Source organism: Heterodontus francisci, chromosome 2 (genome assembly GCF_036365525.1).
Source record: "Heterodontus francisci isolate sHetFra1 chromosome 2, sHetFra1.hap1, whole genome shotgun sequence".
Taxonomy (NCBI): Eukaryota; Metazoa; Chordata; class Chondrichthyes; order Heterodontiformes; family Heterodontidae; genus Heterodontus; species Heterodontus francisci.
In genome coordinates, this window is record NC_090372.1 from 62,105,708 (window position 1) to 62,249,886 (window position 144,179).

Genomic DNA, 144,179 nt, shown 5'->3' on the forward strand with positions numbered 1-144,179 from the left:
CTTTCCCCTGGACTGCAAGACCAGCCCTCCACCCCCAACTCACCGGGGCCTTCCGGACTGGCCCCGGCAGTCCCACGTCACCTACCTCCTCGCGAGGGTTCCAGCACTGAGCCTGGGTCCGTGGCCTCTGCAGTACCGATAATGGCAACCACTCCCGGTGGTGCTGCCAATACTGCTGAGCTGCTGGCCCTGTGATTGGCCTGCAGCTCTTGGAGGCGGGATCCCTGTCCCGTCTTTTGTGGCCAGATGGCGGGGGCCCCGCCTCCAGCATAAAATCCAGCTCGACGTTTTCCCCGTTCCCAGCCTTTACAAATTGCGCCCTGCTGCTGACAAGCCTGTTAGTAAGGTCTTCAATGAGCTCAACAGGCACTTAATTGGAGGTGTGCAGGGTTGCCATTCCCTCCCTCCCGGCAGCCCTTTGAAAATAGCTTCGCATTCCAGAGGCGGCGGGACCCAGTGGCGATCTCCAAGAACAAATTCTTCAAATCGCGCTCGTACCTGCTCCTACCCCCAGCGGGCTTTAAACATCTGGCCCAAGTTTTTTTTCTCTTCTGTGACATTGTTTAGTGTTTAATAACTAATATGCACTCATGTGAGACCTTCTTTAGTCATGGAATAACATGCTTCATTTGTCTTCTTACTCCCCACTTGAGCTCTTCGAAGATCAGGAGTCAGGTGATGTACTGACTTTTGGAATTGCTGCTGCATAAATATTTCAAAGCAGCTCCAGGAGTGGCTCATGGCAGAGCCTGCTCAATCTCTATGGGCTGAGTTTAATGGCAGCAGTGGGGCTCCCGGGCTGGGTTGAAAAGGTGGGGGCGGGAGAGTCCCGCCTCGGCCATTTGGAGCCCCATAGCGCAATTCTACGATGCCAGGCCCATTAACAGCCCGGCTTCAAGATCCGCATCCCTTTAAAGAGGGGGAATCCCGCCTGCAAGAGCTGCCAGCCAATCACAGGGCTGGCAGCTCAGTAAAATCAGCAGTGTCTCTGGGAGTGGTTGCCACTTCTGGTACTGCAGGGCCTTGGACACAGGCCAGCCCTGGAGACCCGACCAGAGATCGGTGAGGCGGATCCATCAGCACCAGTCAGGCAGGCCCCAGCGAAGGGGTCAGGGTGTGGGTGGGCATTGAGTACAGGGGAGGGAGTCCAGGGAGGTAGATTGTTTGATGGCGGGCCCTCCATGGGCCACGGATTACCCACGGAGGAGGCCCGCACCCCTGTCCCAAGCCAGCAGGGAGGCCACCTCATTTTACTGGAAGACCTTCTGGCCACTGGCTTAATGCCAGTGGTGGCATGAAGAGGTCCTTAATTGGCTGTTAATAGTCTCATTTGGGCTCAATTGGCCTCTGGGCATGAAGGATGTTATTTGCCTATCCCTCCCCCAACTAAATTGCAATGTGATGGGCCAACTGCCCACACCCCACCTCCCATCGCAATTCTATGAACCCCCCATCTCCTAGCCAATCTCGGGGGTGGGGTGGGGTGTGCATAAAATTCAGTCCTATATGTGCAATATCATGCCGACTGGCAAGAGCTTCGTAACAGGTCTTATTCAAAAGCATCCACATGCTGTACTGGTATTCACTATGTCATGCAGGCCCCTACCTGTCAAGAATGAGGCACACATTATTAAGCCACATGAACATTAAAACTTAAAATTGCTGCTGGGAAGAAAGGAGGGCCTATCACAAGGAATTGGGAGGGCCCCTCGGCAGAAAAACCTTTTTTGCATACTAGCAGACAATAGAACATAGAACATAGAACAGTACAGCACAGTACAGGCCCTTCGGCCCACGATGTTGTGCCAAACCTTTAACCTATTCTAAGATCAAACTAACTACCTACCCTTCATTCTACTATCGTCCATGTACCTATCCAAGAGTCGCTTAAATGTCCCTAATGTATCTGCTTCTACTACCACCGCTGGCAGCGCATTCCCCCACTCTCTGTTAAAAGAACCTACCTCTGACATCTCCCCGAAACCTTCCTCCAATCACCTTAAAATTATGCCCCCTGGTGATAGCCCTTTCCACCCTGGGAAAAAGTCTCTGGCTATCCACTCTATCTATGCCTCTCATCATCTTGTACCCCTCTATCAAGTCACCTCTCATCCTTCTTCGCTCCAATGAGAAAAGCCCTAGCTCCCTCAATCTTTCTTCGTAAGACATGCCCTCCAGTCCAGGCAGCATCCTGGTAAATCTCCTCTGCACCCTCTCTAAAGCTTCCACATCCTTCCTATAATGAGGCGACCAGAACTGAACACAATATTCCAAGTGTGGTCGAACCAGGGCCTTATAGAGCTGCAGCATAACTTTGCGGCTCTTTAACTCAATCCCCCTGTTAATGAAAGCCAACACACCATACGCCTTCTTAACAACCCTATCAACTTGGGTGGCAACTTTGAGCGATCTATGGACATGGACCCCAAGATCCCTCTGTTCCTCCACACTACCAAGAATCCTGTCTTTAAGCCTGTATTCTGCATTCAAATTCGACCTTCCAAAATGAATCACTTCACACTTTTCCAGGTTGAACTCCATCTGCCACTTCTCAGCCCAGCTCTGCATCCTGTCAATGTCCCGTTGCAACCTACAACAGCCTTCCACACTATCCACAACTCCAGCAACCTTCATGTCATCGGCAAACTTGCAAACCCAGCCTTCCACTTCCTCATCCAAGTCATTTATAAAAGTCACAAAAAGCAGAGGTCCCAGAAAAGGTCCTTTTTAGAATTAGAATTAGAACATTACAGCGCAGTACAGGCCCTTCGGCCCTCGATGTTGCGCCGACCTGTGAAACCATCTGACCTACACTATTCCATTTTCATCCATATGTCTATCCAATGACCACTTAAATGCCCCTAAAGTTGGCGAATCTACTACTGCTGCAGGCAGGGCATTCCACGCCCTTACTACTCTCTGAGTAAAGAAACTACCTCTCACATCTGTCCTATATCTATCACCCCTCAACTTGAAGCTATGTCCCCTCGTGTTTGCCATCACCATCAGAGGAAAAAGACGCTCACTATCCACCCTATCTAACCCTCTGATTATCTTATATGTCTCTATTAAGTCACCTCTCCTCCTCCTTCTCTCCAACGAAAACAACCTCAAGTCCCTCAGCCTTTCCTCGTAAGACCTTCCCTCCATACCAGGCAACATCCTAGTAAATCTCCTCTGCACCCTTTCCATAGCTTCCACATCCTTCCTATAATGCGGTGACCAGAACTGCATGCAATACTCCAGGTGCGGTCTCACCAGAGTTTTGTACAGCTGCAGCATGACTTCGTGGCTCCGAAACTCGACCCCCCTACTAATAAAAGCTAACACACCATATGCCTTCTTAACAGCCCTATTAACCTGGTTAGCAACCTTCAGGGATTTATGCACCTGGACACCAAGATCTCTCTGTTCATCTACACTACCAAGAATCTTCCCATTAGCCCAGTACTCTGCATTCCTGTTACTCCTTCCAAAGTGAATCACCTCGCACTTTTCCGCATTAAACTCCATTTGCCATCTCTCAGCCCAGCTCTGCAGCCTATCTATGTCCCTCTGTACCCTACAACATCCTTCGGCACTATCCACAACTCCACCGACCTTAGTGTCATCTGCAAATTTACTAACCCACCCTTCTACACCCTCTTCCAGGTCATTTATAAAAATGACAAACAGCAGTGGCCCCAAAACAGATCCTTGCGGTACACCACTAGTAACTAAACTCCAGGATGAACATTTGCCATCAACCACCACCCTCTGTCTTCTTTCAGCTAGCCAATTTCTGATCCAAAGCTCTAAATCACCTTCAACCCCATACTTCCGTATTTTCTGCAATAGCCTACCGTGGGGAACCTTATCAAACGCCTTACTGAAATCCATATACACCACATCCACTGCTTTACCCTCATCCACCTGTTTGGTCACCTTCTCGAAAAACTCAATAAGGTTTGTGAGGCACGACCTACCCGTCACAAAACCGTGCTGACTATCTCTAATGAACTTATTCTTTTCAAGATGATTATAAATCCTGTCTCTTATAACCTTTTCCAACATTTTACCCACAACCGAAGTAAGGCTCACAGGTCTATAATTACCAGGGCTGTCTCTACTCCCCTTCTTGAACAAGGGGACAACATTTGCTATCCTCCAGTCTTCCGGCACTATTCCTGTCGACAATGACGACATAAAGATCAAGGACAAAGGCTCTGCAATCTCCTCCCTAGCTTCCCAGAGAATCCTAGGATAAATCCCATCTGGCCCAGGGGACTTATCTATTTTCACACTTTCCAAAATTGCTAACACCTCCTCCTTGTGAACCTCAATCCCATCTAGCCTCGTAGCCTGAATCTCAGTATTCTCAACAACATTTTCTTTCTCTACTGTAAATACTGACGCAAAATATTCATTTAACACTTCCCCTATCTCCTCTGATTCCACACACAACCTCCCACTACTATCCTTGATTGGCCCTAATCTAACTCTAGTCATTCTTTTATTCCTGATATACCTATAGAAAGCCTTAGGGTTTTCCCTGATCCGATCCGCCAATGACTTCTCGTGTCCTCTCCTTGCTCTTCTTAGCTCTCCCTTTAGATCCTTCCTGGCTAGCTTGTAGCTCTCAAGCGCCCTAACTGAGCCTTCACGTCTCATCCTAACATAAGCCACCTTCTTCCTCTTGACAAGCGCTTCAACTTCTTTAGTAAACCACGGCTCCCTCGCACGACAACTTCCTCCCTGCCTCATAGGTACATACTTATCAAGGACACACAGTAGCTGCTCCTTGAATAAGCTCCACATTTCGATTGTTCCCATCCCCTGCAGTTTCCTTCCCCATCCTACGCATCCTAAATCTTGCCTAATCGCATCATAATTTCCTTTCCCCCAGCTATAATTCTTTCCCTGCGGTATATACCTGTCCCTGCCCATCGCTAAGGTAAACCTAACCGAATTGTGATCACTATCACCAAAGTGCTCACCTACATCTAAATCTAACACCTGGCCGGGTTCATTTCCCAGTACCAAATCCAATGTGGCATCGCCCCTGGTTGGCCTGTCTACATACTGTGTCAGAAAACCCTCCTGCACACACTGGACAAAAACTGACCCATCTAAAGTACTCGAACTATAGTATTTCCAGTCAATATTTGGAAAGTTAAAGTCCCCCATAACAACTACCCTGTTACACTCGCCCCTGTCGAGAATCATCTTCGCTATCCTTTCCTCTACATCTCTGGAACTATTCGGAGGTCTATAAAAGACTCCCAACAGGGTAACCTCACCTCTCCTGTTTCTAACCTCGGCCCATACTACCTCAGTAGACGAGTCCTCAAACGTCCTTTCTGTCGCTGTAATCCTCTCCTTGATTAACAATGCCACACCCCCCCCTCTTTTACCATCTTCTCTGTTCTTACTGAAACATCTAAATCCTGGAATCTGCAACATCCATTCCTGCCCCTGCTCTACCCATGTCTCCGAAATGGCCACTACATCGAGATCCCAGGTACCAACCCATGCTGCAAGCTCACCCACCTTATTCCGGATGCTCCTGGCGTTGAAATAGACACACTTTAAACCAGGTTCTTGCTTGCCAGTGCCCTCTTGCGTCCTTGTAACCATATCCCTGACCTCACTACTCTCAACATCCTGTACACTGGCACTACAATTTAGGTTCCCATTCCCCTGCTGAATTAGTTTAAACCCCCCCGAAGAGCACTAGCAAACCTCCCCCCCAGGATATTGGTACCCCTCTGGTTCAGGTGAAGACCATCCTGTTTGTAGAGGTCCCACCTACCCCAGAAAGAGCCCCAATTATCCAGGAAACCAAAACCCTCCCTCCTGCACCATCCCTGCAGCCACGTGTTCAACTCCTCTCTCTCCCTATTCCTCGCTTCGCTATCACGTGGCACGGGCAACAACCCAGAGATAACAACTCTGTTTGTTCTCGCTCTAAGTTTCCACCCTAGCTCCCTGAATTTCTGTCTTAAATCCCCATCTCTCTTCCTACCTATGTCGTTGGTGCCTATGTGGACCACAACTTGGGGCTGCTCCCCCTCCCCATTAAGGATCCCAAAAACACGATCCGAGACATCACGACCCCTGGCACCTGGGAGGCAACATACCAACCGTGAGTCTCTCTCGTTCCCACAGAACCTCCTATCTTTTCCCCTAACTATGGAGTCCCCAATGACTAATGTTCTGCTCCTCTTCCCCCTTCCCTTCTGAGCAACAGGGACAGACTCTGTGCCAGATACCTGTACCCCATTGCTTACCCCTGGTAAGTCGTCCCCCGCAACAGTATCCAAAACGGTATACCTGTTGTTGAGGGAAACGGCCACAGGGGATCCCTGCACTGCCTGCTGGTTCCCTCTCCTTCCCCTGACGGTAACCCATCTACCTACTTCTTTTACCTGAGGTGTGACTACCTCCCCATAACTCCTCTCAATAACCTCCTCCGCCTCCCGAATGATCCGAAGTTCATCCAGCTCCAGCTCCAGTTCCCTAACGCGGTTCTCGAGGAGCTGGAGTTGGGTGCACTTCCCACAGATGCAGTCAGCAGGGACACTCTTGGCGACCCTTACCTCCCACATTCTGCAGGAGGAACATACAACTGCCTTAACCTCCATTCCCACTATTCCAAATCCCGAACAAATCTACTGAAAAACCAAAAACAAAAAGTCAAAACTTGTTAGGTTAGCAATCCAACGGACAGAACTTCTTAAATAAAAAGCTTACCTTATCAACACACCAGAGTCTTTTTTTTTTTTGGTTAGAGGAGGAGGGTGGGTGGGAGACACTACATGTGTAGTGTCTCGGGTACAGCCACCACACAAATATATACTTTTTCCTTGTGGAACACCACTGGTCACTGAGCTCCAGGCTGAATACTTTCCATCGACTACCACCCTCTGTCTTGTATGGGCCAGCCAATTTTGTATCCAGACAGCCAACTTCCCCTGCATCCCATGCCTCCTCACTTTCTGAATGAGCCTACCATGGGGAACGTTATCAAACGCCTTGCTAAAATCCATATACACCACATCCACTGCTCTTCCTTCATCAATGTGTTTTGTCACATCTTCAAAGAATTCAATAAGGCTTGTGAGGCATGACCTGCCCCTCACAAAGCCATGCTGACTGTCTCTAATGCTTTTCCAAATAATCATAAATCCTGTCTCTCAGAATCCTCTCCAATAATTTGCCCACTACCGACGTAAGACTGACTGGTCTATAATTCCCAGGGTTATCCCTATTCCCTTTCTTGAACAAGGGAACAACATTTGACACCCTCCAATCATCCGGTACTACTCCAGTGGACAGTGAGGATGCAAAGATCATCGCCAAAGGCGCAGCAATCTCTTCCCTCGCTTCCCGTAATATCCTTGGGTATATCCCGTCTGGCCCCGGGGACTTATCTGTCCTCATATCATTCAAAGTTTCCATCACATCCTCTCTCTTAACCTCAACCTGTTCGAGCATATCAGCCTGTTCCACGCTGTCCTCACAAACGACCAGGTCCCTCTCACTAGTGAATACTGAAGCAAAGTATTCATTTAGGACCTCCCCTACCTCCTCCGACTCCAGGCACAAGTTCCCTCCATTATCCCTGATCGGCCCTACCCTCACTCTGGCCATCCTCTTGTTCCTCACATAAGTGTAGAACGCCTTGGAATTTTCCTTAATCCTACCCGCCAAGACTTTTTCATGTCCCCTTCTAGCTTTCCTAAGTCCATTCTTCAGTTCCTTCCTGGCTACCTTGTAACCCTCTAGAGCCCTGTCTGATCCTTGCTTCCTCAACCTTAAGTAAGCTTCCTTCTTCCTCTTGACTAGCTGTTCCACATCTCTTGTCATCCAAGGTTCCTTCACCCTACCATCCCTTCCTTGTCTCATCGGGACAAACCTATCCAGCAGTCGCAGCAAGTGTTCCCTAAACAAGCTCCACATTTCTGTCGTGCATTTCCCTGAGAACATCTGTTCCCAGTTTATGCTCCCCAGTTCCTGCCTAATAGCATTGTAATTCCCCCTCCCCCAATTAAATATTTTCCCATCCCGTCTGCTCCTGTCCTTCTCCATGACGATAGTAAAGGTCAGGGAGTTGTGATCACTATCACCGAAATGCTCTCCCACCGAGAGATGTGCCACCTGGCCTGGTTCGTTGCCAAGCACCAAGTCCAACATAGCCTCCCCTCTAGTCGGCCTATCTACATATTGAGTCAGGAAACCTTCCTGGACACAATGTTGGAACAAAGGATCCAGTCCCTGCTTCCCCAATACATTGAAGATCTGGTCAGACCCGTTTAGTCACATGACTAACTGGCAGTTGGAGTTTTTTGAATTTGAACTTGCGACAGAATTTTAGAACTCAGAAAACTGTTTGCTCCTGGCCTGGAAAAGATCTCTCTCCTGTCTGCTCTCATCTCGCTCTCACCAGCTTCGGAAACCATTGAAGACATACGAACCCTTGTTCCTACAGTGAACAAGGTTTAAGCAGAATACTGGGCCCCAACAAAAGCTCAAATTACCTACAAAAGGACTGCAGTGAGCTCGAAGCACAGTAAAAAAAAACTTGCCTTCAGAGATTGCCTCAAACCTCTCCATTTTCTTTTTCTTTTGCTCTTTTATGGAATATTGTGTGCAGTTCTGGTCCCCTTGCCTGAGGAAGGATATATTTGCCATAGAGGAAGTACAACAGAGGTTCACCAGACTTATTCCTGGGATGGTAGGATTGTCCTATGAGGAGAGATTGAGGAGACTGGGTCTTTATTCTCTGGAGTTCAGAAGAATGAGAGGCAATCTCATAGAAACTAACAAGATTCTTAAAGGGATAGACAGGGTAGATGCAGAAAAGGATGTTGCCGCTGGCTGTGGGGTCTAGAACCAGGGGACACAATCTCAGAATAAAGGGCAAGCCATTTAGGACTGAGATGAAGAGGAACTTCAGAGGGTGGTGAATCTTTGGAGTTCTGTGCCCCAGAAGGTCGTGGAAGCTCAGTCACTGAGTAAGTTTGAGACAGAGATCGATAAATTTCTAGTTGCTAATGACAGCAAGGGAAATATGGATAGTGCAGGAATATGGGGTTGAGAACAAAGAACAAAGAACAGTACAGCACAGGAACATTCGGCCCTCCAAGCCTGCGCCGATCTTGATGTCTGCCTAAACTAAAACCTTCTGCACTTTCGGGGTCCGTATCCCTCTATTCCCATCCTATTCATGTATTTGTCAAGATGCCTCTTAAACGTCTCTATGGTACCTGCTTCCACCACCTCCCCCGGCAACAAGTTCCAGGCACTCACCACCCTCTGTGTAAAGAACTTGCCTCGCACATCCCCTCTAAACTTTGCCCCTCTCACCTTAAACCTATGTCCCCTAGTAACTGACTCTTCCACCCTGGGAAAAAGCTTCTGACTATCCACTCTGTTCATGCCGCTTATAACTTTGTAAACCTTCCAGCTCTTGCTCCATAGCCCTGTGGGTTACAGTGCATAGCGATGTGTTTTTTTAAATGCAATGAGGTAGACAATCAGCCATGATCTAGAATGGCGGAGCAGGCTCGAAGGGCTGAATGGCCTATTCCTGCTCCTATGTTTCTACTCATTTAATCACACGATTACAGGCAAGATTTGGTTGTACAGGGTACAGAAGAGATTTCTGAGGATGCTGCTAAGACTGGAAAATTTTAGCCATGAGGAAAGATTGGATAGGCTAGGATTTGTTTTCTTTGAAACAAAGGAAGCTGAGGGGAAATTTACTTGAGGTGTAAAAAATTATGAGGGGGTCTACATGGAGTGGATAGGAAGGACCTATTTCCATTAACAGGGAGGTCAATAACCAGGGGGCAGAGACTTAAAGTATTTGGCAGAAGGATCAGAGGGGAGTTGAAGAATAATTTTTCACCCAGAGGATGGTGGGGGTCTGGAACTCACTTCCTGAAAGAATGGGAGAGGCAGAAGCCCTCATTGCATTTAAAAAAACACATCGCTATGCACTGTAACCCACAGGGCTATGGAGCAAGAGCTGGAAGGTGGGATTAGGCTGGATAGCTCTTTCCCAGCTGGAACAGACACAATGGGCCAAGTGGCCTCTTTCTGTGCTGTAAGTTTTTAGTTTCTATGATGAAGTGCCTGTTGAGCTCCTTAAAGAACTCATTAACAGGCTTGTCAGTATCAGGGAGCAATTTTTAAAGGCTGGAATTGGAGAAACGCCATTGGGGCGGTGGGGGTGAGGGGGTGGGGGGGGAGGCTGGGGGGAGGGGAACACGGCAGGGTTGCTGTAGTGTTGTAGTGTTTTGAAATTGCAGTTGCATTGTGCATTGTGTATACCTGGGGCTACTGTCGAACACATATGCTAGCAAAGGGAAAATGAAAGTAAAAGAGAATTAAGAAGACTCCATTATGTTCAACAGCCTGCTGTTGCTGTCCCAATCGGTGTTATATCTTCTACTAAACTCAGCCGAACCTCACTCCAGTCCTGAGAACATCACAGTTGTGAAGACGTGAATAGTGTGGAGGGCCATGAGGACTATGGGAAGGGCTGATTAAAATAATTCATAGGTGTCACATCTCAGCTGAAATGAATCACACTTGAAATCACACAGCTTTAACTTTAACAAAGATTTAACAAGTATTTTATTAAAGACTTCTGTAGAGTTCTGTTCACTGTTCTCAGTACAGCAGCATAAGCTTATCTGACCTTACAACAACACCTAGGTCAGGTGTTTTCCCCAAAGCACAAAGCTACTTTCAGTTTCCCTTCCAAGTACCATATATTCTCTTTTACTCTAGCTCACACATACAATCATGGTATTCCTCCCTTATCAGACCAAAACATCTCCATGATTTTTGAACATAATCACAACACATAATCTTCATATAATTTTGGTGGTCTCCTCTCATGCCATGTTCTTCCTGTTGTCTCAGGAACTCTGGTCACCACGTCAGGATTAGGAAATGCTGTTGGCCCCTCTGGAACCGATGTTTCTCCCTCTGGATAGCAAGCTGTCTGCCTGCCAACAGCAGCACTGGCTTGGACTGCTGGATTGCTGGATGTCAGCTTCACCTCAGCTCCTGCATCTGGTTCATCTGCTGTTGTGGCTTTATCACCATGATACTTTGTAACGCATGAAGAATTTCTGTCATACAGTACTCCCCTGGCAACTGCACAGTCACACTCTTTCCCTTCTTGGCAATAACAGGGTACGGCTTGGGATAATATGGTGTTTCCATCTTACTCGGACTCTCCGTTTCAGCAATACTTCATCACCTGGCAAAACATCAGACTGTCTAGCCCTCCTTCTGTGGTCTGTAAAAACTTTGCAGCACCCTTTCACTCAGCATCATGATCTCACACCCAACTCTAATGTCCCTCAGTTCTGGTATCTTGGTGCATAAGTTGCGTCCAAATAACAACTCAGCTGGGCTCTTTCCCATCGTAGTATGTGTAGTTGTTCTATACATGTCCCCATATGACAACAACACCTCCTTCCAGTCTTTACCCTCAGCCTGAGCAATCCTCATCCATTTCTCTAAGGATTAGTTTTGTTCCACTTCCCCATTTGCCTGTGGCCATTTAGGGGCTAGCCTGTGATGGTGAATATCTGTGACTTGCATGTAATCTGCAAAGGTCTGTGAAATTAATTGTGGTCCATTGTCTGAATACAATGTGACTTTTAGACCATGCCTTGCAAATATTTCAGTCAATGCAAACACTATTTTATCTGCAATTGTGGATTTCATTATCACATAATAATGGCTGTAGTAGTCAATCACCACTAGTATGGACTCTCCTGATGGAAATGGACCTAAGGAGTCAACTGCTCCATCCTACCATGGTCCAGCCGGTAACAGTGTATTGTGTACTAGTTCTGATGGATTGGGTCTACTGACAAATTGACATCCATGACATGTTTTGACAAACTGTTCCACATCTTTCTCCATCCCTAGCCACCATACTTTGGTTCGTAAGTTTTGCTTAGTAGAAGCCACTCGCAAGTGACCCTCGTGAGCTAGCATCACCAGTCTAGGCCTAAGCTTTTGTGGCACTGTAATTCTGTTATCTCTGAGAATACACTTCCCAATTGTGCACAGTTCATCTCATGTAACAACGTACGCTCCGAATGGGCAGTTCTCCCAATTTCCATCTTGGATTCTCTGTCTGGTGTCATTCAATTCTGGATCTTTTTTTGATTCTCTTTCAATCTCTCTAGTTGTGATTGCTCTGGGTGTAGCATGACCTATCACAAACCGCACGAATGATTCAGCTTCCTTCTCTAGTGAAGATCTGTGTGTTTGTCCTTCAACTGGCTCTCTGATGTCTTGGTCAACCAGTTCCTTGATCATTGCCTCAACTTTCCCTCTCAGACCAAACGGTGTTCTGCATATAGGCTGAGTTACAGGCTTCACGTTCTCATCAATGGTTAATCTCACTTGACGGTTGTGCATCTTCCCAATTCCTTGAAACACTGGTCCAAATTCCTCTTGAAGCTCCGCATCGGATTTCACAGAATTCACTTTCAATCCAATGTGTAGCATCCCCAAGGTTTGGCCAGTTTCTCTACTCACCATCCTCCTCAATCACTATGAATTCTGCCTCCGCACTCTGACCTCCAATTCTTACACTCATTGTGAAGCATCCAATAGTTTGAAGTGGGGTTTTAGATGTGTAAGGATAAATCATTTTGACACATTTTCACAATTCTCTTTGTCTTCAGTTCCTCCCACTGCCTGAATCTACAATAATGCTCACTTTAACTCCAGCAATCACTGGAACTTTCTCATAGTTGCTTCCATTGACATAAAACATGTATCCATGCTTACTATTCATGTCCTCACTCACTGCATCTTCTTCAACTCATCTCACAGTTCTACTACTTTCCTCTTTCTTTCCTTTACATGGTTTGCAAGGCTTCCCACTCTGTTCATCTCTGTTTGTGCACTTCTTGGCAAAATAGTCTCTGCCCCTACCTTTTCTACATATCTTTCCCATGGCAGGGCAGGAATCATCTCTTCCATAGTGCTCCAGATTGCCACATCTGAAACAATTCCTCTCAGATTTTTGCTGTTTACATTTACGTGTACCTGGATTCCATTGTGTCACTTGATAAACCTCAGATTTTGTCTTGCCGATGGTGGAAATGTGACCAAGTTTCATGGTGTGAACTTGTCCATTCACTGCTTGCAATGCAGCTGCTATCTTCAAAGTGTCATCCAATGTTAAGTCACCTCCTCTTTCCAGCAGCCTGCACGTTAGTTTCTAATAAGTTCTGTTAATGGAGGTTAAATATTTAGTAGTTGAAGGTAATAGGGTGAACAGGTGTTGGGTATTGATCAGTTAATTGTACTCAAATGTATATATTAGAACATAGAACATACATAGAACATAGAACATAGAACATACAGCACAGAACAGGCCCTTCGGCCCACAATGTATAAAGAGCCACCCAGCACTGGCTGGGTGTTGTTAGGAGTAGAGAAGTAAGCTCTGTGGTAAGCAATGAATAGTCTCCACCAAAGCATCCTAGTCTCAGTGTTTTCTTCACAAACAGGTTTGGAAGTTTCTCTAACACTGCATCTCAACTTATCTGACTAGCAGTGTTGGACCGCTTGATGCATTATCTGGTTATTCAAATCCATTGCAGCATAATTGCATTCATCCGACCAATGCCTGCCTCAAACGAGTCACAAATTGGGCTATTGTTTTCCCCTCTTTCTGTCTCATTTGATGGAAAACATGCCTTTGGAATGTGACATTTGGCGTCACCACATAATGGACCTTCAAAGCTTTCACTGCATGTTCATAATCTGCCTTTTCTCCCATGTCATGCAACGTCTTGAAAGTCTCCGTCACTGAAGCACCCACATTGAACAGCAATAAGGCCCGTCGATGTGCTTTATGCACCTCCGTGGCCCCATCCAAAAACAAACCACAACTGTCAGCATATGCTTCAAACTCCTCCAGCCACGCTTTCCATTTCATACTGACAGAACTGGCATCACCCATTGGATCAAATGGCTCAATTCCCCAGACTGCGGACATATCAGTTCCAGCAAATGCCATGACACAATCCTAAATATCTCCTAATTTACCTCATTGCCAATGTCACATCTCAGGCTGAACTGAATCACACTTGAAATCACACAGCTTTAACTTTAACAAAGATTGAACCAGTGTTTTATGAAAGACTTATGTAGAGTTCTGTTCTCAGTACAGCAGCATAAGCTTATTTGACCTTACAACAAAGCTCAAAGCCGCTTTCAGTTTCCCTTTCAAGTATCATATATTCTCTAATACTCAAGCCCACATACAATCATGACAATAGGCAGCAAATAAAGCTGAGTCTCAGTGTGGTTATTACTGCAGCTGGAAGAGTTTAATGTCACAGTGGAGAGTTTCAGGAAAGCAGAGCATGAAGTGAGCTTGCTGGCATCACTGGGGCAGCTGGGGTTGGCACGGGAAGGCCTGCCGTATGCACAAAGCCCAGCCAAGGAGGTCAGATGGGAAAAGGCCACTCTGACATTTGACAGAGCAGCCAGGATGAGCTACAGCAGATGCGACCTCCTGGACATTGGGAGGCCAGAGGAGTACAGCGGGGGTGCGGGGTGGGGGGCTGCAAGGGAACGCATTCCCATGCCCACATATGACCTCCAAGATCACCAAGGACTCATTTCTACAGGCAACAACAAACCCAGTGATGGCTGCTGCTTGCCTTTAAAAATTGCATTCAGTTCCCCATTTCCATGTCAACAGCACTTCTGGTGCTTTTAATTGGACTCACTCATTGCCGGGGCAATTACATATTTAGCATTTAAAAATAGAGCATAGGGTTGGGACCTGGAAATGAAAATCCAGCCCATTAGCTTTGACTTTATAAATGTTTGGCATAGCATTTCATAACAGACATTCTTTTTTTCAATACTATTAAATAATAAAGTATATTTCATTATTGTTTTTCTCATTGTATCATGAGCCTCTTTAGGTGTTTGCTTCTTGGTGACATTGTTTTGGTACTTAGAGACTAACACATGTATGCTGTTCCTTACTGATTGAATAAAGGGTGGGAATTTTTTTGGTGGTTGATAATAGAAGAGGTAACAACAATAAAATAATGTAGAAAAAATAAATCCAAGCCATTAGCAGCAAGAGGATTCAGGTTGCAATCTAAAAATTCTTATTTGACTGTTGGTTTTTATTGTGATCGGTTTTGACGTACCTCAGCCAAGCTGATTGGAATTCATCTCAATGGCATACCATTACACCTCTGGGCAAATTGCCTCTTTTTATCATACTCCAAGCAATACTATCTCCCTGGAAGCCATAACACAATACATTTAGAGATGAAGACATCACTAGTAGATCCCACCCTCTTAAATAAAAATATATCTGCACAGAAGCAAGAAGCCATTTTGGAAAAATGATGAAAAATATGGGCAAAATATATAATATTACAAGAAAATTTAGTTTATCTGAAGAAGCTAAGTGGGCTGGATTTTATCAGCCCTCCAATGTCGGGGGTTGTGGCCGGGGGGCCCGGAAAATACTTCTGGGAGAGGCCCGCCAGGCTCTCTGACGCCGGGAAGGCCTCGCCCCATTTTACCAGAGGCAGCAGGGCCTCAGAGCATCCCCCCGCCGCTTGGGGATGACAATTTAATTTAAATAACTGAATAAATTTTAATTAATGCATAAGTACTTACCTCGTCACGACTGCCGTCCCATGCCAATATTTTGGCCGGTTGCCGGAAGTCCCGGGCCTTCGGATCTCTGGGTTTTTTTTATTCATTCAGGGATGTGGGCATCGCTGGCTAGGCCAGCATTTATTGCCCATCCCTGTTCAGAGATCTGAGGCAGCACACTGGTGGGGAAGGGGGAGGAGAGAGGTTTGCAGTGGTAGTGGGGAAAACTCTTGCTATTGGTTGAGAGAATGGTGGGCAGGGGTTGAAGGTCAAAGTTACTAAGGTTTGAGGGGAAAGTTCGGGATCAGCAGAAACATTTTTTGGGGGCAGAGGGCAATTTATAAACTCATTAGTCATTGGCGGGATGGGAGAAGGGATTGGAACTTTGAATAAAATTTTAATGATCATTTTTTAAAAAACTGTGCCTTTTAAAATTTAAATGCCTCGAAAGGGCTTGAAGCCCTTTAAAAATGACGCCGGCTCCTGCGCGGTGGTGCCGGATGCCATTGCCGGAGACGGAGTGCCTGCCGCCTCTATGTCATCGAGAGCAGGCATCAGCGGCGCACAAATTTAGCCCTCAGTATTTTGAATGAATTTTTGTACTCAGTGGTTAATATGCAGCTTGACAAGAAAATAACACAGAGATTTTTCGATCAAGGTTATTGTGTATCAGCAGACACTGAGCATCCTGCTGGGAGAGGAAACTTTTTTTGTATAATTAACTCATATGTGCAGTCCCATTTCTCTGAGCACTACAATCACTTCAGCTACCTCTGCAATAACTTCTTTACTAAAACAAGCAGCTTTGGTAAATCTTCATATGTGAGCTTACAATTGTTTCACTCAAGCATCTTTTAGACAAAGGTTCCATCCTCCATTAGCAGTAATAAATCAATGAAAAAGAGATGGAGTTATTAGATTTTCCCTGCCCTCATATCTCAAAGTGCATTTCAAATTTTCTTGTATGTTTTATTCTACTTTTACTTGGGTGTTGGGGAGGGACTGAAATTAGGGCTGTAAATAGTGAATTATGGGCGAGTGTGTTTTGTTGCATTGTGTGCACTTTTACATCCTTTCTTCTGATTGGTCATCAAATGATGCCAACAAATCATTGTGAGTAACCTGATGTAGATGGTTGGAATGACTAGAATCCTCTGGGAGGCTGGTTTACTGTTTCTTTGATTTTCATCTTGCAGTTAACAGTTTTTCGTATCAAATAAGACTTTTGGGGATTACGCTTCCTACTGATTCGCATTGACCAGTTCAGTTTCTAGAGTGTCCTGTTATTGTGAAAATGCATTCCATAAACATTTTTTTGTTTATTTGTAATTTTGAGAGCACTGTAAGTATAAGAAATAATTCAACAGAGAAGTGATAGATGATATACATTATTAAAATTTAATAAGCTGTTCCCAGGACTGAGTTAACAATAGACACACATTTGTCACACGGAGCCACGGCAGATATCGGACATGTAAAATACTGCTTACAATACTTGAAAGGTTAAAATAGTTTTTTTTAGCTCACACAACTGAAATGATATTTTGACCTTTGTTATTTGCGGGCAAGAAGATCAATAGCTTTTTTAAAAATCATAATGGTATGCTGTGAGAAAATGTTTTTTTTATATTTGGTCTCAAAAAGCTTCATTTGAAAGTATTTCCTTTTATGTTAAGGTGCTAGAATAGAAACCCCTTTTGAGGAGCAGAATGAGATCTAATGGATAACAGAAAAAGATTAAGAAGAAAAACAATGTAAGGATAATGTCTGAAATGGTAATAGCTAAACACACAGATCTTTGAAACCTTTTCATTGATCAAAAACAAGTTCTAAGCTTAAGACTGGCATAATTTTTTTCTTGCATTTTCAAAATGTTAAACAGAAACAATTACAATATAGATTGAGACAAAAACAAAAAAAAAGGCATCAACAACATATGATACACAGCAGAACAGCTATATTGCCCCAGTAGTAAACTTAAGTACGAGTTTCTATTACCTTATAATTTTATTTGAGACAATAATATATTTATTTCAAATGAGTTAACATCTCAATTAAAATAGAGTAGAGAGAACCTGAAACAAACTAAAATGTTAACTGAAACATTGTAGTGAATTTCAGCTTGAACAAACGTGTCTACTTGGGTGGGGTGTTATGGTCTGAAAAACCCATCTACCTGCCCATTTCCAGCTTTAACTGAAGCTACCTGCTCCTGGATCCAGGTGCATACCTAAAGAGCATCCTAGATCGGGCACCTCCCCCGCACCCCACCCCGGCATTGACCATCACCCCGAGGTCTCCCATCCCACCACGAGGCCTCTGAGCACCCCCACCATGAGGCTCCTGACAGCAGCCCATCCAATCACACTCTCTCCTACCCCCAATCCACCCCCTCCCCACCGATCGATACCCCTCCTCCCAACCTCAATTAACAACCGCTCCCCCCAACTTCCCCTGCGTGGACCGAACTGTTGCTGCAGCCTTCACTGTCCATCTCCCCACCTGACTGGAGGCCAAGCCTGTCAATCAAGTTGGCTTTCAAGCAGGAACCAATCAGCGACATCACTGACACACTGTGTTAAAACTCCACAGCATGTGGAGGAATCCCAAATTGTGCATTCCCTACGACTTTCTGACCAACCCCAGTCATTGCATATCAGATAAGTAAAAACTCTCCAACTCACAGAATCATAGAATTGTTACAGTGCAGAAGGAGGCCATTTGGCCCATCATGTCTGCACCGGCTCTCCGAAACTTTTTTTCTCTGTCCACAGATGCTACCTGACCCACTGAGTATTTCCAGCATTTTCTGTTTATATTTCCGATTCCCAGCATCCACAGCCTTTTTTCTTTGTATTAGTGCTGAAAGGAATTTGATATGAAACTGTTAAACATTTGTATGATAACATCACTCAGTAATTTCAAGAACATAGAAATCAGTTTAGAATAGAGCTGTAAAATCAACCCATCTTCCTCAGTCAATAAAAAGTATTCCAGCATCAACAATTGCCAAGACCCCCAAAATTTGGAAAGAAAGTGGTGGATCTGGAGATCTTTGAAAAAGCAATTTTAAGTGAATGCTTGTATCATAAGGAATTGAGCTTTGGATTTGATCATTCTCCAGCATGTTGGAGAGCCAGGATAATTCCAGATGATGCCAATTCTGGATACACCATGGGAAAGATTTCTGGGTCCTTTGTCATAGAAGGGAATGGTGCAAAAATTGTACTGTCAGTAACGAGGACTGCTAGAACTTAAATATGATCCTCCGAGGCATTCTGCTCCAATTCCAAAATGCTGCCATGGGGATTGTGAATGGGGAGCATTTGAAATAAATAAATGGAAAAGGATATTCATTTTTGAATATTTTGCCTAAGACAAAATTGCTTTTGTTATGACCGAGGAGGGAAGAGTGCACTGTCTTTTCTAGTTCCATTTCTCTACAGGTCACAACATATATATAAATGTTTACCCAGTTACCGATATGGTCAAGTATAGACTCTGTTCTTATCCCAGAATAAAAAACACCAATCAGGTTTTTTTAATAAACAACAAAATTATCAGTTTATTATAAAACAAGACTTAACCAGTAACGAAGCAAAGCATTAACACCCAGATTGAAATATGCAAGTTCCCTTTTTACCTTAGCCCTTCACACACACACACACACACACAGTTATATACACATTAACCAGAAAAATAGAGATTTTCTTTTTAGAGCTCTGTTACAAACAAAAGAAAAAAAGAATACTTTGGCCAAATACTTGCTAATTCTTGAAGAAAAAAGAGAAGATACGGAAAGATATCAGTTGTCCCTTTTAGGTTTGGCATCCCAAATATGCGCAGACGGCTGTCTCTGAGATTTTCCTAGAACAGTTCTTTACTGGCGACGTTGAGGATCAGCTCAGCAGGCTTTCCAGAAGAAATGCAGCAACAGGGTTTTCTGGCAGTCCTTTCAGGAGGAATGCAGCACCAATTTCTTTATTTCTTACACTTGCTTCTAAGAGCTTCTCAAAGAGATGGAAAAGCTGGCAGGCTTTTCAAAGTGATGGAAAAAGGCTGTTATGGGTTTTTTTCTTCAGGTTGCTTCTTAAACTCCTTTCAGAACACAGTCCAAACCCCAACTGACTGTCCAAAGCGAAACCAAAAACAATCTCAAGAGGCAAGTTTCCTGACCCATATAAATCTTGGCCTGTCACTTCTCTGTAAACATCTTCCCTAGGTCATAAAAGCCCCCTGCTGGGTATTTATATGAAGACTGGTGACTTCCACAAATGTTGTTTTCAAACAAGACGTCTCAGTGATTCATGAATGACCCCAGTGAAAAAAACATCCATGGAATACTTTTCAGTTTTTCCAAATAAAACTAAGTTCATAATTCTAAAATACATGAGTCCTCAAAAAAAACCTAACAAAAAATATAGAAGGACTGTCATAGCAATTTAAATAGGATACATAAACAACATAGAAATTAGATCATGGAAACAGGCTATTTGACACAACGAATCCACATCAGCATTTATCCTCCACACCAATAATTTTAACCACATTTGGCCATCCTGTTTCCATATCCATTCAACAACTTTTTCACATCATGGCAGAAATTTAAAGATCAGAAATGGTCTGCATCTCCAATTACCTAAAAACCTTAAGAGGCTTTTTGATGTTCTGTTCTGAAATTGATCTGAAATATTAACTCTGGCCTGGATATTAACAGGGGCAGGTTATGTAGGCAGGTGAGCAATGTTTCAGATGGGAAGCCTGGGTTTCCCCACATGCTGCAGAGTTTTAGCTCCACAGCATGTACCTATTGTCCTTGACAGGTTCCCTGCTTGAAAATCAGCCTGATTGACAAGCTTGGCTTCCAGTTGGGCAGCGAGGGATCTGGAACAAACCACAGGTAGTTTTGATCCATGCCCCTGGGATGGGGTCTGATATGGACCCTGGGGGGTCTTTGTATGCAGGTGTCAAATGTGTGGGAGCTTGGGGGGAGGGGGTGCACCAGAAAAACTCCAGCTCCTCCTGGCCCACAAGCAGTGCTGTGAAAGCACATAACTTCTCTCTGAAGCTGTCCTTACCTCCCTTCAGCTGTTGGGTTTCCTGGGGCCTGGGATATCAGGTTAAATCTGAGTCTGCATGCCTCATTAAAATATTTAAACTGTCAGCCCAACTCGGAAATGGGCATGTTGGAGGCAGTTTGGGGTCAGCTTTCAGATTTAAAAATTTTTAACATCTGATAAGATCTGAAGCCATCAATTTTGAGGTTAAAATTCACCCTTCTGGCTCCAATTTTGCAGTCAGTGCCAAATTACACAATTTGCCCACAAATTTTGTATGGGCATTTGCACTGGAACTTGCTGTGGTTAGAAATTCATTTCAGCACAGCACCCTCTACAGGCAATCTGGGACCTGTGTGAACAGGGCAAGCAATTGTGTATCTCCTTAACCAATCAGATTGATAAATCCTTACTGAATGGTGCAGAGACTGAACCAGAAAATGCAAATTAGAATAATGAATTCAATGCCAAATCATGTACAAAGGAAAGATAGGATTAAGAAAGACAGAGATAAAAGGAACAGAAATTGTAAAAAGTTGTTCACTTTTTAATATTTAAAAAAACTCCAACAATAATTAAAGTCTGAAAGAATGACACTCCATACTTGTAAAATTTAATTTTCAGTGCCAGAGGTACTGTTAGGAGTGTAATTAAGACTTAAAACAATGTCAAAAAGAGTTTAGACTGGAATCAACAAACACGGATTGGAATTATACGTTGGCTGGAGGCGCTACCCACCGGCGAGCCCGCCACTGCCAAGCCTGGAAGCCACACTATGATTTTATGTGGCCCAGGCCCTTAATTGGCCTCAGACAGGATATCTGCTGCTCTGAGGCAGGAAGTCCTACCTTTAAGAATTGCTGGTCAATCAGTGTGCCAGAAGCTCTTCAGTCTCAGCAGCGCCACCGGGAGCAATGCCCACTGCTGGAACTGCACCCAGCCAGAAGATTAAGAGTGACACCAGCCCCGGAATGAAGGTGGAGGTGGCTTGTGCTGTGAGGGGGGCCTCTGTGGGGCACAGGGTGCCTGATCAGGAGGACCCCCCCCCCCATCCCAGCCCGCAAGGAGACCACCGGGTTTGACTGAGCGGCCTCCTGGGGGTCTTGACCCGCCCGTCTGCCACTGGTAATATACCAGCAGCAGCGGGAAGAGGCCTTAAGTGGCAGTTAATTGACCATTAAAGGGCCTTAATTGGCCTCGGGCATGCAGGATGTTTCTTGCCAACACTGCTGCTCGTAAAATTGCAGCGGGGGTGGGAAGGCGATGGAAACAACACCCCACCTCCAACTCAATATTACGCACCCCTGCCTCCAGCCTGCTCATGCAGGTGGCGTATAATTATGGCCACTAACCTTTTCTGGTGTGTTCAGTGGGTATATATGAAGTAAGCACCCCAAATGTAGGTTGTTCCACGTGTTTCAACGTGAAGTCTCTCAGTGAGATTCTGGTATAGTGAAGATTTTGGAGCAGCAGGAAAACTTAGACAACAACTTCCTGATTTCTGTGCTCAACTGTGCATGTGTGGTCTCCAGAAGGTGCTGTCCAATTTACTCTTTATTAACAATGACTGCTGATAGACTCGCCAACATTTCTTTCACAAAATCCAAGCCTCTGACCTGAAACACTGGCCAGAAATCAATTGTGGGTATAAAATAGTCAGTGCCAGATGTGTGTCATCCACCATATTGGTTGGTAAAGGGTGCTGCATCGGCACCTAGGACCCATGCCTGAAACAGGCATTTGGCCCCTACACATAAGGGTGAATGCATGTCTTAGGCCCCCTTTACAAAATGCGTTAGAAATTAACTGCAGCATGTGCCATACATATGTTCAATATTCTCAAGTGCTTGGCAACCAGACCAATGGTCCTTAAAGGGAATGTTGGAGGCAAAGTTAAGGTTTTTTTTCCTCTTACTTACCTTATTAGGGAGCCAGGAAGAGCAGAAGGATTTCTCCTGGCTCCATTGTTGGGCAACAGCGGCTTCCCTCCAATTAGCAACCAAATCCATTTTAACAGGAGACAGTATCCTGGGGTTAGTATGATAGAGGTATTTGATAAATTAAGGGGACTTACACTAAAAAATCCCTTGTGCCAAGTGGCACATATTGCAACAATCTAAAAGTGACTAGGCATAAAATTTGGCATTGACTACCAATTTGAAGAAATCACTGAGCATTGATGGGCTACCACAAGACTGGAAACAAGGAAATCCTAGTAGAATTTAACTCACTTGTAACAGGGCAATGTCCCCGTCACTGTAATCTCACTGCCAGTGCTTCCCCATCACCCCAAGCACACCCACCCCCCCACCCTGCTTAACCCCTGCCCTCAGCCCCCAACCCCCTGCAGGCTACATTTTTTGCACTGCTGGAATTTCTAGGTTTCGATGATGACTGTTAACTCACATCTGATGCTTCTTATTACTATGGCTGAGCAAGGCTCAGGTATAATCACAGTGTGTTAGATCAAGTGAGCTGGAACTGTATTGGGATTTGGTGTTTGGGGGATCCAGTGAAAGACATTGGGTTACATCTTGAGCATGTATCCACCAAGATTAGATCTTCACATCCATGACCCAAGGCCAGAATTAAACAAAGAATGAAAAGCTGCCAATCAGATTATCCACCCAAAGAATAAGAACAAATCCCTCCTCTTTACCAAAAGTACTGATTTTGAAGACAAAACATCATAATGAACCAGTAGGCATGGTTCCTGCCCTCCCATTTATTTTTCTCCCTAATGCTGGAAAGGTGCCCATTTTGAGAGGTGTCCAGATGAAGTGGGCCATGGGCCTTATGTCATGCACCCAGCCCTTCACCGAAGTGATAATTGAAGAGGGGCAGGAAACAAAGACCAGAACGTCTAGGACATTCCATCCCTTCTCTTAAAGGAGCAGAGCAACAGAGATTGGTCCTGAAGGCCTTCTGGTTGCTACTTTTTGACCGCAGCCATACATCTGCAAAACCAGCAGCCACAATCATTGCTCCAAGCTTCTTAGGCCTATAGCAGTGATTGCATTTCTGTTCCTTTCCACTGCTTGCCACAAAGTCCCCCAAGGGGCAAGCTTGTACCTGTATCTGTACCAAAGTGTATTGACACTAGACTAGTGATATGAAACCATAAATATTGACATGCAGAGCACTTTTCAGGTAACTTGCACCTAATGAAGAATGGGCAGATAAGCTGGCCACATTAAATTTAGCACCTTTTGTGATGTTACTAATGCCTTTATTGCAAAGTTCAATTCAGCAGTCAATCAGGAGGCCAAAATATTGAAATGTCTTGTTTTGTGAACTAGATGCTGTGGTCTCATACACGTCCAGTAATATGTTTTACTAACCTTTCACAGGCAGACTCTTGGTAATCCTAATGAAAAAGAGCCAATTATAAACCAACAGCCTTTTGTCTGTAAGTACAGATTCACACTTAGTGATATTTTACCTATTGCGTGACATTCTTCATAATGCCTTGCTGATGACCAGTTTCTCTGAAAGTAGTCATTATGAATCTTAAAAAGAACACTCTTAACTTTTGTGTCTGATTTCTTTACAAGATTTCTCAGATGGTGTGTGCTTCTTTAACTTAACAAGAAGCCAAAGACTTGACTTGACTTCTAACCTCCCATCTTCCATGTCCATGATTGGCCAGTTGGAGTGGACATGATGGATACTGGCAGGGCATGGTGAGCAGTGCAGTGAGGTGTGAGGTCTTCGTGATGAGGACACAAATCTCTGTAACTATCTGTCTGGATAGGCACAGTCTCCTGTGGCACTGGTTCTCTGACATGTCCAGGTGGCTCCATCTTCGGCAGTCGATCCTAGGCTGAGGACATGGCCTCCATTGCCTTTTTGCCCCTTGTCATTTTCCTCTGCCCTCCTCATGCCCAGTTCTCTACCTTTGCTGCTGAAGATTTTGATCCTCATCACCACTAGACCCAATATCTAAGAATCGTGCTCCCATTTCCAGTTGCTGACTTCCCTGCACTCTGTTGGACTCAAAATAATTTCTGGAAGCCTATCCCCCTCTTATGCCCCCATGTTGCCAGGTCAGTTATGACCCTCCGCACTGCCTGAGCACATACAGAATTGTTCCTTTGTGCGAATGGCTGAATGTCCCTCTCAAGCATGTTCCCTTTTATGGTTCCACCTAAGTTCATGCTGCAGCCATAACTGGTTCCCCACTGTGTTGCGACTCCATGTAACTGGTCTGTCCCTGATACAGCATGCAGCTCATGCGTCCCCACTCAAATCCTAAACTGGCCCTCAACGAGCTGACTATGAGCTTTTATTTTATTTAGAGATACGGCACTGAAACAGGCCCGTCAGCCCACCGAGTCTGTGCCAACCAGCAACCACCCATTTATACTAATCCTACATTAATCCCATATTCCCTACCTCATCCCCACCATCCTCCTACCACCTACCTACACTAGGGACAATTTACAATGGCCAATTTACCTATCAACCTGCAAGTTTTTATTTTTTTATTTTTAGAGATACAGCACTAAAACAGGCCCTTCGGCCCACCGAGTCTGTGCCGACCATCAACCACCCATTTTATACTAATTCTACACTAATCCCATATTCCTACCACATCCCCATCTGTCCCTATATTTCCCTACCACTTACCTATACTAGGGGCAATTTATAATGGCCAATTTACCTACCAACCTGCAAGTCTTTTGACTGTGGGAGGAAACTAGAGCACCCGGCAGAAACCCACACAGTCACAGGGAGAACTTGCAAACTCCGCACAGGCAGTACCCAGAACTGAACCTGGGTTGCTGGAGCTGTGAGGCTGTGGTGCGTGCCACTGTGCCACTTGTAAAGTCAATTAGCCTCATTCCTAAATCAGGTAGATTTCCGGGGCTCGCCTTTCCCTGTCCTGCAGAAAATTGCCGGTGGCAGAAACAGTGATGTGAAACTGGCACGCCGGTGGTGCTATTTTTCACTCCTGCCCACCTCCATTCGAGCCCCACTGGGACCTAAAAATCCTGCCCCAAGTGTAATTCTTTACTGATGTTACGGCCAGGTGAGGAGGGGGACTCAGACTCCCCTCTTGCCCTTTGTCTTGTTTGACCAAAATAGGGGTTTATTCCTTTTTAAACAGTGGTTGTGCTTACCACCTCTGTGAGTGTTTTACCTATTTACCTATACTGTGATCGTGAAAGAACCAATCGAACAGGTTTTCTTGAGTTTAAGCAAGAAAGAAGTAAGTTTATTATACTTAGCATACTAACCTCAATTTAAAATAATACTAAACAATAGGCTACATTCACGCACATATTCACATGAGAATCACGCACACACAAATTGATTATAGAGGGAAAAAATAGATTTGGTGGTTGGATTCAAGTCCAGAATAAATGTAACTTAAGTACACAGTCTGTGATGTGAATGATTCAGTAGTCTCGCTGGAGGTGTATTCTCGAAGTCCTTGGTTGGTCAAAGTGCACTTTGTGGTTGGCCTGCTTTGCTCAAGATTTGCTTGAAGGCAGAATTGTAGTTGGCTCTCTTCCCCTGGTCTCTGGCTATAGCAGTCTGTAGCCTTGGAGGGTCCTGAGCTGCAGACGGTTTTCAAATTTGATATTTTCTGGGGAGAAAGAAAAAGAGCGAGAAAGGAAAGCATGATGTTTTTTCTTCTGCAGCAGTCTCAGTTACTCCTTGTCTTCTGTGAGTGTAACAAAACTCCTGTTTTGCAGAGATGGACAGACGGTCACATGGTTCTCTCAATCTCCTTTGCTTTTAATGAGATGCAAGGTTTAGAATTAGCTCCACAGGTTCCAGGATGTCAAATTTATACTCAGAGGGTTTGCTCTTTTGAAGTCAATGTGTAAGGATGGCCTGGACTGCCATACTAATGAAACAATCCTAAGTAATTCAATTACTGACAGCAAACCATTGTTCTGGGTGCTGGGCTTATCAGACTTGTCTGCAGTTGAATCCTCTGGTATTTCAGGTGCAAATTGCAGTGGCCATCTTGGCTGTTAGTTTTTTTAAAAGTTACCGTAGGATTTTTTCCATTAGAAGTCTAATGTAAGTTTCCAACCAATGAAATTAATAAACAACTGGCTTAATACAGACTTGGATTTAATGATCGCATTGCACAGTTACATAGTGACTTTACCAACTGAGCCATGGCGGGAGCTGGTAATAACTTTTTAAAAGCATCTGCAATCCATGACAATCTGTATTATTCTCTTAATTGCAGATGACAACATTCAACATCTGCAAATATTTAAACAAATTAAATTGTGATTATTTGTTTTAAAATATGCTGTTTGACTCACTAGGTTCCTCTACAAAGAAAGAAATAAGTTGCATTTATATAACACCTTTCATGACCTCAGGGTGTCCCAAACTTTTTACAACAAGTACTTTTGAAGTTTAGATACTGTTGTAGTGTAGAAAACACAGCAGCCAATTTGCACACAGCAAATTCACACAAACAGCAATGTGATAAATGAACAGATAATCTGTTTTTAGTGTTGGCTGAGGGATAAATGCTGGACCCAGAACAATGGAGAGAATTTCCCTGCTCTTCTTTGAAATAGAGGTTTGGGATTGTATATGTCCACCTGAGAGGGCAGAAAGGGCCTCGGTTTAACGTTTCCTCCCACAGATGCTAAATTTGGAAGTTATGTGAAGTCTTCAAGCTTGAAATGAAATTTTAAATTGTTGCCGTCTTTCAAGAGCAAAGGGTAGGGGAGGGCCAAGTGAGGAGGGCAGGTGTGGAATGGGGAGTGGAGGGAAGGAGCAGGGAGCGGAGGGAAGTGGAGTAGAGGATCGGACAGGGGAGGGAAGCAGAGAAGCGAGGTGGGAAGGGCAGTAGCAGGGAAGGGCGAGGAGGAGCAGGGAAGGGCAGTGGAGGAAGAGGAAGTAGAGGAGCAAGCAGCCTACAGGAGGAGCTGACTGGAGGGGAAGAATGGGGAGGAAAGGGGAGCAGCAGGTACAGGAGGGACAAAGCGAGGAAGGCAGGGTGGAGTGGGGAGTGGAGGGAAGGAGCAGCAAGTGAAGGGGAGGTTCAGGGAGGGAGGGGAGGAATGATGGGGAGGGGAAGAGCAAGGATGGAAAGGGTGAAGTGGGGAAAGGAGGGAAGGAGCAGAGAGCGGAGGGAAGGACCGTGGAGGGGTAGGGAGAGGAGGAGAGTGGAGGAGTGAGGAGGGGAGAGGAGGAGCAAGCATGGGAGGGAAGGTGCAGAGAGGGAGGGGAAGGGAGGGGAGCAGAGGTGTGGGGAGAGGATGGGATAAATGAGGGCGGAGGGGAGGAGAAGGGAGAGGGAGGAGTGGGGAGGGGGCAAGCAGGGAGGGGAAGAGCAAGTAAGGGAGGAGAGGGGAATGGAGGGGAGAAGTGAGGAGGGTAGGGGAGGAGGACGGAGGGAGGGAGAGGAGCTGGGGATGGGAAGCGCAGTGATGCAAGGGAGGAGTGGGGAGGGGAGGGAAAGACTGAAGGGTGTTAGATATTATTATAACTATTGTTGGTAAGACAGGAAAGGAATCAACGGCTGTGTCTTTGAAATTGAGACTGATATGGGCTTGAGTTTATTTTTCATGAGAAACAAATTATGAAAAAGTCTAAACAAAACTATCAAATTTTGCTATTAACTTAGACTTCCGCAGAATTCCAGGGTGTAGAGGGATCTAGGTGTTCGAGTACATGAGTCATAAAAAGTTAGTATGCACTTGGTACACCAAGTCATAAAGAAGGTTAATGGAATGCTATCCTTTATGGAATTGAAAATAAAAGTAAGGATGTTATGCTTCAGTTATACAGGACATTGGTGAGACCACATCTCGAATACTGTGTGCAGTTTTGGTCTCCTTATTTAAGGAAGGATGTGAATGCGTTGGAGGTGGTTCAGAGGAGGTTTACTAGATTGATACCTGGAATGAGTGGGTTGTCTGATGAGGAAAGGATGAACAGACTGGGCTTGTTTTCACGAGAGTTTAGAAGGTGAAGGGAGACTTGATTGAAGTATATAAGATCCTGAACAGTCTTGACAAGGTGGATGTGGAAAGGACAATTCGTCTTGTGGGTGAGTCCAGAACTAGGGGGCACTGTTGTAAAATTAGGGGGTTGACATTTTAGGACAGAGATGAGGAGAAATTTTTTCTCTCAGAGGGTTGTGCGACTTTGAAACTCTGCCTCAGAAGGTGGTGGAGGCGGGGTCATTGAATATTTATAAGGTGGAGGTAGATAGATTCTTGTTAGGCAAGGGAATCAAAGGTTATCGGGTATAGATGGGAGACATAGAGTCATAGAGTCATACAGCATAGAAACAGGTCCTTCGGCCCACCACGTCCATGCCGACCATAATGCCTATCTATACTAATCCCACCTGCCTGCATTAATTTCATATCACTCTATGCCTTGCTCATTCAAGTACCTGTCCAGATGCCTCTTAAATGTTGCTACTGTTCTTGCCTCCACCACCTCTTCAGGCAGCTCATTCCAGATACCCACTATTCTTTGTGTGAAAAATTTATCCCTTTGATCCCCTTTAAACCTCATCCCTCTCACCTTAACTCTATGCCCTCTAGTTTTAGTCACCCCAACCATGGGAAACTGACTCTGGCTATCTACCCTATCTATGCATCTCATAATTTTATATACCTCTATCATGTCCTCTCTCAGCCTCCTTGGCTCCAGGGAAAACTGACCCAGCCTATCCAATCTCTCTTTATAACTCAAGCCCTCCAAACCAGGCAACATCCTTGTGAATCTTTTCTACACCCTCTCTAGCTTAATCACATCTTTCCTGTAGTGCGGCGACCAGAACTGCACACAGTACTCCAAATGCGGCCTAACCAAAGTTATGTACGACTGTAACATGACGTCCCAACTCTTGTACTCAATGCATCGGCCGATGAAGGCGAGTATGCTATACTCCTTCTTCACCACCCTGTCTACCTGTGTTGCCACTTTCAGGGAACTGTGTACTTGCACCCCAAGGTCTCTCTGCTCAAGAACACTTCCCAGGGCCCTGCCATTCACTGTATATGTCCTGCCCTGGTTTAACTTCCCAAAATGCATTACTTCGCACTTGTCTGCCTTAAATTCCATTTGCCAATCCCTTGCCCACTTTCCCAGTTGATCTATATCCTGTTGTAACCTTAGACAACCTTCTTCACTGTCCCCTCTACCACCAATTTTGGTGTCATCTGCAAACTTACTAATCATACCCCTTATGTGGAGTGTGGAATTTGAGACAGAAACAGATCAGGCTTGATCTTATTGAATGGTGGAGCAGGCTCAAGGGGCCTAATGGCCTACTTCTGTTCCTAACTCATATGTTCATAGACTGACTTGCTTCCCATGGCTACAATGGAAAATAAAAATTCATAAAGGGAACCTTGACTGACTTAGCATCTTTTCAGATTTCCCATGGTGAACATTAGCATGAATCAAAAGAAATAGGGCAGATTTTCATTTTGGGTGCACATGGGCCAGTCAGAGTAATTGCTCCACCCGCTTGACGGTACCAGGGACAAGGCCAAAACCTATTCATGCTTAGTCCTGTCAATGCTCGTCAATTGAGTGGGGGGGAATCTGGTTGCTCTTTTGTGAAGTACAGCTGGAAATATTCTCTTAAATGGGGGGAAGGCAATCTGGGGAGAGGGGGCACTGAGCAACCAGCAGCAAGTACAAGGAAATTTCTTTCATTATTGCTATTTTCAGAGTGGCTTGAGGCAGTCTTGATATTGGATTGTGGTTCTACTTACAGTATAGGACCCTAATTTAAATATTTTAACTAGGCTGCTGCCTACTTTGGGCAGGACTGCTGGTCCACTATTTTGAGGCCTGCGTGAAATCGAGTCAGGCAGGCCTGGGCATTTTTGTGTGGTAAGTGCCACACCTTTTTGACTTTCTCTTTCTCTGCTGGAAAGTAGGCTCTGTTCCACAGGGGATGCCTGATGTCAAACTCATCACACTATATCAAAACAAAGGAGCAGAGAATATTGCAACAACTACAGGGACATCTCACTCCTTAGCATCATGGGAAGACCTTTGCTAGGGTCATTCTTAAACGACTCCATTTACTTGCAGACCGAGTGTACCCAGAGGTGCAGTGCGGTTTCCATGCCGGTGGATCTACTGTAGATATGATCTTTTCAAATGCTAGCTACAAGAGAAGTGCAGGGAACAGAGTATACCCCTTTATCTTACTTTTGTAGATCTCACTAAGGCATTCCACTGCATCAGCAGAGCAGGGCTGTACAAGATTTTGGAAGCTCCTCAGTCTCATCTGCTCCTTCCATGACCACAAGCACTGCACTGTACAATTTGATGGCTCCACTTCCAACAGTTTCAGAGTGAAGAATGAAGTGAAACAGGGTTGTGTCCTAGCCCACACTCTGTTTGCCATCTTCTTCTCCATGCTCCTGCCCTTCGCCTTTCCTGCAGATATGGAAGGAGTCTACTTACACACTAGGTCAGACAGCAAGCCCTACAATCTATCAAGGCTGAAAGCAAAGACAAAAACACATCACGCCCTGGTCAGAGCACTCCTCTACACTGATGATGCTGCACTAGTCGTTCACATGGAAACTCAGCTACAAAGACTCATGGACTGTCTCTCCCATCAGGAAAGCTATGGTCATGAGACAAGGTGTTGCATCTCTGCCCCGATCATGCTAAATAACACCCCACTGGAAGTGATTAGCAAATTCTGCTACCCTGCGTCCACGGTGTCAGACAATCTGTCCCTTAATGCTGAGCTCGGTACACACATAGGGAAAGCAGCTACCACCTCTGGCTGACTTGTGAAACGGGCCTGGGATAACACCAAGCTGACCCTTAGGACTAAGCTGATGGTTTATAAGACCTGTGTTCTCAGCAGCTTGCTGTACGGCTGTGAAACACAGGTGACTTACAGCTACCAGAAAAAGAAGCTCAAGAATTTCTACCTTTGTTATCTGCGGCACATTATGGATATCTCTGGCAGGACAAAATCACAAATGTGGCAGTCCTCTCAAAGGCAGAGTTCACAAGTGTACTGGCACTAATTAAACAGAGGCGGCTTCAGTGGATCAGACAAGTCTGCAGGATGGAGAAGTCACATACCTAAGGACCTTCTGTATGGTGAGGTAGCCGGGGCCAGATGACCAATGGGGCGCCCAAAGCTCCGCTTCAAAGATGTGTGCAAGCATGACATGAAGGCCCTAAATGTCAAGTATTGCACTTGGTAGACAATAGCTGGCAAAAGAGGGAAATGGCGACACATCCTGTGGACTGGTATGCACCACCACGATGACCAGTTGTGACAACGGCTTGGCAACAGGTGCCAATGTCAAAAACAACAACTCACAGTGTCATTTGGCAGCTTCACATGCAGCACTTGTGGCAGAACCTGCTTCTCAAGGATTGGCCTTCACACCTATTGTTACGACTGAAGCGGGAGGAATGCACTGTTAATTCAGTCCCACTTCTCCATGGATCACAGCGTATCAATAAATTTTCCCACCTACTGAAAAACAAGTCAATTACAAATGCTATTTGTCCCCCAGAATAAAGCACACCAACCAGGTTTCTTTAATCAACAACAACATTAACTATTTATTATAAAAACAAGTCTTAACCAATTATGAGATAATTCTGTATCTGAAAAGCTCCTTATTTCCCTAGCCCTCACGTACACAGACAAACATTAAAAAAAACAGTTAACTGGGGAAAACATTTTTTGGTTTACAGCTGTTTCATCAGAATGAAGGGAATAATAAAATAACTTAGGTTGTCATGTTCTGATAGGAAGTTCTTTGGTTTGGTGAGGTGTCCCAGAGTTGAATAGTCGGATGCCATGCGAAGTCTCTCCAGGCGAGCTTGATGAACAGTTTGTGATGGGTAGGTGTTCAAGGCAATTCAACTGCAGCAGGTTTCACATAGGTCTTTCATCAGGGTGTAGCAACAGGTCTTAGGTTTTACAGCAGCAGTCTAGCAGTAGAAGATTTCTTCAGATATCAGGATTTTTTAAAACACAGGAGGCAACAGGAACCACACTTGATGCAGGGATTCTTCAGAGACAGGAGGTAATAGGAATCTGCCACCTTTGAAATACAGGGTTTTTTCTCAAGAGATGCAAGATTCCTTTACAGAGAGCGAGGTAACACTTTTTCTAGGTCTTCCTCCCTGATCTCCAGGCACCTCAAAAATCAAATTTCAAATGCCTACTCTTTGTCCAACTCTCTGGTTTTTTAAAGGGTCCAAAGTGAAAGCAAACGTTGCTGAACAGGTCACATGTCCAGACATAGAATCTCCCTTTTCATTCCGGCTGATTTCCTTGAAATTGCCTGCTTTCCTGTCCTTGTATACAAGTTCAGCTTCCTTTCAAAACATCCAAAATTTCAGCCATTTGCAAGTGCCTCAAAGTCCACTGAAAAAATCCCTTTCAGTTTTTAAAATACACAGAATTCTAAGTTTTTAATACAAAAACAAAACCCTTGTAGCACCGCCATCAAGGGTGAACCAAGAGAAGACACCCCACCTAAATGGATTGTTTGCTGCATGTCCATCATCTTTCGTAGATGGAAGGATGCCAATCTTTCCTTTGTTGTTGCCATTTTCAGAGTGGCTTGTGGAGGTCTTGAAATTGGATTGTTGTTCTACTTTCTGCAGGACTCTACTTTAATGAGGCTGCTGCCTGCTTTGGGTAAGAGTGCTGGTCTCCTATTTTGAGGCCTCCTTGAAATCGAGTCGCACAGGCCAGGGCACAGATGTATGGTAAGTGTGGTTTTAAAAGAAATTTCAGCAGCTTCCTGTCCCATTTTTCAATGCTAGTGGACCAGTAGGCAGATGCAAATTATCTTCATTCTCTTTATAACAAAAAGAGTTATATGCCAATACAATTTTTTATTATCAGGGTTTCTTACTTATCACATCCAGGCTGTTGCTCCTGTGGCATAGTGTGCACCTATACCAAAACTCTCATGCAAGGTCAGGTCATTGAAATATTTTTCTGGTGATCCTGGCATATAGGGCTGAATTTTTCCCTCCAGCCCCAGGTCCCAACTGACAACTGTGCTGTGGCTGCTGAGTGGCCAGTGCCTCTGTCATGTCTAGGCATGCTGCCACCTGCTCAGGTGTTGTGCTTGTCTGTGCCGGGCATCAAACTAAGCTCTTCTCAGTGCTTTTTTAAATTTGTTCACAGGAGGAGGCCAGCATTTATTGCTCATCTCTAATTGCCCTTGAGAAGGTGGTGGTGAGCTGCCTTCTTGAACCGTTGCAGTTCATGTGGTGTAGGTACACCCACAGTGCTGTTAGGAAGGGAGTTCCAGGACTTTGACCCAGCGACAGTTCAGGCGCTCCACTGTTTTATTACCTCCAGTTTCGTTGATGAACTGATTCCTACCCGATCAGTTTTATTTCACCAAGTGCAAACTGGTCCATCTTTCTCTGAAAGCTCACTAGCAAGATCTTAACAACAAATTTTTCAAAAGAAAACGGTACCACTGATTTCAAACAGGGAGCATTAGAGAAAGAGGGAGACAAAATGGCAACGTCAGCTTGTCTCCTGATTTTTCACCAGTTTTAACATCCACTTCTGCCACCATTACAATTAAAGCACAGCAAAAAACATAGTAAATGGGTGAATAAGGAGTGTGCTATACATTTATTCAGGGAATTTAATCACTGCCAGGAGACAGACTGATGTTTTCAAATCTTCTGTGGTGATGATTATTTTGTTGATATCAAAATAATATCAGCAACCTATTGGTTGCTCGTGGAACAAATGTGAGATCTAGGACTAAAAATGTGTCAATTTGGATGTTTTTGGCAGTATACTTTTACATAATAGCAAAAAAAAATGTCAGAGTACCCATATTAGGTGAAATTACTGGGATATTTAGATTTCATAGCAATGACCCATTCTTGATACAGTGCAGAATATATCTTAATATGTAAATTTAGTTTAAATACAGTTTAGCTTGTTTTTTTTTAAAAAAGCACGAATATCCAGTTTGAATTCAATACACAAAGACTGAGTAAATGTGCAAAGACAGAAATCTCATAGAATATACCAGAGCACTCCAAAAGCATCTTAACCGTCCTTGAGTATTTCAATGCTGTAATGCTAAATTGTTAACCTGCAACATTGTGTTGGTAGCCTTCTTTCTGTGAATGTGAATTTAGGTAGAGATAAATCTTGAAATGCAAGTAAAGGTGTATGAGCTGAAATGTTATGGAATAGCAGCGGTAATGGTAGGGCTGGATGGAAACGAGCTGTGACAGTGATTGAATTCAGTTGATAGTATCAGCAAAGCAGTCATCATCAGCACCAGAGACCTGGGAGCATCAGCCTGTCTCCTAGCAGTGATCATCGCAATGCCTGACATCAGGCAGGTGATGTTAATGCCAGTGCTGAAAAAGGGGCATAAACTATGATCAGAGATAGACTCATCAACAGAAATCCATTTTGTTGGTGCACCATCAATGTCACCAGCCTCAGACCTTTCGGTATTGTAGTATTCTGACGAAGGTTAAAAGACTCCATTTGGCTTTATGAGTCTATACTGTCAGGTGTCATTGCTACCAGCAGTGACAAGGTGGCAGCCACCAGTGTGCACAACGCTCATTTGCTTTCTATAGCCAGACCATTCATATGAATTAAATAAAAAATGAGAACAAATCAGATTAGAATCTTGGTATTTACTTGGCAGTTGAGTGTTTTCATTGAAAGCTTTTGGCTGAAACATACAGCCATTTAGCAAGTTTTTTCACAGCAGGTTGACTCAAGATATATCTTCTTACCTTCTTAAAAGCAGCAAATGTAGAAATCACTTTTTTTAGAAAATGCTGAGATAAATAATTGATTTCTTATTGCTGTGTCAAACTGTTTTGCTGAACATACACTTTGGCATTTCTTAACACTGAGTTTGCTGGGAAGTGACACTAATGTATCTGTATTTTTACACTTGTTTACAAATAGGGGTAGTCAGCCTCCTTGCTTCAGATGCACAGATGCAGACACTGATGTGACTTGCCTAAAAACATCAGCACAAAAAGTATGCAATGCTAAAAAATTTATAAAAATGCCATTTTTATTTCAAGAGTAACAGAAGCAAGAGGTTGCAGCAGTGCCCAGGGAAACTGAAAAGTTCAGATAGAATTGTGTTTATGGAACAGATCAGAGAATAGTGTTGGAAGTTTAAATCTATAAGAGTATCCCAGGTGAGAGCACCAAGAGGAGAGTAGGTCTAAGAAGCTAATTTGTAATGTTTATAAAATCTGTGGAATGCACAAGTTTATTTCAGAGTGTAGATGACTTGCATTACCAAATGGGGTTGGATGCAAGTGAAAGGATTTGGAGGTAGGTACACATTGAAGAGCAACACAGCAGGACAGAAGAGAATAGGGTGACATATTAACTCAAGAATAAGAAATCTGTACTGTGCTTGCATTTCATTCTGGTGTGCTTAATATCAAAGCAGGCACCAGTGACTGTGGAATATAAACTTTCTGTAATGTCTGTTGTCGGAACCTGTCCCTAGACCAATTAATGGGATAACCCCGCCCCCCCCCCCCCCCCCCCACCCTGTGAAACTCCCAATGAGTGGCTGTTTCCCTCTGGGGGCAGGTTTGGGACCCAGAAACACTCCTGACCTCTGTTTCCCACTGCCGGAGGGAAGGTCCAGCCCATAATGTTAGCCTAACATCAGTTGTCTGGAAATTACTAGTCTATAATTAAGGATAGGCTGACTGAACACATTGAAAATTTTCAGCTGATCAGTGTGAGCAAGCGTCGATTTGTAAAGGGGCAGTTAGGCCTTGAACCATAGGAAAATTATTGCACAGATGGAGGCCATTCAGCCCATCAGGCTGAATTTTAGCTTAGGTGGACGGGAATTCGCCACCGACGTAAAGGTCAGTGGCAAACCCGCTTCCGCCTAACCCAGGGATCCATCCCGCATTTTACGGATCCCCGGGCTTTTAATTGTCCCAAAGCAGAACTTCCACCCACTTGAGGGATGAGGTCCCGCCTCAGTGAGCAGCCGGCCAATCAGTGGGCCGGCAGCTCTTAGTCCCAGCAATGCCACAGGGAGCGGTGTCCACTGCTGGGACTGCAGCCCAGTCGATGCCATGGATCCAGGATGGAAGGTAAGTTGGGGTTGCCTCACCAGGGGCATTGGTCCTTCCTTGGTGAAGCTGAAGTGGTCTTTTGGGGGGAGGGGGGGTGCATCTTGGTTCCCGGGTGTGGGTTGGGAGGTGGGGGCGGCCCTCAAACGGGCACCCTGTGCCTGACAGCCATGCCCCCCCGGGGCGCGGAAAGGCCGGCAGCTATTGCTGGGTGGCCTTTCACGCCCCCAGCACACCCGCTTGCCATGGGTAAAATACCCATGGAGGCTGGTGAGGGCCCTTAAGTGGCCATTAAGGGCCTTGATTGGCCTCGGCTGGGCAGGCTGTTTCCCACCCCCCACCCGATGCCGTAAACTTGGCTGGAGGCAGAAGCGGGGCGGGTAGGTCTCCTGGTGCCTCCCGCTCAATTTTACACCGCCCCCCATGCCACCATCCGACCTGCTGGGGCGGCGTAAAATTCAGCCCATCGTGCCTGTGCCGGCCGAAAAATCTCGCCACCTAATCTAATCCCACCTTCCAGCACCTGGTCCATAGCCTTGCAGGTTACAGCACTTCAGGTGCATGTCCAGGTACCTTTTAAAAGATTTGAGGGGTTTTGCCTCAACCAACATTCCTGGCAGTGAATTCCAGACACCCACCACCCTCTGGGTGAAAAAGCTTTTCCTCATGTCCCCTCTAATCCCTCTACCAATCACTTTAAATCTGTGCCCCTTGGTAATTGTCCTCTAGAAGAGATCTAGCCAGGGTAACCAAAGACTGACAGGAAAAACTGTAATGGAACAATGGGGGATCTTTAAGGAGAAGATGCTTCAGGTACAGGCTAAGTACATTCCAACAAGGGCGAAAGGTAGGAGAACCAAAGTCAGGGCTCCTTGGATGACGAGGGCGATAGAGATTATGATGAAACAAAAAAAGGTGTCGCCTGAATTCTTCATATGAGAACCAGGTCAAATACAATAAGTTGAGAGGGAAAGTGAAGAGGAAAATAAGACTGGCAAAGAGAGAATATGAGAATAGAATGGCAGTCAACATAAAAGGGAACCCAAAAATCTTCCAGCGGCATGTAAATAGTAAAGGAATAATGAGAGGTGGAGCAGGTTTTATTAGGGACAAAGAGGGTGATATATTCTTTGAGACACATGGCAAGGCTTGAATGCTTAAGGAATACTTTGTATCAGTGATTACTTAGGAAGAGGATGCTGAAAAAATATCCGTAGAAGCAACAATGGTAGAGGTGATGGATGGGGTGAAAATTGAGAGGCAGGATGTACTGCAAAGATGGGCTATGCTTAGAGTGATAAGCTGCCAGGTCCGGATGTCTTGCATCCCAGGTTTCTAAGGTAGTGGGGGTTAAGATAGTGGAAGGGCTTGCCATAATTTTCCCATCTTCCCTAGCTATGGGGGTAGGTGCCAGAGGATTGGAGGGTTGCTCCTTATTCAAGAAAGGGTTTAAGGACAGTAATTACAGTCCAGTCAGTTTAACATCAGTGGTGGGTACGGTTTTAGAAACAATAATCAGGGAAAAAAAGCAAAGGTACTTGGAGACGTTTGAATTAATTAAGGCTAGCCAGCGTGGATTTGTAAAAGGCAGATCATGCTTGACTAATCTAATTCAATTTTTGATGAAGTAAAAATTGATGAAGGAAATAATATGGATGTTGGCTATGTGGATTTTAAGAAAGCATTTAACAAAGTACCACATAAAAGGCTGGTCAACAAAATTGATGCTCATGGAATAGGAGGGTCAGTGTCAGCTTGGATAAAAAAAATTGATAAAGACATGGAAACAGTGAGTCATGATAGATATATTATATTAGAGTCATGATAAATTATTGTTTTTCAGATTGGAAGATGGTACAGTGGTGTTCCCCAAGGTTCAGTGCTAGAACCAGAACAACTGTTTTTTTGCTATATATAAATGGTTTGGAAATTGGAATGCAGAGCAAAATTTCAAAATATTCCAATGATACCAAACTTGGAGGAGTGGCAAACAGTGAGGATGATACCAATTAACTGTAACAGGACATAGATAGGCTAGCAGAATGGGTGGACAAGTGGCAAATGGAATTTCATACAGAGAAGTATGAGGTGATGCATTTTGGCAGAAGGGATGGGAAAGGTCATATAGACTTTGTTCTAAAGAGTGTGCAGGGACAGAAGGACCCAGGGGAGCATGTGCATAGATCTTTGAAGGTGGCAGGACATATTGAGAGAGTGATTAACAAAACATATGGGATATTGGGCTTCATAAATAGAGGTATTGAGTACAAAAGCAAGGAAGTTATGCTGAACCTTTATAAAGCTTTGGTTAGGCCACAACTAGAGTATTGCACCCACTTCTGGTCACCAGACTTTAGGAAGAATGTGAGGGCCCTTGAAAGAGTGCAGAAGAAATTTCCCAGAATGGTTCCAGGAATGAAGGGTTTTAGATGCAAGGTGAGGTTGAAGAAGCTGAGGTTGTTCTCCTTGAAGCAAAGAAGCTTGGGAGGAGATTTGATAGAAGTGTACAAGATTATGACAGGTTTGGATAAGGTAGACAAGGAAAAACTGTTCCCATTAACTGATGGTCCAAGGACTAGGAGACATAGGGTGAAAGTTTTGGGCAAGAGATGCGGGGGAATGTGAGGAAGAACTATTTTATGCAGCGAGTGGTAATGAGCTGGAACTTGCTGTTCCCGAGGGTGGTGGAAGTGGAGACAATCAATGATTTCAAAAGGAAATTGGATGGGCACTTAAAGGAAAAAAACTTGCAGGGCTACGGAAATAGAGCAGGGGAATGGGACTGACTGGATTGCTCTACGGACAGCCGGCACAGACTCGATAGTCCGAATGCTCTCCTGTGTCATATATAACTCTATGCCTCTATGACATCTCATTCTCTCTTATCAGAGAGTAGCAGAAGGAGTGAACACATGGCTTCCCCATGGTGCATGGTGCCAATGACTGCAGACACATCAGCTTCTGGGCATCACATGTTAACTCTGAGATGTACTGCAACTGAAAGAGATTCCACTTCCTCAATGTCCAGCTGCTATGTGACCATATGCAATGCCTGCTATCCTAGCAGCAGTCATGATGCTTTCATTCTGTGGCAGTCTGCTATACCATCTGCAATTATGCCACCAGGGCAAACCAAAGAGTGGTTACGGGATGACAAGGGCTATTGCTGATGGCATGGCTCACAATTCCAGTGCGCAGCCCATGCATATGTGGGCAGCATGCATGCAATGAAAGTCACGCTGCCACACTTAAATAGGATAGAGCAGCCCATTGGCATGCGGAAACAATGCATCTGCTGCCTGGATCACTCTGGAGGAGCCCTGCAGCACTTAGCAGAGTGGGTGTCAAGAGTTGTGGTGGTCTGCTGCATGCTGCACAACCTCGCCATCATTAGGGCACAGCTCTTGCCATAAGCAAAACAGTGAGCAGCTAAGGAAAAGGAGGAAGTGGCGCAAATGGAAGTGGTGTAGGAGAAAGTGGTGGAGGAAGAGGACGCAGAAGGGAGGAAGCAACCTATATAGCCTACTTCTGACCTGGCTGTCCATGAATAGTTAATCTGACTGCGATACCCGCGAACATAGACCCAAATCCCCTTTCATCAATAGTCCCACACTTTACCTTCTCTCTGTTACTAACTATCACAACATCTTCCTGGCTTCAATGCTAAAATAAATGCCCACATAAAATTGACATTGCAAATCAAATTTATATATTAAACTATGCCATAGTGCTTACAAACGTTAACTAATCATCTTTGTGCATCCTCTTAGTGCCTGCCTTCCGTGTGCCTTTGCTTGTTCTGCTTCTCCTATGTAGTGCTACCCCAATAGCTGTAGTATGGCTGGTGGAATGTTGCTGAGTTTCCGTGGAGGAGACTGTAGGTAGCCGTGCAGTACAACATTAAGCATCTCTCGGCCTAAAGTCCTGGCTTTGGCCCGCACCATCTTGGCATTGGTGGCAGCAATCTGGGCTGGTTGGCTGTTAGGTAACAGTAAGGGTGCTGACGGAATGGCACTGGTGGGAGAACGTTCTGAGAGAGGACACTAGATTTGTAACAAAGACAGGAAATGCTGGAAATACTCAGCAGGTCAGGCAGCATCAGTGGAGAGAGAAACAGAGTTAACATTTCAGGTCTGTGACCTTTCATCAGAAATGGCAAAAGTTAGGTTTTGAGTTAGGTGAGTAAGAAGTTATAAGCAAGTGAAAGGCGGGGGGCATGGGGAAGAAGAACAAAAGATAAGGCCCGTGATAAGGTGGAGGGCTGGAGAGATTAAATGACAAAAGGTTTCATCGTACAAAGGCAAGGGGAGTAGTAATAGGACAAGTAAAGAAACAAAAGAAATAAAAGTCTGGATGAGGTGTAAATGGCAGGATAGCAGCTGTCTGAACAATAAGAGTCAGGTTCGCGTCGGGTCAGGTTGCTCTTCCGGGTGTGGCATTCGGGTTCGGGTCAGGTCAGACACACTCTATCACCACCTCTGGTACGTGGCTCCAATCTTAATGTACTTTTTAAACAACCTTTCAAGTCCAGTTACAGTTTTTGTTGTTTATCTGCACAAGCTTAAAAAGTGAAAAATAGAAGCTGGGTTAACTGAAAATTCCGGTGGTCAGGTCAGGTCGGGTCGGGTCGGACACGGGAAAAATTGAAAGGAATCGAGCGGGTTGGGCTTGGGTTGGGTGTAGTTCTGTTGGGCTCAGATCGGGTTTCATTTGCAGACCTGAGCCGGCCTTTACTGGTGGGGTGGAAAGTCATGACAAGGGGAACCCTATTATGGTTCTGGGAGGAAGGGGAAGGGGTGGGGTAACACCTGGCTAAAGAAGTGAGTGTGAGGCAGAGGTGTCATAAGAAGAGCTCTGCGTCATGCCAAGCTCAAAATTTATTGAGATGGGGCGTAAGGTGATGAGGATGAGTCCTTTGCTGAGATTTGTGTTTCACAGAGCCTTTGTCACATTCAGCAATTCTAGTAATTTGCGGGAGGACAGGTTACTGAACTGTTGTGATACCCTGTAACCTTTGAACACTGGTATCCATAGTCATGGTGGCAGCAGTCTGAGCTTGCATGGCAGCAAGTTGACCTAAGGGCCAGGATCTTGTGGAGGTGGCGGGCACCTGGTGCCGAGCCAAAAAGGTGGGGGTGGGAACCCCGCCTTGGCCTTTTTACGCTCCCCCCCCCTCACCACCCCGGCACGATCCTCCATTGTTCTGGAGGCAAGATTTCAGCGTCGGGACCTCAGTCCCTTTAAAGATGGAGATCCCACCTCCCAGAGCTGCCGGCCAATCACAGGGCCAACAGCTCAGCAATATTGGTAATGCCACCGGAAATGTTGGCCACTGCCAGTACTGCAGAGGCCTTGGTCCCAGGCCCAGCGCTGAAACTTTGGATCTCTGGTAAGCGAGGTGGGGTCGCCAGGGCCAGACTGGAAGGCCTCGGTGAGGGGGATTGGGGGTGTGGGCATGAGGGTTCCATTGAGGTGGAGGTTTTGAAGGCGGGGGTCCTCCATGAGCAACAGATTGCCCACGGAGGAGGGAACCCCCTCCAAGCCCTTGTTTTACAAGATAGAAGCACTCTCCCCACTGGTTAGATAATAGTGGCAGTGGGAAGAGGCCCTTATGTGGCCTACTAAAGGCCACATAAGGGCCTCAACTGGCCTCATGCTGGGAAGGCCGTCATCAGCCTATCCTGCCCCCGGCAAAATCCCCTGGCAATGGAGCGGCGATGAGCTCTCCTCCCCGAGCCACCCATTGTGATTCTATGGGCATCCCCGCCTCCGAACCCACCTCAGGGGGCCCATAAAATTGAGCCCTGCATGTTAAAAAGCTGAGCTTCCACTGCAGCAGTCAAATAATGCATGGTGTCTGCTTGTGCTGCAATGGAATCTGTGGCATTTCGTATCAGATGCTGCATCATAGTTGGGTCCACAAGTGTGCTAATGGAGTTGGCTACCACTTCCATGCTGGAAAGGATAGGCCCAACATGTGCAGATCACATATTTATGCTATCTTCTAAATTGCATGCATTGTCAGTATCTGGTTGCTCTGAATGTGAGGTTGAATGACGGTGGTTCTTCATCATCACTGTCTTCTTGCTCTTCTACCTATTTTGCTTCCATCACTATCTGGCCAGGTTGCAGTTCTTGGGTATCTGAAAAGAGAAAGGCACAAGGGTAGGGTTGTGATGAGAGGAGTGGAGGGATGTAAGAGGTGCATGCTTACATCATCTGCAACTTGTAAATCAGAAGAGATTGTGCGATGAGGGATGTGAGAAGGAGAATTAATCAGGATACCATCATCTCCTATCACTTCAGCTCCACCACTAGCTACTGTCTCAGCAATGGCCGTTCCAATGATGGTGAGCACCACTTCCTCCATTGGGCTAAGGACATGCAGCTGAACCTGACCTTTGCCAGTTAGCACCTTCAGCCTCCAGTTGTTTGCCAACTTGTCCTGAAAGAGAAAGGAAAGTGTATCAGTGTGGTGCAATCTGTTTGGGTGATCTGGTTGAACCACCACAGATATCTGGTCACACTGTCTTCTGAGAGTTTGTCTGGAGTGGCTGCTGGCCCTCTGTGGATATATGACATCTCTCCTTTTTTTATTCATTCATGGGATGTGGGTGTTGCAGGCAAGGGTGACATTTATTGCCCATCCCTAATTGCCTCTGAGAAGGGAGTGGTGAGCTTTCTTCTTGAACTGCTGCAGTCCATGTTGTCATGCTAGGTCCCCACCTGCAAAGAATGAGGCACATCAATTTTGTCATGAACATTGATTTTTAACTTAAGTTTTTTGTTAATGCTGATTTTTAACTGTTGTTGAAGTGAGGAAATGACTTGTTAAACAGATCAGCTGTGGCTGGAAAAAACATTTACACACTAACAGATCTCGAAGGTGGAGGAGCTCGCAGCCCGCTTGATTGGCACCCCATCTACAAACATTCACTCCCTCCACCACTGACGCACAGTGGCAGCAGTGTGTACCATCTACAAGATGCACTGCAGCAACACACCAAGGCTTCTTAGACAGCACCTTCCAAACCCGCGACCTCAACCAACTAGAAGGACAAGGGCAGCAAATGCATGGGAACACCACCACCTGCAAGTTCTCCTCCAAGTCGCACACCATCCTGAATTGGAACTATATCACCGTTCCTTCACTGCAGCGGTCAAGGCAGCGGATCACCACCGCCTTCTCAAGGGCAATTAGGGATGGGCAATAAATGCTGGCCTGGCCAGCGGCGCCCACATCCCATGAATGAATTTAAAAAAAAATTCCAGGTTGACTGCTAAGATGGCCAAATACACAAACGGACATGGTCAAACCAGCTGGTCACATGACTAACCTGCTGGGCAACCTGAGTTTTTTGAATTTGTACAAACAGTTTGGGCAGAAAGTCTGTTTGCTCCTGGACTGAGAAATATCTCCTGTCTGTTCCCATCTCTTTCTCACAAGCCTTTGAATCCACTGAAGACACATGAACCCCAAGACAGAAAAGTCTCCTACAGCGAACAAGGTTTAAGAAGAATACTGGGTCTCAACAAAAAGCAAGATCTACCTACAATCAAGGACTCTACAGTGAGCTCAAAGAACCGTAACAAAGACTCTTCAGATATTGCCACAAACTTTTCCACTTTATTTTTCTTCTCTTTTCTGTCTCTATTTGCATGTGTGTATCGCGTACGCATGCTAGAGTGGGCGCCTCATGTATCCATAGGCGTTAACCAAATTGGAGTTTAAGTTTAATAAATTTCAACTTTTCTTCTTTAAACCTGAGAAAGCCTGTTTGTGCTGGAGAAGAAGATATAATTGGAAAGTGACAAGGATTCATCAAGGGGGAGCTAAAAACACAGTGTGTTTAAATTAAAACCCTGTTACAGTAAGATCAGGTGAAGGCTGAAGGGGAACCCTAGAATTTTTCTCACCTGGTCGTAACAATGTGTAGATTGTGGAATGGCTTTGGAGAGTCAGAAGGTGAGTTACTCGACACAGAATTCCCAGCCTCAGTTCTGCTGTCGTAGCCACAATATTTATATGGCTGGTCTATTAAGTTTCAGTTTTTGGTCAGTGGTAACCCCCTGGATGTTGATAATGGGGGATTCAGCAATGGTAATGCCATTGAATGTCAAGGGGAGCTGGTTAAAATCTCTGTCTTGCTGGAAATCCTCATTACCTGGCACTTGTATGGTGCGAATGTTACCTGTCACTTATCAGGCAAACCTGAATGTTGTCCAGGTCTTGCTGCATGCAGCATAGACTAATTCATTACCTATGGAGTTGTGAATGGTACTGAACGATGTACAATCATCAGCAAACATTCCCACTTCTGATCTTATGGTGGAGGAATGGTCATTGATGAAGTAGTTAAAGATGGTTGGGGCTAGGACAGTGGCTGGAGGATCTCCTGCAGCGATGTCCTGGGGCTGAGATGATTGAACCCCAACAATCATAACCATCTTCCTTTGTGCTAGGTACGACTGTAACCAGTGGACAGTTTACCCCTGATTCCTATTGACTTCAATTTTGCTAAGTCATCCTGATGCCACACTCGGTCAAATACTGCCTTGATGTGAAGGGCAGTCACTCTCACCTCACTTCCGGAATTCAACTTTTTTGTCCATGGTTGGACCTAGGAGGCAATGAGGCCTGGAGCTGAGTGTTCCTGGCAGAACACAAACTGTGCATCGCTGAGCAGGTTTTTCATGAATAAGTGCCGCTGGATAGCACTGTTGACGACACCTTCGATCACTTTGTTGATGATTGAGATGATTGCACCTTCTTGACCAAGATCTCTAGTGCAGCGTCACAAAATCTTGAGGCTCGTTGTCGTACCATTATTACATCTTTTTCCTTCTCTGAGTGAGTTCCACAATGACTTCCAGCACCTGCTTCAGCCACAATGCACCTCCCCTTTAAGAGGTGCATGCTGGCTTCAAGTACTGCTAGCTAGCTTTAACTGGTAGACGCTCAGGATTTTGGGCCCTTTGCTGAGATGTGCAGCCACTCACCAGCGCTGGTTGCATGCTACAATTATATTAATCAGCAGATAGCACAAAGTTGGTATGCTGCCTGCATCGGAAACAATGGGTGCGGTTTACTACTGCAATGCGATCCCTGTGCTCATTTTCGGGATTTATCAAATTTAGCCCCCTGTAACAATTATCCAGCAGGTGTTGATGATATTTAGTGATTGGCAAGAAAATACATATTAAAAATCTTACTATCTGGGTGCTTATAAAAAGAAATGTTGCTATTTTTATTTAAAGCCACTGTCAGTAACTGCATTTGTGTACAGAAAATGCCCTGCAGGCCTTCGAGTCAAATGGAAAATATACATGTATTCAAGTAAAGCCTGAAGCGAAATTAAATCAGGGATTTAGAAGGCTCCTTAGGTCAAATGTATATGAATTGGAAGGTTAGAGATTGCAACAATTTGCACTACATTTGAAGAATTGCTTGGTGACTTTAAAGAGTCAAGAGCAATTTTTCTAATAAATGCTGATACAAGTCTATTTTGAAATGTGTTCTTATTTAAAAGATCTCACTATATTACTTACTAGAGAACCTGCGATGTATCGTCATCATGTAGCATTTTGGAGTTCTTCCTTGTACTGTTTGACTACATAAAGGCCTGATTTATAATTCACACTTATCAGTGCTTTGGGCGAGGGTGAGGAAGTTATCAGAAAGCACTGGGATGGAAATTGCGCAGTGCAGGCCTACTGGTGCAAGCTAGGCACCTGAAGATGGGGGCCCAACAGTCACAATGAATTGGTCTGTGGACCTCATGTAAATATTTAGTGGTCAAACCCCATAGTCAACTCACCCGATGGAAGAATCCAATTTCAGGCCGCCTGCTACACCAGCAGTGGAGAGGGTGACGACAGCAGGAGGGGAGCTGATCATGGCCAGAATTGGCAGATGACAGTACTGCAGAGACTGGGAGAGTTTTGATTCCTCCTGGATCCACAGAAATTTTAAAAAATCATTCACTTACCCTTTCGGTGACGGCCATTCAAGTCCCAAAAACCTGAATGGAGTGGGCCTGAAGCCTGCTTCGCTTAGGGCAACTTAATTTCTTGTAAAGGTTCTTAAACAGGCACCTTATAAGTATGTACAAAGGGCCTAGTGCCTGTTTTAGGTTTGGATGCAGTTGAGCCATCTTTGGGAAACAGGACATTTTACTCTGAAATTGGTCCTTCTGTGCTAGTTTTATGTAAAACAGGTGCAATTATTTTTTTTAATTCTTCCATGGGATGTGGGGTTCACTGGCAAGGCCAGAATTTGTTGCCTATCCCTAATTGCCCTTGAGAAGGTGGTGGTGAGCTGCCTTCTTGAACCACTACAGTCCAACTGGTGCGGGTACACCCACAGGGCTGTTAGGGAGGGAGTTCCAGGATTTTGATCCAGTGACAGTGAAGGAACAGCGATATATTTCCAAGTCAGAATGGTGTATGACTTGGAGGGGAACTTGTGGTGTTCCTGTGCATCTGCTGTCTTTGTTCTTCCAGGTGGAAGTGGTTGCAGGTTTGGAAGGTGCTGTCGAAGGAGGCATGGTGAGCTGCTGCAGTGCATCTTGTAAATGGTACACACTGCTACTACTGTGCCTCGCTGGTGGAGAGAGCGAATCTTTAAGGTTGTGGATGGGGTGCCGATCAAACAGGCTGCTTTGTCCTAGATGGTGTCAAGCTTCCTAAGCGTTGTTTGACAAAGTTGAAAATGCTGGTCCATTTAATTAACCAGGACTTACTTCAGAATTAATAGAGAGCAGGTGATGCTCATTGCAGCTTGTATTTAAGGGCTGGGTTTTTCCACAGTCAGGGAACTTACTTTTGGATAGGAAGTTAGTGCAGAAGGGAAGAGTGAAAGCTGGTATTTGTACTGAACTGTGGATTGGGAATAAAACAGTTGTGGGTCACAGACTGTCTGCTGCTTCCTGATTTCGGTGAATGGATATCTGCCAATTGATCATGGTAGCAGAGGATTAACTTTGACCTCTTCAGGTGGAAAGATAAAGGAAAAAAAGTAAATTCTCTTTCTGATGAAAGCAAAGTTCCTGGTGGTTTTCAAGGTGCAATGGCTGAGTCACGTTCAGGCTCTCAAACTATGATTACCCATCAGTCTTTTCAGAATTGGAACCACACTAACAATGGAAGAATGAGGTGGCAATGTCCTCGGGTCACTTCCCTAACCAAGGGGAAACAAGGTATGGCCTTGACTTTGTCTTTACCAGGAAAAAGTAAGATTGGAAATAAAGTATTTTCAGAACTGGCTGTTACTGACTTAGGCACCAAAGAGGGATTGCTGATTCTAATACAATTTATGAACAAGATCTACAAAAATGATTTTTTTGGAAGCCCATGAGGCATGGTTGACTTTTGATAAATTTAAGAAGATGGACAATCAGTCCATGGAAGAATATGTCATGAAATTTGATAGGTTATATAAAGGACTAAAAAAAATGCAATCTGGAAATTCCTGAGTCTGTGCTCGTATTCTAATTAGATTGTGCACAAATCTCACATGGATAGACTTTTGGTTTTGATGGGGGTTCAGTTTCATGGTAAAGATTCTCTCTCTCCTTTTTGAGCAAATGACTGCTGCCCTAAAGTTTTGGGAAAACAATCATTTCCCGTTACCTTTGTCACAAATTGGAAATTCTGCAGTGATAGAGAATGGAGGACTCCATGAGGCCTGTACTGCGCAATTTCCATAGATATGCATCATTTTATCAGCACTGATGTGGTTCAAAGTGACTTACTGTTAAGTAAGTCTTCAATGAAAATAGCGAAGATGAGATTGGACATGGAGAATGACAAAGCATTTGTCTTTGATAGAGCTGTAAATTTACAATTCACTGGATCAGGACATTATTGTATTCTGTTAAGGAAACCATGTTTCTCGCCAAGAAGTTCAAGAAATATTATTGATCTCTGGAGATGAGTCTGGCTAACAAGAGAATTATCTGGAAGTTGCACAATTTGCCCATCCTTCATCAAAAGTTAAAGCTACTGCTGAAGGATGCTGGAGTTGTGGATAAAGAATATGAATCCCTTGTTGAACAGATCACATCTCAATGTGACATATGTATTAAATATCAGAAGACACAACCAGGCATGACAGAAAATGTCCCATTAGCCTGGGAATTTAATGAAGTGGTGGCTATGGACCTGAGATTATGGGACAAGGATCAAAGTATTACATTTTGTAGATATGGCAACTAGGTGCAGCATATCTATGGTATTAAACAACAAGGACAAATGGACGATAGTGGATAAAGTTATGGAAAAGTGGGTTGGCACGGGCCTTGGAATGTCAACAAAATTTCTAGAAGATAATGGAGGGTAATTTGCAAATGATGATTTTAGGGACATGTGTGAGAACTTAAATATTACAATTATGAACACTGCTGCAGAAAATTAATTTTCAACAATGGCTTGTGTGAAAGAAATCGTGCAATAGTATCTTGTGTAACATTTCAGCAACTAACAGATCAACCAAACTGCAAGCTGCAAATGGCCCTGGCATGGGCAATACATGCAAAAATAATTCTTTTCAATAGTGGTGGGGGGTTATAGCCCATACCAATTGGTATATAGCTGTAATCCAAAATTGCCTTCCATACAACATGACGATCCTCCAGCCCTAGAGGGACTGACTATTGGCTTTACTTTCTCCACCCACCTAACTGCACTATATGCCAACAGGAAAGCGTTCTCAAAGCTGAAGCATCAGGAAAAAATTTTGGAGAGTATTAAGACCTCTAAGACAGGCTGGGGAAGATTTTAGTTCTGGCAGCTGCCTTTGTTATAAGAGAAGGGCATTGGGAAAGGAGGGGTCTGGGAAAAATTATAGGAAGTGACAGGGAAACTCTAATACAATATGGGAATCAGACCATTAAAAGAACATTCTCCATTAGTAATATGGATGCGTTTATGAATTTTCAAACACTGAAGGTAATTGTCAGGAGGCACCATGTACGTAGCATACCCATGAATTCTGCTTTTTTTTTTTGCCAGTAGGGCAGGATCGGAGATCAAGAAATAGATACTTTCATGTGTACTGATGAAGAACTAGAAAAAGCAATCTCATCCAGGGATCATTTGCCTAAAGTAGGTTCCTGGGTGGTGTACCAGCCAGAAGGGTTAGATAACTGGAGGGAGGTTCTGATAGTTGGACGAGCAGGGAAATCTACGGGCAAATACAAAAATTGGTTAAATGCCCAAGAAGAGGAACAAGATGTGAAGGCCATGGATTGGCAAAAGGGAGTACAAGGATGGAGAACAAGAAAGCATACCTCCCAAGTTCGAGTAGTGATTCAGGAGATGCGTCTAGGAGGAAGAAAATATTGTGTACAGTGGAAAGGACATCCTGATGGGAGTAGTCCAGAGAGACCAACGAGAGAGGCCACAGACTGACGAAGCAATGGTGTAGCATGGATAGTGCAGAGCCTTCTCGGAAAAAGGACAGAAGCAGAAGTCTCCGTGATCAAGAGGTGTTTGTAGCCGCTAATAGATTAGATAGGGTAAACTAAGTTAGAAAGTTGGAAAGAATTTGGGGTATAATCAGAGGTTGAAGATGGAGGCCAACCTGCTCTATCTCCCAGATGGATCTGTACAGAAAAGGTCCTACCAGATGGGACCCATAAGGCCAAGGCTAGGTTGGTGGCCAGAGGTTTTGAGGAGTGCTTGGTGTATAAAGATATCCAGGTAGACACTCCCACAGCGGGAAAGGTGATTTTTTTGAAAAGCTTTTGGCCACTTTAGCAACCTATTCTTGGAGGTATAAGTCCATATATATCAAAGTGGCTTTCCTTCAGGGTGACCTGCTTCAGAGGGAAGTGTTTCTCCAGCTTCCAAAGGAAGCATCAGACATAGAAGGAAATCTTGAAGTTGAATAAATGTGTTTATGGGTTAAATGACACTTCCCAGGTGTGGTATTTTTCAATGAGGACAGTTCTGTTACTGTTAAGGTGTTCACAACTGAAGGAGGACCCTGCAATGTTATTGGCACTATAATGGAAAACATTTGGGCATCTTTATGATGCATGTGGACATTTTATTTGTGGGGTGGCACTAAAGTTTGAAAAGAATGTTATTCATCAGATTAGGCAAGAATTTAAAATTAGCAGTCAAACTTCTGGGGCTTTTAAATATATGGGTTTGGAGATGAAACAGGGTGAGTCAGATGTGATTTTTTTACATCAACATTCTTACTTGGAAAATGTCAATCCCATCTCAATTGGTCGCGCCAGATCTGGACAGAAAGATGCGGCTGCTTCCAAGGATGAAATGGAACAGTTGCAGAGTCTTGTTGGACAGCTCAATTGGTTAGCCACACAGACAAGGCCAAATGCAAGTTTTGATGTGCTAGAACTTAGTCTTATGACGAAAAATCCAAAGGTTGAGTACATCTTGAGGGCAAACAAAACTTTAAAAATGTAAAAATAGAGAAGCGTATGCTCAAGTTCCCAGCTTTAAGTGATCCCAAAAATATGAAATCATTTTGTGATGCCTTGCATGCAAACCTTGAGGGATTTTTGCAGTGCAGGAGGGTTCGTGATATTTCTTGAAGAGAATGGGTAAAGCTGCACTTTGGCATGGGAAGACAAGAGTGGTGAAGAACACACTAGCTGCTGAAACTCTTGCACTTGTTGATGCTATTGACGTGGCATTCTATTTGTCCAAGATTTTGGAAGAAATGTATGTAAGAGACTGAAAGGACAATACCAATAGAATGTCACATAATCGATCCTGTGGGATAATGTACATTCTAGAAAAAATGTCAATGGAAAAAAGGCTGAGGATAGACATAGCCATTTTAAAGCAAATGTTGAAGAGAAAAGATATTTCCTAAGCTAAGGTGGGTAAATAGTAGTCATCAACTATCAGACTGTTTCATTAACAGGAATATCTCCTAGCAAAAAGTTGAAGGTTCTAGAAGGAGGACACCTCACTATGTAACATTTGGGGAGCTGAAATTTATACCACTTGTCTGTAAATATGGTTATTTTTATTAAAGGGAATCTGGCAATGTTGAAAATGCTGGTCCCTTTTTTAATTAACCAGGACTTAATTCAGAGTTGAGAGTGGGTGATTCTCATTGCAGTTTATATTTAAGGGATGGGGATTTTCCCCAGTCAGAAGTCCCTTCTGGACAGGGAGCTAGTCCAGAGGGAAGAGTGGAAACTGGTATTTGTACTGAACTGTGGATTGGGAATATAACAGTTGTGGATCACAGACTGTCTGTCTCCTGATTCCTGATTTTTGGTGAATGGATATTTACTCATCCAGACAAGTGGAGAGTATTCCATCACACTCCTGATTTGTGCCTTGTAGCTGGTGGACAGGCTTTGGGGAGTTAGGGAAATGGTTTACTCACTGCAGAATTCCCAGCCTCTGACCTGCTGTTTGTATTCATGTGGCTTCTCCAGTTCAGTTTTTGCTCAATGGTAATCCCCCAGGATGTTGATAGTGGAAGATTTAGCAATGGTAATGCCATTTGAATGTCAAGGGAAGATGTTTAGATTATCTTACTGGATATCATCATTGCCTGGTACTTATTTTGGTGTGAATGTTACTTACCAACCTCACTAGGTCTGTATTGAATACTGCTGAGAAATGGGTACAGTGAAACATAAGATTGAAATTTGAGGATTAACAAGTTGTTTTTTTTTATGGCCTGTACTTACCTACTTTAATTACCAGAGACTGTTTTTTTTATATAGTAGGGAAGATTGCATATGGCCTATAGAAGCTATGGGCTTGAGTCTATTCTCACATCTTGCTTTCTTATGTTGATTTTTAAGTGTAAGCATGTGAACATAAGGATAGCAAAACTCAGCAACCTTTATTTTTGCAGTAATGTATTTTTACATGAAAAGTTTCCATGTATCTGATTGTAATGCCAATGAAACATAGTACTACCTCTTCATTCAGCATTCTGCACAGCAACACCCCTTTTTTCCTCTTTCTTCACTGTTTCCCCCGCCCACCACCCCCCCCCTCCCCCCACCAAGGATCTATCCAATTGTCCTGGGAAGTCCTATGTTCGACATTGTGGAAAGTTGATACCATGAGGCTGTTTGTTCTCAACCTTTACAAAAAGGTAGGCAGCATGCCTGGCCATCAGTTTAATTCTCCCTTGCTCCAATTTCCAGTCCTCACTGACATTGTTCAAATTTTATTTCAGGATTTTGACCTTGCTGCAGGAAACTTTCTATGAAGATTACTGTACTTTTAGGACTGTCATTTTTGCAAAGACCATTTTCATCATATGAAAATACTTCAGTGTGTGACCGTGTCTGTCTCTGCAACTGACAGGCTGTGCCTGCTCCTGTCAATTGCTTACAGTCCTGTAAATACTTGCCAAAGTCAATTCCCAGTGATGGTTGATTTACATTCAATGTCTGGCTCTAGATTGCAACACTAATAGTTGCTGACTTTGGTTTCTCACATTGTTTGAAGTTTGTATAATACAGTCCTTTTTTTATACAAAGAAATTGTGATAAAATATGTAATATAAATGTGCTTCAACCACTAAACAGCATTAAAATTGCTTGATTTTACATACCATGTCCACTTCAGCACCCTTTAGCTTGAGCCAACTCAACTGAAACATCTTTATCTTAGAAGTTGAGACATCCAGTAGCACTGAAAAAAGCACTTGTGAAGCAAATTTAATCTGTACCCCTCTCAGTACCCTAAAATTCACACTGCAGATATCAAAAGCTTCAATATTCTCCCATAAGGTGTAATTTTTTTTTGCCAGCTCAAAATGGCTCAACCTTGCTTCGAGTACTAACCTTGCATAAACATCAGAAAAGCTGAAAGTTGTTTAAATAATGGTATATGCCATATCAACATTTGTGACTCCAACAAAATGACTTGCATTATATAGCCCCTTTCATGCCCTCAGAATGCCCCAAAGCATTTTGTAGCCAATAAAATACCTTTTTTTTAGAAGCGTAATCAGTGTTGTAATGAAGGAAAAATGGCAGCCAAATTGCACACAGCAAACAGCAATGTGATAACAATCAGATAATCTAGTTTCAGTGATGTTGATTCTGAGTGAGAATGTCTCTACTTCTGGCAAGCCATGCTCCATTCACTGTTTTATTGTTTAACACTTCTGCTCTAAGGGCCACATATTCAGTTACATAATTCCTCAGGAGGGTTAGAGAATATAGAATGCGCGATCACATGGAGTGATTGAGACAAATAGCATTAATGCATTTAAGGGAAAGCTAGATAAATTCATGAGGGAGAAAGGAATAGCAAGGTATATTGATATATATTGGGGGGACCAAGCGCAGACTGGTTGACCGCTTTGTGGAACATCTCCGCTCAGTCCACAAGCAGGACCCTGAGCTTCCGGTTGCTTGCTGTTTCAACACTCCCCCCTGCTCTCATGCTCACATCTCTGTCCTGGGATTGCTGCAGTGTTCCAGTGAACATCAACGCAAGCTCGAGGAACAGCATCTCATTTACCGATTAGGCACACTACAGCCTGCCGGACTGAACATTGAGTTCAATAATTTCAGAGCATGACAGCCCCCCATTTTACTTTCATTTTTAGTTATTTTTTCTTCCTTTTTTTTTACATTCTTTTTTTTACATTTTTTACAATCTTTTTTTTGCATTTATTTCATTTCATCTTAGTTTGTTCAGTTTGCTTACCCACTGTTTTTTTTCAGGTTTGCACTTGCTGCTGTTCACTATTCAGTGTATTTACACCTAATCTGTACTAATGCTTTGTCTTTCAAAACACCATTAACATATTGTTTGCCTTTGCTCCGTGACCTTTTGGTCAGCTATGTAGCCTGGTCCAATCTAGACCTCCTTTGTTATCTCTTGCCCCACCCCACCTCACTTGCTTATAACCTGTGACTTTTCTAATATTTGTCAGTTCCGATGAAGGGTCACTGACCCGAAATGTTAACTCTGCTTCTCTTTCCACAGATGCTGCCAGACCTGCTGAGTGGTTCCAGCATTTCTTGTTTTTATTATATTGATAGGGCTAGATGGCTTCAATGATGAAGGGTGGAAGGTAGTTGCTGTGGAGCGTATACACTGGCATGAACAAGTTGAACTGAATGGCCTGTTTATGCTGTATATTCTGCATAATTCTATATATTACAATAACTTTGTCATATTGCTGAATATCAGCTCCATGTTCTTCAGCAACAGGTTGCCTCAATGCTATAGATTCTGATCATTCACAAGCCAGCTTGCTTATATTTAGTCTAACCCCCTGGAAAATTGCATGAAGAGATGTTGTAATTTCTTTTTGACGATAAAGGCATATTCAGGGGATAGGTTGAAAATTTAAAGTCTCCTTCAAAAAAAAACAACTAGGGCGGCACAGTGGCGCAGTGGTTAGCACCGCAGCCTCACAGCTCCAGGGACCCGGGTTCGATTCCGGGTATTGCCTGTGTGGAGTTTGCAAGTGCTCCCTGTGTCTGCGTGGGTTTTCTCCGGGTGCTCCGGTTTCCTCCCACAAGCCAAAAGACTTGCAGGTTGATAGGTAAATTGGCCATTATAAATTGTCACTAGTGTAGGTAGGTGGTAGGGAAATATAGGGACAGGTGGGGATGTTTGTTGGGAATATGGGATTAGTGTAGGATTAGTAAAAATGGGTGGTTGATGTTCGGCACAGACTCGGTGGGCCGAAGGGCCTGTTTCAGTGCTGCATCTCTAATCTAATCTAATCTAAAACTGTCCATCTTTCAAATCTTCAGTATATCATTAGGATAAATCATGGCAGCAACAGTCATGTCATAGTTTCTTTCATTATAGCAGACTTTGAGAACCTGTAGCTTTAAAATCTGCTCTGCTGCTGCAGTATTCCCATCTTCTGTTGTGGAGGTCCTTTTTTTTTAGAAAAAGGGGAAAAGATTGGAGAAGGCCCGAAAACAGGCATAGGAATAGTGCTGCATGATTAACCTGCGCCCATTTGTTGTGAAGCAGGCTGCATGCAAACTTACCTGCTCTTCGTTATAATGCAGTTAGAAGCATGCAGCCCAGGATTAAGCACGTTGCTGAGTGACTGCATACCTCAGCAGGGGATCCCGAGTTCATGCGAGGCTAGCACCATATAACACCATAGAGCGAGAACAAACAGAGTTGTTATCTCTGGGTTGTTGCCCGTGCCACGTGATAGCGAAGCAAGGAATAGGGAGAGAGAGGAGTTGAACACGTGGCTGCAGGGATGGTGTAGGAGGGAGGTTTTGGTTTCCTGGATAATTGGGGCTCTTTCTGGGGTAGGTGGGACCTCTACAAACAGGATGGTCTTCACCTGAACCGGAGGGGTACCAATATCCTGGGGGGGAGATTTGCTAATGCTCTTCAGGGGGGGTTTAAACTAATTCAGCAGGGGAATGGTAACCTAAATTGTAGTGCCAGTGTACAGGATGTTGAGAGTAGTGAGGTCAGGGATAAGGTTACAAGGACGCAAGAGGGAACTGGCAAGCAAGAACCTGGTTTAAAGTGTGTCTACTTCAATGCCAGGAGCATCCGGAATAAGGTGGGTGAGCTTGCAGCATGGGTTGGTACCTGGGATCTCGATGTAGTGGCCATTTCGGAGACATGGGTAGAGCAGGGGCAGGAATGGATGTTGCAGGTTCCGGGATTTAGATGTTTCAGTAAGAACAGGGAAGATGGTAAAAGAGGGGGGGGTGTGGCATTGTTAATCAAGGAGAGTATTACAGCGACAGAAAGGACATTTGAGGACTCGTCTACTGAGGTAGTATGGGCCGAGGTTAGAAACAGGAGAGGAGAGGTCACCCTGTTGGGAGTCTTTTATAAACCTCCGAATAGTTCCAGACATGTAGAGGAAAGGATAGCGAAGATGATTCTCGACAGGGGCGAGAGTAACAGGGTAGTTTTTATGGGGGACTTTAACTTTCCAAATATTGACTGGAAATACTATAGTTCGAGTACTTTAGATGGGTCAGTTTTTGTCCAGTGTGCAGGAGGGTTTTCTGACACAGTATGTAGACAGGCCAACCAGGGGCGATGCCACATTGGATTTGGTACTGGGTAATGAACCCGGCCAGGTGTTAGATTTAGATGTAGGTGAGCACTTTGGTGATAGTGATCACAATTCGGTTAGGTTTACCTTAGCGATGGGCAGGGACAGGTATATACCGCAGGGCAAGAATTATAGCTGGGGGAAAGGAAATTATGATGCGATTAGGCAAGATTTAGGATGCGTAGGATGGGGAAGAAAACTGCAGGGGATGGGAACAATCGAAATGTGGAGCTTATTCAAGGAGCAACTACTGCGTGTCCTTGATAAGTATGTACCTGTGAGGCAGGGAGGAAGTTGTCGAGCGAGGGAGCCGTGGTTTACTAAAGAAGTTGAAGCGCTTGTCAAGAGGAAGAAGAAGGCTTATGTTAGGATGAGACGTGAAGGCTCAGTAGGGCGCTTGAGAGTTACAAGCTAGCCAGGAAGGATCTAAAGGGAGGGCTAAGAAGAGCAAGGAGAGGACACGAGAAGTCATTGGCGGATAGGATCAGGGAAAACCCTAAGGCTTTCTATAGGTATATCAGGAATAAAAGAATGACTAGAGTTAGATTAGGGCCAATCAAGGATAGTAGTGGGAAGTTGTGTGTGGAATCAGAGGAGATAGGGGAAGCGTTAAATGAATATTTTGCATCAGTATTTACAGTAGAGAAAGAAAATGTTGTCGAGGAGAATACTGAGATTCAGGCTACTAGGCTAGATGGGATTGAGGTTCACAAGGATGAGGTGTTAGCAATTTTGGAAAGTGTGGAAATAGATAAGTCCCCTGGGCCAGATGGGATTTATCCTAGGATTCTCTGGGAAGCTAGGGAGGAGATTGCAGAGCCTCTGTCCTTGATCTTTATGTCGTCATTGTCGACAGGAATAGTGCCGGAAGACTGGAGGATAGCAAATGTTGTCCCCTTGTTCAAGAAGGGGAGTAGAGACAGCCCTGGTAATTATAGACCTGTGAGCCTTACTTCGGTTGTGGGTAAAATGTTGGAAAAGGTTATAAGAGACAGGATTTATAATCATCTAGAGAAGAATAAGTTCATTAGCGATAGTCAGCATGGTTTTGTGAAGGGTAGGTCGTGCCTCACAAACCTTATTGAGTTTTTCGAGAAGGTGACCAAACAGGTGGATGAGGGTAAAGCAGTGGATGTGATGTATATGGATTTCAGTAAGGCGTTTGATAAGGTTCCCCACGGTAGGCTATTGCAGAAAATACGTAAGTATGGGGTTGAAGGTGATTTAGAGCTTTGGATCAGAAATTGGCTAGCTGAAAGAAGACAGAGGGTGGTGATTGATGGCAAATGTTCATCCTGGAGTTTAGTTACTAGTGGTGTACCGCAAGGATCTGTTTTGGGGCCACTGCTGTTTGTCATTTTTATAAATGACCTGGAAGAGGGTGTAGAAGGGTGGGTTAGTAAATTTGCGGATGACACGAAGGTTGGTGGAGTTGTGGATAGTGCCGAAGGATGTTGTAGGGTCCAGAGGGACATAGATAGGCTGCAGAGCTGGGCTGAGATGGCAAATGGAGTTCAATGCAGAAAAGTGTGAGGTGATTCACTTTGGAAGGAGTAACAGGAATGCAGAGTACTGGGCTAATGGGAAGATTCTTGGTAGTGTAGATGAACAGAGAGATCTTGGTATCCAGGTACATAAATCCCTGAAGGTTGCTACTCAGGTTAATAGGGCTGTTAAGAAGGCATATGGTGTGTTAGCTTTTATTAGTAGGGGGATCGAGTTTCGGAGCCACGAGGTCATGCTGCAGCTGTACAAAACTCTGGTGAGACCGCACCTGGAGTATTGCGTGCAGTTCTGGTCACCGCATTATAGGAAGGATGTGGAAGCTTTGGAAATGGTGCAGAGGAGATTTACTAGGATGTTGCCTGGTATGGAGGGAAGGTCTTACGAGGAAAGGCTGAGGGACTTGAGGTTGTTTTCGTTGGAGAGAAGGAGGAGGAGAGGTGACTTAATAGAGACATATAAGATAATCAGAGGGTTAGATAGGGTGGATAGTGAGAGTCTTTTTCCTCGGATGGTGATGGCAAACACGAGGGGACATAGCTTTAAGTTGAGGGGTGATAGATATAGGACAGATGTCAGAGGTAGTTTCTTTACTCAGAGTAGTCGGGGCGTGGAACGCCCTTCCTGCAGCAGTAGTAGACTCGCCAACTTTAAGGGCATTTCAGTGGTCATTGGATAGACATATGGATGAAAATGGAATAGTGTAGGTCAGATGGTTTCACAGGTCGGCGCAACATCGAGGGCCGAAGGGCCTGTACTGCGCTGTAATATTCTAATTCTAATTCTAAAACTCTAGCCTACACTACTTTAAAGCCAGCTTGCACTACTTTAAAGGGGAGGTGCATTCTGGCTGCAGCAGGTGACGGAAGTGTCTGAGAAAGTGTCCAAACAGGAAGAGTGAAAATGATACAAAAGGAGCAGAGTATGTGCTCCAAGGTTCTCTAATGCAGCACTGGTTCTTGGTGCAGGAACTGGAGAGGAAGAGAAAAGTTCTCCTCCACAGGGGCCTAGGAGGCCCTCCAGATAGACATTGAGAAGGCAGTGGGGGCATATGGTTATTGCAGTCAATGCAAGCAGTCTAGCCCTGAGCACCTGGATGCAGTGCTCGAACAAATTTCATGATGTTACATGAGTAAATATTATTAACCCACCCCCACCTTCACACACCTACCAAAATTCTCTATCAAGCATGAGTCATACCTTTCATTCAAAGCTTCACCTCACCTGCACACAGTTAGCACTGCAGCAAGCCTCACACCCACATCTCTCAGTTTGCACACACGACCAGCTATTCCACTATGACTACATATTACACAAACAAATTCCACCATATTCCTTGACATACTCCCCTCCCTCTTGCAGGACAAGTTGATACATAACCAGAGGCAGCAACACCTAACTGAAGGGTTCAGGCAGGGCTTCATGTCCTTATCGCCATGGAGGAGACAGGTGGCCTTCATTGGAGGCTGAGGCCATGGCTAATGACAGGGCTGACATGAGCAATTATGATATCCTCACACCTTGTCCACCTTCTCCCATCTCACTTTCCCCTCATCCCACAATTTCTTCTGAGTTACAAGTTGCAGATGGTTTAAGCTGCACCTGTGCCTTTCTCCTGTCAGATAACTAAGAACTGTCGCCCGATCACAGGAGAATGAGTAGCAAGAGGAGCAGGAAACCGATGAAGACAGAGTCAGTTAATCTCACACTTGCAGCCACCAGCACAGATATGAGCACTGTGCATACTTTAGAGAATAGCATAGAGGTAGGATCTGCTCACCAGGTACAGGTGGCCTACAGCCAGAATAGGGGGAAAGGGTAGCACAGGTGCCAGCTTCCCAGTGGGTGAGGTCAGACCATTCTGCTGCAGCATCTCCCATGAGGACTTTGGGGAAGGTGGTGTCGTAAATAGTGAGGAGGAAAGCCTTAGATTACAGGACGATATAGATGGGCTGGTAAGATGGGCGGAGTTGTGGCAAATGGAATTTAAACCTGCGAAGGGTGAGGTGATGCATTTTTGGAGGAATAACGAGGCAAGGGAATATACAATGGATAGTAGGACCGTAGGAAGTACAGAGGCTCAGAGGGACCTTGGTGTCCTTGTCCATAGATCACTGAAGGCAGCAACACAGGTAGATAAGGTGGTTAGGAAGGCATATGGGATACTTGCCTTTATTAACTCAGGCATAGAATATAAGAGCAGGGAGGTTATGGTGGAGCTGTATAAAACGCTAGTTAGGCCACAGCCTGGATTACTGTGTACAGTTCTGGGCACAACACTATAGAATAGATGTGATTGCACTGGAGAGGGTGCAGAGGAGATTCACCATGATGTTGCCTGGGCTGGAGCATTTCAGCTATGAAGAGAGACTGAAAAGGCTAGGGTTGTTTTCCTTAGAGCAGAGAAGGCTGAGGGGAGATATGATTGAGGTTATTGGCGATTATGAGGGGCATTGATAGGTTAGATAGGAAGAAACTTATTCCCTTAGCGGAGGCGTCAATAACCAGCGGGCATAGATTTAAGGTAAGGTGCAGGAGTTTGAGGGAATTTGAGGAAAAATGTTTTCACCCAGAGGGTGGTTGGAATCTGGAATGCAGTGCCTGAAAGGGTAGAGGCAGGGACCCTCACAACATTTACGACGTATTTAGATGAGCTCTTGAAATGCCATAGCATACAAGGCTATGGGCCAAGTGCTGGAAAATGGGATTAGAATAGTTAGGTGCTTGATGGCCGGCACAGACACGGTGCCGAAGGGCATGTTTCTGTGCTGTATAACTCTATGACTCTATGAGCGGACAGAAAAAGGCTGATGGTTGAGCAAAGAAATGCTTGGTGCATTGGTTGGCCTCCTAGAAAGCTGCTGTCACTGTCGAGGAGCATGGAGGAGTCCAACACCAGTGTGGCACAGGACCTTGCACAGAGATTGGAGCCCATTCTTTCCAGCGTGGAAGTGGTGGTCAACTCCGTGACAACTGTGGGTCTGACCTTGATGCAATATCTGATGGCTGATGTCTCAGCTTCCCTTGCAACATAATGCAGAAGCCACCCAATGGCCTAGATTTTACAGCCTCCCCCCCCCACACCAAGGCAGAATCAGAGGTGGGGGGGCACAGAGTATTGTGACGAGTAGTTTTGTGGGGGGCGGGGGGGAGTGGACAGCAGGGCAGAGGGCCTGTCTCCTCTATCACCCAGCGATCATCCCGGGTGTGGGATAGGTTGATGACGGCCTTTCCGCCCAGAGGTCAATTGAGGCCCTTAGGTGGCCCATTAACAGTCAACTAAAGACCTCTTCCTTCCGCTGCTGTCCCTCCTCCGTGGGCAATTTGTGACCCACAGATGACCACCTCCCCCGCGCAACCCCCCCCCCCCTCCCCCCACCTTTTGCTGGGACCTTGCGGATGGGTCCACGACCCTGCCTCGTCTACCTCTCTTACGGGGTTCCACCACTGGATCCAGTTCTGAGGCCTCAAGTACTGGCAGTGGCCACCGCTCGTAATGGCATTGTCGATACTGCTGAGCTGCTGGCCCTCTGGTTGGAAGCTGTTGGAGGAGGAATCTCTGTTCTTTAAAGTCTTTTCAAAGGGATGGCGATCTGCCTCCTAAAACTTTGAATCAAAAAGACCAAAGGATCGTTCTGGGGTGGAGTGGGGCATGAATAGGTAGAGGTGGGGTTCCCCCCTGCCCTGTCTTTTTGGCCCAGCACTGGGAGCCCCACCTCCAGCACAAAATCCAGCCCAATGTCTGAGTGCTGCAGTTAAAGTTCAGACTGAGGTCATGAACTCTCAGCCTGTTGCCATGTAAGCGCAACTTGCTGCTATGCAGGCTCATTCTGCTGCCATAATGGCTGTGGATACCAGGGCTCAAATTGGCTTTCAGGGTCTTACAGTAGTTCAGCAATCTGTCCTCCTCCAACATATTACTGTGATTGTTGTGGCACCCCTCCCCACCCAACCAACAACTGGGGGAACAGCAGTGACTCTGAATGACAGCATTCATTATCCCACCTGTTGCCTGCCAGCCCAGACTGCTACTGCCCATGCCGATGTGATACAGTCCAATGCCCAGAGTTGTTCAAAGGCATCCAAAAAGGCCATCTGCAGTCTTCCACCACCCATGTGGCAGCCATTGGGTAGCAATGTGTAGAAGCACTAGGCCAGGCAAAGGTACAAGGAAGACAGGCACAAAGGGAATGCATAAGGGTGGTTAGCTGGCTTTTGCATGGAAAATTGGATGATTTGTTTGATAAAGTTTGTTTGGAATGGTTATTTTATGGTGGCTTTAATTTCAGCACTGTGACCAAGAGGATACTGTGATGGGTCAGTAACAGAGGGTAGTTAGAGTGTGTGATTGCTGTAGAATGGGGATTTGGAGTTGTTTTCTGCAGAACCATGGTCACATGAGGTGATCATAGGCAGCTGGGCTAAAGGGGATGTGTTGGTTTCTACTCCTTCCTCCACTTCTCTTCCTCCTCGTCCTGCTCCTGATTTCCTCGCCATATCACTGGTGAAAGGGTTTCGGCCTTCTTGATGGCCAGCATGTGCAATACACAGAAGACCATGATGAATTGGGACACAATGAGTATTGCAGGGCTCCTCCAATGAGGTCCAGGCAGCAGAAGCATTGCGTGAGCACCCCAGTGGTCTGTGCTATGATGTTTCCTGTGGCAGCATGGCTCTCATTAAACACTGAGTATCCCATGACTTGGACAAAGGGCTGGGATTTCTTCTGTTTGCTACCAGAGACTCACCTACTGAGTCCACTGGCTTTAGTCCCTTTGAATTAGTTTATGGACACGAGGTGAGAGGTCCTCTAAAACTAATCAACGAGAGGTTTTTGGGACACGGACAAATCTTCCCTGTTAGACTACATCTCCATGTTCTATGATAACTATGAAAAGGTAGGTGGATAAACATGCTAAGGCCCAGAGACTATGTGTTAGTGCTATTACCAATAAAGGGAGAACCATTGAAAGCCTGGTTCAGTGGCCTGTATAGAGTAATAAAGAGAATTAGCCAGGCAAATTAAATAATTGACACCCCAGATCATAGGAAAAAACAAAGGCTGTGCCATATCGATATGTTAAAACGGTATCACAGCCGGGAAGGGGACAAACAAGCACAAGTCTCTCAGACAGTCAGGAAAGAGGAGGGCGATAGGGAAAGTGAGGACGAGTTAGAGGGAGGCCTGGAGGATTCCCAAATCGAACCCTCTACTGTCCAGCAAGCTAACACTGAAATGTTAGGGAAATTAAATGCTGTACTCTCCTATTTAAGCACAGAACAGAGAAGAGACCTAACAAGGCTGCTCACAGCATTTAAAGGGATCTGCAGGGACAAATTAGGGCGCACAACCCTAACCCTACACAATGTGGATTTAGGAGAGACCCCTCCCAAAAAAACAAAAGCCCTATCGCCTAGTCCCAGGAAACTGACCCAGGTTCAGGAGGAAGTTCAGACTGAAGACCTAGAAATTTAAGATTTAAGTTCTGAATGGAGACACAAACACTCATGAGCCAAAGGAGAACCCTTAGATCAAAAACATTTTCTGTGGCAGAGTTGTGTGTGTGAACGTGTGTAATTTGCGACCCCATAATGAAATGTTCCTATTGTCATATTTCATTTCATGTGGTGAGGAGGCATTGTGTCAATGTGTTTAGTTGAATGATAATTTTCTTTATTCCACTGACTGGAGATCTAAATATGTTTGTTTTTCAAAGACATTTCTCTCTGTCTCTCTGTCTGTTCAGCTTGAAAGCTTTCAGATCCCGCTTGTTGCCTGACCACCTTTGCATACTCCGGCTACTGTGCGTGTGTCTTATCTGTTTTATTTGTTCGGTTTAGGTACAATAAACCTCTTTCTTTGTTAACTCACGAAAACCTGCCCGATTACTTACTTGCTGTGATCATAACAAGAACCAATCAAACGCCTACTGAATTGGCTGGTACATTCACATTAAGAAAGAATTAAACCAGTTGTGGTCTGACGAGGAGAGAGCAAAGACGGAAGCCCCTCAACCCCTCCTCACTTGACCGTAACACAAGTAACATTCGTGTCACACAAGTGTCAGACAATGACCATCTCCAACAAGAGAGAATCTAACTATCTCCCCCTGATATTCAACAGCGTTACCATCACTAAATCCCGCACCATCAATATCCTAGGGGTTACCATGGACCAGCCATATAAATACTGTGGCTACAAAAGCAGGTCAGAGGCTGGGAAGTCTGTGGCAAGTACCTCGCCTTCTGACTTCTCAAAGCCTGTCCGCAATCTACAAGGCACAAGTCAGGATTGTGTTGGAATACTCTCCACTTCCCTGGATGGGTGCAGCTTCGACAACACTCAAGAAGCTCACCACCATCCAGGACAAAGCAGCCCACTTGATTGGCACATCAGTCACCATCTTAAATATTCACTCCCACCACTGGTGCATAGTGATAGTAATGTGTACTATCTACAAGATGCACTGCAGCAACTTCCCAAGGCTCCGTCAACAGCACTCTCCAAATTCTCAACCTCTACCACCCAAAAGGACGAGGGTAGCAGGCAAATGGTGGCACCACCACCTGCAAATTCCCCTCCAAGCCACATATTATCCTGTCTTGAAACTATTTCACCATTCCTCCACTGTCGCTCGGTCAAAATCCTATAACTCTGTCCCTAACAGTACTTTGGATACACCTTCAACAAATGAACTGCAGCGGTTCAAGAAGGTGGCTCACTACCACCAACTTCTCGAGGGAAATTGGGGATGGGTAATAAATACTTGCCTTGCTAGTGACTCTCATATCCCATGAATGGATCAAAAAAGAATGCTGCAGGCTAAGGAGAGTGGTAACTCCAGCACCCATGACTGGAAGCAAATGGTCTGACTAGAAATCTTGAAGTCAGAGCCAAGGTTGTCTTCGTGTGCAGCACCACTCTCTATCCTCCTCACTAACTTTATATAACTCTGCAAATCACCAAGCTCTTCTTCAGACTCCGATAAAGCCAGTTGAAGTTAATCAGCAACGAACCTGCAAGTTGTCGTTGATCCCTTTAAATTGCAGTGGTGAGGGTCCTTCCTGCTACTGAATGCATGTTAAGCTGTGTGTGTTTAAAAGAGGGGGTTAGCTGGAGTGGAGGTTACGTGATAACTGACACCACAATCTGCCTACTCTACATGTTCTTGGCACATGCTTCTAACGGCCACACTACTGACCTGCCCAAAATAGTGTCAGGCACAGGCCATGCTGTAAGTATGCGCAAATAGCGCGGTCAACATTTCAAAACCAAAATGGCACCTGTAGCGCCCAAACTACGCTCTGGAGCTGAATTTTGCAACCAATTTCTCATAATTCCATCCTGAATGGCTTTTGAAACCCTGTTATTCTCTATGAACCTTCCCATGTGAGAACCCCTCCAGAAATTTTTCACATGTTAGAAACTGATAAAAACAGATGCCTGGGTTTTTGGACACCTACCTGCTGCTCCAACTGCCACCATTTTTGATTGGATCATGGAAATGAACAGCCCATAGCTCACCTTTTAAGGTGACTGTCTCCTTTTTGATATTTTCTCATCGAGATCTTAAGGCATTTGATGAGCTCTGACACAATTTTCAGGTTCTAATCGGCAAAACATGTGCAGCAAATACTCCTCTCATTGATACCAAGCATTGTAGGATCTAACTATCAACCCTTAAGGGACCACTTCCAAGCCCTCAGAAAATGTGGCCAGAAATGTTGTAATATTGATTTTTGTGGGGCAGGAGGAGATTACATCAGTGCTCCTCCTTGGTCCATAAAACTCTTCTCATCGACTTCACAGGTGTCTCCCTCCTCTTTAACCCTTTACTTCTAACTCAGCACCATCGAGGAGCTGTTGGATTTCCCAACCATCCTCATCGACAATCTGACTGCAAACACTGATTTGGTACTCAGAGCTCACCAATTACAGTGAAATGCAGCCCAGCCCCCAAAATAGCCAGGGCCTCTGCCCAGGAACATCAGGCAGATGGAGCAATCACACTGCCCTATGCCGACCCAATATCAGTTCAAAGTAAATATCAGTCCTGTAACTGTCATCTGCTGATATTGTCAAATCGAATTCTGAGGCTTTTGTTTTAAATAATATTGTATATTAGTAATAAATGGATTAATTAAAATAGTGGACAGGAATTACACGCACATGTTATTGTATTTGTTACTGATAAGTCATTTGCACCCAATAATGACATTCCCCTTATATTACAGAGCTCAAGGCTCGATGGATATTGAGAAGGACACCAGGACAGCTCAAAATTAACAGATTAGATTTACTCCCACCAGAATTATTTAAAATGTAGAATCATTTAATATGTATTTGTTCTCTTGTAATTTGCAGATTTTAAATGGTAAAATATTCCCATAATCAAAATATATATTCAACTTGATTTTTTATTCAAGTATCTGCCTCGTCAATGCATCATTCCAATTTTTTTTTTACTGTAGCAGCAATGAGCTTTTGTAAGCTATTTAAGGGAACATGTTTAAAACTCTTAAGACAAAACTATTCCTGTGTTCTGAAGTTGACAAAGTATACTTTTATTATTAACATTCAGCCAGAGAGTGACTACTGAGAAAAAAGAGAAGTCATGAGGAATCCAAAATCTGGGCATTCTGATTTATAAAGGTAATTTGTTCCCCAAGGGCTTCTCTTAAGCTGTGCTGTCGGCAACATGAAAGACAATTTCTGTTAAGATCAGTTCTACCCATTTCCATGCGCACTGGTATTGAAGAACTAACCTAGTGCCGCACTCTAGTTTGCTATTATCTGAACATAAAAGTTGAACTGGACATTAATTTTTCAGCACACAGCTGTGGAGGCCCAGGCTGTTCATTCACATCACACAAGAAAGGTCTATTAATTTAGTGAGATCATAATCGGCAGAGATTCAATTATTTGTGAGCCTAACCATAATGCTTTGGAAGGACAGGCCATATATTAATAGCTATATTTATTTGTGTGAACACACAACTCATAGAGTGTAGGAGAAGAATGCAACCACGAAGTATGTATTTCAATACGCTACATGAATTTTAGTTTGATGCTTGTTTGACACAATAGTTTTTTGTTCAGTTCTAACTATGCTGCCTTGCACTAACTCATAAAATTAATTCCCATTTACTTGAATTGTCAGATATGCGGATTGTTCTGACCCCAACTTGAACTCATCAGCTGAAATGAAGTTGCTCAGCGAGCTGGAGAAGACAAAGCTTAGTTCCAACAAATTAATCAACTCCATCAGACTTTGCAGTAGACTCGAAATGGTCCATATCCTACTGACCCTGAACAGCTTTAGATTCACTCTGTAAATGAAATCTATCACCTCTGACTCAGATGATACTAAGTTATGAGCTTTTAAATTTAATTTTGTGTATATTCCAGTTTGTTCAATTTAATGCCATGTTCCGTAAAGTGAGCAGTAGCTTTCAGCAATATTTGCAGTTTCAATACTCTTTACTGTAAGTTCTGGAAATAGCTTTCTTTGTTTAACCATTTATGTTTTAAAAATAGACAAGGGTTTAAATTTTGACGAACATACTGTAATGTAGTACAAAGATTATTTTGGAAGTGCACAGCAGGTCAATCAACATCTGAAAGGGTCCCATTCAATGTGCTAACCAGCACTTTTCGGTTTTGTTTCAGAATTCAAGCACTTTTAATCTTTTTGGGGGTAATTTTTTGAGTCAGAGATCTCCCATTGGAAATTCAGGGGTGCACTGCCCCCAATTTGCTAACCAATAAAATGTATAGTCCAATATACATAAGCTGTGTACCCCATGAGTTACTGATTTGCACCGCCGGTGGGCAAGGCTTTGACTTGAAAAATTACTCCATCTATCTCTTCACACATTTTTGACTGTGCAGATGTTAAACTGCCGATGGCACAGTGACAATGCTACCGACCACAGCAGAATAATCAATGGTTTATAGGACTACATAAATATCAATTCAATAAATTCTCCATAATACGTGAAGTGTTGATGAAGAGGATAAAGAGAACTTGGTAAACTAATGTGATTTAAGGATTGTGCTACCCGATAGTAGAATTTGTAGATTCCTCTTGAGTGATGGATCTGTGTTTTTTTTCACTGCTATTGAAAAGGGTGTTCGAGAAAGAGAAAAGCTGGAGTTTTATAAGAGTAGTTTATGTAAAGAGAATCACGTTAGAAAATGTCAAGCACTCTGGAAATGACTTTACTGAGTACAAAATTGGGGCAGTGCTCCTTACCAGCTTGCAGGGAAAATCGCTGGCAATGTGTCCCCTATTTTCAGATGTGCACAATTAGCGGGTGAAATTCCCTGTTGCTAGTGCACAGTCAGATGAATACTGCCAAAATGCTGCCAAAATCTCTACCTCTGTGTCAGTGCACTGACATGGCTCTAACTCAGGGCGCTGATGTTAGTAGTTTGAGATTATTCATGTGCAAAGCAGTAATGCTGTCTATATCTTTCTTAATTTGCAAACAGCTATTAATGATCTCAACATGCATCCGAATATTATCAAAACTGTCAGCCAACTTGATGTTGAATTGACTTAACTTACAAAACGTTAATAGAAAATACTTTTAACTGTACATTTTACCATTAAAAGTATGTCAAATTAAATCCAATATGCTTTGTATACAGAACAATCTTCTCAGGAATTAACATAAGGTATATACTTCTTACATTTCTGAAATTATTTTTAATGAGCAATTGTCAAAAGTGGAATCATATTGTAAATGATAGAACCTGCATTTATATAGTGCCTTCCATAACTTCATTATGTTCTAAAGAGCTTTAGAAGTGTAGTCACTGTTGTTTTGCAAGCGGTGCAGCAGCAAGATCCCACAGAAGCGAATATGATTAATGACTGCTTAACCAGTTGACCAGGATACTGAATTTCTCTGCGTTTCTTCAAACAGTGCCATGGGATTTTTTTGTGATCACCTGAGCAATCAGATGGGGCTTCATGTTAATCTCATCTGAAAGACAACACTTCTGACAATGCAGCATTCCCTCAGTAATGTACTGAAGGGGATCAATTTCATTTTTCCTACGAGCAGAAAATGATAGTGGCTGATCGACCCATTAAACAGTCTACTGAATTTTCCTCTCCATTGAAGGCATGTGGAGTGTGTACCAGGCAGCCGATTCACTACCGCCTGTTTCTGTCCCATGCCAAAAGTGAAAATCATCCCTAAGTCATCAGCATAGACATCGACAGTGGGACTTGAACCTACAACTTTCCAACTTAGAAGTGAATGTGTTACTACAGAGCCAAGCTGACACATATCTGATGACTTTGGTTACTGGTATAAAACTTATTAATTGAGAACAGCATGACACAGAGAAGATGTTTCCCTATGGAATGGATTCCAAAATTACAGGTTGTAAATATAAGATAGTCACTAATTAATCCAATAGGGAATTCAGGAAACACTTCTATATTCAATGAGTGGTTGGAATGTAGATCTCACTATGGCAAGTAGTTGAGGTGAATAGCATAGATGCATTCAAGGGGCACTTAAGAACATAGGAACAAGAGTAGGCCATTTAGCTCTTTGAGCCTTTCAGTGAGATCATGGCTGATCTGCCACCTAACTCCATATACCGCCCCCATATCCCTTAATACCATTGGTTAACACAAATCGATCAATCTCCGATTTAAAATTAACAATTGATCTAGCATTAATTGCTGTTTGCGGAAGAGAGTTCCAAACTTCTAGCACTCTTCACATGTAGAAGTTTTTCATAATTTCACTCCTCAAAGGTCTGGCTCTAATTTTTCGATCATGTCCCCGAGTCCTAGACTTCCCAGCCAGTGGAAATAATTTCTGTCCATCTGCCCTGCCTGTTCTCTTTAACATCGTGAAAACTTCAAGCAAATCATGCCTTAAGTTTCTAAATGCCAAAGCGATGCAAGCTAGTTTGTGCAATTTCTCCATGCAATTTAATCCTTGGAGTCCAGGTATCATTTTGGTAAATCTATGCTGCGCCCTCTCCAGCCAATATATATTTCCGAAGGTGAGGTGCCTAGAACTGCTTACAGTACTCCAGTTATAGTCTAACCAAAGCTGTGTGACGATGAAGTGTGGATGTCATCCTCTAGTATTCTAGTCCTCGAGATGCAGAGGCCGCATTCCATTAGCCTTTTTGATGATTTTCTGTACATGTTCATTTCTTTTAATGATCTAATGATCTATGTAACTGGCCCCCAAAGCCACTGTTTTGAGCTTTTCACCATTTAGAATGCACTCTGTTCCATCCTTTTTAAGCCCCAAGTGGATGACCTCACATTTGCTTGCATTTGAAATCCATTTGCCACAATTTTGCCCATTCACTTAATCTATCATTATTGAGTCATAGAGTCGTACAGCATAGAAACAGGCCGCTTCGGCCCACCGCGTCCATGCCGACCATAATGCCTATCTATACTAATCCCACCTGCCTGCATTAATTCCATATCCCTCTATGCCTTGCTCATTCAAGTACCTGCCCAGATACCTCTTAAATGTTGCTATTGGTCCTGCCTCCACCACCTCCTCAGGCACCTCATTCCAGATACCCACTATTCTTTGTGTGAAAAATTTACCCCTTTGATCCCCTTTAAACCTCTTCCCTCTCACCTTCAATCTATGCCCTCTAGTTTTAGTCACCCCAACCATGGGAAACAGACTCTGGCTAACTACCCTATCTATGCCTCTCATAATTTTATATACCTCTATCATGTCCCCTCTCAGCCTCCTTCGCTCAAGGGAAAACAGACCCAGTCTATCCAATCTCTCTTTATAACTCAAGCCCTCCAAACCAGGCAACATCCTTGTGAATCTTTTCTGCACCCTCTCTAGCTTAATTACATCTTTCCTGTAGTGCAGCGACCAGAACTGCACACACTACTCCAAATGTGGCCTAACCAACGTTATGTCCAACTGTAACATGACGTCCCAACTCTTGGACTCATTGCCTCAGCCAATGAAGGCAAGCATGCCACACGCCTTCTTTACCACCCTGTCTACCTGTGTTGCCACTTTCAGGGAACTATGTACTTGCACCCCAAGGTCTCTCTGCTCGACAACATTCCCCAGGGCCCTGCCATTCACTGTATATGTCCTGCCCTGGTTTAACTTCCCAAAATGCATCACTTCACACTTGCCTGCGTTAAATTCCATTTGCCAATCCCTTGCCCACTTTCCTAGTTGATCTATATCCTGTTTTAACCTTAGACAACCTTCTTCACTGGCCACTATACCACCAATTTTGGTGTCATCTGCAAACTTACTAATCATGCCCCTTATATTCACATCCAAGTAATTAATATATATGACAAACAACGGTGGGCCCAGCACCGATCCCTGCGACATACCACCGGCGTCCAATCTGAAAAACAACCCTCCACTACCACCCTCTGCCTCCTATCACCAAGCCAATTTTGTATCCAATTTGCTGGCTCACCCTGGATCCCATGTGTTCGAACCTTCTGGACCAGCCTACCATGCGGGACCTTGTCAAAGGCCTTGCTAAGGTCCATGTAGACAACGTCCATCGCCCTGCCCGCGTCAATCCTCCTGGTCACCTCCTCGAAAAACTCAATCAAATTCGTGAGACATGATTTCCCACACACAAAGTCATGCTGACTATCCCTAATCAGACCATGCCTTTCCAGATGCATATAAATCCTGTCTCTCAGAATCCCTTCCAATAACTTTCCCACCACTGAAGTAAGGCTCACCAGCCGATAGTTCCCTGGCTTATCCCTGCTGCTCTTCTTAAACAAAGGCACAACATTAGCTATCCTCCAGTCTTCTGGTACCTCACCGGTGGCTAACAATGATACAAAAATCTCTGCCAGGGCCCCAGCAATCTCCTCCCTTGCTTCCCATAGCATCCTAGGATACACCTGTTCAGGCCCTGGGGATTTAACCACCTTAATGCGTCATAAAGTCATAAAGTTTTGCAGCACAGAAACAAGCTGTCCTCCACTCCTCTGGTACCGCTCCTGTGGCCAGAGAGGATTTGAAAATTTGTGTCAGAGCCCCTGCTATTTCCTCCCTTGCCTCACTTACCAGCCTGGGATACATCTCATCTGGGCCTGGGGATTTATCCACTTTTAAGCCCACTAAAACAGCTAATACTTCCTCCCTTTCAACGCTATTTTGTTCAAGTATATCATAATCCCCTTCCCTGATTTCTACACCTACATCATCCTTCTCCATAGTGAACACAAATGAAAGTTAATCATTTAAAACCTCACCTATGACTTCTGGCTCCACACACAGATTGCCCCTTTGGTCTCTAATAGGCCCTACTCTTTCCCTGGATATCCTCTTGCCCTTAATATCTTAAAAAGCGCCTTGGGATTCTCCTTTATCTTGCCTGCCAGTATTTTTCCATGTCCCCTCTTCGCTTTCCTAATTACTTTTTTAAGTACCCTACTACACTTTCTATACTCCTCTAGTGCCTCTGCTGTTGTCAGCGCTCTGATTCTGCCATAAGCCTCCTTTTTTTTCCTGATCCAATCCTCTATATCCCTTGACATCCAGGGTTCCCTGGACTTGTTGGTTCTATCCTTCACCTTAACGGGAACATGTTGGCCCTGAACTCTCACTATTTCCTCTTTGAATGACTCCCACTGGTCTGATGTAGACTTTCCTTCAAATAGCTGCTCTCCGTCCATTTTGGCCAGATCCTGTTTTATCATATTGAAATCAGCCTTTCCCAAATCCAGTACCTTTATTTCTGGTCCATCTTTGTCCTTTTCCATAACTACCTTAAATCTTAGAATTATGGTCACCATCCCCGAAATGCTCCCCCACTAACACTTCTATCACTTGTCCGGCTTCATTCCCTCGGGTTAGGTCCAGTACTGCCCCTTCTCTTGTAGGACTTACTACGTGCTGGCTCAAAAAGCTCTCCTGTATGCATTTTAAGAATTCTTTAAGCCTTTTGCACTAAGACTATCCCAGTTGATATTGGAGAAGTTGAAATCCCCTACTATTATTACCCTATTATTTTTACACATCTCTGAGATTTACCTACATATCTGCTCCTCTATCTCTTCCTGACCATTTGGAGGCCTGTAGTAAACTCCCAGCCAAGCGATTGCCTGCTTTTTGTTTTTAATTTCTACCCATATGGCCTCATTTGAGGAACCTTCTAAAATATCATCCCTCCTTACTGCAGTAATTGTCTTTTTGATCATCAGTGCAATGCCACCTCTTTTACCCCCTCCCCTGTCACGCCTGAAGATTCTGTACCCTGGTATATTGAGCTATCAGTCCCGCCCCTCCCTCAACCAAGTCTCTGAGATAGCAATAATATCATGTTCCCATGTGTTAATTAACACCCTCAATTCATCTGCCTTACTAGTAAGACTCCTTGCTTTAAAATAGATGCAATCCAGCCTTGCATTATTCACTTGTGCCTTAACAGGTCGATATTTGCTCTGCCTTCCAGACTGACTCAGTTTCTCTTCTATATTGGACTGTGCATCACCCCCTACTGTACCTCCACTCTGTATCCCATCCCCCTGCCAAATTAGTTTCACGCCGCCCCCCAACAGCACTAGTAAACCTCCCAGCAAGGATATTTGTCTCGTTCCGGTTCAGGTGCAATCTATCCAACTTGTACAGGTCCCACCTTCGCCAGAAACAGACCCAGTGATCCAAGAAACTAAAGCCTTCCCTCCTCCACCATGTCTTCAGCCACACATTCATCTTCTCTATCCTCCTATTCCTATACTAACTAGCATGAGGTACTGGGAGTAATCCAGAGATCACAACCTTTGAGGTCCTGCTTTTTAATGTGCTACCTAACTCCCTAAATTCTTGTTGCAGGACCTTATCCCTCTTTCTACCTATGTTGTTGGTACCAATGTGTACCACAAACTCTGACTGTTCACCCTCCCCTTCAGAATGTCCTGCAGCTGCTCCGTGACATCCTTGACCCTAGCATCAGGGAGGCAATATACCATCCTGGAGTCACGTTTGCGGCCACAGAAACACCTCTCTGTACCCCTTATGATAGAATCCCCTGTCGCTATAGCTCTTCCACTCCTTTTCCTCCCCTCCTGTGCAGCTGAGCCACCCGTGGTGCCACAGACTTGGCTCTTGCTGTATTCCCCTGAGAAGCTATCTCCCCCAACAGTATCCAAAGCGGAAAATCTGTTAGATAGGGAGATGGACCTAGGGGCTCCTGCACTACCTGCCTAGTTCTTCTACTCTGCCTAGCAGTCACCTATTCCCTTTCTGCTTGAGCAGTCTTTACTTGGGGTGTGACCAGCTCCCTGTACTTGCTATCCACGATGATCCACTTACCTTCTGGGAGCAGAGCGGAGAAGAGCAGACCTGCAGGGAGAACGCCGAGCAAGAGAAGAGGATAATAGAGCCCAAGGATCACGGCCTAGACCTTCCAGGGAGTGGAGAGCCGTCCAGGTGTGCCGGAGTTTGAAAAAAAGGAAAAAAGTCACCAGTGACATCAGAGGAAGGCTGCAAGGTGATTGGTTGGTGAATAACTGCTGTTAGGGAATAACTGTCAATAGCTGGGTTAGTAACTAAAAGTAAAGAGAAAGGACTACAGTTTTTTTAATATAGTAGGCAGTTTTTTTTTCTAAGGGAATCAAGGTCCCTAGTGTTAATCTAATTTTTGGGTAATTTAAGGGGATAAATTAAGGGTAAGTCATGGCAGGGCAGCTCAGCAATGTGGAATGCTCCTCCTGTGCAATGTGGGAAGTCAGGGACACCTCCAGTGTCCAGGGCGAACACGTGTGCAGTAAGTGTCTCCAGCTGCAGCTACTCGAAATCCGCGTTTCGGATCTGGAGCGGTGGCTGGAGACAATGGAGCATCCGCGTGGCTGAGATCATCGTGGAGAGGTGTTGGAGGAGGATGATGTGGTCCATCGTATCAAAGGCTGCAGATAGGTCGAGAAGGATTTGGAGGGTAAGTTTACCTTTGTTGCAGTTACATAGCATATTATTTGTGACTTGGAGAAGAGCTCTTTCGGTACAGTGGTGGGTGGAAACCTGATTGGAGAGATTCAAACTTGTAGTTCTGGAAAAGATGGGAATGTGTTTGGAAGTTGACAACATGTTTCAAGGGCTTTGAAGAGGAATGGGAAGCTGGAGATGGGTCAGTAGTTTGCAAGGGTGGTGGAGTCAAGGTTTTTTTTTGAGGCAACAGGTGATGATGGCAGATTTGAAGGAGAGAAGGACAACACATGAAGAGGGAGGACTGTTTACATTATTGGTTAACATGGGGATCAGCTGAGGAAGTTGAGTGGTTAGCAGTTTAGTGAGAATAGGATTGAGGGAACAGGGGATGGGTTTCACGGACAAGATGACATCAGAGAGGGCATGAGTGGAGATAGGAGAGAAACTAGATAAAGATACAAGTTTAGGGCTAGGATTGGGAGGACCATTATAGGAATTTGGCCACGTGGGCTAGTGGAGGGAGGGACACAGCAGAGGCAGCTGATTGGATAGTCTTGTGACAAAGAAGTGACAAAGAAGTCCATGAGATCCTTACAGTTCTTGTTGGAGATAAGATAGGAGGGACAGGGGAGACAGGTTTAAGAAAGTGGATTGGAGTAGAGAAAAGAAGCTAGGAGTTATCTTTGCAATCCAGGAAGATCCTGGAACAGTGAGCAGTTTTAGTAGATGAGAGCAGGACCCAATAGTGTTTTAAGTGGTCCAGCCAAATTTGGCATTGGATGGCTGAACTAGTAGTCTGTCATATCCTTTCAAGTCTGTGTCCCTTGGATTTAAAGGAGCAGAGATGAAAGCCATACCAGGGGAATGGCAAGGGTGGGAATTGGAAATGGGGCATCAAAGGTGGAGTTGAGGGTATGGTTGAGCAAAGCAGTAGCTGCAGAAAGCTTGTGGCGAACGGAGGGCCAAAGGCTAGATAGTTGGGATTTTGAAAGTGCGGTTGTAAGTGAATGGGGGGGGGGGGGGGGCGGCGGGGGTGGGGTGGGGGGGGGAGGCGGTGTGGTGTGGAGGATAGTTTTTCCAGGAATGGATACAGAAGGAGGTAGGGTTGGGAGATGGAAGGGGGTTTTAAGTGGAGAATAATACAAGAGATGGCCTACAAGACTGAATACCACGCATATTAAGAGTTACAAACCGAATTCAAAATGTCACAGAATCTGTGTTGCAAAATTACTGTTGCTTTATTTCAGAATGTAAACTTGTTGCTTAGCAGCCAATGCTGTCATGTGAGGAGTCTCAAGTGCTACGCCAGTTTTGTGCTTAGAATCATAGAAATTATAGCACAGAGGGACACTATTTGGCCCATTACACCAGTGCCAGTGCTACCCCTTCAACTGGAGCTATCTACTTTAATTCTGCATCGCAAGTCTCAGTCTCATCCTGGTTGTTGGAGGGAGGGAAGCATTCTGCAGATGTAAATTAGCTTTGACAGGGAAGGGAAACACAATTTGAGTGAGCTATTCCAAAATACTGTTACGTTAAGGTGAGGAGGGGTCGAAAGGCTCCTCTCTTGTCCCTCTCCTCGTTAAATTAAGAAAGAGGTTAGTTTATTGTACTTAGAATCAAAACCCGATCTGAGTGAAGATGATAAACTACACTCCAACTTTCACGCATACACACACACAAGAGTCACACACACACACGAGTCACACACGCACACACAAGAGTCACACACACACAAATAGGTTACAGAGTGATGAAGAATAGTTTGGGTGGATTAGAGTCCAGAACAAATAAAAATGATATACAGTCTGTGGGGTCTGGTAATTTAGTTGTCTTCTGGCTGAATTTGTGGTTCTGAAGTCTCCAGCTGGTCGAAGTGTTCTTGCAGCTGGTCCACTTGGCTCAGGGTTTTCTTGGAGACAGTGATGTAGGTGACTTTTTCTCTGGGATCTCTGTCTGTAGTAATGGTAGAATTGTACAAGGTTTGAAACTTGCAATGTTACCTGGAGAGAAAGAGAGAGAGAGAGAAAGACCCATTGGGGTCCTGCACTGGTTAGCTCCCGAAGCGTGTCTGCTATGTGTAACAGAAAATCCAAGTTTACACAGACTGGGGAGACTGTCACATGTTCTCTCAGTATTTTTTTTTTAACTTTAATGAGGTCCAAAGTATAAGAATCCCAAATCTCTCTCAGGTTGTATTGTTTCAATGTTTATCTCTTGGAGCTGCATCTCCACTAGTGAATGCTCCAAGATGGCTTTCAATGTCTTGCTAATGAGGGTAATAGATAATTTACTCAACTGTTCAAGCCATTGTTCTGGATGGGAGCTTTTTAGACATGCGTCTCCACTTTGATGCTTTGGAATATGTGGTATTTCAATGTAAATTGTGGTGGCCATCTTAGTTGCCAGCTTTTTAAAAGTTGCATGTAGGATTCCAGCTTTCCTTTTTAAAAGTTTAATGTCGGTTTCCAACCAATGAATTAAAAATCTTCTTTCAGCATAGCATGTTTTCCTGACACTACTGTTCCACACCTCAGGCTGGATTTTATAAGCTTGCAGCCAATCTCGGCAGCAAGCCTCAAAAATGGTGGCCGGTCTGCAAGGGCCTGACGCCAAAGAGCCGCTGCAATCTCAAGCGCAGCAGTTCATTTAAATAGCCGGGGTGGGCCGCCCCCCAATCACGTGGAGAAAGCGGGCTTTCCTCCCCAGTAATGGTGTCAGCTGATGCATTTTTAAAGGGCTGTTCACCCTACTGGCTTATTTAAATATTTAAAGATTGAATTAAATTAAATAGATATATTTCTATTGCCCCTCTCCCACCCCCCCCCCCACCCCCCGTACCAATAAAATTAATTATTTGCCCTTTTGCCCCCCTAAACACTTACCTTTTACCATCTGAATTTCACCCCTCAAACTGCAGAAACTTTAACCTACAATCCGTCCATGATGTTAATTTGACATCATTCCCCCACCGGCACTGATAAACCTACCTCCTGCCCCCTCCCCATCGGTGTTGTACCTCATTTGCCCAGATGGGTATCCAACAGCATGGGATTGCTGGCAGCCAGGCCAAAGATCGCGACAGGCCATTGAGAGGAGGCGTTAGTATATTAAAATTAATTAAATTAATCAATTTAAATATTCAAATTGTGGTCCCGTGAGGCCGCCATGGTGCCTCACACTGCCGGGAGGATCGGGCCGGGCCCTGCCGGTATTAAGGTCCGTGGCGGGCCTCACCCGGGGCTATCTTCAGCCCACCCCCACACCTCCCCTACCATGGATCCCAACAATGAGGGCTCCTTAAAATCCACTCTCCTAACAAATCACCTGACTGCTGTGGCCCAGGAAATGGTGAGTGGAACAGATACAGTTAAAAAGAGGCAGGACAAAAATCATAGAATCACAGAATTGTTAAAGCACAGAAAGAGGCCATTCAGTCCATTGTGTCTGCACCAACTCTCCAAGTGAGCAATTCACTTAGTACCATTCCCCTGCCTTCTCCCCATAACCCTGCACCTTCTTCCTTTTCAGGTAACGATGTAATTCCCTTCTGAATGCCTCGATTGAACATGCCTCCACTGCACTCTCTGGCAGACATATGTGGAATTTGCTACAGAGAAGCAAATGGTGCCTGATAGGTGCGATAGAGCGATAAAGATTGCACAAGACTTTGAGAGCCTTAAGGAAGTGAGTCTGATGGAAGAATTCAAAATAATGTCCCTTCAGGTCCAACTTGGAAGAACATAAAGCTTGTAAACTAAAGGATGCTGCAGTAGTGGCAGATGATTATGAATTGATTCACAAGAACAGTAGTCAGGCCACAATTTGGAAACTTTCAGAGAAATTGAAGAGAAAAGAAGTTTGATGAAAAGAGATCTGGTTCTATTGAGAAAGATGGTAAAGGTAAAGATGTAGACACTCCTCAATTTCGTGAACGAGAAAGTCTGGAGGACAAGTTTGGTTTGACGGGACTGACATGTTATTTTTGGCATAAAAAAGGATATGTGAAGGCTGAGTATTGGGAGTGGACAAACGAGACTGTTGTATTTGTACGGTCAAATGGTGCCACCCAGGAAATACTGTCCTAGTTGGTATCGTTCACAACAAGCAGGTAGTTTCTCCCACGTTCACTGATAGAGTGAATCAGTTTGCAGAAAACTAAAGAAGTTTTCTGTGAGGGTGAAGTATCCCCACTTTTGTCTGGTGAGACAGGCAAGTCAACTGTTATCCTTAGAGATACAGGAGCAGCACAGTCACTGATGTTGGCAGATAGCTTGAAGTCCTCCCCTGATAGTTTGCTGAATGAGAAAGTGTTAATTTAGGGTATTGTTCGAAAATATTTACCCGTTCCCTTTGAGGGTTGATTTAAAATGTGACTTGGCCACTAGTCCTGTTACCATAGGTGTCATTTCTAGTTTGCCTATTGAAGGTGTGGATTTTATACTAGGATATGACTTGGCTTGAGAAACTAGCTGAGACTACGGAAAATGGAAGTTTTGCATGAAGCATTTCCTGGATTATTCCCAGTTTGTGTAGTGACTAGGTCCCAGGCTCATAGGGTTAAACAAGATGAGAAGGACTCAGTTAATGTGGAGGACAATTTGAATGTTTAGTTGCCTGAAACCTTTTTCAAGCATTTTGATGGTGATTTTGGTGGTAAAGGTACCATTGCGAATTCTTTAGCAGATAGTCTTTGATTGAGACACAACAAGCAGACCCTGATTTGAGGAGCTTGCCTCAGACAGTGTGTTCTGAGGCAGAGGCTAAAAAGGTCCCTGACTTCTTATGTCGAGAATGACATTTTGATGAGGAAGCAGAGACCTCCCCAGAGGCCGCTGATGAGGATTGGGCTGTAGTTCATCAAATTATTGTCTCTCATTGCTATTGGAGTGAAATTTGAGAATTGCCAATGAGATTCCGATTGCATTTGGGTATTCAGAAGACTCAAGCTAAGGTAATGGCGCATTTTTACTAGCTGATGCTGCATAAGGATGTGGTTGACTTTCATAAGCCATGTCACACATGTCAGTTGATTGGGAAGCCACTGCCTTTGATTAAGCCAACCTCATTAATATAGATACCTGCATTTGGTGAACCATTTAGTAGGGTTCTTGTGGATTATGTTGGACCCTTGTCTAAGATTAAATCATGCCATAGGTATCTCCTGACCTTCATGGATTTGTCCATTCGATTTCCAGAAGGTCACAGAAAAAGTTGTGTTTGAGGAGTTGATCCAGTTTTTCTCTCAGTATGGGTTGCCAACGAAACTCAGTCTGACCAGGTGTCAAATTTCATGTCAGTTGTATTTCAGGAGGTCATGTGTAACTTAGGAATGAAATAACTCAAATCACCTGCTTATCACCCGCAGTCACAAGGTGCTTTGGAGAGGATCCAAACCCTGACGAGTATGTTTAGGGCTAACAGTTTTGAATATCCCCAAGATTGGGCTAAAGCGATATTATTCATGTTATTTGTGGATAGGGACATGCCAAATGAGTCTACTGGTTTCAGTCCCTTTGAATTGGTCCATGGGCATGAGGTTAGAGGCCCCCCCTAAACTCATTAAGGAGAGATGTTTGGCACAGCAGGAGGAAACTACCCTCCTATATATGTGATAGTGTTCCAAGAAAGGCTCTCAAAAGCTTGTGCAGTGGCCAGAGAACATCTCAAGGCTTCTCAGCTGGTGATGAAGGCACAAGCAGATAGAACAGTTAAGGCACATAGTTTTCAACCCGGAGATAAGGTGCTAGTCTTGTTGCCTTTGTCTGGCGAACCATAGAAAGCTAGGTTTAGTGCACCCTAAGTATCAAGAGGAAACTCAGAGATGCGAACTATAGAGTTAATACCCCAGATAGCCAAAAGAGTCAAAGGGTGTACCATATGAATATGCTGAAGAGGTACTATGACCATGAGCATAGTCAGCCAGTCGATGTAGCACAGGTGGTAGAGAATGTAGATGGTGATACTGGTGCATGTGATGAACCAGATGATGAGTTTGAGACTGAGAGTTCTCAGATTGAACCTCCTGAGGGAAAACTGGTGAACACGGGCGTTAGAGGGTCTGGATGAGGTACTACACCACCTGCCTGAGCAATAGAGGAAAGACATAGCTGACCTCCTGAGGGAATTTAAGCCTGTATGCGCAGATAAGCCAGGTCATATTTATTTGGCTATTCATGGGGTTGATGTAGGTGAAGCTAAACCAATTAAAAAAAACCCCTACAGACTCAATCTCAGCAAATTGGCCGAAGTCAGGGAGGAGATTCAATACATGTTAAGTAATGATACAATTGAACCCAGTCAAAGTAGTTGGAGTTCTCCTGTCATTTTAGTACCAAAACCAGATGGTTTTGAAAGATTCTGCATTGATTAGCGAAAGGTTATTGTGGTTACTAAAACAGACTCCTATCTGATCCCAAGACTCAAGGATTGTTTTGATAGGGTGGAAACTCTGACTTTGTTAGCAAGATTGATTTGCTTAAGGGATATTGGAAGTCACCTTGGCTGACCAAGCCAAAGAAATTTCTGCTTTTGTGACATCAGATAGTCTGTTGCAATGTAAAAGTGATGCCGTTTGGTATGAAAAATGCACCGGCTACATTTTGAAGAATATCCAATAAAGTAATTGTGTTGTGTACATCGATGACCTTTTGGTGGTACAGTGACACTTGGAGTGATCATATCAGACATTTGATAGGTTGGCCAAAGCGAACCTTGTCATAAGCCTAGCAAAGAGTGAGTTTGCCAAAGCCAAGATTGCTTATTTAGGACATATCATGGTTAAAATCAAATGTTACTGTGAGAGGCCAAGGGTTAGGCAATAATAGACTTTCCTGCACCCAAGACAAAGAAAGAAGTGTTACAATGTCTTTGTATGTGTGGGTTCTTCAGGAAATTTGTCCTTAATTTCAGCACAGTCATCACCCCATTGACAAATTTGTTAAAGAAAAATGTGAAGTTCGATTTGTCAGAGTCATGCCAAAGAGCATTTGAGAATTTTGAGCATTTGAGAATGATAAAGGAGTCAATTCTTGCAGCCCCAGATTTTCATAAGCCATTCAAGGTGGCCATCGATGCCAGTACATAGGGGTAGGAGTGGTGCTGCTCCAATAGGATGTTGATGCTGTTATGGAACGTCTTGTTAGCTACTTCTCTGGAAAGCTTAACAAGCATCAAAGAAAATATTCAACCATCGAGAAAGAGGTTTTAAGTCTTGTACTGGCTCTTCATCAGTTTGAGGTATATGTAACCATTAGTTAGGGGAAAGTAATAGTTTATACAGACCACAACCCACTTGTGTTTCTAGAAATGTTCAAAAGAAAGAACCTCAGGCTGTTTCTTTGGGTTTGATATTACAGCCATTTACATCAAAAATTGTGCATGTTGCAGGGAAAAATAATGCAATTGCTGATGTTCTGTCCAGAGTTTAAAGAAGGGGTGTAAGAGAGAAAGAACACTGAGTTTTGATAATTTTATGTTTGAATCCTGCTAATCCTAATTGTCACATTTACTTGGTTTTGTTATTAGTTAAGCTCTTATGATTTTGTCCATACAATATGTATAATTGTGAAATATGGAAATGTTACCTTTATTCTTTCATGGGATGTGGGCAATGCTGGAAAGGCCAGCATTTGCTGCCCATCCCTAATTGCCCATCTGGTGTGGATATGCCCATAGTGCTGTTAGGGAGGAAGTTCCAGGATTTTGATCCAGCGACAGTGAAGGAAGGGAGATATATTTCTAACTCAGGATGGTGCGTGACTTGGAGGGGAACTTGCAGGTGGTGGTGTTCCCATGCATCTGCCATCCTTGCCCTTCTAGGTGGGAGAGGTCGTGGATTGGAAGTTGCTGTTGAAGGAGGTATGCTGAGTTGCTGCAGTGCATCTTGTATATGGTATACACCGCTGCCACTGTACATTATGTAATAAGCTATTTGTTAAAATACTTATGATAAGAACTTCCTGTATTTCTGAACTATTGTAAAGAAAACTTTACTGTGGTAAAGCTTTCTTTTTCCCTTGGGGTGTGGGGGGCGGGGGTGGTTGGTGGTGTAAGTGTGAAAGAGACTGCAGTTTGTGGGGCCAGTGGGGGAGCGTGTGCAAGCTGTTGTCTGAACAGATGATTTGCTGAATGTTCTGTTAGGTGCACTGATACTAGTTTCAAAGCTGTTTTTTTTTTGAGATGGAACCTAACTGAAACAGAAACTGAAACTAAAACTTTAGGTTTCTGGGGAAACAGACAGTGATTAGCACCAGATTAAAAAGACACAGAGCCATCCAAGTTCAGATCACATGTGTGGAGTGCAGGCAGGCTGAAGAAAGTGAAGGTTGGATCAGGAGCTGGCAATAGGCAAATACGAGTGGCTGCAGCTGTTTGTTACTCAAGGTAATACTGGTGGATCCATGCCATCAAGACTGTCCTGAGCAGAGCTGAGGAGGTTCTGGAGATGTGTGCCATTTTGGTGAAGACTGTACCCATGGAGTTAGATTTGAAGGGGAATTACTTTTGATGAGAATTGGTGGCTGCATCTTGGAAGAAAGGAGCTGGAAATCTACCTGAGGAAGTCCAGAGCTTTGAAGAACTTTGTGGCTATAGTTAGTGCCATATAAACTGAGTGGATTGCCCAGTAAATCTGAGAGATCTATCTTTGTTGTATCCAATAGTTAATGTGTAATTTGCAATGTATGTAATTAATGTGATTTGTCTGTTAATTCATGTTTAATTTATGTTGATTTTGGTTTGATTGTTGAAGTAGAAGTTTTAAAATTGAAATCTTGACCTTTTTTTTATTGGGGTCATTCGATAAATTTGGTTGTTTTAGTTTGCTGATCTCCACGGGGATTATAACGCTCCTAACACGTTACTGGCCTACCCAACATGGCATCCAGTGCCAGGAAGTGTGCAAGCCTGACATAGATGCCAGTTTTGAACCAAAATGGCAACTGTAGAACTGAAACTGTCTGACATTATTATTTGATTTTAGCTAATAAGAATGCCTGAACTCTGGAAAATTATTAACAGGTGTGGAATAATTATTAATTATCGATATTGAGTCCTAAGTCATTAACACACCAATCACTGTGAAAGGAACATTTTTTCTACCTAAACATACTTAACTTGGAAATATTTGGGAGGTTACTTATCTTTTCTCTAATAGTCGTTTAGTAGTACAGAACGTGAGTATTGCTGAAAATAGAGACATGTTGTCGAAGCTTTTCGTCTTCCACTCATCAGGACAATCTGCAAGAATAACCAATGTAAGGGACAACAACAACTTATACTGCATGAGAAGAGAATGCTGCTTGGTTGGCAAGTGAACTCTGATCGGCCCTGAAAAGTGCCTAGTCTACCTCAAATTGCCGTGGAAGGTTAATGTATCCCAAGAATTTGAGCAACAGGTAAAGCCAGCTGTTTTGCACTGCTACTATGCAGTATCAACACGTGTGGTGTTCGCCACTAACAGGATGCTGCCATCAAGCCAAAAAGAGGTCCTGCCTATCACACAAATGAGTAATGTGATAAATGAATTTCAATGCCAGTGTGATGCTAGATATATAGGCCGTACGTCCCAAAGACTGGCGGATCATATCAAACAATATGTCCCTTCTGCTGTTCGCAACGGGCAAGGTACGGACCTTACCCAACCAGCCCGTGCTTTCAAAACTCAAAGCACTGTGTCTAACATTAGATGTGATTCCACGATTGGACAACATTTGCTAAATAATCCACAGTGTGCTAAGAATTATGCTGACAGCCAATTTAAGATTGTCAGTACGGTTCACAGTATGGAACATTTGCACGTACTGGAAGCTGCACATATTAATACACAGGGCCCTGTTCTTTGCAGACAGAAAGAACATGTACACACATTGTGCCTGTTTCAGCTAAACAAAATAAGTGACAGCCATTTGCTGGTTCATTCCACAAGACAATGCCTTGACCAATCAGAGTCAATCTGCCTCGTTTAAATTTCAAAGAAAGCCTTGCAGTTAACTGTCAGTCACCGTAAACTGATGCATTCTCCATGGTAACGCCTCTACTAATCAGTGTTCACTTGCCAACCAATCAGCACTCTCTTCTCATGCAGTATAAGTTGTTGTTTTCCCTTACACTGGTCACTCTTGTGGATTGTCCTGATGAGTGCAAGACGAAAAGTTTCAACAACATCTCTCTATTTTCAGCAATATCTTTTCTCTGTTAGATGCTGACTGATCTTCATATTTCGAACAATTTCTATTTTTACTTTAACTTACTAGAATTCATGATTTTTCCAATCTCCTTTTATCATCCTTCCAGCTACATCAATATCAATCCCATTCCCATCCAAAAGAGAATGGCCTATTTATAATAATGTCGCTACAAACACCTTGGCTAAAAGACACAAAATGAGCTAATAAGCTAATCGAACGGTAAACTGTTAATCAAAAAAAGTGCCAACAAAAAAATGGAGTTGATTTCTGGAGGAGTAGAATTAAAAAGCATGGAATTATCTTGAACTTACATAGAATCTTGGCTAGACCACACATAGGGTGGAATTTAATTCTTCTCCCAGCCTGCCCGGGAGCAGGCTGGGAGCAGGGGGGTCGCCATTTCGACTACTCCTGATTAAGTCAGGGCGGGGATAGTTGAGGATGGCTTTTCCAACCGGTGGCCAATTGAGGCCCTTAAGTGGCCAGTTAATGGCTGTTTAAGGGCTTCGTCCTGCAGCCGATACTTTACCAGCTGCAGGGGGATCATACGCCACATGGGGAGGCCGCCAGTTATAGACTGAAAGCTTCCCTGTGAACTCGGGTGCTTCCAAAGATGGCTGCGGTGGGTTGCGACGAGCATTCCACTGTTGAGCAGGGCCACCACCTTGGCCATTAAAGTCAGGCCATGGAATACTGTGTATTGTTATGATTTCCATGTTTGGGAAGGGATACAGAGGAACTAGAGAAAGTGCAACAAGATTTATAAGACTGAGAGATGACCTGATCGAAATCTTTAAAATTATGAAAGTGTTTGACAGGGTAGAAATGGAAAATGTTGACTTGGCTTGGCTGCATGGCTGGGGAGGGATCCGTGATCATGGAGGGGGTGGGTAGAATGTGGTTGTGGTGATGGTGGGGTGGGGGGGGGTGGAGGATGACAGTGATCATGGAGGAGGGAATGCTGACAGATCACAGTTGGGGAGATCATGTGGGAGATCATGGGGGGTTGGTGGTGGAGAGGTGGGGTATTTGGGGGGGAAATCGGGGTTGTCAGAAAAGATTGTGGAATTGAGGTGTGTTTGAAATTTTTGACTTTTTTACTTTCTACCTGACCCAAACCCACCTATTTGGGGGTGTTAAAATTACCCCCAATGTTTCTACTTGGAGGGAAGTCTGAAACCTGGTGCTATGAGTACAAGACAGTCACTAATAAATACAACAGGAAAAATTTCTTTATTTGGTGAGAATATGGAACCTACTATCCAATGGAATTATTGAAGCTGTCACGCCAACTCGCTTTGTTGAATGATAATTTTCTTTAATCCACTGACTGGAGATCTGAATTTATATTTTTTTGAATACATTTTAAAAAGAACAGATAAAGGATGACTTTGCTAGCAGCTTAAGATGGCCGCCTAATTTGTAAAACTGTATCCTACATTGCAAGGCTTGTGAGGAGGGAGACAAAATGTCTGCTCATATTCCAGCAAGAACCAGGAAGTTTAAGGGAACTGCTTTTTCTTTTTCTTTTAACAAGAAGAAATACTGCTAACTACTATGCTTGAATCACTGAGTGACTGTCATGTGACAATCCCCTCCCCATCTATGGTTTTAAGTTTGTGTTTCTCTCTGCAGCAGCTAGGAGAAGCATCTGGACTCTGACATGTGAAAACCCAAGTGGGGGCTCCCCCTCTCTCTCTCAATTCCAGCTTCAAATCCTGCCTGTTGACTGACCACCTTTGCATACTCTGACTATAATCAGAAACCCCGTTGGAGAAAATCATCTGCATCGCTGTCTCCAAGAGACCAATCGAATCCATCATCTATTTCTTCAAACTAAAAGCCTCAGGACCACTCCACAGTCCATATCTGTTTTTTCTCTGGCCTCTAACTCAACCAATCTGCCCGTCCACACTTTGTAACCTATTTATGTGTGTAAAGCTCCAGTGTGTGTGTGTGTGTGTGTGAGTGAAAGTTGACGTGTACTTTCTAATTTTAATTAGTTCAGTTCACAGCTCCAGTGACCCGGGTTCAGTTCTGGGCACTGCCTGTGTGGAGTTTGCAAGTTCTCCCTGTGACCGTGTGGGTTTCCTCCAGTTTCCTCCTACATGCCAAAGACTTGCGGGTTGATAGGTAAATTGGCCATTGTAAATTGCCCCGATTGTAGGTAGGTGGGAGGAGAATTTGAGGGAAGGTGGGGATGGGAGAGGGAAATGGGATTAATGTAGGATTAGTGTAAATGGGTGGTTGATGGTCGGCGCGGACTTGGTGGATTGAAGGGCCTGTTTCGGTGCTATATCTCTCTATGACTTTTTGACTCTATACAATAAAGTTAACCTCTTTCTTTGTTAAACTCTAGAAAACCTGCCCGATTGGTTCTTGTTATGATCATAGCGAGTAAATAATCAAACATTAACTGAATTAGCCAGTTCATCCAATTTAAAAAATAATTAAATTTGTTGTGGTCAAACAAAGGTAGGGAAAATAGGGAAGCCCTTCAACCCTTCCTCAATTGACCATAACAAAGCGAATAGGATTGATGCATTTAAGGGAAAGATAAGTAAGTATATGAAGGAGAAAGGAATAGAAGGTCCACAGCATCACAGATGCTAGTCTTCAGCCAATTCGATTCATTCCACGTAATATTAAGAAATGGCTGAAGGCACTGGATACTGTAAAGGCTATGGTCCTGACAACATTCCAGCTGTAGTACTGAAGACGTGTGCTGCAAAACTAGCCATGACCCTAGTCAAGCTGTTCCAGTATAACTACAACACTGGCATCTACCTGACAATGTGGAAAATTGTCCAGGTATGTCCAGAACCAGGAAGAATCTAATCCAGTCAATTACTGGCCCATCAGTCTACTCTCGATCATTAGCAAAGTGATGGAAGGTGCCATTGACAGTGCTATCAAGCACCACTTAAACAGCAATAATCTGCCCACTGATGCTCATGTTGGTTCTGCCAGGGCTACCCAGCTCATGCCCTCAGTACAGCCTTGGTCCAAACATGGACAAAAGAGCTGAACTCAAGAGGTGAGGTGAGAGTGACTGCCCTTGATATCAAGGCAGCATTTGACCAAGTGTGGGTTGAAGGAGGCCTTACCAAATTGAAGTCACTGGGAATCAGGGGGCAAGTTCTCCATTGATTGGAATCATAGCTAGCACAAAGAAAGATGGTTGTGATTGCTGGAGGTCAATCATCACAGCCCCAGGACATTGCTGCAGGAGTTCTTCAGGGTAGTGTCCTAGGCCCAACCATCTTCAACTGTTTCATCAATGACCTTCCCTCCATCATAAGGTCAGAAGTCTGGATGTTTACTGATGAGTGCACTGTGTTCAGTAATATTTGCAACTCCTCAGATACTGTTTGTGTTCATATGCAGCAAGACCTGGACAACATTCAGGCTAGGGCTGATAAATGGCGATTAACATTCACACCACCTAAGTGCCAGGCAATGACTATCTCCAACACGAGAGCATTTAACCATCTCCCCTTGTTATTTAACGGCATTACAATCGCAGAATCTCCCATATCAACATCATGGAATATAAAGACAGTAGGAAGGAACTTAAGCAAGGAGTTAGGAGGGCTAAAAGGGGTCATGAAAAGTCATTGGCAAACAGGTTAAGGAAAATCCCAAGGCTTTTTATACGTATATAAAGAGCAAGAGGGTAACCAGGGAAAGGGTTGGCCCACTCAAGGACAGAGATGGGAATCTATGTGTGGAGCCAGAGGAAATGGGTGAGGTGCTAAATGAGTACTTTGCATCAGTATTCACCAAAGAGAAGGACTTGGTGGATGATGAGCCAAGGGAAGGGAATACAGATAGTCTCAGTCATCTCATTATCAAAAAGGAGGAGGTGTTGGGTGTCTTGCAAAGCATTAAGGTAGATAAGTCCCCAGGGCCTGATGGGATCTACCCTAGAATACTGAGGGATGCAAGGGAGGAAATTGCTGGGGCCTTGACAGAAATCTTTGCATCCTTATTGGCCACAGGTGAGGTCCCAGAGGACTGCAGAATAGCAAATGTTGTGCCTTTGTTTAAGAAGGGTGGCAAGGATAATCCAGGAAACTATAGGCCGGTGAGCCTTACGTCAGTGGTAGGGAAACTATTAGAGAGGATTATTCGGGACAGGATTTACTCCCATTTGGAAACAAACAAACTTATTAGCGAGAGACAGCATGGTTTTGTGAAGGGTAGGTCGTGTCTTACTAATTTGATTGAGTTTTTTGAGGAAGTGACGAAGATGATTGATGAAGGAAGGGCAGTGGATGTTCTCTATATGGACTTCAGTAAAGCCTTTGACAAGGTCCCTCATGGCAGACTGGTACAAAAGGTGAAGTCACACGTAATCAGAGGTGAGCTGGCAAGATGGATAAAGAACTGGCTCGGTCACAGAAGACAGAGGGTATCAGTGGAAGGGTGTTTTTCTGAATGGAGGGATGTGACTAATGGTGTTCCGCAGTGATCAGTGCTGGGACCTTTGCTGTTTGTAGTATATATCAATGATTTGGAGGAAAATGTAGCTGATCTGATTAGTAAGTTTGCGGACGACACAAAGGTTGGTGGAGTTGCGGATAATGATGAGGATTGTCAGAGGATACAGCACGATATAGATCGGTTGGAGACTTGGGTGGAGAAATGGCAGATGGAGTTTAATCCGGACAAATGTGAGGTAATGCATTTTGGAAGGTCTAATGCAGGTGGGAGGTATACAGTAAATAGCAGAACCCTTAGGAGTATTGACAGGCAGAGAGACCTGGGCGTACAGTTCCACAGGTCACTGAAAGTGGCAACGCAGGTGGATAAGGTAGTCAAGAAGGCATACGGCATGCTTGCCTTCATTGGTCGGGGCATAGAGTATAAAAATTGGCAAGTCATGTTGCAGCTGTACAGAACCTTAGTTAGGCCACACTTAGAATATTGCGTGCAATTCTAGTCGCCACACTACCAGAAGGACGTGGAGGCTTTGGAGAGGGTACAGATGAGGTTTACCAGGATGTTGCCTGGTCTGGAGGGCATTAGCTATGAGGAGAGGTTGGAAAAACTCGGATTGTTTTCACGGGAACGATGGAGGTGGAGGGGCGACATGATAGAGGTTTACAAAGTTATGAGCGGCATGGACAGAGTGGATAGTCAGAAGCTTTTTCCCAGGGTGGAAGAGTCAGTTACTAGGGGACATTGGTTTTAGGTGCGAGGGGCAAAGTTTAGAGGGGATGTGCGAGGCAGGCTTTTTACAGAGGGTGGTGAGCGCCTGGAACTTGCTGCCAGGGGAGGTGGTGGAAGCAGATACGATAGCGACGTTTGAGACATCTTGACAAATATATGAATAGGAAGGGAATAGAGGGATATGGGCCCCGGAAGTGAAGGTTTTAGTTTAGGCAGGCATCAAGATTGGCGCAGGCTTGGAGGGCCGAATGGCCTGTTCCTGTGCTGTACTGTTCTTTGTTCTTTGTTCATGGAGGTTGAAATCAATGAGAAACTGAACTGGAGCAGCCACATTAATATTGTGGCTGCACGAGCAGGTCAGAGGCTGAGAATTCTGTGACGAGCAACCCATTCCTGACTCACCAAAGCCTGTCCACCATCTACAAAGCACAAGTCAGGAGTGTGATGGAATACTGTCCACATACCTGGATGAGCGCGGCTCCAACAACACTTAGGAAGCTTGACACCAGCTCGGACAAAGCAACTCGCTTGATCAGCACCCCAATAACCACATTAAACACACTCCCTTCAGCAACGATGCACAGTGGCAGCAGTGTGTACTATTTACAAGATGCACTGCAGCAACTCCCCACACCTCCATCAACAGCACCTTCCAAACCTGTGACTTCTTCCACCTAGAAGGACAAGGGCAGCAGATGCGTGAGAACCCTACCATCTGTAATTTCCCCTCCAAGCCACACACCATCCTGACTTGAAAAATATCGTCATTCCATCACTGTCGCTTGATCAAATTCTTGGGACTGCCTCCTTAACAGCACTGAGGGTGTACCCGCAACAGATGGACTGCAGCGGTTCAAGAAGGCAGCTCACCACCACCTTCTTAAGGGCAATTAGGGATAGGCAACAAATGCTAGCCTTGCCAGTGATGCCCACATCCCATGAAAATGTACTCAAAAAATGTTGTTAGCTGGAGTTGAAATAAATAGAATGGAAGGAGGCTTATCTGGAACAAAAATACTGAGGCCAAATAGCCAGTTTCTATGCTGTAAATTCAATCTAATTTATCTCATTTCATAATCCAGCTCTCGACACATTCCATCCATACCTAACAGTAACTTGTAAGAAAATAATGCCCAACATTTAAAGCTGCCTTGAGGACTGTTTTTTTTCTTCCTGCTGCAGACCACTGAGACTGATGCAGCTTTTTGCTTTCAGACTGTCCACGCTTCCCAAAGACACTTTTTTAAAGCTTCCTCACCAGATGTTCACATCTAATGACAACTCTCCTGAGTCCACACACCTGCCATTTAGTTTCTGCTGGAATCCATGACACTAGTGCAGTCTTGTGAGGTAAATGAAATCTTGGATAATTCTGCTCAGAGAATCAGAACTAAGCATGATTCATGTTCTTTCAAGTTTAAGCACCTAAAAGAGAGAAATTATAGATTTTGGGAAGATTTTGTGCTTGTTCTTAGGATGGTCTGTCTATTGCTTGACTCAAAATGCTTATGACCAAAGGCAGCAACAGTGCTGTGACTGTATTGCTAAGGTACTAGCTCACAAAGTGCAGCAGAATGTTGCTATATTACGCTGTACATTTATTGCTGCAAATATTTGAAACTCCAAATTCAATATCTCCCAGTGAAACCTTCAAGATTTGCAACATTGAAACCTCAAATTATACTATTATTATTCTGTAAATCAAGTACTGATTTTCAATGTGCATTTTATATGTAATGTTCTTAATGTAATAAAATGTAACTCAAACTGTGGTATTTGGTTTTAAAAAGACTTTGTTTCAGTACAAGTACTAACCTCACACACTGATCCTATAGTTTTTCTTTTATAGTGGGACTGTGCACATGTCACATGTGAGAGCTCTGTACAAGCCTTGTACAGCAAATGTGATTGTATACTGTGTACCTGTACTCCTGTACTCTCAGTAAGAGATCACACATAGACACTTTGAAGACCCTGAACTGGCTTTAGAGTACTATGTTCTTAGAGTACTTTTTTAATTTGCAAGGTTTCACAAAGTCTAGTGAAGAGACGGAGCATTTGCTGTTCTAACCTGCCATTTTAAAATTTAAAACATTTAAAATATACTCATCTAGTGCTTAAATAAGAGGACCATGTCCCCATTTGAACATGATCAACAAAAATGGCTATTTTTAAAAGAATGGTTCCTCAAGACAAACATATCGGCCCCAATATTTAAAGGGAGGTGGGAAGAGAGCACATGGGAGGAATTCTGGTTGAGAAACCTGAAGTGTGAATAAAACATGCGAACATACGAATTAGGAGCAGGAAGAGGCCACTCAGCTCCTCGAACCTGCTCCGCCATTCAACAAAATCATGGCTGATCTGATAGTAACCTCAAATCCACATTCCCGCCTACCCCCAATAACTTTTCAACTGCTTGCTTATCAAGAATCTATCTACCTTTGCCTGAAAAATATTCAAAGACTCTGCTTCCACTATCTCTTGAGGGAGACAATTCCAAAGACTCACGACCCTATGAGAGAAAAAATTTCTCCTCATCTTTGTCTGAAATGGGCAATCCCTTATTTTTAAACAGTGACCTCTAGTTCTAGATTCTCCCACAGAGTCATAGAGTCATAGCGTTATACAACACAGAAACAGGCCCTTTGGCCCATCGTGTCCACACCAGCCATCAAGCACCTATCTATTCTAATCCCATTTTCCAGCACTTGGCCTATAGCCCTGTATGCTATGGCATTTCAAGCACTCATCTAAATACTTCTTAAATGTTGTGAGGGTTCCAGCCTCTACCACCCCTTCAGGCAGTGTGTTCCAGACTCTAACCACCCTCTGGGTGAAAAAACTTTTCCTCAAATCCCCTCTAAACCTCCTGCCCGTTACCTTAAATCTATGCCCCCTGGTTATTGACCCCTCCGCTAAGGGAAAACGTTTCTTCCAATCTCACCTATCAATGCCCCTCATCATTTTGTATACCTCAATCATGTCCCCCCTCAGCCTTCTCTGCTCTAAGGAAAACAAACTTAGCCTTTTCAGTCTTTCTTCATAGCTGATATGCTCCAACCTAGGCAACATCCTGATGAATCTCCTCTGCACCCTCTCCAGTACAATCACATCCTTCCTATAGTGTGGTGCCCAGAACTGTACACAGTACTCCAGCTGTGGCCTAACTAGCATTTTATACAACTCCATCATAACCATCCTGCTCTTATATTCTATCCCTCAGTTAATAAATGCAAGTATCCCATATGCCTTCCTAACCACCTTATCTACCTGTGCTGCTGCCTTCCGTGATCTATGGACAAGGACACCAAGGTCCCTCTGAGCCTCTGTACTTCCTACAGTCCTACTATCCATTGTATAATCCCTTGTCTTGTTAGTCCTCCCAAAATGCATCACCTCACACTTCTCACAATTAAATTCCATTTGCCACTGCTTTGCCCATCTTACCATCCCATCTATATTGTCCTGTAATCTAAGGCTTTCCTCCTCACTATTTACGACACCACCAATTTTCGTGTCATCTGCGAACTTACTGATCATACCTCCTATATTCATGTCTAAATCATTAATGTACACTACAAACAGCAAGGGTCCATCACCGATCCGTGTGGTACACCACTGGTCACAGGCTTCCAATCGCAAAAACAACCCTCTGCCTCCTGCTACTAAGCCAATTTTGGATCCAATTTGCCAAATTGCCCTGGATCCCATGGGCTCTTACCTTCTTAACGAACTCTGCCTCTCCAAGTGGAGATTAATCCTACCCCTCAGAATTTTTTCCAACAGTTTTCCTACCACTGATGTTAGACTCACTGACCAGCCTGTAATTACCTGGTTTATCCCTGCTACCCTCCTTGAATAATGGTATCACATTCTCTGTCCGCCAGTACTCTGGCACCTCTCCTGTGGCCAGAGAGGATTTGAAAATTTGTGTCAGAGCCCCTGCTATCTCCTCTCTTGCCTCACATAACAGCATGGGATACATCTCATCAGGGCCTGGGAATTTATCCACTTTTAAGCCCGATAAAAGTGCTAATACCTCCTCCCTTTCAATGCTAATTTGTTTGACTATATCACAAAACCCCTCCCTGATCGCTACACCTACATCCTCCATCTCCATAGTGAACACAGAAGAAAAGCAATCATTTAAAACCTCACCTACATCCACTGGCTCCACAAACAGATTGCCACTTTGGTCCCAAATGGGCTCTACTCATTCCCTGGTTATCCTCTTGCCCTAAAGGTACTTATAAAACACCTTGGTATTTTCCTTTATCTTGCCCACCAGTGTTTTTTCATGCTCCCTCTTCGCTCTCCTAATTACTTTTTTTAAGTACCCCACTACACTTTCTATACTCCTCTAGGGCCTCCACTGTTTTCAGTCCCTAAATCTGCCATAAAGCTCCTTTTTCTCCTTATCCAATCCTCTATATCCCTTGACATCGAGGGTTCCTTGGACGTTGGTCCTACCCTTCATCTTTATGGGAACATGTTGGCCCTGAACTCTCACTATTTCCTCTTTGAATGACTCCCACTGGTCTGATGTAGACTTTCCTACAAATAGCTGTTCACAGCCCACTTTGGCCAGATTCTGTTTTATCATATTGAAATCGGCTTTCCCCCAATTCAGTACCTTTATTTCTGGTCCATCTTTGTCCTTTTCCATAACTACCTTAAATCCTACAGAGTTATGGTCACTATCCCCGAAATGCTCCCCCACTGATACTTCTACCACTTGTCCAGCTTCATTCCCTAGGATTAGGTCCAGTACCGCCCCTTCTCTTGTAGGACTTTCTATGTGCTGGCTCAAAAAGCTCTCCTGTATGCACTTTAAGAATTCCGCCCCTTTAAGCCTTTTGCACTAAGACTATCCTAGTTAATAGTGGGGAAGTTAAAATCCCCTACTATTATTACCCTATTGTTTTTACACCTGTCTGAGATTTGCCTACATATCTGCTCCTCTATCTCTCCCTGACTGTTTGGAGACCTGTAGTACACTCCCAGCCAAGTGATTGCCCCCTTTTTGTTTTTAGGTTCTACCCATATGGCCTCATTTGAGGAACCATCTCAGATATCATCCCTCCTTACTGCAGTAATTGACTCCTTGATCAATAGTGTAATGCCACCTGCTCTTTTACACCTCCTCTTTCAAGCCTGAAGATTCTATATCCTGGAATATTGAGCTGCCAGTGCTGCCCTTCCCTCAACCATGTCTCTGTGATAGCAATAATATATTCCCATGTCTTAATCAACACCCTCAATTCATCTGCTTTACTTGTAAGGCTCCTTGCGTTAAAATAAATGCAATCTGGCCTTGCATTATTTGCTTGTAACTTAACAGGTCTATATTTGCTCTGCCTTCCGGACTGACTTAATTTCACTTCTATATTTGACTGTGCATCACCCCCTACTGCAGCTCCATTCTGTATCTCACCCCCCTGCCAAATTAGTTTAAACCCTCCCCACCCACCACCCCCCACCCCACCCAACAGCACTAGCAAACCTCCCTGCGAGGATGTTAGTCCCGTTCTGTTCTCCCACTCTTTTTCTCCCTGTCTGTGCTGCTGAGCCACCCGTGGTGCCACAGACTTGGCTCTTGCTGCATTCCCCTGAATATCTATCTCCCCCAACAGTACTCAAAGCGGAATATCTGTTAGAGAGGGAGATGGACCTGTTAGAGATGGAGGGGACTCCTGCACTACCGCCTAGTTCTTCTACTCTGCCTGGCGGTCACCCATTTCCTTTCTGCCTGAGCAGTCTTCACCTGTGTGTGAAACATCCTTTCCACATCCACCTTGTCAAGACCATTCAGGATCTTGTATGTTTCAATCAAGTCGCCTCTTACTCTTCTAAACTCGAATGGATACAAGCCTAGCCTGTCCAATCTTTCCTCAAAAGACAACCTGCCCATTCCAGGTATTAGTCTAGTGAACCTTCTCTGAACTGCTTCCAACACATTTGCATCCTTCCTTAAATAAGGAGACCAATTCTGTACACAGTACTCCAGATGTGGTCTCACCAATGCCCTGTATAACTGAAGCATAACCTCCTGACTTTTGTATTCAATTCCCCTCACAATAAATAATAACGTTCTATTAGCTTTCCCAATTACTTGCTGTACCTGCACACGGACCTTTAGCGATTCATGCACTAGGACACAAAGATCCCTCTGCATCTCCGAGCTCTGCAATCTCTCACCATTTAGATAATATGCTTTTTTATTCTTCCTGCCGAAATAGACAATTTCACAATTTCCCGCATGATACCCCATTTGCCAGATCCTTTCCCACTCACTTAATCTATCTATATCCCTTTGTCGCCTCCTTATGTCCTCTTCGCAACTTACTTTCCTACCTATAGATAATAAAAGCAAAATACTTCAGATGTCGGAAATCTGAAATAAAAACAAGAAATGCTGGAAATACTCAGCAGGTCTGGCAGCATCTGTGGCGAGAGAAGCAGAGTTAACATTTCAGGTCAGTGATCTTTCATCAGAACTGGCAAAGGTTAGAAATGTAATAGGTTTTAAGCAAATAATGTGGGGGTGGGGCAAAAGAGAACATAAGGGGAGGTGTTGATAGCACAGAGGGTCACAGAGAACAACTGACAAGGAGGTTCTGGGGCAAAGGCAAAGAGTGTGCTAATGGTGCAGTGAAAGACAAAGCTTTAGTGCAGAGAGGGTGTTAAATGACAGAATAATGAAAGCCCTAGCTGGTGTTTGTTTTTACTTTCCTACCCATCTTTGTGTCATCAGCAAATTTAGCAACCAAACCTTTGGTCCCTTCATCCAAGTCACTTTTATATAAGTTGTAAAAACCTGAGGCTCCAGCACAGATCCCTGTGGCACATCACTTGTTCCATCTTGCCAAACAGAAAATGGACCCAGTCATGCTTCAGTTATGCCTGAGTTATCCAGGCTTCTCAGACGTCCTGCAGCAATTAAGTCCATGATGTATTTTTAATTTTTTCTACAAGTTTCCTCCTGACAAGAAGCCTAACAGACTGCATGCCTGTTGGGTGGGAAACCCTATAGTGCAAGGCCGCAGCTGATAAGCAGACAGCAGGGAGGGAGGGAGGGAAAATTTGCAGGTCAGGGGGAATATGATCTTGTTCAGTGGGGAGAGTTTGCGGGAAGGGGAGGAGAACCTGGAGGTAGGGGGAGATTCAGGGAATTCAAGTTCTTTAGCAGTAGAACAGGAGGATGATGGGGTTGGGGGTGCGGGGGGTAGTATCCTCGCCTTTTCTTACCTGCCAGTTTCCCTGAGGCCTGGGAAACCAGGATGAAATGGGTAAAAACTAACAAGCATCTGAACATGGAGGCATGCAGCCTCCTTAAAAGCTTTTACTAACTGACTTGACTTCTGAGTGCGAATTGCTTGTCTGCACCCACCCATTCAGCTTCCTTTAAATCCGGAATTTGGAGTTTGGAATCTGGTTGAAATTTTTCAAGTTTTAAATTTGGACCTTCCACAAACCTACCTGTTCTTGGGGGTTAAAATTGCCCCCATAATGTCAGAAATTACTGCCTGTGAAGTTAAGTTAAAACTTAAAATAAATGAGTTAATGCCTAAACAAAAATAGCAGAATGAAAAATTTAATATAACTATGTCATATGATAGCGTGGCAGTTATTTCCAGTCTATAATGTGTATAGTTCTCAGCCTTGGCACTGTGCTAAAAATGGCTGCCTACGCATGCAGGAAGGCAGAAACCACATTAATCCGAACTAGATTATTAAAATGGCAGCACTAAAAGAGCCAGCCTGAAAAGGTATAAAAATTGACCAAATGATCAGCCTGTAATCTTCATTACTGTGTAATTAAAGAGGAAAATGTACACCAATCGTACAGTATTATTGTAAAGAATTGAATTACATTTTAATTCCATGCAGATTAAGTGTGGCATTTTAAGTTTCTGAAAGTAGTATATGCTGTTTTATATTGATACTAATGCTGTAGTGGTATCTGATGGCTTCAAGTTTGACATTTCAGGTATGACCAGAGGCCACATGTTATAACCCGGGTTTTATTGTGCACGTGAGGTCTCAATCTAATAAAAAATGAGTGATTACATAGTTAAGAAGAGACCACATTGTGAGTAGCGAATATAGTGTACTACATTGGGGAGATCAAACGCAGAGTGGGTGACCGCCTTGCAGAACACCTCCGCTCAGTCTGAAAGCATGACACCGAGCAACCGGTTGCTTGCCACTTCAACACTCCCCCCAGCTCTCATGCCAACATTTCTGTCTTTGGCCTGCTCCAGTGTTCCAGTGAACATCAACGCAGGCTCGAGGAGCAGCACCTGATCTTTCCATTAGGCACTCTACAGCCTAGCGGACTGAACATTGAGTTCAATAACCTCAGAGCATGACTGGCTTTTAAAAAATATTTTACTTTTTAACCATGCGCCTGCTTTTCATGTAGTCAGAGCTGCTCATTATTCTGCTATTAACACTCTCTCTGGACTAATACTTTGTCTTTCACCACAAGCATTAACACACTCTTTGCCTTTGCCCCAGGACAGCTTTGTTACTTAATCTCTCCTTCCCTATCAAACACCTTCCCCTTTGTTCTCTCCCCCACCCCCCCCCCTTCCATTCACTTGCTAAAAACCTAATTCTTTTCTAACCTTTGCCAGTTCTGATGAAAGGTGAGAGACCTGAAAAGTTAACTTTGCTGCTCTCTCCACAGATGCTGCCAGACCTGCTGAGTAGATCCAGCACTTTTTGTTTTTATGTCATCTATTTAGTTGGTTGAGGGATAAATATTAACTGGAGAGAACTCCCCTGCTCTTCAAATAGTGCTATGTAATCTTCAATGTCCACTGAGAGGGCAGACGGTGGCTGGTTTATTGCATCAACTGAAAGACAGCACCCCCTATAGTGCAGTGCTCCCTCAGCATTGCATAAGGGAGTCATCCTAGATTTTGTGCTTCGGTTTTTAGACTAGGCCGTGAAACCACAAATGCGACACAAAGACAAGAATGCTACCTCTGAGACAGCTAATACCCCACAAAGAAACAGAAATAGCAGCTATTTTAAAAGGTATTTGGAATTAAAGCTAACTTTGAATGGTTTCATTTTTCAGGACAGCTGGGATGCAAATCTGAAGTCAGGCAAGAAGTGGCTAGCATATGAATATGATTTGTTTTTCCCAGAGACCAAATAACAAGGGATTTGTTAGCTTATCTGGGTAATTGGACAACACCTCTCATCCACTTATTGTAAAATCCCTTGATTCCTATCTATGAGACTGTGAGTACAATAGACATGGGCTAAAATTGGTCCATGCTGTTTTTTGGGTGCAGGAGTTGCGATTAGTGACTTGCCCACACCTGTTGCTGTAGAGGCAGGCTGCATGATTGTAGGGTTGGTCTGAGCAGGGCCTGCATTGCTGGCTGCCTGAGCATTTACCCAGGGTACTGAACAGCATTCACACAGAGCATATGGTGCAGACAGCCTGCTCCTCTTAAAGTGAAGCTGATTTGATTCACAGGAGGCTGCTGCTGAATGTGACTACTGCAATTCTAAACAAGAAAAATGGAGCACCACAGCAGAGAGAGCGTTCCCAGATTCTCTGATGCGGCACTGGAGGCCTTAGTTGTGGAGGTGGACATGAGGAGAGAGGCCATGTTTCCAAGGGGTCAGAAGGCCACCATGCCCTCACTCACCCAGCAGCAGTCCTTTGAACTCAGGACTCAGGTCTAACATCCAGATACTCCACATGAACCTATACACATTCCAATGGTGCCAGCCTCACACCCACCTCTTGCTGCCTCGACATATCTCCAGCTATTCAGTTGTGACAGGCACATCACCCAAACACTGTGCAACACAATCACTGACGTTCTTCCCTCTCTCTTGCAGGGCAAGGTGGCACATAAGCGCAGGGAGCAGAGTAGAATTGATGGGGGACAAGGACGCCTGCATCTCCTGAACCCTATGGAGAATATGGTTACCTGCATGGGCCTGTTGCAACAGAGCCCATGGCATCCAGTGTGACTGAAAACATTGATGATAACAGCATGATACTGCCTTATGCACCTTCTGAGAATGCCTGAGAGCAGGAAATCAGAAAGGGGAAGGTTGGAGTGAGGCAAGTGGGTGGGGTGAAAAGCAAGAGATCCATGGTCATACCATCTGCAGCTTTCTCATTATGCTGGATAACAGGATGTGGGTGTGTTGGGAGTTGAGAAGGGGCATGAGGCTGATACCATCATCTTCAGTGATCTTAGTGATGCCTGATGCCAGGGGCTCCATTGCAGCTGGCCCATGATGCAGGAAATCATCTCCATAGTGCTCAGGTGATGCAGGCATCCTTGTCCTCCATTGGTTCTGTTCTGTTCCTTCCTGTTATGGGCATCTTGACCTGCAAGAAAGAGGAAAGAATGTCAGTGAGTGTGTTGTATACTATGTTCGGTGATGTTCCAGGCACAGCTGAATAGTTGGAGATATGTGGAAGCAATAGGAGCTGGGCGTGAGCCTGGCATCATTGTTAGGTGTGTGAGAGTGTGTGGTGGAGTATCTGGATGTTGGCCGGAGTCCTGAGTCCCAGGTACTGTTGCTGGGTGAGTGATGCAGGTGTGGTGCATTGAGCAGTGTGAGAGGTTGGTGCAGCAGTGGGTATGAATTATCATTTGAAGATGCATTCCCTGACTCTGACCACCCACGTGAAGTCATTGAACTTCTTGTGGCACTGTCGCCAGGTCCTCGGGGCCAGACTCCAAGAATTGACCTCCTTGACCACCTGCTCTCATTCCCTTCAGAGAGGTTTGCCTTGAAGGCCTTCTGGTTTCCCCCACTGAAACATGGGGCCGGATTTTCAATCCCTGCTGAGAGTGGGGATGGCAGCGAGCACCATGTGAAGATCACGTTCTCGGAGGTCAGCACAGGGTCTCACCAAATCCAGAATGCAATCCTATTTTTAAAGTTTAGCCGGCAGGGAGGTAAAGGGTCATGTGCCTGCGTCCAATTGATTGCCTGTTGAGCTCATTAACAGGCTTGTCAGTTTCGGGGAACAATTTTTAAATGCTGGTAATGGAGAAAGCACCATGTGGGGAACTGAGCAGGGTAGTGAGGACATGAGCATTGTGGAGGGAGATGAGGGCAATGGAAATGGCGGTTCCATTTAAAACAGAGGCAGAAAATGAAGCTTAGCTGCCTCAGATGTGTCTCACTGAGGATGTTGCTGCAGATGTAGGAGTTAAATGTTACACTGGAGATTGATACAAGACTGGATAGGGAAGTGAGACCTCTGACATCACTTTGGCAGCTCAGCTTGGCATGGGAATGCCTGGTGTGTGTGAAAGGCCCATCTGATGGAGGTCAGATGGGAACAGGCGACTCTGGCATTGGACAGAGCAGCCAGGGTGAGCTGCAGTCTATCCACCCTCCTGGGCAGTAGAAGGCCAGAGGAGCACAGCCGGGGGGGTTGCAAGGTGAGGATGGTGCTACCCAAGGCATTGGGTGCACAGCCGAAGAATCAGCTACCTGCAAATAACAGAGCACCAGTTCCATGGTAGGCATGCGCGTATCCAGACAGATGGTCTCTGTCTGTGTGCTCTGATTCACAATGACCTGAGGCCTTATAGCCCCCATGGCAGTCCCCTACCTGCAGACATCAAGATCTCAGGCGCTTTGAACTTCTATGCAACCAGGTCATTCCAGGGATCAGCTGTGGACCTAGGTGGCATCTTGCAGCCAGCATCTCATTAGGTCATCAAGCAAGGATGCCCTTTTCAGAAGGGCAGGGACTTTACCCACTTTGACACAAATGGGCCTGCACTGACACAGAGGGCATTGAGGTTTGACACCATTGATGGAATCCTTCAGGTGTAGGGTGTCATCGATTGTTTCCATGTGGTATCAAGGCATCCAGTGACCGACCAATAAGATCTATCAACAGGAAGGGCTTCCATTCTGTCGACGTCTAGCTGGTCTGCAACCACAACAAGAACTTCCTCCATGTTTGATTGCTTTCCTGGCAGCTGCCATGACTTCTTCATCCTGCACCAGTTCAGGCTGCCTCAAATCTTCACTCCATCCCCCACAGTGCATGGATAGATCCACGGAGACAAGGGACATTTTTTTAAAATTCATTCATGGGATGTGGGCGACGCTGGCCAGGCCAGCATTTATTGCCCATCCCTAATTGCCCTTCCCTAATTGCCTAACTAAAGTTCTGTATAGCTGCAGCATGACTTGCCAATTTATATACTCTATGCCCCAACCGATGAAGGCAATCATGCCGTATGCCTTCTTGACTACCTTATCCACCTGCGTTGTCACTTTCAGTGACCTGTGGACCTGTACGCCCAGATCTCTCTGCCTGTCAATGCTCCTAAGGGTTCTGCCATTTACTGTATACATCCCACCTGCATTAGACCTTCCAAAATGCATTACCTCACATTTGTCCGGATTAAACTCCATCTGCCATTTCTCCGCCCAAGTCTCCAACCGATCTATATCCTGCTGTATCCTCTGACAATCCTCTCACTATCCGCAACTCCACCAACCTTTGTGTCGTCCACAAACTTACTAATCAGACCAGCTACATTTTCCTCCAAATCATTTATATATACTGCAAACAGCAAAGGTCCCAGCACTGATCCCTGTGGAACACCACTATCACTTCCCTCCATTCAGAAAAGCACCCTTCCACTGCTTCCCTCTGTCTTCTATGACCGAGCCAGTTCTGTATCCATCTTGCCAGCTCATCTCTGATCCCGTGTGACTTCACCCTTTGTACCAGTCTGCCATGATGGACCTTGTCAAAGGCTTTACTGAAGTCCATATAGATAACATCCACTGCCCTTCCTTCATCAATCATGTTCGTCACTTCCTCAAAAAACCCAATCAAATTAGTGAGACACGACCTCCCCTTCACAAAACCATGCTGTCACTCGCTAATAAGTTTGTTTGTTTCCAAATGGGAGTAAATCCTGTCCCGAATAATCCTCTCTAATAGTTTTCCTACCACTGATGTAAAACTCACTGGCCTATAACTTCCTGGATTATCCTTGCCACCCTTCTTAAACAAAGGAACAACATTGACTATTCTCCAGTCCTCTGGGACCTCACCTGTAACCAATGAGGATGCAAAGATTTCTGTCAAGGCCCCAGCAATTTCTTCCCTTGCCTCCCTCAGTATTCTGGGGTAGATCCCATCGGGCTTTGGGGACTTATCTACCATCATGCTTTGCAAAACACCCAACACCTCCTCCTTTTTGATAATGAGATGACTCAGACTATCTACACTCCCTTCACTAGGCTCATCATCCACCAAGACCTTCTCTTTGGTGAATACTGATGCAAAGTACTCATTTAGTACCTCGCCCATTTCCTCTGGCTCCACTCATAGATTCCATTCTCTGTCCTTGAGTGGGCCAACCCTTTCCCTAGTTACCCTCTTGCTCTTTATATACGTATAAAAAGCCTTGGGATTTTCCTTAATCCTGTTTGCCAATGACTTTTCATGACCCCTTTTAGCCCTCCTGACTCCTTGCTTAAGTTCCTTCCTACTGTCTTTATATTCCTCAAGGGATTCGTCTGTTCCGAGCCTTCCAGCCCTTATGAATGCTTCCTTTTTCTTTTTGACTAGGCCTCCACCTGCCACCATCTAGGAAGAGGTCCCTCTCCCTCACAGCCTGCGGCATTAAATCCAGGTAGGCACCGATGAAGTCAGGGTCTGCCCTGCCCCTAGTGCCAGGCCTCCAGCTCCCTTGTGACATCTTACTTCCCTCTGGTGCTGGGGAAGACATATCTTTCCCTCAGGACAATCAGTAACCACAGTGATTGGTGCCATGGAAGTCTAATGAGCCCCAGACTTGATCTGACCCACTGCAATTTTCAATCCCACTGGCTCTAAGAGGACAGGAAACCCATCTCCATACAATTCAGGGCTTTTCCACTTGAAAATTGCAATCTGAATCAGACCAAAACCCAGAACAGGCTCCTGTTTCCCACCATCACTTTGAAAATCTGGCCCCTGGCCTTTCTTCCCTGTCCACCTGCACCACTAACTTCTCCAGTGCCACATCCGGAATCCCTCTCACTGTTGTGGCATTCCATTTCTCATGTTTAGAATTGCAGCAGTTATATTCAGCAGCAGCCTTCTGTGATTCTGTGCAGTTTCACTTTAAGGAGGATGGACTGCCTTGAAGAGGAGCAGGAGATATGGATCATGCGCTCCCTGTGAACGCTGCTTGGCCTCCTGCTGAGTGCACAGGCATCTGGCAGCACAGGCTCTGCTTGGACCAATCAACACTACAATCAGGCAGATGAGGAGTGAACACCAAATTTGCATGTCACCTACCTCCATGGCAATCATTGCAGGTAGGTTCTGCCCTGGATGATGGAACAGAATGCAACAATTTTATTCTGGTTAAGTAAGACAGCCCTCTTAAGAAGGCCACTATATATAAGCAAGCATGGCAACCAATTTTGTAAAAGGGTGATTCCATAAACAGCGATGGGACAAATGACTAGTTAATCTGGTGTTGGATGAGGAAAGATTGCTGCTTTGGAAGTTGCTCTTCAGACAAAGTCATAGGATCATGACAGCAACAACAACAATTTGAAATTACACAATGTTCTGACAGTAAGTTTACAAGTCAGTGCTGCTGGTTTGGGAGTATTGCTGGTGCTGTGAACTCGCTAAATAAGTACATTTTGTTCTTATAATTAAGTTGTCTACCCATGTTATCTGGTGGGTATGTTGTCTGGTGATACTTAAAGAGGATTAGCACAATGTTGAAAGATTTACAGTTATTGCACATCTCATATCTCTCAGAAACATCCAATAGCACTTTAACACAGTCAACTGCTTTGTATTGGAGTGACTGTTATTTACAGGCAATTCAGCAGCCAGTTGTGCATACCATAAGACACCATAAACAGCTATTGAATGAATGAGCATTTAATTTGTTCTTGGACAAGGGACAAAAAAAATTGTTGAAGAAAGGAAGATGTTATAGAAAGACAGAAGTTGCAAGATTTAATTTAGGAAGGGGGAAATAGAGAGTAGAGCAAGATGACTTAAAATGTTTTGTCACTGATGGTGGAACAAAGAGAAGATGAGATGTATATGAAGTCAAAGTGGCCAATCATTTGATTGAAGTGTTTGATGTTGCATGGTACTGGCCCACGCTATCCATGCAAGAGCAAATCATCTAATTAGCCTATGCCATCAACCCACTCATGCTTGAGGTGGACTCCTCCATTCACACTGCAATTGTGGTGATTCTACTTTGAAGGCCTGTCAGTGCATCACACATTATTTTCTGCTGCTCAATGGTTCTCCTTTACATTGACGGTCCCTGGGGTACAGCATCTGTGTCCAGCTGAGCAGAGCTGGCAGCATCCTGTGCCATCCGACACAGACTCTCTACTGCTGTCCCTATCTCCACCATCTGCTCTTGCTCACTTGTGAAATGTGAGACACCAGAGGAACACCCGACCATCTGTCTGACAGTCCCACTGAAGTGTGAGTATCTGAGCTGGCATATGGTCTGCTTGAGTTCTGTGAAGGTGCACCCTAGAAGGACCCTTCACCAACTCCTGCTGCGTGTGTGAATAACCTGTTGGAGATAACAGACATGAATTAGTCCCGGCAAGGTCAGAAAATTTGCAAGTTATCATGATGAAGATGATCATATTTCATCCACTGTTGAAAGTAAGTCAAAATGACTGAGTGTTGTGTGACGCGGTGATTTTTATCACCGGGTAGCTGGGAGCTGCCCATCTCCCATCTCCAACAACCAGGGATGCCAAAGTTCCACTGATCTCTGTTACGTTTCGTGCCCCAAGCATGAAGAAACCAGACTTGCAATTTCTGTATGTGTGTAGCCTTTATTCAGATGGCTCCCTGCGTCTGTCTTAGTTTTTCTTTTGGAATCACACCCCCTCAGGGTTGACTGACAGCATAGTGAGCAGTCTTACAAACACAGCACAAAGCAATTAGTCACTGAGCAATCAAACATAATATATTTTCCCCCTTGTAGACGTATTTTGAATTAAACCTTCATATATATATATATATATATATATATATATAGAGTCATTTCTTAGAGTCTGTTTGTTCCTCAAGTACACAAATAATCTTCAAGATATGGAGGTCTCCTATAATGGCACCGAGGTCGATGAAGACATGGTTGTGGTTCAGTGTGATCATCTTGATGAGGGAGGTGATCAACATCATGATCGCTAATCAAAATAGGAAATGAATCCTCATAGTCACTATTGTCAAAATCTCCAGGTCTGCCTGCAATCAAGCGTCTTGCATTCCACTTGTTGTCATCCAAGAGATAAGTGTTGGTACCAAGCATCCATTTGATGTGCTTAGGTCACAATAGGGATGATGAGAGCTTGCGGTTACGATTTAGACGTGGTTTCCTTGCAAGTGTTTGCTTCTCAGAGTACACTTTTACTTTTTCCTTGTTGTTTCGTGATTTCTTCTGTTTTTGCTCTGGCATTCATGTTGGATGGCGGTGATGGCTGAAGAATGGTCTGCGGCGTGCGAATGTTATGACTAATCATAAGTTCAGCCGGTGTCTTTCCGGTCAGAATGTGGGGTAGATTGATATGTGAGAAGCAGGATATGAATGGATTGTTCAAACATTTACCCCTCCGACATGCTATCTCTCAAACTATCCTTGATCACCCTGTTAAAACATTCAACGCCAGCATTCGATTGTGGGTTGTATCGCTATGTCAGGTAGATTGCTAGGGACTCGGTGAACTGACTGAAAATAAATTGCAGTTGGTTGTCCATAGTGATAGTCTCTGGCAAACCCCATTTGGTAAAGAAATTGTCTGGAATGTCAATGACCGAAGTGATGGTTATGGAATTTGTTATAGTGATTTCTGGCCACTTGCTATGTCGATCATGAACAACAAGCAAAAAATGTTGATTGCTGGGGGCTGCATGTACTTATCTGAAAATATCTAGTTGGAGTTATTGCCATGGTTTTGTTGGCCATGGGGTCGGTTGTAGAGGTGCGGGATATGGTTTAGCAGATTTTTCACTGAGTGTACAAGCTATGCAGTTTCTGATGAACTCTTCTATGCAGCGATCTGTTGCTGCCCACCAGACTGCTTCACTGGATCATTGTTTCATCTTAACAACACCCGGATGTCCTTCATGGGAAAGATGCAACACCCGTCGTTGTAGTGCTTTCAGGATAACTGCTTGAGCTCTGCATACGATATAGTTGTTATCAAACTATGTGAGCTCATTGCATACTCTGTAGTACAGGACCAGTTCTTCCTCTCTTTCACGAGGCTAGTCAGTTCTTAGGTACTGACTTACTTTCTGCATTATGCTGTCTGCTGCTGACTCTGCCATCATTTTCTCTCACGTCACAAGGTTCGCAGTTGTGTGCAAAATCACCGCAACTGCACAGTCTTCAATGTCACAAGTTACTTCACTATCTCTAACGCTGTCTTGGATAATAGTGCGGCTAAGCATGTCAGCTACTCAGTTGTGTGAACCTGCGAGATGCTCAACCTCAAAGTTGTACTGATGAAGACAACCAGTCGATGCGTAGAGGTTGATGACCAAATCAAGACGTGGCTAACAATGTAGTCAGTGCTTGGTTATTGGTGGGGAGGGTGAACTTCCTACCATACAGATACATGTGCCAATGTTCACCAGCAAAGATGCAGCCTAGTGCTTCCCACTACCCAGTAGAGTATTTGCATTCAGTTTCCGACACAGATGTGACACATATGCGATTGGATGTTCGCTTCCTGCGATGTACTATGAGAGTACATTTCCTGCATTTCCTGATGCATCTGTTGTGACATACGTTTCTGCATGTGGGTTCAAATGCACAAGTGTAAGTAGGTTGGGGGAGCTAGATTTTAGCTTAACTTGACCATTTACAGACTCTATCTTCTGTAATAACTAACAAGGTCAAGTAACTCATCTTAATACTAACACGTGACCAAAGAAGTCATTTTGTTTTCTTGTATCAGCAACTGTATTAATGAAATTAATGTATTAAGTAGTAACCCATCAAGAAACAATGATTACAAAGCAATGAACCTTGATTGAGTTGTAATTAATGAGTTAAGAATCATGCTAGAAAGAAATTTAGTGTCTTTCGGATTTTGTAAGTCATTGTGACACAAAGTCAGCAGAAAAAGTATCGTGACCCTGATAACATTCATTAACTTTGCTAAAAAAACGATCAATTTCTGTACAAATTCATTCTGTCCAAAGAGATAGCAACCATAATGAATAGAACTCTTCAGAGGTTTTTATCTCAATTATTAGCAAAATGTTTTATCGATTAAGCCCCAATTAAAGTAGGGTAGTAACTGACATCACAGGACCTGGACCAACCATCAGGCAAATTACAAGGTGGTCTGATGGCCAAAAAGGGTATAAAAGAACAGCTATTGAACATGCGAAGCAGCACAAAAAATCCAGAGGAAGAAAGAAGAGAATCTTCAGTCAACAGAACACAGCAAGAGAAAGAGAGTCCACGCTACAGTCGCTCAAAGGGGTACCGCCAAGGTTCTGAGGAACAGACTGTGACTATTGCCTTTGTTAAGTATTACTTCTTTGCACTGAATATAAATTACTTAATAAATTTGCAACCCTTATAACCAACATATACCTGTACCAATGGTGGTTTGTTGTAGTCACAGACAAGTTACCCTGGTTGGATTAAACTGAATCCTGAAAATAGCAGGAAAGCTGAACAAGGACTGGCAGAGATGCTATCTTCACCTTTAACATGCCAAATGCTGCTTGCTGTGCGATTGTCCATTCCCATTGTATATCTTTGTGCAGTAGCTTCCGAAGAGGCTCCATGATCTCCGCATACTGGGGCACAAATTTGTGATAAAAGTTGGCAGTGCTGAGGAACGATGCTAACTTTTCGCATTAGACGAGGTCAGAAGCGCATGAATGACTTTGATATTGTCGTATGTAAGCTTTACTCCAGCCCTTGTCACTTTGTACCCAAGAAGGTCAATCTCTGATGCTGCGAATGTGCATTTGACCTTGTTGAGAGTCACATTGTGTTGTGCTCTGTCCCCTCCATGGTTGATGACATCATTGAGAAGTTGAGCGTCCCCTTGACATCTGGCAAGACTGAAGAGACAATCTTCCGGAATGCACTAGGTGCTGAACTTAGTTCATAGTGCATTCTGCAGTGAGACATGCTGTCATCTGTAATAAAGGCTGTAAAATGTCAGCTTTGCTCCGGTAGTGGTACTTGAAGATAGCTCCATCGCATGTTGAGCTTTGTGAAGACTCTGAAGTCATGAAATGATGACGATAGTTCGTGGATCGTAGCGAATGGGTACTTGTCCAGAATTATTGCTTTGTTGACCAACTTATGGTCAATGCATAGCCTAAATTCTTCAATTTTGTGTCATGCAATGACTAGTTTCAATAACCGTGGGGATGAGTTGATTCACTCAATGATACCATCTGCTTCCAGTTGTTTCTGCTCCAGTGACACTGCAACTCGAATGGGAACTCCCTCAAATTTTGCAAAGCAGGTGGAATTGATGTGTCGACGCTAGGAGCATGACAGTACCCCTTCTTCTCCCCAAATCCGGTGAATAAGGAAGAACACTTGTGCATAGTTTGTGTCATCGATCACACTAATGTGTACTCTGGTGGGGTCTGCAAGTTTGAAGCCAAACTTATCAAGCAGGTCTACCCCCACCATAAGGTTTGGCCACATAGAACATGAACTTGGTTCGGTTGACATTTTTGTAGCACACTGGAACTGTGATCATTCTGAAGACCAAGATAATTGAGTCATCATAAGTTCGAAGAGTGTCTGTTACAGAAGTGAGAGAAATTGCAAAAAATGAAAACAATAGATGTCTTCGCTCAATATTTTTTTTTTATTATTCAGGGATGTGGGCGTCACTGGCTAGGCCAGCATTTATTGCCCATCCCTAATTGCCCTTGAGAAGGTGGTGGTGAGCTGCCTTCTTGAAATGCTGCAGTCCATTTGGGGTAGGTATACCCACAGTGCTGTTAGGAAGGAAGTTCCAGGATTTTCACCCAGCGACAGTGAAGGAACGGTGATATAGTTCCAAGTCAGGATGGTGTGTGACTTGGAGCGGAACTTGCAGGTGGTGGTGTTCTCATGCATTTGCTGCCCTTGTCCTTCTAGTTGGTAGAGGTCACGGGTTTGGAAGGTGCTGTCTAAGGAGCCTTGGTGCATTGCTGCAGCGCATCTTGTAGATGGTACACACTGCTGCCACTGTGCGTCGGTGGTGGAGGGAATGAATGTTTGTAGATGGGGTGCCAATCAAGCAGGCTGCTTTGTCCTGGATGGTGTCGAGCTTCTTGAGTGTTGTTGGAGCTGCACCCATCCAGGCAAGTGGAGAGTATTCCATCACACTCCTGACGTGTGCCTTGTAGATGGTGGACAGGCTTTGGGGAGTCAGGAGGTGAGTTACTCGCCTCAGGATTCCTAGCCTCTGACCTGCTCTTGTAGCCATGGTATTTATATGGCTACTCCAGTTCAGTTTCTGGTCAATGGTAGCCCCTAGGATGTTGATAGTGGGGGATTCAGCGATGGTAATGCCGCTGACTGTCAAGGGGAGATGGTTAGATTTTTTCTTGTTGGAGATGGTCATTGCCCGACACTTGTGTGGCGCGAATGTTACTTGCCACTTATCAGCCCAAGCCTGGATATTGTCCAGGTCATGCTGCATTTCTACACGGACTGCTTCAGTATCTGAGGAGTCACGAATGGTGCTGAACATTGTGCAATCATCAGCGAACATCCCCACTTCTGACCTTCTGATTGAAGGAAGGTCATTGATGAAGCAGCTGAAGATGGTTGGGCCTAGGACATTACCCTGAGGAACTCCTGCAGTGATGTCCTGGAGCTCAGATGATTGACCTCCAACAACCACAACTACCTTCCTTTGCGCTAGGTATGACTCCAGCCAGCGGAGGGTTATGCCCCTGATTCGCATTAATCTCAGTTTTGCTAGGCCTCCTTGATGCCATACTCGGTCAAATGCTACCTTGATGTCAAGGGCAGTCACTCTCACCTCACCTCTTGAGTTCAGCTCTTTTGTCCATGTTTGAACCAAGGCTGTAATGAGTTCAGGAGCTGAGTGGCCCTGGCGGAAAACAAATTGAGCGTCACTGAGCAGGTTATTGCTAAGCAAGTGTCGCTTGATGGCACTGTTGATGACACCTTCCATCACTTTACTGATGATTGAGAGTAGGCTGAGAGGGCGGTAATTGGCCGGGTTGGACTTGTCCTGTTTTTTGTGTACAGGACATAGCTGGGCAATTTTCCACATTGCAGGGTAGATGCCAGTGTTGTAGCTGTACTGGAACAACTTGGCTAGGGGCGCGGCAAGTTCTGGAGCACAGGTCTTCAGTACTATTACCGGAATATTGTCAGGGCCCATAGCTTTTGCAGTATCCAGTGCCTTCAGTCATTTCTTGATATCACGCGGAGTGAATCGAATTGGCTGAAGTCTGGCATCTGTGACTTCAGGAGGAGGCCGAGATGGATCATCAACTCGCCACTTCTGGCTGAAGATTTTTGCAAATGCTTCAGCCTCATCTTTCGCACTGATGTGCTGGGCTCCCCCATCATTGAGGATGGATATATTTGTGGAGCCGCCTTCTCCAGTTAGTTGTTTAATTGTCCACCACCATTCACGGCTGGATGTGGCAGGACTGCTGCGCTTCGATCTGAACCGTTGGTTATGGGATCGCTTAGCTCTGTCTATCGCATGCTGCTTACGCAGTTTGGCACGCAGATAGTCCTGTGTTGTAGCTTCACCAGGTTGACACCTCATTTTGAGGTATGCCTGATGCTGCTCCTGGCATGCCCTCCTGCACTCTTCTTTGAACCAGGATTGGTCTCCTGGCTTGATGGTAATGGGAGAGTGGGGGATATTTATTTTTTATTTATTTATTTAGAGATACAGCACTGAAACAGGCCCTTCAGCGCACCGAGTCTGTGCCGACCATCAACCACCCATTTATACTAATCCTACATTAATCCCATATTCCTACAACATCCCCACCTTCCCTCAATTCCCTACCACCTACCTATACTAGGGGCAATTTATAATGGCCAATTTACCTATCAACCTGCAAGTCTTTGGCTGTTGGAGGAAACCGGAGCACCCGGCGAAAACCCACGCAGTCACAGGGAGAACTTGCAAACTCCGCACAGATAGTACCCAGAATTGAACTCGGGTCGCTGGTGCTATGAGGCTGCGGTGCCATCCACTGCGCCACTGTGCTGCCGGGCCATGAGGTTCTAGATTGTGGTTGAGTACAATTCTGCTGCTGCTGCTGGCCCACAGCGCCTCATGGATACCCAGTTTTGCATTGCTAGATCTGTTCGAAATCTATCCCATTTAGCACGGTGGTAGTGCCACACAACACAATGGACAATATCCTCAATGTGAAGGTGTGACTTCGTCTCCATGAGGACTGTGCGGTGGCCACTCCTACCAATACAGTCATGGACAGAGCATCTGCGGCAGGCAGATTGGTGAGGACAAGGTCAAGTATGTTTTTCACTTGTGTTGGTTCCCTCACCACCTGCCACAGATCCAGTCTAGCAGCTATGTCCTTTAGGACTCCGCCAGCTTGGTCAGTCGTGGTGCAACCGAGCTACTCTTGGTGATGGACAGTGAATATGGATACTTTTGCAACCACATAAATGAGGAGCAACATGAAAATGCCCATGATCGTGAGTGCGCAATCTTTGAAGTGACCCCGTATATGGCACTGGGCTCTTTACTGTCTGCGATAGTATACAGATACCATATTTTGCTCTCAGGAATGGGTTCCTCCACGTGTTGTATTGACAAAGTCTTCTTTGACTTACATACCTTTGCAAAGTGATTCATCTTTGAGTATGTGTTGCACTTTTTCACTCATGTGGACATGGTATTTTGAATGCACAGGTACCCCCACCTTTTGGACACATTTTTGGGGTGCCTGACCATGAAAGGGTTAGTGTTGATGAGCCTGCTGAGGTCTCTTTGTCCGCAACCCTTACACTTGAGATGATTGGGCAAGCTGTGCCTGTGTCCCTGAGGCTATATCTTTTTGTAACATATTCGAATCTAATGTGGTGAATTCGATTTGGACGGCCAAGGTTTGGACGGCTTTTTCCAAAGTTAAACCATCATCCTTCATGAGTCGGCAGACCCGTGGGATTGAAGTTTTTTCAATTAGTTGGTCATGAATTAATTCATTAGTCAGTGTGTCAAATTTGTATGTAGAAGTCAACTGACACAACACTGCCACTTATTATTTTATAGGCTCACCCTGGCATCTCAGGCAGAATGTGTGTCGTTCAATCATCACACTTTTCTTCAGGCTAAAGTATTTCTCGAGAGTACTTATTGAACATAGTAGCATCATCTGTTAACTGCTTGAATATGCACTGGCCTTCTGCTCTGAGGGAATGCATGAGTACTGCTTTCTTTGGGTCACTGCTACATCTGTACCGTCCATACCAATAGTGAGAAAATAGGTTTGAAACCCAGAAATTCATCTCTGCCTGGAATGGGAGGATCTCCCAGTGATGACAGGTAAGGCCCTGGGGCTGGTAAATTGAAATTACTCGCCATCTTCATTACCAGATGTTATGTTTCATATCCAAGCATGAAGAAGATTCACGATTTCTGTGCATGCATAGGCTTTATTCAGATGGCTGCCCAGATCTGTCTGAGTTCCACTTTTGGAACCATGCCCCCTCAGGGTTGACTGTCGGCATAGTGAGCAGTCTTACAAACATAGCACAGAGCAATCAATAACTGAGCAATCAAACACAACACTCTCCAGTACCTCTTCCTCTGCAATTCTACAATCTGCAATTCGGAAATCTATAGAGGACCACCTCTAGTTTTCTCCGTCTCCTTGGTGCTCTGTGTTCTCTTCTGTTGCAAGGAAGGAAAGAATAGATTTGTGAGTGAGTATAAGGGCATGTGTTCAGCTGATGGGTGAAGTGCATTTGATGAGGGTGAGTATCAGGGAGAGGCCTGACTTGCATAAGAATTAGGGTGAGTGGCATTGAGGGATGGTTAGATGAGGATGTGAGAAGGTGCATAGAAAGAGAAAGATGGGTGTGCTTACAAGGCAAGTGGGTGTGGGGTGTGACATGATGCAATAGGCTTCAGTGGGTTAAGTGAGGGATGATACGCACTTTAGAATGTAAGTGAATATGCTACTGTACTCAGCTTTCCTGACCTGTTACATCATTAAATCGCTTCCTGCATTGAATCCAGGAGCACGACACCATGTTGTTGCTGCTGGACCATTGTGAGGCTTCCACTTCTCATATACCAACTCCAACGCCTCCATCCTTGGGTTGTCCTTTTAAATACTGGAGATGAGGTTGTGTCAGGCGGGTCCACAACATGCCCGCTCCTGCTGATTGGGCAGGAAATCTAAAAGTAAAATGGAAATGAGGCAGCTGCATTAAAAAGCTGCTGACAGATGCAATTGACAGAAGGTTGTCCCAGGACTGAAATGTTACTGGTAGTTGCCAATAAAGAGGCCGCCACCAGGACTGCCATCCAATTGAACCTGCATGTAAACTTTCATGAGCTTTTCTTGGTTGCTCTTGCTCCCATTCTATTTTGAGCCTTATTGCTGTCACAGTCAGTACATCAAAGGAAAAAATTAGCATGAGGCTCTGTTGGAGTCTCCACTTCTGCCTCAGCCCCTGCTACTGCTGAAAAAATAAGAACATAAGAAATAGGAGCAGGAGTCGGCCATTCGGCCCCTTGAGCTGCTCTGCCATTTAATAAGATCATGGTTGATCTGTCTATGGCCTTAACTCCACTTTCCTGCCTGCCCTTGACTCCCTTGTAGATCAAAAATCTGTCAAACTCAGTCTTGAATATATTCAATGAACCAGCCTTCACTGCTCTCTGGGGAAGAAAATTCAAAAGATTGTCGAGCCTCTGAGAAGAAATTCCTCCTCATCGCCGTTTTAAAAGAGAGATCCCTTATTTTGAAACTGTTCCCCCTGGTTCTGGATTTGCCCACAAGGGGAAACATCCTCTCCACAGTGACCCTGTCAAGCTCCTTCAGAATCTTAGATGTTTCAATAAGATCACCTCTCATTCTTCTAAACTCCAATGAATATAGGCCCAACCTGCTCAACATTTCCTCATAAGACAACCCCTTCATCCCACAAATCAGCCTAGTGAACCTTCTGTGAACTGGTTCCAATGCAAGTATTTCCCTCCTTAAGTATGGAGACCAAAACTGTACGCAGTACTCTAGATGCAATCTCACCAATGCCCTGCACAGTTGTAGGAAGGCTTCCTGACTTTTATACTCCATCGCTCTTGCAATAAATGCCAACATTCCACATTTCATTTGTCTTCCTAATTACTTGGTCAAAGAAACCCTCATTCATGCCTTTGTTACCTCCAGACTTGACTGTTCCAATGCTCTCTTGGCTGGCATCCTATCTTCCACCCTCCAAAAATCAGCTTATCCAAAACTCTGCTGCCCATATTCTAATTCACACCAATTGCATTCACCTATCAGTCTTGTGCTCACTCTGACCTAAATTGGCTCCCGGCACAGCAATACCTCGGTTTAAAAATTCTTAGCCTCGTGTTCAGATCCCTCCATGGTCTCGCCCCCACATAATATCTGTATCATCCTCCAGCCCTACAAACCTCCAAGAACTCTGCATTCCACCCACTCTGACCGCTTGTGCTCCCCCACTTCCTTTTCCTCACCATTGGAGGCCACATCTTCACCCCAAAGCTGTGGAATTCTCTCCCTAAACCTTCCCAAATTTCCAACTTTCTCTCTTCCTTAAAATCTACCTCTTTGACCAAGCTTTTAATCATCCATCCTAATATATCTTAATATATTTTGTGTTTCTAATATATCCTTCTTTGAATCGGTGTTAATTTTTGACAGATCATGTTTTTTGTAAATTACCTTGGTCGTTTTGCACCTATACAATTGTTGATCGCTCAAGGATTTAGTTTCAAAAACAAAAGTGCCCCAGTGCATTATGCCCCAGTGATTGATGGACTTCCATCCAGATCAAAAGTTAGGCAATTCAACATAAGCATTAACATCCGCACAGAGCTCCCAGACTATCCCTTATTTCTATCCCCAGTATGACTTGGCTTGGTGTAATTTAAGTTTCTTACATTATTTTGCTTTTGGCTTGGGCTGCTATATAGAATTATATAGGGGGAAATTTAATATGGAGGAGCGTGTGGGTTTGGGAGCGGGTGGGGGATGGTTAAAACCAATGAAATTGACAGCACATCAGGAAACTGGTTCCACCCGCCGACTTCTAGGTATCACTCCAGTGCGTTTGGCTGTGTGTGTGCAACTCCTCGAGAAAGTGCTTTCAGAGGATAAGGAAGGCCATTCTTACGGAAGGTAATCTAACCTTACTCTCCTTCATTGGGAATTACAGTACTTGCAGCATGCTTAATGTTTTATTTATATGCAAAATATAAATTGTCACTATAAAAAAACATGATGCATTTTGTTCTTGGCAACACATCACTTCACAGCACAAATTATTTATTGCTTCTGTTCCCAGTTGTGCTTTCTTCTGACATTCCACTGCGGCTTGAAAATGTGGTATAATAGAACAATCTCTGAAGAAAATTCTTTTTATAGTTCAAATCATTTTGATGAATATCTTTTAATTATACTTCATCATTTACAGGTTAAGAACACACTTTGTGGAGTAAAATGCTTTCATTTAAAAAAAATCTACTTAGTTTATAAATGCAATCCATTACAAGATGTAAGATCACATTAACAGTATTCTGTATATCATAATAAAAATGATACCATTCAATCTTTAGTCATATTGTGAAATTGATTTAGTACTTGTGTTAGGTAGACATTTAAATTACTTTTTCGTGTTAGCCATACTGTCACTTCATTTTTGATTTAAGCAGTTAAATAAATATAGTGCCAATGAATGTTGTGTGGAGTTGGAAGAGAAAGTGGGGCAATTCATACAACTCTTATCCTTTTTCTTTTGGGCCTCCTTATCTCGAGAGACAATGGATACGCGCCTGGAGGTGGTCAGTGGTTTGTGAAGCAGCACCTGGAGTGGCTATAAAGGCCAATTCTGGAGTGACAGGCTCTTCCACAGGTGCTGCAGAGAAATTTGTTTGTTGGGGCTGTTGCACAGTTGGCTCTCCCCTTGCGCCTCTGTCTTTTTTCCTGCCAACTACTAAGTCTCTTCGACTCGCCACAATTTAGCCCTGTCTTTATGGCTGCCCGCCAGCTCTGGCGAATGCTGGCAACTGACTCCCACGACTTGTGATCAATGTCACACGATTTCATGTCGCGTTTGCAGACGTCTTTATAACGGAGACATGGACGGCCGGTGGGTCTGATACCAGTGGCGAGCTCGCTGTACAATGTGTCTTTGGGGATCCTGCCATCTTCCATGCGGCTCACATGGCCAAGCCATCTCAAGCGCCGCTGACTCAGTAGTGTGTATAAGCTGGGGATGTTGGCCGCTTCAAGGACTTCTGTGTTGGAGATATAGTCCTGCCACCTGATGCCAAGTATTCTCCGAAGGCAGCGAAGATGGAATGAATTGAGACGTCGCTCTTGGCTGGCATACGTTGTCCAGGCCTCGCTGCCGTAGAGCAAGGTACTGAGGACACAGGCCTGATACACTCGGACTTTTGTGTTCCGTGTCAGTGCGCCATTTTCCCACACTCTCTTGGCCAGTCTGAACATAGCAGTGGAAGCCTTACCCATGCGCTTGTTGATTTCTGCATCTAGAGACAGGTTACTGGTGATAGTTGAGCCTAGGTAGGTGAACTCTTGAACCACTTCCAGAGCGTGGTCGCCAATATTGATGGATGGAGCATTTCTGACATCCTGCCCCATGATGTTCGTTTTCTTGAGGCTGATGGTTAGGCCAAATTCATTGCAGGCAGACGCAAACCTGTCGATGAGACTCTGCAGACATTCTTCAGTGTGAGATGTTAAAGCAGCATCGTCAGCAAAGAGGAGTTCTCTGATGAGGACTTTCCGTACTTTGGACTTCGCTCTTAGACGGGCAAGGTTGAACAACCTGCCCCCTGATCTTGTGTGGAGGAAAATTCCTTCTTCTTATCCTTTAACACCAGAAATATTACATCAATCAAAACTAAGAATTCAACTGTTCTGCCACTTTCCCACCATAACTCCACCAAGAAACTAATAGAATTCTCCTGGAAAATGCCAAGTATCCACCATTTCTAACAGTCACTGACTTGCCTAAGAAACAGTAAATCGTCAGGGGGCATCGAGTCAGAGAAGGCCTTCCCTATGCCAGTAGTTCCCATTCCCATTCCAAGTGATGCAGTTAGGACAGAATGGATGTAATTTTAACCTGGGGAGCACATGAGTTTGGGTTGAAGGGTGACATCGGACAAAGATGCGAGCACGTCAGGTTGCTGGTTCCAACCCACTGACTTATGCTTTTAACTCAAGCACGTTAAGCAGGTTGTGTGCAACCTCCTCAGGAGAGGTGGTTTGCTTATTTGCTTATTAACATATGCTGATCTCTCAATTGGAGCAATATTGGAGCTCAATTGGGCGGTACAGTGGCGCAGTGGTTAGCACCGCAGCATCACAACTGTAGCGACCTGGGTTCAGTTCTGGGTACTGTCTGTGTGGAGTTTGCAAGTTCTCCCTGTGACCGCGTGGGTTTCCGCCGGGTGCTCCGGTTTCCTCCCACAGCCAAAGACTTGCAGGTTGATAGGTAAATTGGCCATTGTAAATTGCCCTTAGTGTAGGTAGGTGGTAGGAGAATGGTGGGGATGTGGTAGGGAATATGGGATTAATGTAGGATTAGTATAAATGGGTGGTTGTTGGTTGGCACAGACCCGGGCCGAAGGGCCTGTTTCAGTGCTGTATCTCTTAAAAAAAAAATTTCAACAGTTTTAAGCTTTGCGTCGCACCCATGGGTTTCCTAAAACTCGCAAAACTAGGCAACACAATGGCAATAGAGGGGGCTAATTGAAACTCATAGATATACTGTAATAAATGCTCTGTAGTTATGGCTGCTTTCTTACCTGTGAGTGGAATACAGTTTGTTCACAGTACTTTTTCTGAGAGTTTACTTTCTCTGCTTTGGAGGTCTTATGAATCACAGAAGGATAGACGGCACTTTGGTTGCCTTAGATTGGACCTCGGGCAAGGAACAGTATGACTGCAACAGCACCACTCGAGCAGCAGCAGAAGCAGCCTTTTGTTGAAAGAATCGCAACATAACATGAGAGAGGAAAGCAGCAGAGAGGGGAGCAGCGTAGGGGTGCAACTCGCAGGAGACATTGATCTTGACACAGTGTGCAGTCAGAGCTGAGTTACCTTGATGTGTTGGAACAGCAGAGCTTCAGGACGCTCAGGTTGGTGCACCAGTTGGTGATAGGAGACCTGCTGCCTGCTGGACCTGGTGGCCATGTACTACCAGTGTCTGTCAAAGAGCCCACCGATCTCAACTTTCTCATCTCTGGGTCGTTCCAGGGCTCTGCAGTTGACATATCCAGGATCTCCCAGTTGGCAGACCACAAATGCTTAAGACAAGTGACCGATGGCTTGTTTGCAGGCGAAATCCACCTGCGATGACACCAGTCACACACATAAGCAGACACCTGCTTTTAAAAGATTGTAAAAATAGCATTTGGGACTCCAAGTATTATAAATTGAGATATAGCATCCAGAAGTAAAGAGATAATGCTAAATCTATATCAAACATTGGTCATACTGCAATTAGAATATGGTGTTCCACTTTGGGTGCTGTTTTTAGAAAATGTGTTAAGACCATGGATGGGGTGCAGAAGAGATTTGCTAAAGTGATACCAGTTATGAGAGACCATAGTTACGAGGAGAAACAAGATAAATTGTGTTTCTTTCATTGGAGGATAGAAGCTTAATAATAAATTTTATGGTTGGCTGAAAAGTATCAAGGGTTTTGATGAGGGTTTTGATGAGGTAAATTAGGAAATATTTCTGTCTAGTGATCAGCGAGTCAGTAACTAGAGGGCAAATATTTAATATTATCACCAAAAGAATAAAAAAAGAGGTTAGGAGTCTTTTTTACACCAAGGTTGTTGGGATATGGGATGCCCTAACAGAAAAAGTGGTGGAAGCAAAACCCTTAACATTTAAAAGGGCAGTGAATAAATACTTGAAAAAGAAAGCATTAAAAGGGTATGAAGAAAAGGCAGGAGTATGGGATTAAGTGGACAGTTATTTCAGAGAGCTGGTGCAGATACAAAGGGTCAAATTATCTCCTATAATAAAAACAAATGACTGTGGATGCTGGAAATCTGAAATGCAAACAAAAAGGTCTGGAAATACTCAGCAGGTCTGGCAGCATCTGTGGAGAGAGAAACAGTTCGCATTTCAACTTGAGTGAGCGCAGAACAAATGCGTCCTTGCAGCTGACAGAGGCAGTGATAGTTGCGGCCACTCACACTTGGAGGACTGTGGCAGGGTACAGTGATGTTCAGCTTCAGGCTGATAACATACCTCTGCAGTTAACAACAAGGCGGTAGATGCTGAAGCTGCAGCGTGAGGTGCGTGAACATCTGGTGGAACTTGCAGAGGCTTTAGGCATCCATTTGCGAATGATGGAGGAGTCTATCCAGGCCATGAGTGCAGCCATGTTTCTGGTGTATGCATGCATGGCATCCTCCATTGAGTGAGTGACAACTCTCATGGAGAGCCACATCCAGCCTCCCACCCAGTGGATGCCAGAGATAGGTACGGACCTGCATGCCATCACCTCCTCCATGAGCTCTGTGGAGCAATGGCCGGGCGAGATGGGCCATAGAAGCCTGGAATCATCGCCAGGTGCTCATGTTTCTCAGATGAGCAAGGAGGTACAAGTGTGCCCTAAAAGGGTAGAGGTCCAGCTGCTTGAAGCACCTGGGGGCTTTTCTCAAGGTGCTCCTGACATGGGAGGCGGATCATCATCCCCTCTGATGGTGAAACCAATGGCTCATGAATCCACGAAAATGGAGACACCTCCTGCACAGGTGCAGAAGGCCTCCCATATGCTGGGGCCCTCTAGGCTATCGAAAACCCAGGAGCAGAAAGGTCAGTAACCTGCCTCCACCTCAGCTGACTGCAGGGGGAGCACCACACACAAGCACACGAAAAAGTCCACCTAGCTGCACTTGGGTTTCGCTGGGTGATGGTGTGTAGTTCAACGTCACCTTGTTTTTCAATTGTGATGGATGAAATCTGATATGCTGCACCACAAAATGAATCCTTAACTCATTTCTGCACTATTGGGCCATTAACATTTCAATTGCTTTTGCAAAGCGTGTGAGAGAAAAGTCCACACTGCATTAGTTCAATACATTGTCCATATCAGGGCCTGTTGTCATAACGGGTCACGTGAGATGGTAAGGCCATTCAAGGAAGGGCAAAAGGTAGAAGATTTATTTGATTACATGGGCGTCTAAGGAAATCTCATGAGAAACGTGTCTGTATTAGTGACTCGTGAGCCTCCCTTGCACCTACTTCATTGCTCCTTACCTGTGGTCCCCCCCAGCTCAGCGCCACAAGAACACAAGAAATAGGAGCAGGAGTAGACCATATGGCCCATTGAGCCAGCTCCACCATTCAATGTGATCATGGCTGATCTTGGACTTCAATTCCACTTTCCTGGCCGCTCCCCATATCCCTTGATTTCCTGCGGGACCAACAATCTATCTATCCCAGCCTTCAATGTATTCAATAATGGAACATCCACAATCCACAGCCACGGTCCACCTGGTCAGCAGCGCCCTCCAAATCCTCATCCTCGGAGGAGGTATTGTGCTCTAGGATGCCCTCATTGTCCAAAGCTTCTCCCCTCTGTAGCACAAGGCTGTGCAGAGCACAATACACCAGCATGATATGCATGACCCATGATGTGGCATGTTGCACCACGGACATTTGAGAAAATTATTGACTCAGCCACGGACATGGGTGTAATCAATCTGATTGGCTGAATAATGGACTGAATTTTACTCCACCACAGCGGGTCGGATGGTGGCATGAGGCAGATGGGGGCATCGAAAAATTGAGCGGGAGGCTCCGGGAGGCCTTCCCGCCCCATTCGCGCCTCCGGACAACTTTACGGCAGTCGTTGGGGGGTGGATGGCCTGCCCACCCACCCACCCAAGGCCAATCAAGGCCCTTAAGTGGCCACTTAGCAGCCATTTAAGGGCCCTTGCCCGCCTCCACGGGTATTTTACCCGTGGCAAGCGGGCGTGCTGGGGACATGAAAGGCCGCCTAGCGATAGCTGCCGGCCTTTCCACACACCGGGAGGGGGGGGTGTCATGGCAGTCGGGCGCAGGGTGCCCGATTGAGGGCTGTCCCCACTTCCCAACCCACTCCCGGGACCGAAGACGCTCCTTTCCCCCCAAAACAATGACCCTTGCTTCGCTGGGGGGGCGAGGGGGGCGGCTGTGGTGCACGATTCCCTCAGTGAGACATCAACGACCTACCTTGGATCCCGGCTCCATGGCATCTCCCTTGGTCGGGTGGGCTGCAGTCCCAGCAGTGGCCACCACTCCCGTTGGCGCTGCTGGGACTGAGCCGCTGGCCCGCTGATTGGCCGGCAGCTCACTGAGGCAGGACCTCCTCCCTCAGGCGGGTGGAAGTCCCGGGTCAGGACAAGTAAAGCCCGGGGACCTGTAAAATGTGGGTCGGATCCCCGGGCTAGGTGGAAGCGGGTTCGCCACTGACCTTCACGTCGATGGCAAAGTCCCGTCCGCCTTTGGTAAAATCCAGCCCAATGTGTATAACCAATCTGATGCCATCAAACTACAGTCTGATTTAAAGCACATTTCTCCCTATAAATAAAGTAGCTAAGCATACAAACATCAATGGAGAGCAGCACAACTGTATTAACTAGCTGGCAAGCAAAATAGTATGCATTGCCAATGCAAATTACCTTTGTCACAGGGTGGTAGATGGACCTTGTCAGATGACCTCTGAGGATTCACACTGTCAGGAGTGCAAATTTATCCAATAAACCATGAAACTCAATTTTTATTGTGATGATTGAGATAAGGTAGTAGAAACATCAGCAATAGGAAGACAGACCATTTCTCACACTGCTATTGTCACAAGACAATTCAACCCGTGATGGTCAATCTTTGTGCAACCTCTCCACCTACTTGTGATATGTGTTTGAAGACAGGGCAGCAAACAAAGGGGCAGTGATCTACAAATCAGGAGAATTTCATAGAATGGAGCAGATAGTACTTCAGAAGAGTCATGTAAAACCGAAAAGCAGAATGGGACAGGAAGGAACAGAGAGATTAACTGTAGGTAGACAAGACTAGTTTATTCATCTTGACAGGCTGTTAAACTAGGTCCTGGATTTTAAAATAAAGAAACAACAACATATCTCATGGACCAAATGTCATTTGCTCTCCAAAGCTAGTGACAAAATTAGATAAACACAATTACAAATAAAGGTTGCCCTTCAGTTCCTCCAATAAAGCGATTCTCTTAAATTCACACATATATATATATATATAAAATTTCTCATCCACAGCTGTTACAAAAATTTCTAAATTCACTTGTAACAGCCCTTCAAAACACTCCTAAAGGGGATGCTGAAACCAAGTGGGTCCACATCAGAGACGCCATCTATGAGTCAGCTTTGATCACCTACGGCAAACATGCGAAGAGAAATGCAGACTGGTTTCAATCTCAAAATGAAGAGCTGGAACCTGTCATAGCCGCTAAGTGCATTGCACTGTTGAACTACAAGAAAGCCCCCAGCGAGTTAACATCCGTAGCACTTAAAGCAGCCAGAAGCACTGCACAAAGAACAGCCAGGCGCTGCGCAAATGACTACTGGCAGCACCTATGCAGTCATATTCAGCTGGCCTCAGACACCGGAAACATCAGAGGAATGTATGATGGCATTAAGAGAGCTTTTGGGCCAACCATCAAGAAGATCGTCCCCCTCAAATCTAAATCAGGGGTCATAATCACTGACCAACGCAAACAAATGGACCGCTGGGTTGAGCACTACTTAGAACTGTACTCCAGGGAGAATGTTGTCACTGAGACTGCCCTCAATGCAGCCCAGCCTCTACCAGTCATGGATGAGCTGGACATACAGCCAACAAAATCAGAACTCAGTGATGCCATTGATTCTTTAGCTAGCGGAAAAGCCCCTGGGAAGGACAGCATTACCCCTGAAATAATCAAGAGTGCCAAGCCTGCTATACTCTCAGCACTACATGAACTGCTATGCCAGTGCTGGGACGAGGGAGCAGTACCTCAGGACATGCGCGATGCCAATATCATCACCCGCTATAAAAACAAAGGTGACCACGGTGACTGCAACAACTACCATGGAATCTACCTGCTCAGCATAGTGGGGAAAGTCTTTGCTTGAGTCGCTCTAAACAGGCTCCAGAAGCTGGCCGAGCGCGTCTACCCTGAGGCACAGTGTGGCTTTCGTGCAGAGAGATCGACCGTTGACATGCTGTTCTCCCTTCGTCAGATACAGGAGAAATGCCGCGAACAACAGATGCCCCTCTACATTGCTTTCATTGATCTCACCAAAGCCTTTGACCTCGTCAGCAGACGTGGTCTCTTCAGACTACTAGAAAAGATTGGATGTCCACCAAAGCTACTAAGTATCATCACCTCATTCCATGACAATATGAAAGGCACAATTCAACATGGCGGCTCCTCATCAGACCCCTTTCCTATCCTGAGTGGCGTGATACAGGGCTGTGTTCTTGCACCCACACATTTTGGGATTTTCTTCTCCCTGCTGCTTTCACATGCGTTCAAGTCTTCTGAAGAAGGAATTTTCCTCCACACAAGATCAGGGGGCAGGTTGTTCAACCTTGCCCATCTAAGAGCGAAGGCCAAAGTATGGAAAGTCCTCATCAGGGAACTCCTCTTTGCTGACGATGCTGCTTTAACATCCCACACTGAAGAGTGCCTGCAGAGTCTCATCGACAGGTTTGTGGCTGCCTGTAATGAATTTGGCCTAACCATCAGCCTCAAGAAAACGAACATCATGGGGCAGGGCGTCAGAAATGCTCCATCCATCAATATTGGCGACCATGCTCTGGAAGTGGTTCAAGAGTTCACCTACCTAGGCTCATCTATCACCAGTAACCTGTCTCTCAATGCAGAAATCAACAAGCGCATGGGAAAAGCGTCCGCTGCTATGTCCAGACTGGCCAAGAGAGTGTGGGAAAATGGCGCACTGACACGGAACACAAAAGTCCGAGTGTATCAAGCCTGTGTCCTCAGTACCTTGCTCTATGGCAGCGAGGCCTGGACAACGTATGTCAGCCAAGAGCGACGTCTCAATTCATTCCATCTTCGCTGCCTCCGGAGAATACTTGGCATCAGGTGGCAGGACCGTATCTCCAACACAGAAGTCCTCAAGGCGGCCAACATCCCCAGCTTATACACACTACTGAGTCAGCGGCGCTTGAGATGGCTTGGCCATGTGAGCCGCATGGAAGATGGCAGGATCCCCAAAGACACATTGTACAGCGAGCTCGCCACTGGTATCAGACCCACCGGCCGTCCATGTCTCCGCTTTAAAGACGTCTGCAAACGCGACATGAAGTCCTGTGACATTGATCACAAGTCGTGGGAGTCAGTTGCCAGCGTTCGCCAGAGCTGGCGGGCAGCATAAAGGCGGGGCTAAAGTGTGGCGAGTCGAAGAGACTTAGCAGTTGGCAGGAAAAAAGACAAAAGCGCAAGGGGAGAGCCAACTGTGTAACAGCCCCGACAAACAAATTTTTCTGCAGCACCTGTGGAAAAGAGCCTGTCACTCTAGAATTGGCCTTTATAGCCATTCCAGGCGCTGCTCCACACACCACTGACCACCTCCAGGCGCTTACCCATTGTCTCTCGAGATAAGGAGGCCAAAGAAGAAGATATATATATATCTCAATCTATCACAGTTGATTCCGATTCAGCTCTGACCAGATATTTATTAATAAAAAGCTTTACCGCAAAAAGCTCATCAATTTTTACTGCATGTATTATTCAGTTAAAAAATGTTTTGTCACTAGCTGTAAGATTATACTCCAGACTGACCAATTTATGTCCAAGCTAAACTTCTTACCTGTTAGCAAAGGTGCACTTGTAACGTAATGTAATTATATGATACAGACAACTTTCAAATGACATTGGCCACTCAGGTTATCTGCCCTCAAACTGGATAGTAAATGATACACATTGCAGTTACTGATCTTTGACATACTCCACAGCAAAAAAAATCAATGACTTTTTCTAACATGGTGATTGAAACACAATAGATTTTTACTATGTCTTCCCTGACAGTTTTTAAAACTGCAAACACAGCATGGATTTTGTGAAGGAATCATAGCTCAAGGTTTATTAAAGCTATCCATTACATTGTGTTTACTAACTGTTGTATATGGGTCAGCAGCATCATGTTTTTGCCAATATCACTCAGCCATATTACACCGTACTCTTGTATACATGAGGAACTTACAGTGCTGACTTCCAGAGATTCCTTGGATTTTCTTGCCTGTTTTCCCCTCAATACAAGTTCTGGAAAAATGTGATTCCAAATGGATAGCCATGGAATTGTGACATTTATGTAGAAGTAAAAGTCCAGCAAATTTCAACATGTCACTGAGCTTGTGTTGCAAGTGAAAACAATATGTGCTAGAGCGTAGAAATCCGCACATTCCCTATGTTTCGTTTTAAAATGAGTTCACGCAAAAAAAGCCTTTAAACTTGTATCTTAAAATAACCTAGCTGCTAAAGGTTAAAGGCTTGGAGCAGTGGTGTCCATCCTTTTCAGGTGGGGGGTCCCATTACAATTTTTATCTTACATAGGGGCCGGTGAGACAATTTTGGAAAGATAAAGGCATTAAAAATGTATCTTACTATCAATCAAAACAACAACAAATGTGCATTTTTGTGAAGAAACTTTAAATGAGAAGACGAATTTATTGACTTAGTTTTTTGTCACTATGTTGGAGAGAGAGAGAGGGGGCAGAAAGACAGAGGGTGCACAGAGAGAGAGGGGGACACAGGAAGGGGGCTTGATACAGAGAGGAGGAACAATACATAGAGGGGGGAACGACACAGAGGGGAGAATGACACAGAGAGGGGGGACCTGGCATTCTTTTTTGCTTGCACAAGTAGTCAATGTCTGCCTGCACGCTTGTTGTAGCGGTGTGGAGTATTCCGGATAGATGGCTATCTGTCAGGAGTGATCTTAATCGCTCTCTCTCCCTCCTCTCTTTCTCTGTGTCTGCCTCTGTCCCCTATCCTCTCTGTGTTTCTCCCATCTCTGTGTTCTCCCTCTCTGCATTGTCCCCCCTCTCTGTGTCATTCTCCCCTCTGTGTCGTTCCCCCCTCTATGTATTGTTCCTCCTCTCTGTATCAAGCCCCCTTCCTGTGTCCCCCTCTCTCTCTGTGCCCCCTCTGTCTTTCTGCCCCCTCTCTCTCTCTATGTCCCTCTCTTTCTGCCCCATCTCTCTCTGAACCCTTTCTCTCTCTCTCTCTGCTCCCTCTCTCTCTCTCTGCCTCCCATTCTCTCTTTCTGCCCTTCTCTCTCTTTCTGCCACCCTCTTGCTTTCTTTCTTACCATTGCTGAGAGCGGGAACAATGGTTTCCAAACTTCAGACAGATTCGTGGTTTTCCAGCGGGCTTTTAAAAATAAATCGAAGCTCACCAGAAAACCACAAATCTGTCTGAAGTTTGGAAACAACTGTTCCCACTCCCAGAAACTTTCAGCTGTGAAACTGACACTTGCAATTTATTTTTTAAAGCCGGTCTGGTCAGAAAGAAGAAGCCAATGGGCAATTTTGCGTCCCTGAAATTACCAGTCACGGACCTCAAAATATTTTACCACGGACTGTGTTGTCTGTGTACAGACATGTTGCAGACTTCTATGTGGCACATTGAAGAGCTCCATCAGATCTATCAAGGTATCTGAACACAATTTCAGAAGCCCTACAGCCTGCTCAATGGTTGCTTGACTTGTCACATGGCAACTATTGTATATCTCCTCGGCATCTGTGCTGGGGCTCTGCACAGGGAGAAGGAGCAATGTATTCAGTGGGTGGCCCTTGTCACCCAGTATCTATCCTTCAAGGCACACAGGAGGGCCTGAAAATCTCAGGCATTTGGTGCTGCCTTAGAATGAAGGCATTGTGACAGCTTCCCAGGAGCCTTGTACAGGCCTGAAGGAAGCGTTTATGATGGTCGCAAACCATTTGCACATTCAGCAAGTGGAAGCCCTACCTGTTGATGAGGGCTGCTGCCTGGTCTGTGGGAGCCTTGATGACCACATGTGTGCAGTCAATTACATCTTGCACCTGGGGCAATCCATCAATGGCCCGAATCCTACAGTCCTCTCAGCCTGACTGTCTGGATCAGGGTGAAAGCACAAGTATTGGCCAGCCCTCTTGACATGGTATTTGTGATCATCTTGATGCAGCGATAAGCCGCAGACTGGTAAATCCCACAAATGTCTCCAGAGGGTCTGGAATGATCCTGAGACATAAAATTTCAGTGCCACTGTGACCTTCACCATCACAGGCAGTGGGTTCCTACCACTTCTATTGGGCTCAGCTCCTCCTCCATCATGGCCCACAGTTTGGTGACCATCTCCCTGGAGAGGTGTAGTCTTCGGCGATAATGCTGCTCTGACATTTGCAGGAAGCAGAGCCTCTGATGGTAAACCCTCTCTGGTGGGTAGCATCATCTGTGCTCAAGAGGCTGGTTATGTACCACTATAGGCCCTTATTCGTACCCCCTTCCAGTCTCATGATCGTGCTGCCCCTCTGGGTGCTGCAGCCCTGCTCCTGGTGGCTGCAGCTCTCTCTCTCTCTGATGCTCCTCCTCACTGGAGTTTTCAAAGCCAGAGTGAATGAGACCCAATGCAAATTGCAGCACTCACTTCTCAAGGCCTCTTACTCCCCTTACTCTGTATATTGTAAGTTGCAAGTCAGAGAGGACACTCAATCTGAATGTGTCCAGATTGCTGACGTGGCAGTTTTCTCTTTCTCACTTTCCACACACTGCCACACTACTTCTCGCAACAGCTGCCAACTGCAGCAAAACTGACCCTCCCCTGAATTTCCGCCTCCTTATAGATGGTGAGGCTCTGAAGCTCCGTTGTACTCATGCTCCCTTTGCAAAATTGCAAATAGCAGGTAAAATTGCCATTTACTTGCTTGTTTTAACAGGCTCAATTGCCTGTCTGCTGCCTTAAAGCATACCCTCCAACCACCAACCCGGCCACCTCCAAGAATATCACCTGGCAGCATAAAGACATCAGGCTTCTGTCCCAACACTAGCCACTGGCATTTTGCCACCCCACCTACATCCCAGCCGGTCACCACTGCTGTGACAGAATTCCACCCAAACTTTCAGGTTGATGACCTTTCGTCAGAACTGGGAAAAGTAAGAACTGTAATAGGTTTTAAGCAACTGAAAGGGGAAGAAGGTGGCAAAAAGAATTAAAGGGAAAGTTCATGATAGTGTGGAAGGCAGGAAAGGGTTGGTGGTGCAAGGGCAAAGGGAGTGGTAATGAGACAAGTACAAAAACAAAAAAACTGTCTAGAGGAGGTGGGAATGGTACAATGATAAACAGCTGCAATCCAAAAGCAAAAACAAAGGGAAAATGAGAGTAAAACCAAAAACTGCTAGGGAAAAGGAAACAAAATGGAGGCAGAGGTTATGGTCTGAAATTGTGGAACTCAATGTTGAGACTGGAAGGCTTAAAGTGCCTAACTGAAAGATGATGTGCTGTTCCTCAAACTTGCGTTGAGCCTCATTGGAACACAGCAGAAGGCTGAGGACAGAGAGGCTAGGGTGAGAGCGAGATGGAGAATTAAAATGACGTGAAGCTTGGGGTCACGCTTGCGGACAGAATGGAGGCAAAGCAGTCACCCAATCCGTGTTTGGTCTCCCCAGTACAGATCAGACCGCATAGGAGCAGCAGGAGCTGAGCGAGACTGGAGTGGGATATTAGCAGAGGCGGCAGAGGATGCCCAAGATGAAGAGTAGCCGGAGCTGAACGGGACTGGAGCAGGTTGTAAACAGAGGCAGCAGAGGAGGCCTGAGACCAGGAGGAGCGAGAGTTGAGCAGGACTGGAGCGAGGTATAGAGTGGCAGCAGAAGAGGCCCCAGACAAAGAGGAGCAGGAGCAGGAGCTGAGCAAAACTGGATCAGGATATAAACAGAGGTGGCTGAGGAGGCCTGAGACCAGGATGAGTGGGAGCTGAGTGAGACCGGAGCAGGAAATAAACAGAGACGGCAAAGGAGGCCCAGGACTAGGAGGAGCAGAAGTGAGCAAACCCAGAGCGGGATATAAAGAGCGGCAACAGAGGAGGCCCGAGACCAGGAGGAGTGGGATATAAAGGGCTCGTTTGGGAGTGGGCGGGACCAAATTCAAATCAAGAGTTTGAAAAGAAAGTTCAGCTATGACATCACAGGAAAGCAGGCAAGTTATTGGTTGGTGAGTATCTATTTTTTCTCTTTCCCTTTTTTCTCCCTAAACTAGAAGATTGGTTTAAGTTAAAAGCGGGGAAATTAAACATTTCAATCAGGGTAAGTAAAACAATAAGTGAATTAATAGTAAGAGCAGCTTCACTAGAGTACAAATTTCACCAGAGTGCAAGGAAATTTAGTGAGTGTGGCAATTCAGTGAGGTGGTGGTAAGAGGTGGTTAAATTAGGACTGTGAGTTAAATTACAGTAAAGACCCAAGACATATAACTAAATTTAATATATTAAACAAGGTTATTCCCTAGATTAAAAACTATATATAGACAATTGAGTGATAATTAATCACTTGAAAACCTAATTAGTTAGAAAAAATACAATATAAATGGCAGTGCAGATGATGTGTTGCAGCTGTAGCATGTGGGAGCTGGTGGATACCAGTGATCCACTGCAACTACATCTGCAGGAAATGTCTGCGGCTTGAGGAAATTCGGCTCAGAGTTGATGAGGGAGAGTCTGAGCTTCAGACACTGCAATGCATCAGGGAGGGAGAAAGTTAACTGGATACCCTTTAGGTTAAATACTTTAGATTTATTTTGTGGTCCCGGACAAGAGGGTGTAACTATGAATGAGGCAGTTATGGGGATTCAGAAGGTAGCATTGGAGGAGCCACAGCCTTTGCACTTGTCGAACCAGTTTCTTGCAGCCTGTGTGGATGAAAGCGGGGACTTCAGGGAGGATGAGCAAACTGACCAGTGCACCATGATACAGGGGGCCATTCAAGTCGGGTGAATAAAATGGAATGTATTAGTGCTAGGGTACAGAATATTTTATTTTATTTATTTAGAGATACAGCACTGAAACAGGCCCTTCGGCCCACCAAGTCTGTGCCAACCATCAACCACCCATTTACACTAATCCTACACTAATCCCATATTCCTACCACATCCTCACCTGTCCCTATATTCCCCTACCACCTACCTATACTGGGGGCAATTTATAATGGCCAATTTACCTATCAACCTGCAAGTCTTTTGGTGGTGGGAGGAAACCGGAGAACCCGGCGAAAACCCACGCAGACACAGGGAGAACTTGCAAACTCCACACAGTCAGTACCCAGAATTGAACCCGGGTCGCTGGAGCTGTGAGCCACTGTGCCGCCCAAATATTTAGAGGGATAAATACTGTTCTCTGCAACTGAGAGCATGAGATCTGAAATAAAAACAAGAAATGCTGGAAATACTCAGCAGGTCTGGCAGCATCTGTGGAGAGAGAAGCAGAGTTAACATTTCAGGTTAGTGACCCTTCTTCAGAACTTGAGATCTGAAAGCTGCGTTGCCCTCCCAGCAGCAGGTTTAAGGACATCTCCTTGGGGCTGGAGGGGAACTTGGAGTAAAAGGGAAAAGATCCAGTTGTTGTGGTGCTCATAGGTACCAACGACATAGATAGGACAAAGAAAGAGGTTCTGCTGAGGGCTTATGAGCAGCTAAGGAAAAATTAAAAAGCAGAACCACAGAAGTAACAACCTCTGGATTACTATCTGAGCCATGAGCAAATTGGCATAGTGTCAAAAAGATCTGAAAGTTGAATGCATGGCTCAAAGATTGGTATGGGATAAATGGGTTTTAAAGTAACATTCGCGCCACACAAGTGCCAGGCAATGACCATCTCCAACAAGAGAGAATCTAACCATCTCCCCTTGACATTCAGTGGCATTACCATCGCTGAATTCCTCACGATCAACATCCTAGGGGCTACCATTGACCAGAAACTGAACTGGAGTAGCCATATAAATACTGTGGCTACAAGAGCAGGTCAGAGGCTGGGAATCCTGAGGCGAGTAACTCACCTCCTGACTCCCCAAAGCCTGTCCATCATCTACAAGGCACAAGTCAGGAGTGTGATGGGATACTCTCCACTTGCCTGGATGGGTGCAGCTCCAATGACACTCAATAAGCTCGATACCATCCAGGACAAAGCAGCCCGCTTGATTGGCACCACATCCACAAACGTTCACTCCTCCACCACCGACGCCCAATGACAGCAGTGTGTACCATCTACAAGATGCACTGCAGCAACTCAACAAGGCTCCTTAGACAGCACCTTCCAAACCTGTGACTTCTACCAACTAGAAGGACAAAGGCAGCAAATGCTTGGGAACACCACCACCTGCAAGTTCCCCTCCACGTCACACACCATCCTATATCGCCGTTCCTTCACTGTCGCCGGGTCAAAATCCTGGAACTCCCTTCCGAACAGCACTGTGGGTGTACCTACCCCACATGGACTGCAGCGGTTCAAGAAAGCAGCTCACCACCACCTTCTCAAGGGCAATTAGGAATTGGCAATAAATGCAGCCTAGCCAGCGATGCCCACATCTCATGAATGAATAAAAAAAATCATGGGGCACTGGGACCAGTACTGAGGAAAGAGGGAGCTGTTCCGCTTGGATGAGCTTCACTTGAACCAGGCAGGGACCAGTGTCCTGGTGAATCAAATACCTAGAGCTGTAGTTAGGGATTTAAACCAAATAATATTCAGGGGATGGTCCAAGTGTGGGGAAATTTAGAAAGTTAACGAGAAAGGACAAGGCAATAAGACAGGGCAGTGATATAGGTAATGATAATCAGAGTGTGACAGGAAGGGACAGAGCATACAAGCATGAGAGTGCACCGGCAAAAAATGGTAAAAAGACAAAGTTAAAGGCATTTTAATCTGAATGCATGCAGCAGTCATATCAAGATAGATGATTTCATAGCACAAATAGAAATAAATGGATATGTCCTGATAGCTATTACAGAGACTTGGTTGCAAGGTGACCAAGGCTGGGACCTGAATATTCAGGACGACAGGCCATTCTGAAGGATAGGCAGAAAGGAAAAGGAGATGGGGTAGCTCTGTTAATAAAGGATGAGATCAATACAGTGGTAAGAAATGATTTTGGCTCAGAAGATCAACATGTAGAACCAGTTTGTGTCGAGATAAGAAATAGCAAGGGAAATAAGTCACTGGTGGGTGTAGTCTATAGGCCCCCTAACAGTAACTACATTGCAGGACAGAGTATAAATCAAGACATTATGGCGGCTTGTAAGAAAGGTACTGCAATAATTGTGGGTAACTTTAATCTTCATATAGATTGGACAAATCAAATTGGCAAAGGTAGCTTTGAGGATGTATTCATAGAGTGTATTTTGGACAGTTTGATGGAAAAAATACATTGTGGAACCAAACAGGAAACAGGATATTTTAGATGTGGTAATGAAACATGATTAATTAATGATTTCATTGTAAAGGATCCTGTCAAGTAGAGTGAACATAACATGATAGAATTTCACATTAGTTTGAAGGTGAGAAACTTGGGTCTGAAACTAGTGTCTTAAACTTTTACTTCCTCCTACCTCACTGTGTAATGCCCCAAACACTCCTCCTGGATGAAACAGTGATTTATGTGTTCTTCTTTCAATTTAGCATACTCTATTCGCTCCTCACAATGCAGTCTGCTCTTCACTGGGGAGACCGAATGCCGAGTGGTTGACCTCGTAGTGGAACACTTCTGTTCAGTTTGCATGCATGACCCCAAGCTTCCAGTTACCTGTCATTTTAATTCTTCATCTTTCTCTCACGCTGACCTCTCTGTCTTCAGCCTCCTGCAGTGTTCCAATGAAGCTCAATGTAAGCTCAAGGAACAGCACCTCATGCTTCAATTAGGCACTTTACACAGGCTTCTAGACTCAGCATTGAATTCAACAATTTCAGACCGTAACCTCTGCCCCCATTTTGTTTCCTTTATCTTTACAGGTTTTGGTTTTACTGTCATTGTTCTCTTGTTTTTGCATTTGGATGACAGCTGTTCATCATTCTGCCATTCACACCTCCTCCAGACACAACTTTTGTTTCTTTACTTGTCCCATTACCACTCCCTTTGGCTTTGCAGCACCAACTCTTTTCTCAATTAATCTCTCTTGTCTTCCACCCTAACACAAAGTTTCCCTTTCGTTCTTTTCCCACCTTCATTTGCTTAAAACCGATTACATTTCTAACTTTTCCAAGTTCTGATCAAAGGTCAGCGATCTGAAACATTAACTCTGTTTCCTCTTTCTACAGCTGCTGACAGCCCTGCTGAGTCTCTCCAGCATTTTATTTCAGATTTCCAGCAACAGCAATATTTTGCTTTTGTATAGTTAGACATCTGGGCCTAAAGTTATCTTGTGCATTTGGCCAACCTCATTATCAATTTTCGTTGAATTTAATTAGCACTAAATATGTTATTCTTTCATCATCTAACCAGCAATTTTATTCATCAGATTATCAGTTAAATATATCAGTGAAGATGGCTATTATATCTTAAGACAGGAAGAAAGGTTACTAGATGCAGGATGTCTTTGAGCTAATAGCAAAGAGCAATGGAAATTAAGTTAGGCCAAATGTGGCATCTACTTCCTGCGTTCAACATGCATAGTTAAAAATGGGTGTTTCTCTCATGGCTAACTATATTCTGTGTTCACTATGGAGAAGGATGATGTAGGGTTAGAGATTAGGGAGGGGGATTGTGATATATTTGAACAAATTAGCATTGAAAGGGAGGAGGAATTAGCAGTTTCAGCAGGCTTAAAAGTGGATAAATCCCCAGACCCAGCTGAGATGTATCCCAGGCTGTTATGTGAGGCAAGGGAGGACAGAGCAGGGGCTCTGACCCAAATTTTCAAATCCTCTCTAGCAACAGAAGAGGTGCCAGAGAACTGGAGGACAATGAATGTGGTACCATTATTCAAGAAGGGTAGCAGGGATAAACCAGGTAATTACAGGCCAGTGAAGTCCCACATGGGAGATTGGTTAAGAAGATAAGAGCCCATGGAATCCAGGGCAATTTGGTGAATTGGATCCAAAATTGGCTTAGTGGCAGGAGGCAGAGGGTGATGGTCGAGGGTTGGTTTTGTAATTGGAAGCCTGTGACCAGTGGTGTACCGCAGGGATTGGTACTGGGACCCTTGCTGTTTGTAGTGTACATTAATGATTTAGACATGAATATAGGAGGTATGATCAGTAAGTTCGCAGATGACATGAAAATTGGTGGTGTCGTAGATAGTGAGGAGGAAAGCCTTAGATTACAGGAGGATAAAGATGGGCTGGTAAGATGGGCAGAGCTGTGGCAAATGGAATTTAATCCTGAGAAGTGTGAAATGATGCATTTTGGGAGGACTAACAAGACAAGGGAATATACAATGGGTGGTAGGACCCTAGGAAGTACAGAGGGTCAGAGGGACCTTGGTGTACTTGTCCATAAATCACTGAAGGCAGCAGCACAGGTAGATAAGGTGGTTAGGAAGGCATATGGGATACTTGCCTGTATTAACCAAGGCATAGAATATAAGAACAGGGAGGTTATGATGGAGCTGTATTCCTTTTGGCCTCCTTGTCTCAAGAGACAATGGGTGAGTGCCTAGAGGTGGTCAGTGGTTTGTGGAGCAGCACCTGGAATGGCTATTAAGGCCAATTCTGGAGTGACGGACTCTTCCACAGGTGCTGCAGGTAAAGTTGGTTGTTGGAGCTGTTACACAGTTGGCTCTCTCCTTACACTGCTGTCTCTTTTCCTGCCAACTGCTGAGTCTCTTCGTCTTGCCTCTCTTCAGCCAGCCTTTAGAGCTGTCCGCCAGCTCTGGCGATCACTGGCAACTGGCTCCCATGACTTGTGATCAATGTCGCAAGACTTCATGTCGCGTTTGCAAAAGTCTTTGAAGCGGAGACATGGACGGCCGGTGGGTCTGATACCAGTGACGAGCTCGCTGGACAATGCGTCCTTGGGGATCCTGCCATCTTCCACGCGGCTGAAATGGCCAAGCCAGCTCAAGCGCTGCTGTCACATTAGGGCGTACATGCTGGGGATATTTTCCGGAGATAGCGATGATGGAATGTGTTGAGATGTCGCTCTTGGCTGACATATGTTGTCCAGGCCTTGCTGCCGTAGAGCAAGGTATTGAGGACACAGGCTTAAAACTCTTGGACTTTTGTGTTCTGTGTCAGTGCTCCATTTTCCCACACTCTCTTGGCCAGTCTGGACATAGCAGTGGACGCCTTTCCCATGCGCTTGTTGATTTCTGCATCGAGAGACAGGTTACTGGTGATGGTTGAGCCCAGGTAGGTGAACTCTTGAACTATTTTCAGAGTGTGGTCGCCAATATTGATGGATGGAGCATTTCTGACATCCTGTCCCATGATGTTCGTTTTCTTGAGGCTGATGGTTAGGCCAACTTCGTTGCAGGCAGCTGCAATGCTGTCGATGAGTCTCTGCAGACACTCTTCCGTGTGGGATGTTAATGCAGCATCGTCAGCAAAGAGGAGTTCCCTAATGAGGAATTTCCGTAATTTGGTCATTTCTCTAAGACAGGTAAGGTTGAACAACCTGCCATCTGATCTTCTGTGGAGGAAATATCCTTCTTTTGAAGACTTAAATGCATGAGAGAGCAGCAGTGAGAAGAAGATCCCAAGCAGTGTGGGTGTGAGAACACAGCCCAGTTTCACACTACTCAGGATGGGAAAGGAGTCTGATGAATCACCATTGTGCTGAATTGTGCCTTTCATATTGTCATGGAACGAGGTGATGATGCTTAGTAGCTTTGGTGGACATCCGATCTTTGCTAGTAGTCTGAAGAGACCACGTCTGCTGACGAGGTCAAAGGCTTTGTCCATAAATCACTGAAGGCAGCAGCACAGGTAGATAAGGTGGTTTGGAAGGCATATGGGATACTTGCCTGTATTAACCAAGGCAGAGAATATAAGAGCAGGAGGTTATGATGGAGCTGTATAAAATGCTACTTAAGCCATAGCTGGAGTACTGTGTACATTTCTGGTCGCCACACTATAGGAAGGATGTGATTGCACTGGAGAGGGTGCAGAGGAGATTCACCAGGATATTGGCTAGGCTGGAGCATTTCAGCTAGGAAGAGAGACTGGATAAGCTCGGGTTGTTTTCCATAGAACAGAGAAGTCTGAGGGGGGACCAAATTGAGATATACAAAATTATGAGGGGCATAGATAGGGTAGATAGGTAGATAGGTGTCAATAACCAGGGGCATAGATTTAAGGTAAGGGGCAGGAGGTTTAAGGAGGATTTGAGGGAAAGCTTTTTCACCCAGAGGGTGGTTGGAATCTGGAACACACTGCCTGAAGAGGTGGTAGAGGCAGGAACCCTCACAACATTTAAGAAGTATTTAGATGAGCGCTTGAAACGCCATAGCATACAAGGCTACGTGCCAAGTGCTGGAAAATGGGATTAGAATGGATAGGTGCTTGATGGCCAGCATGGACAAGATGGGCCGAAGGGCCTTTTTCTGTGCTGTAAAGCTCTATGACTCTATATTTTACTTACTATACCATGCTTATCCCAAGATCCAGAATACACCCAGACCCAGTTTGGAGGGGCAAAAAGTAGAAAAATGGAGTAAGAGACCAGATTGTACAGCATCAGTTTGATTGAGAATTACTTTTTAGACTAATGTGCAATGCATGTTATAGAAGATCTTGCATAGATTAAACATTATATATTTAAACAAGTAATGTTGCAGAGTCAGTACAACTGAGTTGTGGTTACTTTGGTCAACTGTTTGACATTAATGATTTATAGCTGCAATTCCTCCTTTCCATCATTTAGAAAGTAATAAAGCTCAAATTATTTCTCACACTCTTTCAGATCAGTTTTCTGCTTGTATCTTCCAATCATAACTAATACTTACTACGACCCTCACTCTATCAACCAAATGAGACTATGACCAGCACGGCTACAACCAGGGAACTTTGGACTGAACTAGAAATTTAGGTAACAGTACAAGGGTATGCCACCCATTAACAAAGCTGGTTGGTATAGTTGACTATAACACACCAAGCACTTAACTATTTTGGGCTGAATTTTAACTTTTGGACCCACTTGCAGTGAGGGAGGCCAGCTGCAGACTGAGCATCCAAAAGATACTGGAATAGGATTTGCCACGACTCTTTCCCGCTTCTGTGTTTCCCAACTATTCAGAACATGATGACGAGTCGCACCTAACTGTTCAAGCCTTAGCATTTGAAAAGACCCTGGACAGAATTGATCCATTCTACAATTGTCAGGACTGATGGAGTTTCAACATGGAAAGGTAGCGCCCCTTCCCTCCCAACCCCCACTTCTTGAAGACATTCCTGGAGATCCTGCTGTGGAATAAAAGAGTCCATAGAGAAATATTGCTCCCTGTGGCTGGAGAAAGAACCTTTGAAAAGTAGCTGGAAGTTGCTGAGGAGGTAAACAGCAGGTGTGTGATCCCTTGCTCATGAATACATTACAACAAGAGGTTCAATTACCTCATCAGGGTTGAATAGTTGAATCAGGGGCATGCAATATTCAAGTGTCAACCCCCTCAGTCTGACTTCCCCAACCTTTTCTTGCTGTGTCTCTTCTTTAGATATAGCATCATCTTTCCGTGATGACCAAGTATGATAAAACCATGATGGGAGTAACACTTTCTAAGTAGGATTTTTGATTTAAATTTTAAATTCTACTCTAATCTTGTTAACAACACACTTCTCAAACTCCATAGTACCACCCCATAAGAAATTACCAACATGCCTCATGAAGATGCCTGAATTTTTTCTTTCATGATACCAATATCACATTGTGGTATCTGTTTTTAGTTGAACATAATCTGTTCTCAGCAAAACAGATCTCACCAAAGAAAAACACACCCTGGAAGCATTATACGGATCATAAATGCATTTGTTTAATTTCCACAGTTTTCCTTCTGACCTGAAATGTTAATTCTGCTTCTCTCTCCACAGATACTGCCAGACCTGCTAAGTATTTTCAGCATTTCTTGTTTTTATTTATGAAAGAACTCACCCTTGTCTGCTGCTCAGAGCATGGCACCTACGTGACAGGCTCACTCAGTAGTGCAGACTGAGGCTTCCCCACCTTTGGGCCCAGCACCCCCGTTGTGACATGTTCATGTTGATGCTTTGCAATGCTCAATATCTGCCTCCTTGCTCCTCCAGGCAAAGAGGGCCCACAATGCGCGTGAGACAAACAAGACTGGTGGAGGAGTGCCAGACATATACCCACTGACACAGGCTGAGGAGAAGTCCATGGAACTTGCTGAAATACATGTGGAACGTTCCGTTGGTGATGTTGAGCTCAGGGTCCTGGCGGAACATACAGCCATTTGATATACACAATGATTACACTGAAAATCTTATTGTTTGAGACTATGCTGTCATAATCTTTACATGCGCACCATAAAGTCTGACAGTATGCGCTTCACATTGTATCTTGCAGATCAATGCTCCGGATCCAACCTGCCGGCCCAGGACTCCTACTGCACCTCTGAGGAAGAGACATCCTCAGAGCACGCAGTGTCCCATGACATTTCACCAGCACAGATATGCTCACCTTGGTGGGAATACAATCGGCCTTAGAGTCAGGGTTGCAAGCTGGCGAGAGAACTGCACAAGCACCTCAGCAGCTGACTGAGGCTGAGACAGCTGAGGCCCCTACAGTTGGGGGGCTGTGGGTGGCCAGGCCCATGCTGAGCCCCAGGCTACTGATGACCCTCTGTTGTCGACAGCACAGGGCATGCTGGAGCTGCAGCAGCAGCAGTCATGGCAACATCTGGTGGAGATGCCACAGGCTATGCACAGCCTTGAGTGGATGGTGGGGGAGTCCATCCAAGCCATGACAGCTGCCATGTCCCAGGCACTTGAGTGCATGGCTTCATCCATGGAGAGGTTGGCGGCCCTCTTGGAGAGCCAGATTCTATTGCTCCGCACTGACCTGCAAACCCTCACCACAGCCATGAGATCCATGCAGCAGTGGCAAGATAAGAGAGGGACCAGGGCATAGAGAATGTTCCTGCCCCTGGCCCTTCCCGGGAGAGCAGCGAGGATCATATGAGCCTTGAGATGGAGGAGGCGAGCCTGCACGCCATATCTGGGGTTCCCCCTCAAGGTGATTCCAATGTGGACACTGGCCCCTTTGCCCCTCCATGGGTGAATAAAGCTCCAGCAGCCACGACATCAAAGGAGAGTTGTGTGATGATGTAGGATTCCCCCACTCAGCTGGGGCCCTCCAGGCCTCGTGCGCACAGAGGACGACTGCCAAAGTCATCCACAGCCAAAGGGCATTCTGATCGGCAGCCTTCCTCCAGTCAGGCTGCTAGCGCAGAACTGGCACTGCGAAGGAGCATGTAGCAGATGCAGAAGGAACACTGTGGAAATTAAACAAATGCATCAATGATCCGAATCATGCCTTCAGGATGTAATATTTTTTGGTGAGATCTGTTTTGCTGAGAACAGATTATGTTCAACCAAAACCATGACACAAATGGGTCTGCGCGGGTGACACTACACTGTAAAAAGTTAACTCACTAAATGCTCTTCTCTAACGTGTGTCATTTTTATTGTGTGAATGGATGTGTGCCAGCATGTACCGATTGTGTCTACTCCCATTACATCATTGGCCTTTTAGAACTGCCAATGTACAGAATGACATCATTGCCATGCCAGTAATACTCATGTGCGTCTCCACGGATGCAGTAATATGGACAATGGCTCAGTCTGCTGCTGCCAGTAATGGTGGAGACAAAGATGTTGCAAATGCAGACTGCTGCACAACAGGTGAACCAAGGTGCTGTGTGGCTTGCTGGGCACATGGTGGACTGCATGGCGTGGAGAATCGTTGATCAATAAAGCTTTTTCGTGCATCCCTTGCCCGCTGCTCACCCCTGCATGCACTGCTTGAATGCTCTCTGTCCTCCCATGTGCCTTTCCTGCTGCAGTCCCTCTGCGTCCTCATCGTCCAAGGAGGAGTCCTGTTCTCGTCTCTCCTCATCCTGCAAGGCCTCCTCCCTATTTAGTGCGAAGTTGTGCAGAGCACAGCAAACAGCAACTATACGAGCTACCCTTTCCGGTGCATACTGCAGGGCACCACCCGATCTATCGAGGCAGTGGAAGTGCATTTTCAGCATGGCGATCGCCTGCTCAATGGTGGCTCTCGTTGCGCTGTGGTGGGTGTTATATCTCTCCTCTGCATCACTGGTGGGGTTTCTCACCGGTATCTGAAGCCATGTCTGCAAGGGGTAGCGCTTGTCTCCAAGAAGCCACCCCTTGATCTGAGCCAGTTCAGTGAACCCTGAAAAGTCCTCCTTACTAACATAGAGTCATAGAGAGATACAGCACTGAAACAGACCCTTTGGCCCACCGGGTCTGTGCTGACCATCAACCACCCATTTATACTAATCCTACATTAATCCCATATCCCTACCACATCCTCACCTTCCCTCAATTCTCCTACCACCTGCCTACACTAGGGGCAATTTACAATGGCCAATTTACCTATCAAGCTGCGGGAGGAAACCAGAGCACCCGGCAGAAACCCACGCAGTCACAGTGAGAACTTGCAAACTCCGCACAGGCAGTACCCAAAACCAAACCCGGGTCGCTGGAGCTGTGAGGCTGCAGTGCTAACCACTGTGCCACCCAATTAAATGTGCCGTTTTGCTTTGCATTATCGAGCATTTAGGAGCCTGTGCATGGGAACACCACCGCCTGCAATTTCCGCTCCAAGTCACACACCATCCTGACTTGGAACTATATCGCCGTTCCTTCACTGTCGCTGGGTCAAAATCATGGAACTCCCTTCCTAACAGCACTGTGGGTGTACCTACCCCACATGGACTGCAGCGGTTCAAGAAGGCAACTCACCACCACCTTCTCAAGGGCAAATAGGGATGGGCAATAAATGCTGGTCTGGCTAGCGACGCCCACATCCCATGAATGATTTAAAAAGAAAAATAAATAAATAAATGGTATGGGAATTACACTTTTAGAAGTTAGAGAAAAAGCTGGGACTGGGTTTTACCAAGCCCTCAACGTTGGGCTCCATGGTGGGGGGGTGTGGGGATTGCTGGCAGCAGTCCGCCATGGAGGCTGACGCTGGGAGGGCCCGGCCCGATCCTCCCGTGGCGACCCCACCTGCATTGGGTGACGGTACCTTGATTTCAATATTTAAATTAATGGCATGCATATATTTAAATGAACTTACCTTCAATCTTCCAGGCCTGCCACGATCTTCGGCGCGGCGGCCAGCACTCCCGCGCCTTCAATTCCCTGTTCAGGAACACTGGTGGGGAAGGGGGAGGAGTTAATATTTTCAGTGCCGGGAGGTGCAGATGGGGTGAAATAAATGTAATCGGTGTAGGGGATGGGGGAAGGGGTGAACTTTAAACTTTGTGCAGTCTGCAGGAGGCAAAGGTCAAATTTAAAAGGTAAGTGTTTTGTTGGGGGAAGGGCGACTAGTTAATATAATTGTTATTGAGAGAGTGGGAAAGGAGCGTTAGAAATGTACTTAATACATTTTTGGGGGGGTTATCTTTAACAATTCAAAATGACCAGCAGGGCTAGCTGTCTTTTAAAAATATTGCCAGCGCCTGCGCACAGGCAGCTGAGGCCATTGCCAGGGACAGACAGCCTGCCCCTCCAACAGATTATGGGGGGGTCGGCTGTCTGAGTATTTAAATGAGCTGCCACGCATGATATCGCGGCGGCTCTTTGGCGTGTGGCCCATGCGTGCTGGTCGCCATTTCCTGAGCTCGCCGCCGATTAAAATCCTGCCCCTGGTATGTATAATAGAAATACACATTGTGCAGTAGGAGGTGCCATTCTGTATTTTGGTTCAGCTCCATTGCTTGGGCAATGTGGACAGAATCCTACTCCATATTCAGCCATGTTTATGCTGAGCTGTGATTACTTGATGCTAATGGGATGCCAAGACAAAGCACGAAAGTGTTCCAACCAGAGCACTGGCTGAGGAGCACAAAGAATCATTAAAATGTACAATGTGAAAAGACAGCAAAAACTGGAGAAGAGCACACTGCAAGCCATGAGGACTAATGCCTTTTTAATGTGCTAGTGTGTGTCTAAGAGGCCTGTACAGTACAGCTTTCTGCATGAATCAAATTTGTTAATGGCAATCTTGTGTAAGTTGCATCCATGTACATTTGCACATTGTGCGATTTGGTAAAAAAATAACTTTTCATTTTCGTAGATTGCGAATATGCTCATGATCAGGCAGAGAT